We start from the raw sequence: 143,543 nt of genomic DNA, 5'->3' as shown, positions 1-143,543 counted from the left end.
TGAACTGAACACATGATGGGTGAGTGTAAATTCTCATGTCTATTTTTTCAGAAAATAAATAAAAATAATATTCTTTTTTGTCTAAATCTTAGAATGTATGTCAAGCTAAACTGGTCGTAAAGTATACCCTCATCAAGCTTTAATTATGAAACTATAACCGGTAGAATTTGATTCCTGTACTTGTTATTTGAACAGCCAAATGTATGACATTAAAATGCTTCAATTTCTGTGTTCTATTCTGAGAGGCGACAAATTTATAAAAGGAAAGGTTCGATTACATACTCGTCCCGGTTCGGAATGTCAATTTTGTGATAGTCACCGGTTCCGTGATTCGATTCCATACATCCTGGAATGAACGATTAATTTACGATTCCTGATACTTGTTAATTTATTCTTAACACATTTTTCACCAGTGTATATTTTGTAAATTTTACTGTCCGCGCCAAGTTGACGTGTATCAGAAATGATATACGAAGAGTGGGCGGAATACACTTAAAGGAAAGTATTCAAGTGACACCTGAAATTACTGCTGCAATATGATTTTCCGGTGCCCTGACTACAGGTAAGATGTGTTAAATAAACCAGCATGTGTGTCAGATCATATACACGTGGTGATACAAAGAACGTTCTCTGTGTATCAGAAATGATACACAAAGCGTAGGCGGAAGACGCCGTGTGTATCACCTATGATACACATGGCGATCAATTTGTTAAAGTCCAGGTTAATAACACAATGCTATACTCAGAACGATTCCAATTTAAATTTCATACTACATTACTCAGAAGAGGTACAGACCTTCATTTAAACGAACATCGAACCTAGTACAAGGTTCTTTTAGTGACAAAGATCTTCATACCACCGTCAGCTTAAGATCACCGTAATGAACATATCTGTATGAAATATCGTATTACATTATTGCATTCAGACAAGCACATCAAACATATAAACCAAGACAATCATCTTAAACTAACATGTAACTTAAATCTAACATAAGCATAAAGCACTGGAATTATACTGTATTTAGAAATGATCAAAAGTACTTTCTTTTTTGTTATATTTCCTGTCATTCTGTTTTTCTCCTTTTTACATATTGACAGAATACTTACTGAAAAACACTACAAGTTTTTATTATATTGAGTACAAAAACACCCACTACGAATTTTAATTTTATACATATTCACCAAAACTTATTTAAAGAATAGCCCATGTGTAGTACGTCCAAAATCACGCGCGAGTTGCTATCACACACAAATAAAGCATTGGAAGATACTCATACAAAATTGTTGTAATTCGTGTTTACGTCTATTTATCGTTAAACGATATGATATAATACTGAAAAAAATATTCAAACTTCCCTTTGTGGTACGCAAAAAGGTACACAACTTATATGGTTGTATCACTAGGATTCTACTGCGTCCAACACAATTCTGCACAATTACTCTTGTTGGGTTCACATGGGATTTTTCACAATGTGTAATATTTATGTATTATATTATATAGGAACCTGAGTTTTAGATTGATCATTAATATTTTTATAATAAATCTTCGATGTTCGTAGATAACCAAGAACTACGTTTTTCTGACATAACGAAGCACTACTACGAGCATGTCTAAAAGCATAAGCGTGCATTCCTTGATTATATATGAGTCGACACATATAGTACTTAAGAGAAACACACAACTTTTTAGTGGCTCTGTACATGAAATCCAGACAAGTATACGTTTACAGTCTTCTTAAGCGCAAAGTAGAAATTAACACACCAGACTTACAAGACGATCTGTACTACAACCATAATATAGAATATAATCTACAATCATAATATAGAATCCTGATCTGTCTTTAAGTTCCACTCCATAAATCCAAACCGAAGATTTTGATGGCCAAGTTCTTCTTGAGTCATTATTCCTCTTGATTCATTACATCATGAAGTATTAAAGAAGATACGAAAGTTCATCGAAACACGCACGATATGCAAACATTTATGGGCTTTTAATAATGTACGGGATTTTAAGCACCAAGTCATTATATAGTTGATTTTTTTATTATTATTTTAAGCTTTCATTTAAATGTTGGATATTCATTACATTTATGTTTGCAAGCAGGTATTTGAAAACATTGACAAATAATAATACAAAATTAAACTCAATTTGTTTCTTGAGATTATCTAACATCAATGAGTTATTAACTTAAATACAAGAAAATAGTTTGTAATATCTAGTTGGTTTACATAAATCTAGTACATTTCTCATACTTAAGACTAAATATTAACAAGTAATTTCAAGCAAAGTCATTTTAACCCAACATTTCAAAAACACAATATATTTAAATAAAGACATGTCATAAAAATTTACGACCGAACATTTATAAATAATTCAGAAAATTCTTCAAGTATTCGTGTTGGTAAATAATAATTTTCTTTTAAAACACTGAAAATTATTGCTTCTCTTAATAATAGCTGAAAACATTAATTCACAAAACAATAATAAGAATTTCAGAAAACGTTCGTAAATCATTTTTCTCTTGCATTTTTCAGTTAATTTTCTACTTTTTTAAACAATAATAATAAAGAAATATTAATTACATTTATACTCAGTAACATACATCACACAAGGAAATTGTATTAACATAGCAAAATATTATTTTTTGCGTTCAAAGAAATCTTATATCGACCTCATTTTAATATTTTTCAGAGCAAAATATTTCCACATATAATAATCATATAGAAAAATACAATATTACCATTGCACTTACACAGTAAATAAACTTGTAAGTCGAGTTGATAATGTTTATATAACTTGGAGTTTATAATATTTAGGCGCATTCGTGTTTTATATTCAAAATTTTACTTTGTAATGGTTTACTTATAAACTTCTCTAGTCCTTCGAACACTAACCTATCTCACTAAGTTATGAAGAAACCTGTTGACATAACATTTATTTACCAACCCCGGGGTGAGGAGGAAGGATTGAATATTAAGATTACAATTTAAAAGAATAAAGATGTTACGAAAATTGCCTACGCCGGGCTTCAAATTAATAAAATACTCCGTATTAGTGCTGCTGCTGTCTGATCTCTTAGAAGAATCTTTAAATACTAATTTGTCATTAAACAAATGATGCTGTTACAAAGGTTAGCGCTAGAATTTAGCTCGAGGCGACTGGAAGTGCATCTATTTAAAGTTATATTTATTTAGTTCGCGGAATTTATCATATACACGTATATTTTTTTTTAAATTTTTATCCAAAACAATAAGAGTATAGTTAGTTACGAACCAAAGACAGGAAAAATATCTTGCCTTGTGTATAATTGAAAGGTTATTTCATTCTTAAATAAATGAAAAGAAATAAAGTTGTAACCTGCAAGTTTTGTGGAGAAAAAATTATATTGACATCAGGGATTAAAATGGATCTGAAAAGGTAGGGAAACGCTTGACGTCACGCCGTCCCCCGTGCCTATCTTTGTCCATTGCATTTATTTAGAAAGTAGGGGACGCCATAGATATTTTTTGCAAGTGAGGATACGTCGTCCGCCTGCGTTCCCGCTCACTTTTACCCCTGCTTGACATCAAAAAATTCATGTCAGTAGTTTATAAAAATTTATTATTTCTTCAATATTCCGTATAGTAACAAAAGCTTAGTAGTAGGATCAGATTTTTTCCATTTTTTTCTTTCCTTTTCATTCTCATTTTCATATTTTATACTAATGTTTTATCTACTAACTATGATATTATTATAGCTGTTGAAAGTTGGTTGTGTGAGGGTTACCATAATTCTGAATATTTTGATGACAGATACACGGTATTTCGTCAAGAAAGGAACTTGAAACTATTTGGGACATCAAAGGGAGGGGGTGTAATAATAGCAATACATTCAGACCTCAATGTTCAGTTTGTTAATTCATATGATGCAGGATTTGAATGTGTTCTAATCAAACTTATAAACAAATGATAAGTTGTGTATATTTGTGCTTTGTATATAGGGCCAGAATCGAAAATAAGCACTTACGAAAACTTCTATCAATTCATTGAAAGTAATTGCCCAGTGGGTAGCTCTATTCTCTGTATTGGGGACTTCAACCTACCGGAAATTAGCAATTCTATGTTTGACTTCACTCATTCCTCAACTAAATGTAAAAGCCTCCTCAATTTCCTGTCACTCTATTTTTTAACTATGCATAATAATATACAAAATACCAATAACCGTACACTGGACCTAGTACTCTCGAATGCATGCGAAATTAAAGTAAACCGTGAAAATTCACCATTGGTGCCTATAGACAATCCCCCCCCCTTAATTATAGCGCTTTCAGTTAAACGTTTTCCGAAACAAAAAGTAAACAATAGATCATCTGGTTTTAATTTCAGAAAAGCCGATTATCATAAATTGTATTTAGAACTTTCAAAAGTTAATTGGAATTGCCTTTCATATTTAAATGACGTAAATAAAGCTGTAAAAACCTTTTATCAATTAATTGACGACGTATTTAAACAATGCATTCCAACTAAAAAGAATCCCAGTAATAAAATCTTTCCTGTCTGGTTTAACTCAGAAATAATTCGACAAATCAAGCAAAAATCGTACTATCACAAAACGTGGAAGAACACAATAGACAATAATACATATTACCTTGATAAATTCTATAGTTTAAGGACGGAGGTAAAGGCAAAAATTGCGAAAGCACACAAAGATTTCGTAGCTAACTCCGAGAATTGCATAGCAGATGATCCAACAAACTTTTGGAATTTTATCAAAAATAAAACAAGGCATTTGACTAATGGCCCCCTAATGTATAATGGTGAAAGTCTACAGTGTAACAGGGATATTGCGGAGGCTTTTGCACATTATTTTAAGTCTGTTTACAATCATGAACCTGTGAGTTATAACACTGATGCTCTCTAATGTCACACGAACCTAGAAGTATATCACTCGATATTTTCCAAAATATCAATATCACAAATAGAAAATGCCATTAAAAGGTTGAAATGTATAACAGCGTGTGGCCCTGATGGTATCCCACCCTACATAATAAAGGGAACTATTGATATCATAAAACACTCTATACATATACTATTAAACATGTCCGTAAAATATAATGTTTTTCCAGACCGATCGAAAGAAAGCTTGATATGTCCTATTCCAAAAACTAGCAATGCTAAAAATATAAAAAGCTTTAGACCAATTGCAATTCTATCCCCATTTGCAAAAATTTATGAATATATAATATACAATCGCTTACTTAATCATGTTATATCCAGTATCTCTGTATACCAACACGGATTTCTCAAGAATAGATCCCCTTCAACTAATTTGAAAATTATAACAAACTTTATAGCTTCAGAATTAGACAAAGGAGGGCAGGTGGATGTAATCTATACAGACTTTCAGAAGGCGTTCGATTTAGTTAACCATGACATTTTGCTTGAAAAACTATGAATCTTTCTAAGCAAGCATTAGTACTTCTCACATCATACTTACGTGATCGTAAACAATCTGTAGCTTACAAAGGTCATATCTCCAACAATTTTAATGCTACATCGGGAGTACCGCAAGGATCAAACCTTGGACCTTTATTATTCCTCATCACTATCAATGACATAACTAAGCACATCAAGAAATCGCATACTTTACTCTTTGCAGATGACTTAAAATTATATACTCAAATTAAATCACTTCAAGACTGTAAAAACCTCCAGGAAGACTTGGAAAATGTAAAACACTGGTGCCACGTGAATAAATTTAGTCTAAACATAACTAAATGTAAAGCTATTACATTTAATAGAAAAGGAAAATACATAAATTATGATTATACTATTGACGGTATAAATCTTTGTAGGCCGGAAACTGTTAAAGACCTTGGTGTTACCTTCGACCCAAAACTGACTCTCGCAAATCACATTGAAACTATTGCAAACAATGCTTATAAGAGTCTTGGATTTGTTTGTCGTGTAAGTAGAGACTTCCGTAGCCACATGACAATTTTGAAACTTTATTATTCGTATATCAGATCCCAACTGGAATACGCTTCTGTTATTTGGACTCCTTATAATGGAAAATATATCCAAATGATTGAAAGAGTGCAATGCAAGTTTTTGAGATTACTAATGTATAAAAAACTGGAATGTACCAAGCATACATATCATACCCAGAACTAACAAACAATCTCAATATACCGACATTAGAGCAACGTAGGTATGTTAACGATTTGGTTTTTCTACATAAAATAATAAATAATAAAATTGATTGCATAGAACTAAGTTCTAATATATTTCTGCATGTTCCGACGTCTAGAACGAGGTTAAGCAATAGTAGTACCATGTACTGTAAGAAAGCACGCACTGACATCCTGTATAAATCCCCTTTATGGAGAATGAGCTCTTACACTACAATAATATTGAAGAAAAGTGTGAAATGATAGACATATTCAGTATGTCTGAAAAAATGTTTAGGAACACAATCTGTAGTATGATGAGCTGAGTTAATTAATGAAACAAAAAAATTCTGTATGTTTTTCTTCTGTAAAAATAATGATATTTTACCATGTAAACAAACACTGTAAATGGGCAGGACGCCTGTTGTGTTGTTGTTACAATAAATAAATAAATAAACTTGAAACTTTAGGCGTCTTCTAAATTAAATCATTTTCTTTTCTTTTCTCCCTTTTCTTTTCTCTCTTTTCTTATTGCAAGAAATAAATTACTCATTAGTCAGGTCTTCATGTTCTACTTTCAAGGGACGACAGCAGACAAAAAATGTAACGATCGTGGAGATTTTAAAAGATTAATGCGTTTCATGGCTCCTATATGCCGAAAAATTGCTTTTAGAATGTCCGTTCATTTGTCCCAGTGTTTGTATACACGACTTCAAAAGTGCATTATCACCTGTAATTTTCCCTTTCCTGCAATAGTAGCCAACCCAAAAACACAGCCGTTGGGGTGGTTGAGAATTACAAAGGCGTTGGACTAAACCCCATTTTTTTTTTTTACAAATATAGTAGTGTGGCAAACTGCAAATAAGAGAATAAAATAAATTATAAAGAATGACGATTTATCTTGATGGCAATGGATGACATAAAGAGTTACAAAATGATCATATTTTAGCAGTACAAACAAGACGAATTGTAAGAAATAGATATCAAAGGAAAGAATTTCTCTTATTTTTCCAAAAAATCTCGTAAAAAAAGAAAAAGGTTAAATAATGTAAAGGATTAACATAAAAGCCTAGCAGCACAAAAATAAACATCCACACTAAACGGAAAGAGAGATAAACACAGGATAAGGGATACTAGCGGCGTAGCAGATTTGCGGCCCTCATATCCAAGATAAACAAATGAGATCCTAGTTGTAAACTCATTTGTATTATTATTATTATTATTATTATTATTATTATTATTATTATTATTATTATTATTATTATTATTATTATTATTAAAAACTCGTTTCATTTTCAGAATTTCTGACTTTGCCTAAAAGCGTGTGGTGTGAATATAGCGGTCATGTGTGCACCTTTTGTCAATGAGTGGTCCCAACGGCCAAAAGGGGTGGAAATCTCCGAGAGAGAGGACCAAAAACCTTCTTAACATAAATTCTAGCTCGTAGTTCGAAACCCTTGCTTTTGACTAGTGCTTTTTTTTGTTTCTTTTTTTGCAAAAAGAAAATTTCTGACGGCTAAGAAGTTACAGTATATAATATTGCAAATTTGCAAGTGGTTTTATTAACATTGCAATTTGTGGTCATAAAGAAATTGTCATTAGAAGACATTATTGTAACAATTAAGTTTTATTTCTTCATCCATCGCAAGTCTCAAGGGCCCCCTATACCTCGTCCCCTGAATATCGATATAGAAAATTTAGATATAGATATAGATAAAGAACATCGATATAGAAAATCGATGTTGATATATTGATGTCGATATATTCGCGACATCGAATGTTGATATATGTCAATATCAATATCGACGATATCAATATATCGACATATCGCAGATGAGTAGATCCGGGAAATGATGCAATTATAATAATAATAATAATAATAATAATAATAATAATAATAATAATAATAATAATAATAATAATAATATGAATATGAATATGAATATATCCCTTTCATACGGTTAACTTTTTAACAGCTTTATAAATCCCACCAAACTTCAACCGCAAACAAAAGAAATACGCACTCTCGTAAGGGATTGACGTATCTGTATGACTCATGCAACCCGCAAAATTGTAGCAAGCCGTACCCGGCCGAAGAAATAAAATGCAAGAGAAAAATATATAATTATTAGTGATTTTAGATCTATCCGGACAATCGTGCAGGTAAGTCGCGAAGGGATATAGAGGATGTTTGAAACATTCATTAAGTCACTTCCAAAATGAATACGAAACTTCGTGCTCAAATTAAATACTCAACTTCCAGTAGAAGTGTAGATCTCCGAGATAAATCTAGGATAATGTCAAACGTTGAACATATGCTTTCTTTCCGCGTGGTTGGGTTGCATATTAGGTAGTGTTCATTGGACGTACTGATCTGAAATACATTCTAATAAACCCAGTAGATAGCGTATGTCATACCTTCCATGTCAGACTACTAATGCAAACTGAACAAAGGAAAAGAAAGAAAAGAAAAGAAAAGAAATGGAAAAGAAAGACAAAATGAATGAATGCTACTTGACTGCTAAATTTCTATCAGAAACACCCTCTATTAAAAGTCCAAATTGTATCATAACGAAAAGTTACAAATGTTTAAAAGGAAAATTGGATGTTCCTTATAGATGTAGCAGACCTTGCATGTTTCAAATTTCAAATGTGAATAAAACACATTGAACTATAGGATGGAAACAAATTTTGTGTCACACTAATAGAAATAAAATCTTGTTTTGAAATAACCAAAGAGTGCTGCATTTTCTATTCATCTTGGAAGATATATCTGCTCCGAACATCCAGTGTCGATTTCATCTATTGCAGATATAACGTAATTCTCACAGCTGCAGCCATTATTTTATGCGAAAAACGATTTTACCTGGCGGGGAATTGAACCGAGATTCTCCACGTGGAAGTCTTGCACAATAAGCACTATTCCTCCTTTATTTTTTAAAAGATAAACCTATCATACCTCAGTTTCCTGAGCAACCTGAGTTTCCTCGTATACAAGACCTGTTTGACCTTTACTAAATTCAACAGGAACACGAACACATATCCAGGACAGTTAAAATCACAAAGGATCTCTCACCGGGAATCGTACCCGGGGCCTCGTACACCAAAGGCGCACGTGCTAGCCATTAGACCAGGGGGAAGAGCTAACACCGATTGCTCTATCCAAACTTTGCTTAATAAATGCCGTGGGGTTTCTTTCTGAGAACGAAAAATGCTGCAGATCAATGAAGTGTTTCGAATGTCCTTCTAATATACTTGCCCTTTCTCAACCAACATTCGTAAATCGCCTCTATCATCATACAGGTGTTTGCTCCCACACTCCTAAGGGTTGCTCGTCTAGTATGAGAAGTCGATTCTTCACGATCACTTTGTTTAAAAAAAAGACTTGAGCAAGAACAACATTTGAACTTAGGTTGAATGACTGTACTGCTTGTAAGTCCGCTACGTTACCCTTATACTACCATGCCACATGAAACTAAACCCCAAATATTACTAACTTCAGCATTGGAACTTATCGACTTCTTTTGTAAGTTTATTTACACCAAAATGCACAACGAACTTAATTTACTCGACGACCTAGAGGCGAATTAGTGCCCACTAATAAGCGAAATGACACACAATCCAGGGAAAATTACAGAAATATTAACATATTATACAGTAATTTCGCCATGCAAGTTCAAAAGTAGACAGATAATAATAATAATAATAATAATAATAATAATAATAATAATAATAATAATATAGAAGAAGCATTCCGTATACAGATTGCATTAAAATCTGTAAATTCGCCACTAACATTAGGCAAAAGTTATAACAGTGGGAATTGGAGAGAAGTGTCCGGACTACCAGAACATACACCCTGCGTACGTCCCTACAACGAGCTAAAAGTTAAACGAAAGGTTTCCAGGAAAATTTAATGTTGAAAGTAGGGCTACTGAACTCACAAGAGCCTTAAGAAAAATTGTTTTTAAGTTTTACGTTACATGGTTATGCCGGCTAAGTTAAAGGAGACGTTGATGATGAGAATGAAAAAATATTGGAATAAAAAGTGGGAGGAAACAGAACTCCGAGGAAACCTACATACACATGGAGTTTGTTCTGCACAATTCCCACTAGGTGGGAGCTGGGTAGAACAGGCTGAACCATTAAATTCTCAAAACGTCAGTAATAATAATTATTATAATGGTATTAAATTTTTAAAATTGGCCTAAAATTAGGCAAAATTTACAGAAAAGTCGGGATATCGGGGAGGGAGGTCCGTATCTCCAAGATACATTTCTGCAACTACCCAAATTTTAAACCAAAGCGTTCCACTAAAGTTTTACGTAGAAAGTGTTCTTCTGTACATTTTAAGAAAAATAACTGTAATAAAAATAACTGAATATCATTGAGCAGTAAGGCATATAATAAAACAACTTTTAGGTTAGTCAAGTTAATTATGAAAGTTTTCCTACAAAGACACCTATAGACCATAATTCGATGAGCTCCGAAATACGAAGTAACAAAATAGAGCATAAGATTCAATCTACAGAGCAATTGTTACTTAAGCAATGGACATACACTATTTCGAGAATCGAGATAAGAAGAGAAATATTTACGATACTTTTCGTCTCGTCTCGATTCTCATCCCCAAAGGAAGACGAAGTTAGCCTTGTCCCGTCTCGAATGTAAAATGTTAATTATCGTCTCGATTTTGCTTGTTTTGTTTTAGAAACGAGATGATAAATTCCTCTTCTCGCTGGCAACATTAACCAAAACCGAAATATTCTTGCCAAAAGTCACATTTCTGCTTATAATGGTATGACCTGAGCGATAATAAGCTTCTAACTTTTAATCTTCTACGAGATAATAATTATTTTTTATTAATTTATTATTATTATTATTATTATTATTATTATTATTATTATTATTATTATTCCTGAGATTTGATAGTTCAAGTATTGAAACATCCCAGTATTCAAATATCTGAAGATAATCAAACGTGTCATCACCATTCAGTCACCACAAAAAATCCTAAAGGAACAAAACTTCCTTATGTTTATCCGTTCGGAGAACCTCGAGATTACTGGCAAGGCGAATTAACCACTAAACCACGACCACCACGGACTAAACGATTCGTCTTTACTGTGTTTACGTTAGGTTTCCTTGCCTCCGCTTACACAGTTATACGTTATTTTTCTTCATTTCTAAGCGTCTTTCGCACTTATTTTATGATGCTATAAGTCAATAACCTTTGGCATAGTTTATATTAATAACTTGTGTTCTTAAACCTTAGGTTCACAATCTGGTTTCTCCTCCACACTAAACTACAGATATAACATTTAATTCTCATACTTTGCATTTGATTCCTAACCAGTCGCCATTACCTGGTCAATGACTTACGTCCGGCACGACCTTTTGGTGTAAATGACTTTACAGGAAGAAGCCGGTTCGTTCCAAAGCCGAAGTTAGTAATATTTCGGTTCTAGCTTCACGTGGCACGATTGTGTAGGGGTAACGTAACGGACTTACAAGCAACACAGTTATTTAACCTAGGTTCAAATCCTGTTTATGCCCAAGTTCTTTTTTTTTTTTTTAACAAAGTGGTAGTGAAGAATCGACTTCTCATACTATAGAGGAACAAAAATATCTTAACATAAATTCTAGTTCAAAGTTCGAAGCACTTGCTTTTGACAGGTGCTTTACAGAAAACTTCTGGCGGCTAAGAAGTTACAGTATATAATATTGCAAATTTGCAAGTGGTTTTATTTTATTGCATTTTGTGGTCATAAAGAAATTGTCATGAGCAGACATTGTTGTAAAAAATTAAGTTTTATTTCTTCGTCCATAGCAAGCCTTAGAGGCTCCCTATACCTCGCCCCCGAATATCGATATCGAAAATTTAGGATATTGCTATTAATATATCGATGTCGATATATTCGCGATATCGAGTGATGCGAATCATTAGAAATGTGGAAGCAAACACCTGTATGATGACAGAGACGATTTGCGAATGTTGGTTGAGAAAGGGCAAGTAAATTAGCAGGACATTCGAAACATTTCATTGATCTGCAGCATTTTTCGTGTATTGTTCTCAAAAAGAAACCCCACGCCGTTTGTTAAGCAAAGTTTGGGTTGAGCAATCGTTGGAGTAACGGTTATCGTGAAAGACTTCCACGTGGAGAATCTCGGTTCGATTTCCGCCAGGTAATATAGTTTTTTGGCATAAAATAATAGCTGCAACTGTGTGAATTACGTTATATCTGCAATAGATGAAATCGACACTGGATGTTCGGAGCAGATATATCTTCCAAGATGAATAGAAAATGCAGCACTCTTTGGTTATTTCAAAACAAGATTTTATTTCTATTAGTGTGACACAAAATTTGTTTCCATCCTATAGTTCAATGTGTTTTATTCACATTTGAAATTTGAAACATGCAAGGTCTGCTACATCTATAAGGAACATCCAATTTTCCTTTTGAACATTTGTAATTTTCATTATGATATAGTTTGGACTTTTAATAGAGGGTGTTTCTGATAGAAATTTAGTAGTAAAGTAGCATTCATACATTTTGTCTTTCTTTTCCGTTTCTTTTCTTTTCTTTCCTTTTTTACAGTTTGAATTAGTAGTCTGGAATGGAAGGTATGACACGCTATCTACTGGGTTTATTAGAATGTATTTCGGATCAGTACGTCCAATGGACACTACCTAATTTGCAACCGAACCACGCGGAAACAAAGCATGTGCTAAACGTTTGAGATTATCCTAGATGTATCTCAGAGATCTACAGTTCTACTGGAAGTTGAGTATTTAATTTGAGCACAAAGTTTCGTATTCATTTTGAAAGTGACTTAATGAATCTTTCAAGCATCCTCTATATTATTATTATTATATTATTATTATTATTATTATTATTATTATTATTATTATTATTATTATTATTATTATTATTATTATTGCATCATTTCTTGGATCTAGGCCTCTGCGATATGTCGATATATCGATATCGTCGATATTGATATTGACATTCGATATCGCGAATATTTCGACATCGATATATCAACATCCTAAACTGTCATTATCGATATTCGGGAGGCGATGCATAGAAGGTCTCTAAGACTTGCGATGGATGAAGAAATAAAACTTAATTTTTACAATAATGTCTTCTAATAACAATTTCTTTATGATCACAAATTGGAATGTAAATAAATCTACTTATGTACGTTTAAAGTAAATATCTTGAAAACCGTTAAAGCAATCAAAGCAAAAGTTGCACAATATAATGAGAACTAAATGTCCTGTCGAAACTCATAAACAATTTAGCTATAGGGGAAGCAGTGTTGCCAACTCAGCATAAAAATATGTTATTATAAATAGCACCATATGCACGTTTGCACAGATTTAAAATGCACTATTATCAGTAAACATAATAGTGAATTGTAGTGGTACATTGTTGTACGCTATTTTAGCTACATGTGCTGAAAATGTACAATGGAGAAGTCTGATACGTGCGAACGGTAATAAAAGAATGCATTAGAAAAAAGTGAGGATTTTACAAGATACTTCTGTAGCTCTGATGAATAAGTAGACAACTCGCGAAAACAAAATGATACACGCGAGGAAAGAAACACATGTTTTCTAATTCTGTAAACTGGTTCTCCATGTTATCTTATCAATATTGGGAAGAGTACTTTCTTGGTTTGTGTCTTTCGAGTTAAGTAACATAGTGTTTTACTTCCTCTCCTAAATACCATATGATTATGTTTGTACACCGTAATATTACCATATTTACATTGGAAATATAATTATTTTGTTACTATCTCATTTCGTTTTTTTTACACCTTACAGCGGTGTGGTCTAAAAGGCTAGACAACCGACATATTAGGCATCGCGGGTTCCAATCCCGCCTCGGACATGTTTTTGTTGTACTTTTCACCTTACATTTCATTGTTATCTTTCTCTTTCAAAGTAATTAGGATCTCACTTTGTACTCCTATATAGCTTCGAAGCTGACACAGGACGTAAAAATGGCATCACTCAATTTCGTTTTTCAAATGTATCAATATTTTTTACACTGCTGACATTTTGCTATATTATACTATCTGTGTTATGCATTTGAACTAAATTCATAATATGAGACCCAGATCCCTTTATTATCATCTGTTACCAAGTATCAGACTTCTCCATTGTACATTTTCAGCACACGTAGCTCCAATAGTGTGCAACACTGTACCACTACAATTCACTGTTATGTTTAGTGATAATAGTACATTTTAAATCTGTGCATACTTGTATATGGTGCTATTTATAATAAAATATATTTGTACTGAGTTGGCAACACTGCTTCACCTATGGCAACACTGTTTATGGTTTTCGATAGAGCATTTCGTTATCATTATATTGTGCAACGTTTGTTTTGATTGTTTTAACGGTTTTCAAGATATTTACTTTAAACGTACAAAATTCTATGATAATTATAATTCTTCGGATATTCAAATTTTGAATCCCTCTAACTCATATCCTTCTGGTCCATAGCACCTTAAGTTTTGCTCAGGTTCATTTCTCATGATACTCTATCAGATGTGCTATATGGCAATCAGATTTTAGCTACAACTTTCGGGACCCTCCCGTGTTAATAAGAATAAATTGAAACGAGAATCTAGTCTGATACCTCTATCTTTTATTTTTTTAAAGTATTTTCCTACTTTTTAATGCATTTGCTTCCCAACGTCTTACAAGCATATACAGTACTTGTAGCTTATTAAAATGTTCTTTCACCTCAACACACTGGATATAAGATTCCTGAAATTTTAACCATCAATCTGTGTAAATGAATATTCATTGTGTAATCATACGATTTTTTTTAAAAAGGAATGGATTGTATTTTCATAGGTTTTAAGGCCAATATGATATGAGTAACAATTTATTCTTGTGGGACGTATTTATATTGTATTTAAATGATAACATGTATATTTTATTTGCAGAAATCGAACACTTTTTTTCTACATTGAAAATCTGATATCATGTTGTGTTTTGCAAAGTACTTTTACTTACTTCATGCTTTGTTGTGCTTTCTACTCCATTGCAGACATTCTTCCCATGACAAGACTCAAAAAATTCCACTCAGTTTCTAGTCCAAAATCTGTTTTGTGGTTACGAATATTTGAATTTTTCTTATACCCTTATATTGGCAGCCATTTCCATCCCAAAAGTAAATAATAAGCGTACAGAGACATGGTCGTACCTACTGTACTTATTCTGAATTCGATTATAATAATCAATTTCATGTTTTTCAATGCTCTATTAATTTCTTACTTCTTTTAATATTTTATTTTATTTTTATTTGTTATTGGTAATCAATTTTATTTAATTTTCAAAAATTAACTTTTTTTTAATTGAATGTTGTAAGCTTATTCTAAGATGCAAGTCATTCAACATTAAAATAGGAGTAATAAATTAAAACAATGTGTTAAATTTTTTAAATAAGTTGGTTAAGTACTCAGTTGAGAAACAAACGGATGAGAGCAGTATAAAGATTCGTTTTCCTTGCAAATTTTTGAAAATTCACAACTTCATTCAGTCAAATATATACAGTGCGTTCCACGAATAACACTAAGGTCCACCTCCTGAAGAAACGAAGGCAGATAGAAACATGAAACTTTTTGGAACCTTCAAGGAACTTAAAGGCAACATTATGCTGAGAAGGAGAATCCCCCACAAGGGGGGCTAAAGGGGGTTACTGGGGGTAACTCAAAAATTTTAAATAGCAACCCCCATCGTGTGGTACCTCGTTTGAAAGGTATCACGTGTATTGACCTGTTCTAGAAAGTGCATGTTGATTGCATGTCCGTAGCCAACATGGCTGCCATCCGTAAACTATGATCGAAGAAACATTGCAAACCTGTAAGCAGAGAGTAACATAGTATAATTTGGAACATACCTAATTAATGCAGGAGAATCTCGAAGTGTGCACCGCCCACTTCCTGGCAGTAATGTAAACGTTGGACGAACTCCTCTCGAACACGGGTAAAAGTCATTACCGGTATAGAATGACAGGCATCAACTATGCGTTGGCGCAACTCCGCAATGCTGTTCGGCTCCGTGCGGAACACTATAGTCTTCAAATAGCCCCAGAGAATAAAGTCAGGTGGAGCAAGGTCTGGCGAACGGGCTGGCCATTCAATGGTGCCGCGACGACCAATCCATCGTCGCGGAAACTCACTATCTAAATAGTCACGTACAAGGCGGTGAAAATGGGCAGGACAGCCGTCATGCTGAAAAACGGGCGGAATCTCTCCAAATTCTTGCGAATTCTCTTCCATTGCCTCGACAATCAACGGTGCAATAAAGTCTTGCAGCAGCGCCAGGTACTTCTCACCCGTTAATATTGAATCGATGAAGAGGGGCCCGATTATGTGATTACCTAAGATACCCGCTCAGACATTCAGTGACTCTGGGTGTTGAGTGTTGCCTTCACAAAATACATGAGAGTTTGTGTCACACCAATATCGGCAGTTATGCCTGTTGACCTTGCCATTCAAGTAGAACGTACTCTCATCGCTGAAACACACGTTCGTCAGCACAATGGTGCCACGTGCCAATGCCTCACACATCTGCTCACAAAACTCGATACGCATATCAGGATCATGTTCACTTAACTCCTGGACCATATGTAGTTTGCATGGATGGAAGGTATGTTTTTTTAAGATTCTGTATGTCGTTGTGCGTGACACACCACACGTTTGAGCCACAGTTGTTATGAACTGTTGAGGATGCACATTCAGCTCCGCCAACACTTGTATCTGTGTTTCTTCCGTAGCAACACTAGGGTTTCGAGGCTTTTGAGCATTGGTCACACTGCCTGTCGTAAAAAATTTGATTAATAAATGGCGTACAGAAGAAACACTAATTGGGTTGCGCACATTTTGTTCATTGAACAACCGTGCTGTTGCACTGTACGAACGATTCGTAGCACCAAAGAGTAACACAATTTCAATTCTCTGTTCAAGAGACCATATTATGTATGCAATGTAGGATGGTCAAACGCACCAGCACAAACACACGTCTACGTCCTTCAGACCTACTGTTCCGGGTTGTAATGTAGCGCACTGTTGGTCGGAAAAGCACATCTGATAGTGGTGCACGAGTAAACAGAGTAGCTTTGCTAAAGTACGTGTGTCCAACACCAAAGCGCCACCATTGGCAACTTGTCGTCATGAACTACATCTCCTCGTCCGTAAGAGTAGCAATGGTAAAGTGTTGGTTCGACAGTAGCGCAATGGTAAAGTGTTTGTTCAGTACACGTGCGGTCTGGGGTTCGAGCCTATGAGGGTTCAGATTTTTCAATAATAGTATGGTACTCTCTTTTCTATCGGTTTCAGTTCAATTTGCATGTTTTGTATTTTCAATACTGTTATAGTGTTAGTTGTGTGGTATGTGTATTGTGTATTCGTTCCGAACTAGACCTACGTTAGACTTTAGAGTTTGTTGTGGACACGGTCTGGTCTCTATACGCGATTACATTTCCAGCGAAGTACCACACGATGGGGGTTGCTTTTCAAAATTTTTGAGTTACCCCCAGTAACCCCTTTTAGTCCCCCTTGTGGGGGATTCTCCTTCTCAGCATAATGTTGCCTTTTAAGTTCCTAGAAGGTTCCAAAAGGTTTCATGTTTCTATCTGCCTTCGTTTCTTCTGGAGACGAGCTTTAGTGTTATTCGTTTAACGCACTTCGACCGTCCTTTACGGATGGCCGCCATGTTAACTACGGACATGCTAGCGACTTACAATTTTCACAAGTGGTCTTTACTCGTAATTACCTTTCAAACAAGGTACCACACGATGGGGGTTGCTATTTAAATTTTTTGAGTTACCCCCAGTAACCCCCTTTAGCCCCCCTTGTGGGGGATTCTCCTTCTCAGCATAATGTTGCCTTTAAGTTCCTTGAAGGTTCCAAAAAGTTTCATGTTTCTATCTGCCTTCGTTTCTTCAGGAGGTGGACCTTAGTGTTATTCGTGGAACGCACTGTATATATTTGACTGAATGAAGTTGTGAATTTTCAAAAATTTGCAAGGAAAACGAATCTTTATACTGCTCTCATCCGTTTGTTTCTCAACTGAGTACTTAACCAACTTATTTAAAAAATTTAAAACTTATTTAAAATTAGCTGAGATAAACAGAAAGTCAACGACGAGAATTCCAGAATGTCTGGAAACGGAGAATAAAAACCTCTGGTCCGAGAGGATTTGCATCAGAAGTGCAGGATCGACAGAGAGAACCACTTGTAAGCTCATCGCAGTTAATTAGTCAGCTGCGAATCCAGTCCAGGAGTAGATCTAGGAAGATCTAACATTATCTAGTACAACCATTAACTTGGATTATGGTTGGATTATAGTCGGACTCTACAGTTCGCCGACTATTTGCAGCGCGAGCGATCCATTGTCATAGAACTTCAACATCCAGTCCAGGCAGTCATCTATCAACAAGGTATGTGTATCTCAGCTATGTACGAATTATTCGTGATTGAATTCTTAGATGCTAACGATATGTGATCTGACGCGTTATACACAATCTACACTATCTATATTCACACATGATATTTCGTATAATACAGATATTTAAATGAAAGTTAACTTTGTGTGGTTTTTCTCTGCTCTCGCTTCGAACCTACTCACTTCAGATGGTGAGTAGTAGCGATCTCCAAACGTCAAACATTAATTCATCCCCATGCAAATTAGGCACGACGGTTGGAGGTTGTTATGGTGGAGATAGCTGTGGTTCGAATCCCGAAACGAACAGTCTTAGTTTAATGATAATTCCCACCATTGTTATGGTGGAGATAGCTTTGGTTCGAATCCCGCGACGGTACAGTTTTAGTTTTAAGTGTAAGGCTCACCATTGTTATGGTGAAGGCATGTTTGGTTCAAGTCCCGACTCAAAATTAATTGTAGATTAAGTAATTTAGTATGGTAAAATTTAGTAATTTTAACGTTCACCAGTTGAATGCGAGATTTGGTTTGGATCTCGAAAGGCTTAGACAGTGACTCTGGTTTATAAAGTTATCAGGTTAACCCACACCACCCTCCCACACTACGTAGTCAAAGATATAAGTTGTATTAAGTATATATATTGATAAATGACCGAAAATACTGTGTTGACGAGGGCACAAAAGGCAAGTAAGGGTATTAATATAGAAGTACATAATTTATTTGGTGTAAGGACACCTGAACGACGAAAAAATTCTAGTAGTCAAGACACAGCCGCGAGTCCCAAAATTATTTTAAGTAAAGAACCGGTGTTCAACTTTCCAAGTAGTCCAGTAGTAAAATCCGTGTCGGAAGATTTTCCGTCTATTATAAATTTAGATGAGAATTTAGTAAACAGTAAAAGTAAGGACGTTAAAATGGCTTCAAACATCACTTTTTACGCGGATATAAATAAATTGCCTAAATTTGATTTGAAGAACGATAGTGATATCGTTTCTTTCTTTGATGATTTCGACGATGCGTGTCAGATGGCAGGTATCGCCGAAAACAAAAGGAAAGAGTTGATACCAAACATTTTTAAAGGAGTAGGGAGACAATGGATAAAGTTGTTCCTGAAACGGAAAAATATAGCGGAAATCCAATATAAGGATTTACAGGCAGAAATCGTCGAGGAATTTACTAAATCGAATGTGACGCTTGATATAGAAGACCGGATTAAAGAACGTTTACAACAAGAAGACGAAGCTGTCATAAACTATGTATATGACATGCTCGTTCTTTGCGAGAGGTTAGACTCCAATATGACAGATATGAAAAAGATTGGAATAATAGTTAGTGGGTTACATCCATACTACATGGAGAAAGTAGGGACGGTAGCCTACTCAAATTTAGATAAGTTTGTAGACGATCTACAAAAGATCGAGAAGAACAAATGTAAAATCGCGAAGCGGGTGAAACGCGAAACAGGAAAGGTGACAATTAAAGACTTAGTCAAAAAGATCAGCGAACAAGTCGAAGATGAAGGAAGTGAGTCCGAGTAGGATCACGTGGTTGTAAGAAAAAGTAAAGATGAACACAAAATTAAACAAGAGCCGCAAAGTCTAACGCAAATCGCGGAATTAGAGAAAAAGATCGATAAGTTGCAAATCGCGTTGGCAGCAAAAACGCAAGAAGAAGAAAAACAGGATAATCAAAGTAGGAAACAAGGGAAAAATCAAAATTTTAGAAACAATCGACAATATAGATGTAATAATAGGAATAATTACCGCGGAAATAAAAACAAATATTGGTCAAATAATAATAATAGAGGTCAAAATAACAATAGAGGAAACAATAGTTTTCACAATAGACGTGGTAATAGAGGTGGATACTGGCGAAATAATCGTGGACGTGGTCAACAAGGAAACAGGCAAAGCAGTTGTCAGAATTCTTGTTGTCAACAAAGCCAATATTCTGATCATCATACTCCACAAAGGTTTGTGCAAGTTGTACCTGCACAAGTGAATGGTACAACATACTACCAAACCGCAGGACCTAGTCATTTAAACTGAATACAGCTGTAAATGAGCGAGGCACATTTACAGGCAACAGGAATATGAGAACACGAGATGTTATTGCCTCAGTAAAATTGGAAAATAATATGGTATATTTACCATTAGAAATAGAAAACAGGCAAATTAAAGCTTTACTTGATAGTGGATCACAAATTTCCATTATTAATGAGAAATTAGTGCCACCAAGTGCGCGAATTATTCCAAGACAAACGAAAACTAGGGGTATTACGCAGAACACGCTCGTAATCAATAAATTGGCTATAATTAAGTTTAAAATATCCAATCAGACATTTCATCAAGAGTTCCGAATAATAAAGGATTTTCCGTATCAAATGTTAATCGGGAATGATTTCTTGAGAACACAGAATTGTCAAATAGACTATGGAAATAGTAAAATCTTAGTTCAAAGGTTCGGGAGACCGACTAGAAATTGTAAGAATGATCAGGAAACAAGAACAGTTTCCGATAATATCGCGATAAGTGTAAAGACAAGTTTAAAATCAAAATGGGTGTTAGGACATAGAGTTAAACTGTTACCAAGAACTAGAACGACTGTTGAAGTCAATCTAGTAAATTCTTGGGCGAATAACGAGTATCTGTTAGAACCTGATAAGTTATTAGAAACACAGTACAATGTATTTATACCTAGAGCGATATTATCAAAAGAAAATCAGAAATTAAAGATCATAAATCCATCTAACAAGACAATAATGTTAACAAGGAATTTGAAAATTGGAGATGCGAAAGAATGTGTTAGTGAGACGGAATTAAGACAGGAAGGGCTAACGGATGATGAAATTGAAGAAGTGTTAGACGCACGGAAAAATTATGACAAAACAAGATTAAAATTTGGCGAAAAAACTAAACCTGAAATCAGAAAGAAATTGGAAAAGCTTTGTTACGATTATGCAGATGTTTTTGCGTGGAGAGACAATGAGTTAGGCAGAGTTAAAGGCGTAGAACACAAAATAGAATTAGAAACAGAAGTTCCTTTTAGAAGGCAACAGTATCCGATCCCAATTGCGATGAAAGACAAAGTTAAAGAGCAAATAAATATCCTGCTCGAACAGAACATTATCGAGGAGAGTAATAGCTCTTATAATTCACCTATGCTGTTCGTTGAAAAGCCTAATGGAGCGATAAGAGCAGTGCTCGACTGTAGGGCGTTGAATCGGCACGTAAAATTCCATTCCGTGGCGTTGCCGCCCATACATCAGATTCTAACATGTATGGGGGGTCATAAATTCTTCAGCGTACTTGACATCAAAAGTGCTTATCACACTGTGTCCATCTCAAAGGAGTCAAGAAAGTACACGGCGTTCAACATTCCTGGCGTCGGTGCTTACCAATATTCCAAATTACCTATGGGTTACATTCAGTCTCCAGCCATATACACGAAGATCATGGCTATTACATTAGCTAACGTTAATCCGGAAGCGGTGTCATATTACATGGATGATGTATTCCTTTATGTTAACAATCAAGAAAAGATGGTGTCTATATTACATTCTATTTTTCAAAGACTGAGAAAGTATGGCTTGAAATTGTCAGTAGAAAAGTGTCACTTTATGGAGGAAAAAGTTTTAGCGTTAGGTCACATTGTAAGTGAGGCCGGATACGAAATAAGTCCAAAAGTGATACAGGCCATAAAAGCGTGTAAACCACCAACAAGCGCAAAAGAACTTAAGTCGTTCCTGGGTTTGACAAACTACGTACGAAAATTTTGCAAAGATTACGCAGAAATTTCAGCAATTTTTCAACCGTTGCTGAGGAAAAATCACAAATTTGTATGGACCGAGGAGCATCAAAACAGCTTTGAAAAACTAAAAGATGCATTGTTGAATGCACCATTACTAGCGCCATTCCGAGAAAATCTAGAGACGAGAGTGTATACAGATGCGTCGACGAAGTCAATAGGAGCAGTTCTCATACAGAAACAAGTAAATGGAGAATGGACCCCAATTGCATATTATAGTAGGGTGTTGAGACCGAGTGAAGCTAGAAGACACATAGTAGAGTTGGAAATTTTGGCAGTGGTGAGTGCCTTTAAAGCATTCAATTACTATCTATATAACAAGGAATTCGAATTATATACGGATTGTAGATGCATTAAATATTTGCAAACAACACCTAAGTTATCACCAAAGTTTTTGAGATATAGTTTAGAAATGGCACAATACCAGTATACACCTGTGCATTGTCCAGGTGAGAAGAACCCGAGCGATGTATTGTCGAGGAATACCGATATTCAACCCACGGATGAAGATATTGATTTGGATGCATTACCAGTAAAAACCGAAGATCTGGAAGTAAACATCACATTTGATGATGACTTAGACGTAGCTGAATTGCAGAGAAAGGATTCTTTCTTCGGACCAATAATGAATGCTATTGAACATCCTGAGGTAGCAGACGAGAAATCTGAGAGGCAAGCACGTTGGTATGTGGTAAAAGATGGAAAACTTTTTAGAACACAAAGGATGGCAAATGGAGAGAAATTTCTATTGTGCATTCCTTTTTCATTAAGGGAACAAGTGTTTAAAAACCTTCACTGTTCGATTTATGGAGGAGGACATTACTCCTATACCAAATGCTACAATCGGGCATTAAAATCTATTTACTTCCCTAATATGAAAAATTTTTCCAAGAAAAGGTCAGCCAATGTGTAAGCTGTCAGATCCAGAAGCGTAAGGCTGGTAGGACACCATTGCATCCACAGACGTACCCAAGTTATATGCCATTCCAGCATGTAACAAGGGACGAGATTGGGCCATTTAAAAGGTCTAAAAACCATCGAAATAAATATGTGATTGTGTTTGTAGATAGTGCTACAAGATATGTAATTGCTAAAGCAGTTCCTGCTATAACATCCGAGATTATAGCCGAAGTGATTTTTGAAGAGCTAATCACGAAACACGGCATTCCTGAGATTCTAGCGATGGACCGGCATAGCACACATCGGAGCCGAGTGATGGAGGAAATGGCAGAACGTTTTGGAATGACGTTGAACTTCGCCAACACGGATGCACACTATAATATAGGAACATCAGAAAGAGCCATAGGATCTATACAGCAAGTCATGAAGCACTACATAGACCGTGAATTTACAAATTGGGATGAAATTCTACCTTGTATAGTATTCACCATGAATACTCAAGTTCATGATGGAACGAAACATACGCCTTATTATTTGCTAACAGGACGTGAACCCAGAACGTTCTTGGAACAAGATCTGGACATTCCCTGTGAGTATGTGGAGAATGAGGAGCGAATAAGAACTGTCAAGGAAGCAAGGAAGATAGCATATCAAAATTTGCAAAAACGGTTTAAGTCTCAGAAGAAGCAGATCGAGAAGAAGTTTTCTCAACCTAACTTTGACATTGGTCAAAAGGTATGGATACGTGAGATGCGAGAGCAGGCATTCCAGCTTGTTTCGGGAAAAGATTTAATACTCGTGGTGTTATAGTGGAAAAAATGAATAGCAATTCATACAAAGTAAAGTATGAGACGAAGAAAGGTCAGGAAAAGGTTGACACGATCGATATTCGGCGTTTAAAACCATTCATTGGTGCGAATGATGAAGAGTCTGATAAGCAAGATGATGATTCGGATTTAGACAGTGATGTCTAAAAGAAAAAAGTAAACAACGCGTGGGAAAAACCAAGAGGTTTAGTGACTCAAAGACTACATCACAAAAAGTTTTTTTGTTGTGACGAGAAACACGAATAAAATTAAGTATATAAGTTTGATTTGTTTGTTAGGGATCTGTAGACAAAATGTTTTTATCAGTGGACAGCGAGTTGGACCGCTGTTTATCAACAAAAGTCCGTGACCGAAATCAAAGGAAATTTTGGTTTCCATCTGAAAAATCCCTGAACTGGTAAACATGTTTTGTTTACAGAATTTAGAGTGATTAGGAAAATAGAGAATTTTTTTAAATTAGAGATATTTCGTAAATTTGTTTGGTTTGTTGAATAATCCAAGGTACGCATACAACGTAAATAAAATAAATAAATAAATAAATAAACATAAGTGTTAACTAAATAAAACAGTTAAAAAAAATTATTAAAATAAATAAAATAAAATCAAGAGCTGTATTGTTATTTACACCAATCCCAACGCAAGATAATGGCAAACTTGTTTGCTCATCTTGTGCAGGAGAGGGTAAATAAAATAGTAAACAGTATATTAAATAATCAACTAACATATTATATATTGGCTAATGCAATGTAAAAAGATTAATAAGTCTTCATGATGTTTTGAAGAATACTATTTATAGGTCAGACATTGGGATGTTTTACCAAATGTCTAGCGTATATTTAGTAAAATATCATTATGAGGAAAATAACGTTGATTTAATATTAAAAACTCCAATAATATATGATACTAGTATCTCAATCATGTACGACATAATATCTATGGGCTACTTAATAAATAATACCAGAATATTTTACGATTTACCGGAAGCAGTTTACTTGGCGGAAGGTAAATATCATTCATTAGATAAAAATAAATGTGAATTTAAAAGTTTCTTGTACTTTTGTGAAAGCATAACTATGGACAATGAAGCTAATTGTTTGAATAATATTATTTTAAATAATTCTTTGGAAAGATGCCAGCAGAATTCTGAGAAATTTTTGGGGAATGTGATATTCAGATATACACACGCAGGTGTGATGTACTCTTCTGTTGAAAAGGAAGCTTACATGACAAAAGCAGGTGTACATCAAGAAGTTACTTCCACAAAATTGGATCAAACTAAATCTAAATCAAGTTTCATAAAGTACGATTAATTTGACAATATAATAATAGGTGAGCTGGTAATTCCAACTAAAAGAATAATACAAGTGCAAAATAAACATATTAAATTAATTGGTAATTGGACGGAGAGACAAGTGAATTTTTCGTTACATACGCAGGACTTAAATAGTTTAACCGAAAAGTTATTGAAATTAAAAGTCGATACATCAATACCAGAACTGCATCTAAAAACAGATTATATTATGTATGTAATATTTGGAATAATCATAGCGTTAATATCTGTCGCTACATGCGAAACTGCGATATCTGGCGAACCTCAACCTGTCGATCCTCCACTTCTGATCCAAATCCTCTCGGACCAGAGGTTTTTATTCTCCGTTTCCAGACATTCTGGAATTCTCGTCGTTGACTTTCTGTTTATCTCAGCTATTGGTAAAACATTGGTTTCACCCGAATTACATCGTGATCAAATTCTCAGACCAACAAATTTCTGCAAGTCTGACGGTTATGCCACAGTCAAAGTGTGTCACTGTTACGTACAAAGTTTCACATTGATGACATTTCAATTCTTCAACCATAACATTGCAAATCATACAAACTGACGACTTAGCGTCTAGCCATACACAACAATAACATTCAACGCATTTACAACATAATGACATATGTCAACAAATAAACACAAACACGTGTTTACACTACATGACAACATTTGATTACTATACTTTGATACAACATTTAATAACTGAGATTTTCTATCTCCAAAATAATATATTCCAAAACCATATATCTCGACATGCCCCCCCTTCAAAACGAGGGAACTGTGTTCACGAATAAATTTCTGTATAGAAATTGACAAAATATTTGGTATAAAATACAAACAAAAGTAATTGAATATATTTGTCCATCACCCTGTATATATACATGCATATTAATTTAATCATTTATCATACATAGAAAATCTGTCAAACATCATTTATTTATGTACATTCATTCTTTTTTTTAAATCTTGACGAGAGTCTTTATAAAAAGTATCGGCTCCTGCCATCTATTGTATTATACAAGTAACTATCTGTAACTATCTGTTACCTCCTGCGCTCTCAAACGCACCTATATGTACTTTTTATTCTCTCGTTCTCAAAATTTTCCATTGCTTTTAGTAGCAAAGTCCAAAACGGTGTTTGTTACCACTGCACTTATTTCACCAATATCAGTGTCCTCACCATTGATGTATTAATGAACACATAAATACTTTATTATACACTCTTCATCTCCTAATGATGCACTAATATATTCAGTAACAACGTCCCATTTCGTTGTATGAATTTAAAACACAATTAAAAATTTGAAAATATGACAACTTAATACCGTGTCGTGCCTTTAAAGCTGGGATGTAGAGAAATTAGTGACACGATACAAGCCGCTTCTGTCTACTATCCAAAGTAGACAGGAATACAGCTATAATCATATCTCCACCAACCTACGATTGTAGGATTTTCTATTTAACATGTGAAGGTGTCAACTAATGTCTTAACTAATGTCTTAACTAATGTCAAAGCATTTAACTTTAATTATGCATTTATTATCTTTAACTTTAGTAGAGTTAGGTGTAGGATGTTGTGATGTTCTGTTAAGTAAGATTACTTGATCACATTAATAAACCTGTTGGCGATTCAGTCAATTGAGATTAACAGAGATGCATTACTACATACCTTCGATGTATTCTGGAGTCGAACTCCTGGACAAGGAGTTCGTCGTCAATGTCCAACACAGTGGATGGGTTTCCACTGGAACTCGATGTGGCTCTGCTACAAAACGAAGACTGATCCTCTGAGACTGATCAACTAACATGTCTCCTGCGACTGATCAACTAACATGTCTCCTGCGACTGATCAACTAACATGTCTCCTGCGACTGATCAACTAACAATTTTAATGAATTATTTCACGTAACAAATGAAACTGAAGACCAAATGAAACTGACTGTGTAAAAACAATCAAATGAAAACAAAAATCACGAACTTCTTTAAGTGAGAAACGATAAATAGAATTGTGTATGTGATTTTGTGCGTTAGTGTATGTAATACTGTACTTAAATGAGTTCCTTATGGTAGATATGGCTTAATTTATGTGCGAGCAAATGTTATTTTGTTTGTTTGTGGTATTGGATCACTAAAATAATATGCTGCAAATCAATTATTGTGTTCATGTATAGTAGTTTTTTCGATTGATTTTAGGTATTTAAAATGCATACGCTAAATGGTACTTGTTTCAAAATAGCACGTTGACTTACTATTCCCTTGTAGATGTTTACTTCCCATGTTTCCATTTCTCTTGGAGCTGCTAGATTCTTCACCACTCCATCGTGGATCTTGACTACCACCGGCTTCCCGCTCAATGGAAGGGGTTTGAAGTCAAGCTTTTGCTCTGGTACATAGGTTTCCCAGCCCTCAGATAAGTTCGCATGAATCGAAGCATACTGCGGCTGAGACAGCTTGATTACAAGAGTGTTGCTGCTTTTCGTTTGCACTAGACATTTGCCTTTAACAAACATACCAGAGTATTGGTTGGCAACTTCAAAGTGAGAGTCCAGAGTCCTACCATGCCATTGGTACTCATATTCTTTGCCACTCTTGAAGCCATTGTCACCAACCGCCAGCCCCACGAGGAGGCACAAAAGAAGAGAGGTTCGCATGTTGCAGATTCCAGACTCTGACTGCTGAAACCCGGAGAGTGTAAATATTGGGTTGTAAAGAAAGAAAGTTATTGCGTTTTTTTTTACTTCCATTTTCAGTAATGTATTTTCAACTCAAGTGTCGTTATAATATTGTGCCTAGACATATAAGTTTAAAGCGCGTTTTTCGCTCTATCTATTCGTTGAATTGATTTTGTTTTGAAATACTTTTTTCCACTGTTTTCTGGACTTCAAAGATAGCATGGACAAGAGGCGAATTCGCACGATTTTCTTGTTCCAGTTCAAGTTAGGCCGAAAAGCTGCCCAGACAGCTCGTGATATCAACGATGCGTTTGGCCCAGGAACCACTAACGAACATATGGCACAATGGTGGTTCAAGAAATTTCGCAGCGGTGACGAGAGTCTGGAAGATGACGAGCACAGTGATCGGCCATCCGCTGTTGACAACGACCAATTGAGAGCCTTAGTCGAAGCCAATCTTACGCACAACTGTTCGAGAGCTTGTTAAAGTCTTGGGTGTAACGCCTATGATAATTTCCGACCACCTGCAAGAGATTAGGAAGTCAAAAAACACGATAAATGAGTGACGCACGAATTGACCGAAAATCATCGAAATCGTCGTTTTGAGGTGTCGTCTTCTCTTAACGACCCGTTTCTCGACAAGATTGTGACGTGTGATGAGAAGTGGATCCTTTACGACAACCGGGGACGTTCGGCGCTGTGGTTGGACGTCGGCGAAGCTTCTCATCTGTTCCCGAAGCCAAAACGCCCCCCACAAAAGATCATGGTGTCCGTTTGGTGGTTTGCAGCCGGTCTCATCCATCACAGCTTCCTGAATCTGAGCTAAACGATTACGGCGGAGAAGCACTACCAACAAATCAATGAAATGACCAGAAGCTTCAAAGTATGTGCCCGGCATTGGTCAACAGAAAGGGACCAATCATGCTCCACGACAACGCTTGTCCCCATGTTGCACAATAGATGCTGTAAAAGTTGAACGCATTGGGCTACGAAACTCTGCCTCATCCACCATATTCGCCGGACCTTTCGCCCACTGACTACCACTTTTTCAGGCATCTCGACAACTTCCTCCGCAAGAAATGCTTCAAAAGCAGAGACCATGCCGAAGAGACCTTCAATAACTTCGTCGCGTCCAGAACTCCAGAATTCTTTGCTACCGGCATTAACACACTTGTTTCTCGTTGGCAAAAGTGTATTGATTGTCATGGTTTTTATTTCGATTAACAAAAGTTTGTATGAATTGAGATATGCTCGTTTGAAATTGAAGGTTTGAGGGAACCACAACAACTTTATATATATATATATATATATATATATATATATATATATATATATATATATATATATATATATATATATATATATCGGGTGGAAGGTAACAACACCGATAAACTTTTGAGAGGTGGTTTGTTATATGAAATGTAAAAAAAAGTTCTAATAAATATGGGTCGAAAAATGTCTCCTTTCAGAGTTAGGAACCGCCGAATATTTGAAAAATCACGTTTCAAAGTGCCCTGGCTTAGAAACTGTAGGGCCTATCCCAAGCGGTTTAAGGGATTACACAGGAACTAACCAGCGTGACAAACATCTTGGCATTTGAAGGCGGTGCTCCAAGTTCCCTTTAAATGCTGCTAGCAAATGAGAGGCCAGCGGTATTGCCACGTTTATTTTCTACACATCCACGTCTATCCCCTGCCACCTGATCGCACTGTAGTTCGTCTGCGTATCCATAGCCACACCCCTTTAACACTCGGCGATGCGTCAGAGCTTGCGTTTTATTCGTTTAGCTGAAATGCCAAGATGTTTGTCACAGGCCTTAGTATGCGTTCTATCTAAATATCCATGTTTCAGAATTCACCGGTACCAGCGAAACGAAACCACCATTAGTACTTAAAGGAGTATCCCCATACCTCAACTGCCTTTTTACAGTTGGTTTCGCCGATAACGGAGGATGTGAAACACGGATATTTAGATAGAGTGCACTGAGAAAAAAATTGTAGATGGCGTACTTAAAAAGATATGTTACATGAGTAATTCCTGTAGTTTTTGGTCTTAACGTACAGCAGACGTATGTATTATAATACTTTCTGTATAAGTGTTCCATCTTTATGTACTTCCCGTATGAAACAATATAGACGGTCAGGATCTCACAAATGGACGTATATAACATACAGCTGAGGAATGTAGCATAAGTATATGCATGTGATATACGGAAAACTGATAGATGTCAGACATCCTGCAACGGCAACCAAGGGCAGTGCCTATGTAGCATACGGATAACGTATGCTCTGTACTGATTTATGTAGTAAGCAAGAGGATAACGTATATTTGTACAATATACCGCTGTCCGGAGAACGGATTTTTCTCAGTGTACTAGTTCCTGTGTAATTCCTAAAACCGCTTAGAATATATCCTATAGTTTCTAAGCAAGGGTGTTTTGAAACGTGATTTTTCGAATTTTATGCGGTTTATAACTGAAAGGAAACGTTTTTCGACCCATCTTTATTAGATTTTTTTCTTTCATTTCATATAAGTAATCATCTCGGTGTTGTTACCTTCCACCCTGTATATATATATACAGTAAAACCTGTCTTCAACGGACCCTTTATTAAACGGAAAACTGTCTTAAACGGAAATATTTCACGGTCCCATGAATTTTGGAGAACAAAACGTGTAAAAAGTCCCTTCATTAAGCGGAAACTGTGTTACGCGGACAACGGAAAGAAAAATAAACATTTAACGGAAAATTCTGAGTTCCGGACTACAGCGTTTAGAAGATGTTTAGACATTTTGTGAGACATATACATTACACTGTCTGCTATAAAATGTTAGTTCTTTTGTTAAATACTTCTGGACAGTGTTTACCTTCCCCAACCACTACTCATATTCACCCCCACAAATTGTCCTTTATTCCCGCAACTTCATCAAAAATCATACGGAATGTCGGAAAGAAGAAAACGAGATAGAGGAAGAAGAGGAATACGATACCGAGTTCGAAGAAGAGTATAGAATAAATACATATCAAGATGCTCTCAGAAGTTTAAAGGGATTGAAAAATTTGTCTTACGGAAAAATGATTCTGATTCACTTGGTATAATTTCTCAGGCTAAAGTGTATGCGGAAAGTCAAGCAGCTAAGTAGCAATGTACACAGAAAACACTGCTTGGCTATTAGAAAAATAAAGAAAACGTGTGCATAGTATATTTTTTATTCATTTTAATTTTTTTTTTTTTTTTTGTATATTTATTCGTAGAAGAAAGAAGTACAACGAACAATGTATGTACAGCAATATATTTTCTCAGTATGCCCCTTTATAAGCATTTATTAAAAAAAAAAGAGGAAAGGTCTACCTCCACTAAGCGGAAACCTGACTTTAACGGAAATTTTTGCAAGTCCCGCTCGATTCCGCTAAAGACAGGTTTCACTGTATATATATATATATTAAAACACATTTTTCTGACCGGAACAAAATGAATTATTTAATAACTATACGATTTTTGTTACAGTTTTAAGGACCTAACGTCCTCTTCATCAGACATTGAGAAAAGACAGATGACAGCAAATCTTATATCTGTATATATACAGGGCCGAATCCAGGATTTTCTGAGGGGGTGCACCAAATAACAGCCAGTACATTTGAATTAAATTTGAGTTTTTTAAATGCCTTTAGGCATCTGTGGTGTGAATGAGGAGTTGCCCTGGAAATGCTAACAAGGGACATCACCCAATGGTCCGGCTCCGATTTCAATGATTCTTTTTAGCTGATAGAGGACATATATGTATTATTTGTGATGACAGAAATTTTTGCCATGGTGCATGTTTTCTATTTTTTTTAAATAATTTTTAAGAGTTGTGATGTGGTTATTAGAGATTACTGCAGAAGTCCCTTACTAACCTTGTAAACACAGCGTTAATGAAAGAACAACCATGTAGATACATATAAGGTCTAGAGGGAAGTTGTATGGTAGGTATGACCTTGACGGCAGCCATTTTGAAATCCGAAATTTTGAATTAAGGTCAAGTTTTTAAAATGGGAATATGGTAATATGATTCATAATTTCGGGCTAGAATTTAATCAGGGGGACAATGGTCAGGCTAGTTTTGATATACACCTATCAAGGAGAAAGTTACAGGCATTTAATTGTTCACTTACTACGTGCGAAAATCCCTTACCTCCGTTTCTAACCCGCGTATTAATGATAATAAGTGGATAAAAGGTTCAGTAATACATATTATGCCTAGAGGGAAGTGATACGGTAAGGGTATCCTTGACGGCTGCCATCTTGATATCCCTTGTAAGTATCTGCTCTCGATGAATCCTTTCCCTTTAACCTTCAGAATAATGACGGAAACTGTTGATTTTGCAAAACTCACTGCTAGCTTCTCACTGTAGGTATTGTATATTTAGAACAAAGGGGGTGCAGGTGCACCCCCCTAAATCCGGCCCCCTGCCTATATATATATATATATATATATATGTATGTGTGTGTGTGTGTGTGTGTGTGTGTGTGTGTGTGTGTGTGTGTGTGTGTATGATCATTCCATGTTATACCAAACATTGCAATAATTACAGTTTCAAATTTTAAAAAATCAAAAATTGTATCAGTGTTGTTACTCTAGCTATAGTAACTATAGTACCATATAAAATTACAGTAAAAAATCAACTTCGTTATTTTACTCCTTCATTACATACCTCAGTTCTTAAAAGTAGAATGTTTTAAATTTTGCTACTAAACTTAGGGAGTAATTTTCACCTATTAGGGTTCAATCAATACAATCAAGGAAGGGAAAGTGCTGAAGAAAATAGTATTTGCTGCAGTGTTTCTGATTAGCGTAGTTCTAAGATATAGATGTTTACGCTAACGTCTGAAAATTCACTTATTGGCAGGCAGTGTCCAACACAAATGATCATCATTTACGAACTGGATGGGATTAAAATTGTTTTAAAAAAAATCAGTTTTATGCTGCTAATGTATATGGAAATAGTGTATAAAAAATCTTTAAAAAATTAAAAATGGTGAACCAAACCTCATCGATGCCAAGCAACTTTATATGGATTGACCCATTTTTAAAGCATTTATTCTGCTAGTTGAAATCTTGCGTAATGTAGGCGGATTTAATCTTTTCGTACAGGTTAATAACTGCCCAGCATTCAAAATATAGTTGCAGAATAGTGTTTTTCTTTTCTCAAAGAAATCTCTTGATGTTTTAAATACTTTATTCTGTTAGTGAATTTTCCTTTCGCTCAAGGAGGGTATGGTGACTCAGTCGTAGAGCGCTTACCTCCGGTGCAGGGGTTGCTGGTTCGACTCCAGTGGCGTATTTACTAGGGATGGCCACAAAGTTCCGGTTCCGGTGGAGTTCTCGGAGATCCGGTTTTCAGAACCGGTTTCGGACCTGGATCCGAAAACCCGGTTCCAGAACCGGATCTCAGGAACCAGTTCCAGACCTGGATCCGAAAACCCGGATCCAGAACCGGATCTTAAGAACAGGTTCCAGATCTTGATCTGAAAACCCGGTTCCAGAACCGGATCTTAGGAACCGGTTCCAGACCTGGATCCGAAAGCCCCCAGAGACCCGTAAAGGAGGCACTAAGTTCACCTTCTGAAATAATGCAAAGAGGACCATGCGCTTGTGCCTTCCCCGCCCAGACCCGCTTGTGCCCCCAGAAAAAAAATTTCATCCACCAGTGGGTGTTTAGCCAAATGAGTTGGCCAGTTTGCCTGTTTAGCCAATGAATTTGCCAGTTACCCAGTTTATTTTGCCAAATGAGACAAGCTGCCGCCGCCTGGGCGCCTGCCTGTCGCTTCCACCATTTCATCTAGCATACTGTTCACAGTTTGCCAGAAGCTCGGGTTTAGCGTAGGGATGGTCACAAAGTTTCGGTTCCAGTGGAACCGGTTCCGTGAGGGACCGGTTCTGTTCTCAGAACCGGTTCCAGACCTGGATCCGAAGAACCGGTTCTAGACCTGGATCCGAAGAACCGGTTCCAGACATGGATCCGAAAAACCGGTTCCACCAGGAACCGGTTCTGGCCATCCCTAGTATTTACGATTTTGTTTCGGGAGGGGCTTTGCTAACTTTCGGAGGGGCTTTGCCTGAAAATGTGAAAGTTCTGCAAGATATTTCATATACTTGACTATAGTAAGTAAGATTTCGGGGGGGGGGCTTAAGCCCGGAAGCCCCCCCTAAGTGCGCCACTGTTCGACTCCCAGCTAAGCAAGTTTGTGGTGCACAATATCGTGTCCGTGGTTTTTTAGAGTACTTCATTTCCTCCCACATTCTCATTTTAAAAATTCTTCCATCATCATTCTGTTGCCTTAATCATCGTCTCCCTTAGCTTAAAGGGTATAATCGTGGGACGTTAAACTGAAATATTTATTTTTTCCCCATGACACTAAACATACTGGGCAGGGATATTTATTTCGTAACACAGAGGGAGTTGCAAGGACTGAGAAGCAATGGAAACACAATGTCTTAATGTAAAGGCGCCGAATGCGCAGAGGCGGACACTATTCGAAGTCACACAGATTCATTCAAATGCTTATTAGGTGTTCGGGTACATAAGATATATGAAGTGTTTCTCTTATGGAGGTCACGTTCTAGCTTATTGCTGTAATTATAGGTTTACCGAGTGTGTAAATCAGTTCCTTAGGCATTACTATTCTTTGTCTATTAGACATTATTGCATTTATAAAGTAAATATTTTTAGTTATTAAACCATCAGAGCGTCTTTTCCTTATATTGAGCGTGAAGTTGAGCGTAGCTCAAAAAAAATAGCGTTGAATTGAGCATAGTTCAAAAATTGAGCGAGAGTTTAGGAACTCCTTTTGAAAACCTTGACTTTGAGCGACAGTTGACTCAATTTTCACATTCTTGAGTTGCATCTTAGTATGCTCGTATCAAAAGTGAGCGTTTACAATCATGGTATTATACATCTGTAGAGTTTGCAGAATAACTGAACAGTAATTATATTGTTACTGTAGTTGGAACGATGCAATGTAACAGGAGTCATATTCCAAAAGAACTGAAGTCCACTAAAGACAGAGAATTATACTTTAATATTTTGCGTTTGCTAATCCTGTTCCTTGTAATCCACCAGTCACTTTAGTGTAGGACATTGCTCGAGGAAAACCAAAGAAATTACTAATCATGCCCTTAACACGGCATAATGATTTTAAAAAATGTAATGATACTAATGAAAATAAGTCCGATTTATATTATTTTATAACTGAGCCAAAGTTGGGGTCGATACAATTGACCAAATGGCCAGAAAGGGCGTCCCTTTCCCTTTTCGCCTACTGACCTTAATTATAAATTTACATTGTTATCTGAGATGTAGGCGAAACAGGTATTCGCGTTATGCCTATTACCGGTTTCGCCTACGCTTACTCGAGGAGGTATATTTAGTGTCTGGGGAAATTTCATACAAACATTCATTAAGAAGATTTATTTCTCAATGCAAACAGCAGCAGAAAAACACCCGTCATAAACAACAGATGTGAGTGACTGTAATGCTAACAGCTCTTTGGCCCTCTCTGGAAGAAGGGAGCTCTGATTCAAATAATTGTAAAATTCTTTTGAAGAACGACTCTATCTTCTATGCTTTCTTAGCAGGGAGGCACATATTACAGGGCCCAGTAGGTTCGACTCATTTCCCCAAACTCGGGAACTATATACACGTTTGCAGGACTTTCGAATAATATCCTTATGCACATGAATAATAAGAATAAAGGTTTGATTTCTTTACTTTTACTATACACTAAAGTTTGTTCACTTTTTAAATGATTATATGTATTACATTTTTTATTTTATTTGTTTAAATCAGTACCTAACAGTTCCTATCCTCATAAACAAGTGTGCTTCAACGCAAAGTTCTGTGCTTCGGATTCAGGACTATTATAGTTGTCCTCGATAAATGAGAGAAAATACTCAAGTCGTTATATATATATATATATATATATATATATATATATATATATATATATATATATAACTTATTCCTTGTATATTCGATATTGAGGAGAGATTTTCGTTTGTGATTTTTCAAGCATAATATAATTTTCGTACATGTTAAGGTCAACCAAAATAATTTTGCTTTTTACTCCCCAAAATGTTCTATTGTGAATTGAGAAGCACTCGACTACCCGACAATATATACAATATTACTCCTTTACTATTTTGAGTTCCTTCGTGGCTAAGCGGTTAGAGTACATGCCTTTCGCGTGGGAGACCTGGGTTCGATTCCCAGCGAGAGCTCATGTAGTTCGGATTCCACGTTAATCAGTACGTCCACGTCTCATATAGCCTCGCTGTTGAAAGGGACGTTAAACTCAAAGTCAAGGCAATTCCTTTAATATTTCTCTTTAGAACACAAAATTATTTAACAAGCATGACTGAGCTTTTACTAGCGAATTGAAGATGCACTCATATATGCACTTATGTATGTAATTTGTCAATCCCTTCCACAAAGAGTAAAGTGCCAAAAGTTACCGAGTCTCTAAAATAATGTCTCAAAAATAATAAGAAAACGAAAATTATTTACGACTAAAAAGTATAAATAATTATTTATGGATTATGAAAAATACTTTTTAAAAAGTATTTTTTTAAAAAAATAATAAAATGAATCAAATCATACTGAAAAGAAAAAATTCTGTTTTCAAGAAAAATATTTTTTAAAAAATATTTATGCATGAATTGAAAGAAAAGCATGGTGAGAGCTCACATATACAATCACTTGATAAATTATCATGGAAGATTATAAATAATATGCCAAACATATGACAATAATAAAAAAGAACGTTATCTTAGAATTATATAGTATGTTGAAAAAGCATCTATAAACTATTTTATACACCAAAAACAAAATAATTTCTATATGAAACTGTGTTATATAGTAGAACGGGGGAAGACGCCATACTTTTTCATTCTAACGACTGTATCTCTTAAATAATGCGATGATAAAATGCAAACTGTACAGCACTGAATAGCTACAGGGTTAACGCACAATTGCTGTAAATATCATATGTTGAACTGCTATGGTGCACTGACAATTTATTGAAGAAATGACTAATGAAATTTGCCATCTTACCCCGATACGTATGTCGGGTAGAGATGCCTAGTGCTTCGGGGAGTGATGCCACAATAATAAAATTATAGTTACAATTAACAAAGAAATAAGTTAATTCTTTTATTTCAGTACAAACACACACAATAAGCTTCTTATATCCCAATACAGTTATATGTACCATAAAGGAATACATAGAAATATAAATATACTTACTTTGAAAACATTGTACTTCTCATACGAAAGGAAACTTCATGAATTAAAATAAGAGCACTATTATGTAGGGGCTTCAAGGTTAATATGTTTTATAGGATTAGTTTATATCCGTAGAACAAGTATTAGCTACATTCTAATGCAATATTCAGTCTTCATGTTTACCTAATAGTTAGTATAAAACACTATGAAATACGACGCTTTCAACTCAAACAACATTAAATCCACCAGTCATGAGAAAAAGTATTCATAAACCAGAACATTGTTTTCTACCATACCAATACTTACATTTATAACGTTTGAACTCAGTTGTGGCACGGAACACATGTATTAGGAAGCATCGTACAATTTTCGTGCAACCACATGTTACAGATCGTACTCCTGATCTATGCCACGTTTTGACCTTTTGGATCGTAATAACATTGACCGCATATACAACAGTAATCACTGAAGGGGACATCCTTTTTGTTATTTAGTCATTGCTCTACTTCCGATGCGGATCTCTTAGGAAGTTTCTTTAATTTGCAACCAGAACTTCCTCTAGAAGTGAAAGAAGACATTGTTGCTACTTCAACGTTTAGTTGCTGCTTCTCCCTAGTGCATTTTGAGAGTGTATCTTCAGTGTCATTCAAAACATGTGCTAGTCTTTTTGGTTTCCGTCTCCTACCATTTGAGGTTTCTTCATGATCTATGAGATGAATTGAAGATATGTCTTCAAAAGATGTTTTCTGAGGGAGGTAGAATGAACGCACAACATTAAAGAAAGATCCAGAAATAGAAGATTGAGAAATCATTTGAGCATCTAGGACTTGCAGAATCTCGAGGAAGGCATTCAGAAAGAGTGCTGTCGTCTGATGGATAGGGAGAAGCAGAATTTTGTTCGTTAGTTGAAACAACACTAAAATCTGAAATACCAAAAACTTCATCAGGGATGATATTAGGATCGTAGGGCACGATCCCTTATGCCTTGAAAATCTGAAATACCGTTCCTCTGTGTCGCAACTTTATCTCAGGCCTGACGAAGAAACGTAAGAAATTGTGACCTGGATAGTTTTCTATGTGGATGTGTTCGCTGCCAATGTGATACAGCTCTGTAGAACAAAGTGCTTCAATGGATGAAACAAGCTCTTGTCTAATGGTTGCAAATAATGAGTGCAGTGACTGGGGAGGCAGCGTATAATAATATCATCATCTGTTGCAAAGTTCAGCATATTAGGATTAGTGCAATGAGAAGAGTGACATTCCAGAATGAGTAAAACTTTTCCTGGAGATTTGTGTGGCAGAAAGTGTTCTTGCAACCAATTCATAAAGATTTCAGAATTTGCATAGGCATATTTTGGATTCGTAACTACTAGAGAACCATTAGAAAGAGCATCTTCCAACTCAGGTCTCTTATTTTTCCCTCTCAAAATACATAAGGTTGGCAGAAAATAGCCTTCTGCATTGGAACAAGCTATCAGTGAAATATTTTCACCTTTGTCTGCTCACGAAAGCACTAACTTGTTTAGAACCTTTTGCTGTTCTAGAATTTAATTTTAGTCCTATTTCATCACAATTAAAAATACTACCTGCTCTGTTGAGTAAATTATGTTTCTCACAGATTTCTAAAAGAAGATTACAATAGTTTCCAACATTCTCACGATTCATAGCTTCTACTCGATCGGTAGACAAATTCTGAAACTTTCTTCTTACTGACGTAGGAAATCTCATGAAAGACTACAACCAATCCCATCCGGCTATTAAATTTATGTTTCGCACCATAACTTTCAGCGAAGTTGTATGCTAGTGTTCATATCTCTCGTCCGGTTGGAGCAAATTCTGCATTGTGTAGTTTTTGTATGTTGGCAAAGAGCAATTCCTCATATTCATGACCAAGCCAACCTGAAAAAATATAAATACCCAATGATCATACGATATGTTATGGAATATGTATAGAAGTGTGTGTACATTGCATACAAAAGGTTTTACTAATAACTAACTTTAAGGCTTAAGGAACTCATAGCCGCTATATCAAACGTTCGCCCTTTCTGAAATTTAAAGTATTACTGGAAAAAACTGTATTCTATATTTACATTTTCAAATTTTTTGGTATTAATCGCGAGGTTAAGAACTTCGTGACTATCCGAGCAAGAATTGAACTTGCATCTTTACCCGAGAAAATGTTACACGCATCTTTACCCGACGTTGATGTTGCATCTTTGCCAAACATCGGGGAAAGATGCCAACTGAATTTGCGCGCCGAAACTGCCACAAGACATGCTGTCACTGCAATCCTCTCTATACAGCAACTACGTGTTTCGCGATATTATTAATTGTATTACAAACTCACGCAGAAAATACGACTTATTTATAAACAAAACGTGAGTAAATTGATTGATAATTTCTACATCTTATCATGAAACAATTGTATAGTATACTCACCGACGTGACTGACGACGTCCCTTCCTTCTTCTAGACCTCCTCTAACAGCCTGCCGAAGCTCGTGCTATCTGTTGTTACGACAAAGTTTCAGCAAAACTTGCATCTCTTCCCTATAGGCATCTCTACCCGATGCACTCGACAATAATTTAATACTGTAAAATTTAATATTTCATATATATGAATTATATTAAAAAAAATTGTAAAATCTAATATAGAACAGAACATGTATATATTATACAGGGTGACCCAATAAAACTTCCCATTTTGATCGGCTGTAGCGTTGTCAGTGGAGGGGCGACAGGGTTGCGGGACATCGTTTTCCCTCACTAATCTCCTGCCGTTATCTGTTGTCATTATGGTTTGGTCAGGACCTCATCTCGCACACGCAGTTGAAATGTTTTTCTAAAGCAGCAATTCTGTGATTACAATGCAAATAGCTTTGGCATTCCACGTAATGAAAATATCCCGGATCGGAAGATCATGTACTACGTAACGACCAGTCTAACTTTAGCCCAGTCTTATCAACCCCTCGCTCAGGATCCTAGCAATCCTGATAGGAGCCGATAAGATGATATGTGCGCAATGGAATTTCTTAAGACCAAAGTTAAAAGGGAAGGGAAAAAACTGATTTCAGAACCAAGATCTTGCCTTCAGAAGATGCTGTCCGGATAGAAGAGCAAAATAAAAAAAAAATCCTTTAGGCAGTAAGTACACTGTAACAATGTTTTGAAGAACTTATGACTTAAGCTGGTTTTCAACTTCTAAATGATCTCATCAATATCTCTTAAAGTGTACATTTATTATCCAACAACTTAATATTTAAAATCACAGCAAGAATAGATATCGCAGGGTTTGAATATCACAGTACGTTAACATATAGTAGCAACTATCCAAAAAAAAAAATCAATTGTTATTATCAACGTTAACACCCTTCATATGCCTGCACAAGTTTCGCTTGGTTAACTTTTGTTCAAGATTTATGAAAATTTCCACAAGTAGGTTTCTTCCTTCGAATGAAATGTTAATCAGTACAAAATAGTTCCATGTAAATTAAGCAGTTAGTTGCCGAAGGTTTACTTTATTTGACTTCATTAATCACTCACTCTAGTCAGACACGTAGCCAGGATTTCGTAAAGAGGGGGGTGTCCGTGACATGAAGTACTGTAGTCATCAACCAGGAGTTCGATTATTCTAAAACTATTTTACTGGAACATATATTGGTTCGTTTAGCCAGCATTTCGTAATGCGGGGGGGGGGGTGGCGACATGAAATACTGAATGGTCAGGAGCTCGATCAATCTAAACTACTTTACTGGCAACATCTATTGGTTTCTTAGGACAATAAAATGAGGATATGTTAGTATTTTAATAACAAACTATGAAGAAATCTCGAGTAGAAGAATAAAAAAAAGTATTGAAAAGGATTTTACAATATCTATGCTCCTTCCTCTGTTCATTCAAATATAACAATTTTCCTTTCATTATTACCTCAACTATTATAAAAAGCGCATATTCACTATTTTAAAAAGTACATACTCAATAATGTCTTGGAAAATATTTTACAATATCTGCGTTCCTTTCTCTGTTGAATCAAATGTTACTAGAACTTTCTTTCCACGTAACTTTTTGTTTTCATTATTCCGTCAACCACTGTCTGCTCCAGGTTAAAGGAGCAGTAGAAAACTGTTTCTAAAACAACATGTTTGATACTGCAGAGAAGCAATGATGAAAAATTATGATAAAAAAATGTCTACGCTATTACAGAATGGCACGATGCTTTCGAAAGCTTGAAATTTTCCTGATTAGTAGCAGAAATTCTTAAAATTCCGTAACTTTTCTAGAAATTTCAAATTCCCTGACTTTTCCAGGATACCCCGCTCATTCCTCACCATGTATTGCAAGTAATATAAATCTCCTCATAAGAAAAAGTAATAAAATGCTTGCTCTGTCTTTCTATTTTTAACGCTGATTTTTCTTTTTCTCGTTTCTTTTTGTTTCATCCTTCCTTAATTTTTTATTTCTGGTCTCGAAGGTGGGGGGTCCGGACCCCCCCCTTGGCTACGTGCCTGCTCTAATTCTAGTTCCAAATAATCACTAAGCTTCGTAGTTTAGAATTCGTAGTTGCATTCGGCTGACTATCTACCCTTCAACAGTTTACATATTCGAAGTAATTAGCATGAAACCTTGTACCTTACACATCACATGACATACATATTAAATAGTAACAAGATTATTTATCATGTCCCGCCAAAGAACATGTCGGGACCCGGAAGTGAGAATATTCCCTTTCTAGATTCAGGCGTCCCCCAACAAGAGCAAAAGAAACAGAAGATATTCATCATTATGTCCGTCATCTTTGTTTCACGACTATACAATACAAATACATTTTATCATTAAATTAACTTGGACTAAGATTAAACCGGAGACATATCTGAAAGCATTACGTAGCAACTTCCGTCCAACCAGAAAACTCCAGTTCGTTAATTGATACTAATGACTTCGTAAGAGGTTCAAAGTAAAACTGTGGACAGCCGACGTAGTGTTCAACGGAACGATGGTGACGGTGGTGTTTCAACCTTCGCAAAAGTACTAAGACGAACTAAGACGTTGTAAACATTGTTGACAAGTGACAGGAAAATTGGATCAATGTGTATATTAGGATGGTGTAGACATTAACTTGAGAAATGGAAGAAACGGACGACTTGCATATTCACAAGAGACCATTCTTACTCGTAAAACCAAGCGAACATTATGTTTATTTCGTAAATGCAGTAACGACTGAGATATTGGAATATAAACTATTCTTACGTAAGATCATGAATTAATAAACAAAAGGAAAACATGTAACATTGCAACCAAAAACAAATGAAACACTAAATAATATAAGATCATAATCATTTATCACAACCAGCTATAATTTGTACGACGAGAAAGAGAGAGATGTGAAATGTGAGAATGAGAGCATTAATCTGGACGATTACGAGGCCCGGCACTAAACCGGTGGCCCCAGGAGGGGGTCATCTCCCATTGGAACACACTTACTCAGACATGTTAATGCTATCCGTACACAACTTAGAACTGAACATACTTGAAGTTATCATTTCAAACAATTATAAATACCCTGAATATTTATATGATTATTATATGCTATTGTGTTAGGTTTGGATTAGCAGATAATCTACGAATTCAATGATAGGATATCAATAATTAATTTTGGAAGTTTCAAATTTAGTTAAATCACTGTCTGAGCTTAAATTTCGTATGACATTGTAAAATTCTCACATGAATACCTTTCGATTACTTCTTCTGTTGAATTACTTATTTACGGTTCGATCCGCTCCAACAGACATCTTGAGTGAAGAATTTAAGCATGCAAAAGTCTATAAATATTACGTGGCTCACAGTGATTAAACGAAATTTACGTGAAGATGCACAAAACCATACTGACGCTTAATTCATAGGCCATGTGACTGGATTGAATTTTCTATATTTGAACTGTTTCCATCTCGATTGAATATCCACACACTTAGTTTCACTGTAAATGCATGTCACTCCACTTATTAACTTTCAGAAAGCAGGTCTCTTTTTACTGGATTAAAACGGATATTTCTATAATATTCTGGAAACACGGGCCTTATGCAGAGTCGTTTTGATGCGTGATTAGTACCATACTAAAGAGTTTGACTAACATATGTTCCCTGCAGTAGTCTGACCTTTAGTATGCGGCGGGTATTCATACGTCAAAACGACTCTGCATAAGGCGGAAATTGTTTAATGTCACTCTGCCATCTTCCTTTTCCGTTCGATCCCACAGAAGACTTCCAAGCACGACTACAGTATCGAAATCGAATAAATCGATTGTTGCTCTTTCTCGTCGATCGATTATTTGGTGCAAAACAAACTGGACACATGAATAAAGACTAACTAGTAGAAAATACGTATGAATTGAATAGAAATACAAAGAATCCAAGATATAAAGAGAAAAAAATTAATAGAAAAGGGAGAATAACATCATCCTAAAGTCTGTCCTCATTCCATATGAGGCAGCCTCATTCTATACTTTCTTCTACGCCTTCGAATTCTCGAACTATGCGATTTACCGAGTTCAATAGTAGACGAAGAACGAAATTAGCAAATCAACGCAACGCAACTACTACAAAAAATTAATATAGGAATATAAGTAAGTTATTAAAAATGTGACTAATTAAGGGAATATGACAAATATATGGAGACAATATACAGTGAACACACTTCAAATAATCCTGTAACAGACAAGGTATGTTAAAACCATCTTGTAGTGGGTGGAGAATTTGCGAACAATAGGTTCAGCGTTTAAATGAAAACTAATTTGGCCTCCTAAGAGTACTCATACACCTGAGAGTATTGAGGGTATTGGTCACCTGTTTTACAATACCCAAAATGTTCTTCAAACAAGCGTGTTGCAGCTGTTGGGCTTCCTTGGGAGAGTGTAAGTGGAACTTAAACAAATAGATTTAAAGACATCAACAGTCATGTGAGAACATCACCCAAACTGTCCCAGAAGATGCTGTTCTTTGTGTAGTGAAACAAAAAAGCACATTTCCACTTAAGTGGTTGTATAAACAAACTAGTGTTGTAAAAAAACTGTTTTTTTTTCTGTGAAGTTTTTTTCAATAAAAAACATCGTTCTTTTTCATGTTTTTTTAAATGTCTGTTTTTTTTCTGGCAGCTATTATTTATTGATTTATGTTGAAAATTATTGAAATAATCAATAGAACTTGAGTCGAAGCCCTCGTAACTTACAAATCGTTTGTTTCCTTGTACCTATACGAGCAAAATCGTGTGATTATTCCTTTCGGATCCAGATCATTTTTGGCGTTTTCCTACTTTGTCAGTTAGTGACTTATTGCTCAAAAACCATTTACCCTATTGATATTGTTAAGACCTTGTTTTTTAGAAAAGGAATGTGGCTATTTTTTGGTGTACGTTACATTGCAGTGTTGCGAGCGGGTGGGAAATTACTGAGGGAAATGTAGGGGTGAAAATTTACAAAAAATCCCTAACCGAATTTCAAGATTTTTTGTATCTAGCACCACTGTTGCCATATGGATCTAAGTCACCTAAAAAATTCTTTGGTGCGTTGACATGGTACAGTAAAAACCTAAAGTCGCTGGCTTCCATTCAAAGAGAGAAAAAAAAATCTCTGTTTCCATACACATGAAATTTTGACACTTTTTACGCCTCAGAAGCAAAACCCACCAGATATGCCGGGGCTACAGCTTCTCTAATTATCCTATTGAAACTTTTTATAGTGCGTTCTGTAGGCTAAAGGGAAGGCGTTCAGGTAGTGGTACATTTGTTGCAACGTAGCGAGCAACAGGGAAATAATAGAGGGGAAAGGGAAATTTGCCAAATTTTTTACTTAAAATCGGGAATTAATTGTTTTGGCTGGAAACACTGCCATAAAACAGACGTAAACTATCTGAAAGTAAACCTTCGTACCCCAAGAATACTACCTACAAGTATCGTGGCGATATCTAACAAAGTAAGCATGCTTTTTTTTTTTTTTTTTTAATATCTCATTCTACCTCAGAAATTCACAATTTTCTTAACATTTACAGAACATAGTTTATTATAAGACTTAACTGTACTTCCCCTAATTATTCTACCGAAACTTTTTATGGTGTGCTGTGTAGGCTAAGGACGAGGCTTTCAGACAGTGGTATGTTTGTTCGAATGTAGCCAACAAGAGGGAAATAATAGAGACAAAAAGGGATTTTTTCAAAATTTCTCCCTAAAATCGGAAATTAAAATTTTCTGTAGCTGGCAACAGTGCTAGCAGACACACACAAACTATCTTAAAAGAAGCTTTGGTATCTCTATAATATACCCTATAAGTATTGTAGCGATATCTAATAAAGTAAGCAGGTCATTAAAAAAATTTCAGTCTACCTAAAAAAATCACAGTTATCTTTCCACTTAGAGAACAAGGTCTACTGTAAACCTTAACTGTACTTCCCCTAACTATCCTATTGAAACTTTCTATAGTGCGTTGTGAAGGGTAAAGACAAGACTTTCAGATACTGGTACTTTTCTTCCTATGTAGCCAACAAGAGGGATATAATAGACAAAACACGTAATTTTCCCCTAATATCTTGAATTAAAATTTTCCGTAGCTGGCAACACTGCTACCAGACAGACGAAAACTATCTTAAAATAAACACTTTTACATTACTAATAAATCCTACAAGTATCATGGCGATATTTAAGAAACAATGCTTTTAATTACCAAAAATATATTTCGATAAAGAGAAAAGTAGGGGAAAATCAAGAGTTAGAACCATAATCCGAATTTTTCGTGCAACCCCTAATTACCCCACTGTAACGATATGTACCCGAGTTTGTTCAGTAAGAACAAATGTTCGACTGGCGTAAGTTGACTTGCATTCGGACGTATAGGTACGGTTTATAACAAAAAATTCGAATTTTTTGCCCAAATTTAAGGAGATTTTAATTTCTGTAGTTGGTAACACTGCGCGCAAGCCCGTCCAATTGATGTCAACAATTAGGTATCCATCCGACGTATCTACCTGACAAGTCTTAAGGAGGTCTCTCTACAACGAATGAAGCTACAGGAGCAAAGTAATAAAAAAAAAAATCGAAAATTCTCAAATTTTTGACTGGGGTGAAATTTGAGAGGAAAATTCGACACACAGAAGAAAAAGGAACTAAAATGATAAACTATGGACCAACCATATTTGGCAAAAAATATATATACCGATATCTTAATTAGTGACCATACAGGAGCGGATTAAAAAATGGACACACCCGTATGTGCCACTTTGACCACCTGGATCCGAAAGGGTTACGAGTGTACATTTAATTACATTTTTTTGACTACTAACTTGTGTTGTTGTAGTAATTATAGTCTTGACTAATAATAATATCGTTGTTGTAAACAATCACAATCTCTCCTTTTTACATCTTAGTTCCAATACTGATGCTGAGAAATGCAGCGTGTTTTAAAATGAATATCGGGTGAATTAAGTCTTCGTAGTACTTATTACATTTTACGCACAATTATAAACAATACATCAAATAAAAGGACACCTCGAACAGTTTTTCCTTCAAGTGTTCGATGTGAGCTTCATTCGTCACATGGCACACATTGAGTCAATAGGTGAGAAAGGCCCATAAACTTTCCGCCATATGGCACAAAACATTCAATTCACACAGACGGTTGCACTGTAACTACAGATCCAGTCTTTGCAAAGTTAAAACACAAAGCTTTCTGGTCTCTAGTCTCCATCTTTGCTACTTGCTCTTTCTTACGGCAGACAGAGGAAACAATGCATGGCATGAATGTGTACAAAACTGTTTGAGTTGCTCTTTAATTTGATAATACTTATAATTGTAAGTTAATTGTATAGATACTACAAAGTTTCAAAACCCTAATATTCATTTTGAAACACCCTACATTACTTCAAATTATGTCACCCTATATTCATGTCTTGTATGTACACTCATGTCGAAGATTATTGTCGCATGTCTATAAATATGTTGTTGTAGGAATATAATTTGATAACGAATCCGCCTGGTATTTCTTATAATGTTAGTATGTGTATAATCGGCAAAGACATGTATGTGGAAAATTTCATGTCAAAACAGCAGTAAATAAGAACAATAAAACGAAAATAAAACTTTCTTGTCCATTTAGCAACAGTTTCTTTTACTCTTTTCATTTTCGTATTTATAATTCTTTTCCTTTGATATTTACCACAAATATACATTTTCCGATTATACACACAGCATCAGTATTAAAAGTACCCTGCAAAATCATTATCAAATTATATTCTTACAAGAAGACAGTTATAGATATGCGACAATCATTATGGACATGAGTGTACATATCATCAGGCCGGCCCTAGGCAATTTGTCGCCTGCGCAATGACGTAATTTGCCGCCTAAATCTTTCTCCAGAAAGAACAAATCTTAAAAGTCGCGATTTTAAGTATGCTACTCCAGCATGAACAACGAAAGGGAGGGAAACTACACTCGCACTCAGAAAGGCTTAAATACTTACTACAAATACAATATTGTTGTGTCTGTATTTTTCTTTAAATATTAATCTATTATGTTAGTGAAAGATAAAGCAAATACATCTGAAAGATGATAATCCTTTTTATAGAATTCAATATCGAGTTTCAATCTCAACATATCAGTTTGCAATTATAGTGCAACTAGTTCTTTTATCTTTATTTCTTGATTTTCCTTCTGCATCTGTTATTTTTTTTTTTTTTTTAAAAAGTGTTTCCACCTTCCATGATAACGATCTTATTTGCGACAAAGACAAGAGAAGCTTCATATCAGAACTTTGATAACTAACCAAAGGGGACAGGCATTCGAGAATTGAGTTCCTGTATTTGACAACAATCAAGCAATTTATTCTGGGATTTATTTTACCATTTGCTTTAGCACTGATCACGTGACTTAAATTAATGCGACCTAAACATAATTTATGAATGTAGTATTTAAATAGAAGGTCAGCTTAGTCAGTGGTGCCCACCCCCTCATGTCCATGAAGCACCCCCTCAATTGTCTATCCGTAGGTGTTCTTCCATGAAAAAATCTTTTCGATTAATTTTTGCACACCCTCAAGCATATTTATATAGATTTTTAACCCCCCCAAATATTTCAATAACGCAATTTACGTCATAGCCCCCCCTTGTGGGCACCTCTGGCTTAGTAAATTTAGCTACCATGATCATGAAGTCTGTCTCCAACAAGAAATATTTATTTTAAATAAAATACTTATGACAGATATTGCATCTCAGTGCAAGTGCACGTGTTACACATATGGTAGAGTCAGCAATGCATATCATATATCTAGTCGACAAATTATTTATATATGATATTCAGAAAAATGTTAGTAGGAAAATTAGTATTAGTTTTTACCTTTAGACAAGTTATTTGTATTTTATACTGTTCGTGATATTATTTTCGTTCTTATTAAAGGCCTACTTTCACGAATAAAACAAATGTTCATTTATACTTTTATTTCTTCGTTGATATTGGTGAAACAGTACAGAAACCCGGATTATTAGTAGGTACGCTACTCATATAAATTGTAAAATATTTGTACCGTATCAGTATCTAGTGTTTAATTTATGTTGCATTTTATGGTAATTACACCTACATAAAAATACTTGAGGCTTAAATAACGTAAGACACATTACAAATGACTATTTGAAAAAAAAAACGAAATTTAGAAAAAAAACGAGAGGCAATGTTTTTTTTTCTAAAAAAAAACGTACATTTCAGAAAAAATACGAACGGTTTTTTTTTTCTATTTACAACACTAAAACAAACAGATTTCCGCTATTAATCTGATCATAACAAAATTACACTGCTTTCAATACCCTTTTATATTTTTCAATAAATAACTTCTATCTGCAATTTTTTTTTATTTTATTAGCCTTTAAAATGTGAGAGTTTATTGGGTCACCCTGTATTATAAAATATTGTATAGAGTTACAATATGCCAATGATACCAATAATAAAAAGAACATTATATTATAATTTTATAATCAGATTTCGAGAATTTATCAAGTGGTTGCATATAAGAGCACTTCCTCTGCTTTTCTATTTAGTAGGTGGCCCCGCGTAACGTAGTCGCAAACGTTCTTGCCTTCGGTACGAACGATCCCGGGTTCAACTCCTAGTGGGGGTATTCGGTTGGAAAAGTATAATAGCTTTTTCAGGCCAGTCATCCTAAATGAGGCTTTCCTGGGTTTTCCTCATTCACACCAGGCAAATGCCGGAGTGGTACCTAACTTGTAACTTCCTTCCTTCTCCAACCCTATCTTCCTACTCTTTGCCCGGATATTGTACTCGCCGAGGGGCATCATCTCACATACCTGACGGGCTAAATGCCGAAAGCCCAGAAACCTAAATCCTAAATCCTAAGACCTTTTCTCTTTAGTAATGCGCAGTCTTGGGAAGTAACGTAACGCAAGTAACGCGTTACTTATAACGCGTTACTTTTTAAGTAACGTTTCCTAGTAACGCATTACATTTTTTCAAAGTAACTGTAACGGTAACGCGTTACAAATTTTTAAGTAACGTACCTAGTTTGCGTTATTTTTTTCGCGTTACATTTCGGATGAGTAACTACAATATATGTAATTTTTTTTTCGGAAACTAATGTTTCTTTCCTGTAAGTGAATTTCTCAGAATGAAACAATCGAGCATGAACTAAAGTGTATTCAATGTAAGAAACACACTTGGGATAAACAAATGACGTTCTACAATGAAATGTAATTGGCTGGAGTTATAAATATAGTTCCGTGATTGACGTAATTGCTTATTTGTAATTGGTTAAAGAGAGGAACTATTTTTCCACATTGTTTCGTATAATTAACTTCACACATTTGTTAGACGAGACGAAAAAATATTAATTCACGGAGCAAAATATACTACTACAAATTACTGACAAAATATATGCCATATTCTGTGATTTTTACCTTCTGTTATCGAGAAAAAACAATCGTCACAGTGTTGCTAACATGCAAACCGATAAGTATCTATAAAAACAAATGTTAAACACTTGAGAGATAGAGAGTAAATTGTAAATGTAGTAGAGAATAAACATTTATATAATATGTTTCGGTACAAATTTAATATATTTTGAATTGCTCTTAACAACCATAATAAAGAAAAACCGTTTTTTAAAAAGTGTAATGGCTGTCCTTAAGAAACGCAGAGATTGCAATAGTCATTTTAAGTCCCCACCCCCAACAGTCACCTTACAATTTGAAAACATGGCGGCTACATGTAGTGCTTCTGTTCAGTGTCAAGTTATGAACCATCCAAAAGGAAAAAAATTGAAGAGCGGGGAAAAACGAATTGTTTTAAACGTGTTCAATAAACTGCTGGAAAACAATCCTACTGTGTTAGTGAATGACATGATGAAATTAACGGCAGAATATACTGGTGTCTGAGTCGAGTGTTGTGAATGTACGTAAAGAGTTCAAAGAAACGGGGTTGTTGAAAACACCGGGTAAAAAGAGAAACAGACTGAAAACAGAATTAGTGAAGGCGGATGACTTTGTGAAATGTGTTATTCGGAGCAAAGTGCATGATTTCTTTCTAAGAAATGAACCACCTACACTAAACAAAATTTTGAGTTCTGTAAATAGTGATCCTATATTGCCTAGTTTCAAACGAACTAAATTCTACACATTGTTGTTGGATATTGGTTTTCAGTTTCTCAAGAGAAATAAAGTGAACGTTATTTTAGATAGGGAAGACATTGCATTATGGCGGCGACGATATTTGAGAAATATTCGTAAACACAGAGCGGAAAATAGAACCATATATTACTTAGACGAAACCTGGGTGAACGAAGGTCACACTACATCCAATGTATGGGTAGACACAACTGTATGTTCTAAAAAACAGGTGTTTTTGTCTGGAAAATCAACCGGCCTAAAAAACCCTACGGGCAAAGAAAAAAGACTAATAGTTGTTCATATAATCAGTGATAGTGGATTTGTAGATGGTGGTGCTCATATCTTTGAATCTAAGCGCGGTCGTGATTACCATGATGATATGAATGGTGACGTTTTTCGTGAATGGTTTGAAACAATATTGCCTAAACTTGATCCCGGGTGTGTTATTGTAATGGAATGTTTCATACCATAGCGTAAGACTCGAACGACGTCCAAACTCCTCATGGCAAAAACAAGAAATAATTGAGTGGTTAACAGCAAAGAAAGTGTCTCTCAGAGTCCGATGTTAAAGTGGAACTACTGAATAAAGCGCAAAGCATTGCTCTCAACAACGAAAACCTATATGTAGTAGACAGCATCGCAAAACAGACTAGGAGAATGATTGAGAGACTGCCCCCCTACCACAGCAATTTGAACCCGATAGAAACTGTGTGGGCGTTTGTTAAGGGTTTTGTAGCCAGAAACAATACCACGTTTAAATTACGTGACGTTCGGCTGCTGCTTGAAACTGCCTTGAATCAAGTGACACCAGATATGTGGAAAAACAATATTCGTCATGTGCTGAAGGAAGAAGAGAAAATGTGGAATCTGGACGGACTTTCTGATACCTTGGTGGATCGCCTTGTAATTAACATAAACAACGAATCTGATGAATCTTCTGATGAAGACCTGTAAGTTACTGCGTTGAGCGATTCAGAAGAAACCACAGATTAACGTGAGTAATTCATAATTATTTTATCGTTTATTTCTTTAAGTTGATAATAACATTTACTTAGCGCTATTACTTAATACCATTCAGTAGCGTAGCCAGGAGGTGGTTCGCCCGCTTCCCTTCCCCGAAATTTGGAAAACTTGTTAAAATTAAGCCTAAAATCGCGTTTTTCGCCCAAAAATTTTCTGAGGGAGGAACCTCGGACACCCCTCCTCCGAAATTATCTTCTACCTATGCTTGCTTTATAACTGAGATATATCTTGCTTTTGAGATCGAGGAACGCACGGAAAAAGAACAGCTGACCAAAGCAGAAATCTCGCCGTGAAGCACGTGCTTGACGCGGAGTGATACAAACTGTTTTATTTATCTCAGGTGTGGTTCTTACGTTGAATACACTTTGCGTATGTCAATGACCGACAGTTACAGACACACAGAGAAACAGATAAGTTCGTAGTGCCACTTACTGTTTTTTGAAAATGAGGACAGCCTTAGGGAGATCACGTGTATTGATTGCAAGCACCTGGAAGATTTTGTCGTAGATTTTGACAGCCCCAAATCAATACATTGAGTGAGTGAACTAGGAGTGCAATGATACCGGTAGTCTATTTTACTTTGATTGGTGTTGTTTTTATAAAGATGGAGAACGCAAATATTTTACCGTTCGAACATTTGAAAGAATACTTTTTTCTTAAGAACTGAGGATGATGGTGGACAGAATTTAAAAGTAAAGTGTCTGAAGTGCCCCGGCGGAAAATATGTATCAACAACTAGGGTGCCATAATTAACGATTTACAGTAAGGGTTAATATGAATAAACTGTGTTCTGATGAGCAGGCCTACTTTATTACTAGAAAATAGTTTGCTGATGGTATGTAATATTGGAGTTCTTTCAGATCAGTTTGCTTATCCTAGAGTCCCGTTGATTATAGAGTTTGAAACTAGCTTTAAAAAGCATGTATCGATTTTAGAGTTACTGGCAAGTTTTGATTCACTCCCAGTTCATATGTTCTCATTTTATTAGTTGTAGTGTAATGTTTCTCTATATTCTGTATTTTTAATTTTACATAACATTGTTATTATTATATTTGGTCTAGGAATTAATTCGTGCGGGTGGACAAGAGATGGCGCAACGAACGGAACGTCCCACAGTTCCGTGTATCCACACATGTGTTGCAAACCCCTGTCATCGCGTATCGTTCGTAGTATAGGGCAGTGGATTAAAGCGTCAACAACATCAGTTTGTAGTTAAGTGAACATGGCGCAATTTGTGCCTGATAAAGTGTTTTTGCGGGGTGTCCTGCTGCATTACTTTAACATGCAGAAAAGTGCGACTGAAAGTCATCGTATTTTGGTGGAAGTGTATGGTGACCATGCTCTAGCTGAGCGAACGTGTCAGAAGTGGTTTGCACGGTTTAGAAGTGGTGATTTCGGCTTGGCAGACCAAGAGCGAGCTGGACAGCCAAAAAAATTTCAAGACGAAGAATTGACAGCATTGCTCGAGCAGGATTCGTGTCAAACGCAGGAACAACTTGCAGCAGCATTAGGCGTTGATCAAACAACAGTCTCCAAACGCTTGAAAGCCATGGGAATGATTCAAAAGATGTCACATTGGGTTCCACATGAATTGAAAGACAGAGACGTTGAAAGACGAAAAACCATTTGCGAATTGCTGCTTCAACGACAGAGCAGAAAGGGGTTTCTGCATCGAATTATTACGGGTGATGAGAAGTGGATCCATTACGAGAACCCTAAACGAAAAAAGGCCTGGGTGAAACCAGGTGAACCAGGTCCATCACAACCAAAACGAGATATTCACTGTGCAAAGGTTATGCTGTGCATATGGTGGGATATGAAAGGTGTGGTGTACTATGAGCTGCTGCAACCGGGTGAAACTATGAATGGAGAACGTTATCGACGACAATTAATGCGTTTGAAGCAAGCTCTGGCCAGAACACGACCAGAATGGGAGAACAGACATGATAGACTTATTGTTCAACATGATAACGCTCGCCCACATGTCGCAAAACCGGTCAAAACCTATTTAGAAAATGTCGGATGGGAAGTTTTACCCCACCCGCCGTATTCATCAGACGTTGTTCCTTCGGACTACTACTTGTTCGATTGCATGAACAACGATTTGATTGGACAGCGGTTTACTTCTTTAGAAGATATCGAAACATGGGTCTCTGACTGGATCGCTTCCAAGGATGAGGACTTCTTTCGCCACGGAATCCGTACATTGCCTGACAGATGGGCGAAAGTGGTGGCTAGCGATGGACAATATTTTTCTTAAGGTATTTATGTATTTTGTGTTTGTACTACAGCTTCAATGTGTGCGTACCAACCGCACGAATTAATTCCTAGACCAAATATAATTAGTTTAGCAGAATAATAATAAGCAACCATTTTTTCTAACGCATAGGGATGAGCACGAGTCAAGCTAAAACTCGACTCGACTCGAATTCAAGTCGACCTTCGAGTCAAGTCATAGGTAATAACCTCGAGTCGAGTTCCGAGCCGATTCCGTTTTTCGCGTCGAATTTCGAGTCCAGTCGAGTTTGATAAATGGCTCGTTCGTTTTAACTCGTCTTGAAATCATGGCCTGATTACACTGGAAAACGAAAGCCATGAGAAATGTAAGCTAAATAGTAATATGGAATACTTTTAGTGTTGCTCACGAGAGGGGAGACTGCCCGCATCTCGTCTCGTCTCGATAGCGAGACCACAAGAGATTTTTATAACAAGCTCAGCTAGGCTCGGCTTAACTGAGAAGATGGCTCGAGCCGGCTCACTTGGGGTGAACCATCGGCTCGAGCTGGCTTGGGAGGGATGAGCCATCTGCTCAATTCGGCTCAACTTAGCCGAGGGCTCTAGCCGAGTCGGTTGGGTGAGCTGTTGGCTCGGCTCACTTCTCGGTTCGGGTCGATAGTGAATGAGCTGTGAGCCGAGCTGCTCGAGTCGTTGACAATTCTAAACCTGGGCCAAACAGTTTTTAAGGTATTTGGCCAGTGCCCTATAACTTTTAACTATGTTTGCCTCGAGCCCCAATACTCAACCTAGACCCTCAACCCAAATTCAGAAGCTAGTGAACAATGTTTTTGACTCCTAGATTTTACGACTACCGAGGTTACCAATCAACTAGTTTTTAGTATTCAAATACAAACCGCCTATCTTTCATGTTTATATAGTATTGTTATAATAATAATAATAATAATTATTATTATTATTATAAGTTGTAGTAGTAGTAGTGTCATTGATAATAATTATACTGTCTATGTAATATACTTGAAGAATGTACTCGAAACTACACACCGGATTTGGCTCGACTGGACTCGAAACTCGACCCCAATTCGAGTCGAGTTGGAGGAAATTTTTCGAGCCTAGTTCTCGGTTCGAGCTCAAAGATGTATGTTTCTAGTCGAATCGAGTTTGAAAGAAAACTCGCTCGAATTCGCTTGTGTCCATGAGTACGAGTAACGCAGTATAGCATTTTATCAATGTTACATTATATGAAAATGTTCATATATCAAGTAAAAATTTGCCCTTGCATTTACATAAAGCGATTCAGAACGTGCAATAATAATAATAATAATAATAATAATAATAATAATAATAATAATAATAATAATAGCGATAGTAATAGTAGTTCGGAAAATTGAAATCATATTTTTTTTCACATTTTTAAAGTTTCGGACCTAAAAGTAACGCGTTACTTTCGAAGTAAAGTAACAGTTACTTTTTGTTGCAAGTAATGCGTTACTAACGCGTTACATTTTAAGGGAAAGTAAAGTAACTTGTAACGCGTTACATTTTTACAAGTAACTTACCCAACACTGGTAATGCGTATATACTTGTATAATTCTTTTTAATGTCATTTTCTGCAAAACGGAATTACTTTTTTCAGTTTTTAGTATAGTTTGTTTTATTTTGTTTGCAAATTAGAGAAAGCATCTTACTTTCATTTTAAATTTAGTGTGATTAGTGTTGATCAATTCCTAGCATCATTACAATTCAGTACACTTAGTAACTACTTTGCAACGATTTTTGAATTTCTGACATTTGTGGATGTATTTTCTTGCTTGGAATAAAATTTGGAGCCATCACTATTAAATATTCATAACTATGTGAATAATAATAATAATTTTGAGCATCGCTAACAACTTCAGAGCACAAATATACATATATAGTGATTCAAAGAGAAAAATCAAACATAGGCTATGTATATTTGACAATTCATGTTTAAATAACCAATCTGTATTTTCTAGACTTAATTCAGTTTTGTTCACAATGCTATAAATTTTGTACAATAAATTGGTAAATTATAGTAAGTTTGGGTGATTCCGGACAGTCGCTTAATCCGGACATCCTAACCTTACGGTAATACTGTTCTTCGCATGTGTAATGTGGAGACTTGGTGTGATGCCTATTTGAAGCACCGTACCTTCCTACAGTTCAATGCTGAGTAGGAAGTGCAAAGAGCATTATACGTAGTTTCGACGGTGGAGGAAAGAAGAAGAAACAGGAAAGTTCATGCACGTTTTTTGACCTCATGTAACTTTTTAGTGGAATATGCTAAGGTTTTACACAGAAGTGGTTGTAAGCAAATGGTTAAGTAAGACATATTTCGAAACGGAGACCCTATTTTACTTGTTGCATACTAGAAGAATTCTATTATCTTGCGCGCGCCTGCTCAACGCGTGCACAAGTTTACAGTGCTCAAAATGGGCAATCCGGACTTTAGGGAAGGGTGAATTCGGACACGATTATTACGTTAAGCTGAATCCGGACAATGTGATTAATGAAATAAGAGGGTTCAGAACACTCTCTCCTCTCTCTAGTACGTGTGAGGTCTATAGCTTATCTAGCGTCTATTCATTTTCCTATAAATGGACTCCGAGGAATCACCAGAAGAAGCTATAAAATTATCTTAGGATCTACAAACACAACTAAATTACAAAATGCTAATCATAAGGTGCTCAAAAATTCTACATTACTGAATGGCTACATCATCTGGTATATTCACATTTGATCCGCAACAAGTTCGGGAACATGAATTTCTTTTGTCGAATGAACATGATCCGCCAGCAGCTGGAAACAATTCCTCTTCTGTGTCATCAGACTCATCCCCAAACACGTCTCAATCGCCTTCAGAGTTCTCAGTTAAACAGTTAATATCTTTTCGTGCTGTTGTTTCTTCCAAACCCACATCCTGAAGGTCAGGTGTTGCCAAAAGATTAAGTGTCACGAATTGCAGTTTGTTACAAACTGTCTTCTCAAACACAATCGAAGGTATGGATGAAAACAACTGTGGATTTTGTGGGAAGAATTATTATGCACCATCACTAAGCAAATACGGTTCCTGGATGTCCCTGTATTGTGTGTAAGACCTGGTTTCATGAAAGATGTGTGGGAGGTGATAAGGAACTGTATTTTATCTGTGGACGTTGTGTCTCAATTATGACTAGTGCTTCACAAAACTGGTAGACGCAAATAATAATAATAATAATAATAATAATAATAATAATAATAATAATAATAATAATAATATGTAACACGCTATTTAAAAAAACCGTATCTCTAAATATTCAATAGTTTGACTAACTTAACCCAATTTTTATATACTAAGTCCAAATAATAAAAAAAATTCAGAATGGAAAGCAATTTCTAATTTACATGCACAACGGAATTTTTAAAAGCAATCGCAGATTCTTGTCAAGTGGTAGACCGTCAATGAGATCTTAGCAAGCGTGCCATCTAGCACATGTTAGACCTGAACTTACAATTTATGTTACTATTATCATATAATCTAGATATTTAATATAAATTTCTGAAATGGAATTATAGATTAAAATTGAAATTATCATTTATTGTTTCCAAAAAATTGAATTACAACTTAAGAAGGCGGTTATAAAATTTTGAATTATCGTTTCAAAATAAATTTGACTCTTTACACTGTTTCAGTTTTTACATTCGGTCAATACATAACTTCCGATAAACATTATTAAGATTGTAACATGATTTACATATCCATAGCTTGGCGGTACAAAGAAGGAAAAAAAATAAACATATAGATGATACATTATTAGTAGTTTCTTTGGCAGGTCAACATAGAGTATTACGCTTCAATGGAACAATCCTATTAATTCTAATTACTCATTGATCCATTCATTTTTCATTTGAGATTCACGAAAGTGTCAGAAATAAATAAATACAAAAAATGAAGAGAAAATATGTTTCGTGCACTTTCGTCACATATTGCATATGTGCCCTCTTGTGTCACCTCCAATCCTATATACTACATCATTATCATTATTATTATTCCTTCTTAGGAATCATAAAGTATATGTTCGTAGCATATTCTACATTTGTTTCTATGACACGGGGTCACATTTTCTTACATCACAAACACTACATTGATTATTAATGAATGAGTGTGCACTATATATACAATGAATATGAAATATGTAAAAAAAAAACTACATCTACAATGTTTAGCACTTTCCTGATTATAATGCAAACATAACATTTTTTCTCTATGGATGAATATATTCAAAGAAAAAGCGACAAGTTGAGCATAACTAACCTAACCTTTCAAACTACATAAGGACATCACGTTAGAAATCTGTACCGGAAGATAAGTTTATAATTTTACCAAATGCATACTAAAAATTTAATAATAGTATTAGTGGAAGTACTACGATAATCCCATGAGATGCGTGACGCAACACGAAATTTTATTCACACATGGTTGTCATGCTATTGTTACGTATTGGTAAAAATTTTCGTGAACAGTCGTTAATTTCCAATATTTAGTTTTCACCGCACAAATGGTACCCTAGATCTTGTTGCTTGCAGTCTGGACAGTTCAGGGCAAATAAATAAAGAAAGGCTTTACCTTATTACATGTTGTTTGTGTCACCTCCACTCCTCCGGACTCCGCCCTTACGCCAACAGCTGAGATTGCGAATCCCGGAACACTGCAGACCACACCAACAACTCATAAACCACCTGCCAAATATTCCTTGTAGCATTCGTAGGTGGTTGGATACGGCAATGCATTTTCCCAAAGGTATTAATACTTAATTTAGATGTCAGAGTCTCTATTATTAATCTCAAGTATTGAAGGTATTCCAAGAAACAAATTTTTATCGAGGTTGGCCTGATCAAGCAAATTTCTGCTTAACAAATTTGATTTTTTTTACGGAGACTCTGACGGCGTTGCCTATATTAGACCATCATCCATGATGAAAGCGTCATACCATACCTGGCCATTACATAACCCAGGCTACACAATATTTTTCATATTATAAAAACTAACATTTTATCATAATTAATTTCCTAAAATTTTAAAACTCAATGAAGTATTAATATATATAATATATTTAACTACACAAATGATTCCTCAAGCTAAGAAAAAAATATTTATGTATATCATTTAATCTCGCCTTTCCGACTAGCTTGAGTAGACCAATAGACGCCCCCCACCTCTTCAGAGCGTAAACGCTGGAAGGCGCCATGTTTATTTTACTACCCAGCATGCAACGCGCAAGCAATAAGTAAATACCGATTATCGATGGTTGATTGTATAATCATCACAAAATATAAACCTACTAGTGATTGACTTAATTTATTGACATCATGGGTAAGGTTTAGATAATAAGAATTTTTGTGTTATTATGGTAATATAAGCACATAATAGACTTTACGTAGAAAATTTAGAATGATTTGATATGATGTCAAAAATCATTTGTAATTGATATTAGTTATATGTGAATATAGTGTACAGTTATAGAATAACCCTACCATCCAGTGACTTGTATTAATAGAAAAGAAACATTTCAATAACTAACGTTAATAGCTAACACGTAAAAACAAATAAAACGTGTATTTGAACTAATGGCACAACTATACCAAACGGGGGCCACTCAAACAACACAACAGAAAACAACAACAATGTAATGTGATGTACCATAAAAGGGTACGTTACAAATAATAATAAATGCTAGTCTCAGTGCACACATATTATACATTTTACTAATAATCTAGTTGTTACTAGCAAAAAATAGTAGTACAATGTAGTTCTAATGGAAACAAATGTGATTACTATATTTAATGATTAAACACTATAGTGGTAGTTACACTACTATGCATTTAGCTTACAGTATTAACAGTAATTAGTATAGAAATTGCTATGTTAGTAATTTATATGTATATGTATTTGTATACATTATATGTATATGTATATGTATTTGTATTTATATTCTGTACTTATCAAGTTAGAATGTTAGTGTAGCAAGATAGTAAGCTAAAATAAACCTATCATGCATATATCGTCCTTCAAAGTTCAGTGTCCGGAATCGCCAACCTACTGTCAGGATTCACCCTTCCAAATTTGCAAATCAAAGATTTTGTCAACTTTCAGAAAATTATTTTTTATTTCTTAACATGCCATTTCAGGAAAACTATTTCAGTTGTACATGCATACCAACATATCACTAAATAATATGACGAAGTATTGGATATTTTCGTTTAGCGGGGTAGTAGTAAAAAAAAAAAAAGGAAACATCTGTCCGGATTCACCCAAACTTACCCTATATTATTGATGGCGTATATGTTGTAACTATCGTAACAATGTATCAATACAATGTTTACGTTGCTTTCAAGGTTCTAAAAGGCCAATTAACATCAGTCTGCGAGTATTACATTAAAGAAAGAGTTATTTATAGTCTACTATAGACTTTTGCCCATGGAAAAGTTATTATTGTAGAGAAACAAAACTTATTGTAATTGCTATTAACATAAGAATATCTTATACAACATAAATGTATTTTTGTTTTAATTATTCATTGATATTTTTGTACTACTCACCCTTTTGTACTAAATTTCAATTCACTGTACAGAAAAATACAAATAATGTATTTATCTAAAATCATTTCACTATTTTTTTCTTGCTTACGTAAACGAAAAAAAAATACACTGCAACACAGCGATTTTAATGTTATAGGCTATCTACACTCGATGCGAGCTCATAAAGAAATTTTATTTCGACTAGTAAGTTTCGAAGTGTTAATAAAATTATATTCCTTACGACATTGTTCCATACGAGACACAAGGAGAGAAAAAAATGCTTTGATTGTTTCGTTTTATGGATATTTATATTTTGATTCAGAGTTATGCAACTGTGAAAATCTTATAACAGATCACTGATTTAACGTACTTTTTTTTTTTAAAAAAAGTGAAAACAAAACAAGAAAACTTTATAATAAAATTCTTCAGGAATATGTATACAAGTTGTTTTGTTTGTCTTTAGAGAAAGGAAGGATGGTGTTTGGATTTTCTTGTAGGATATAATTGATTCTTGTTTCGATTTTCTTTTGGATCTAATTGATTTTTTACTATTATCATATTTTCGAAACAAATAACATGGTTTCTTTCATGGTTCTTACTATTAACCCTTTATAGACGATCTGATATATAAACACAATAAGGAGCACGGTGTCTCAATGGTAGAGTGCTTACCTCTAGTGCATGGTGTTCCTGGTTCTATCCCCGACCAAGTAAGTTTGTGGTGGATAATATCGTGCCCGTTGGTTTTCTCAGGGTGCTACCGTTCCCTCCTACTTTCTCGTTCCACCAATTCCGTCATCATCATTCTTTAATCATCGTCTCCCTTAGTCTAAAGAGCATAATCGTGGAACGTTAAACTCAAAAAGAGTTCCTTTCATTTTTGGATCAATAGGTGGTCTTCTGTAATTGATATAGGTAAATGTATAAATGAAGCATCTGTAGATTAATTAGTTCCCTGCTAAATAAGTCAAGGTCCCTACTGTTCTCTAAGTGCGATTTGAATTTCGAAGAAAGTAAAATAAAAATGGATGTTCTTAAAAGTTATGCGTAAGAATTTTGAATTTGAAAAGTAAAATCGACGTAGAAGTGGTAATACTTAGAACTTAATTGATTTCGAACGATGAACTCTATCGAGAGTTTGCGTGTTGCTAAACTATAATACTGCAAGATTAAAAATCGTTGCCTTGGTGCAGAATAAATAAACGTTTCTCTAAAGACCTAAAATGCAGATAGAATTTAGATGCTGCGGATTTTAACGAGATGAAAATATAATGAATGGTATCTTGTAAACTTTGAAACATATTATAGGTGTGACGGAGAAATTTCCCCCATTCCCCGAGAAATCAATTGTCAGCTATATAATGGAAGTGTCCACAGAATGAGAAATGATATATTTACCCATAATGATCAACACGCAGTCCCTGAACCCATGCTACTTTCCAGCTCCAGATGAAGTACTACAATTACTGAAATAAACAAAATGCCGACATAAACTCACTTATCTCACCGAAGTTTTCCACAATCTGAAAACTAGGATTATCTTACCATTCACTGTGATACAGGAAAGGAAACTCAAACATTGAGCAATTATGCTTCCTGTGCCTTCTTTGGAAATATTTCAGTATAACAGCATCTCTTCTGTTGGTGGAAATTAGGATTTAATAACTACTGTAAATGTATATGAGTTCTCAAGATTGACTAGTTTTCCTAAACGTAGATAAAGTTTCAGCACAAACAGCCAAAGTTTGCCTTTACTGATAAAAAAAAAAAAAAAAAGTACTTCTCATGGAAGATTGATTTCTGGTATGCAAAGGACAGGCAAGGGAGCTCATTCTAATTAATGTGGAAGTTGATTGTCATCAACGCAATGTAGTTGCAACGTAGCGTATCACTCTTCCAAGATTTTCTACTGTTGCCACAACACAGTAGCAACTAAAGTGACTCAAAGTTTAATAAATCAAAGCACTCCCACTTGCGATAGTAGTATTGATTAAATAACTTGTCTTCGCAACTTACAGATTGGTGCATCCGTATGCAGTAGTTTTACCTTTCTAAATATGGATTGGAGGCTTTATGGGCCAATGTCGTAATATATGAGGACATTTGAAGTGACTTTCTCTTTGAAGTAATCTGTCATGGAAGGTCATGGAACTTTTTGAGGAGTGTTTGTACACCTTGATAGTTATTTTAATTAGTACATACATGTTTATAAAATCATTTGGTCAATATGACCGCGTTGAAATTTTAACAATTACATATGTCGCAAGACATACTACCTGTACTACAGTGACGCCGTTGTAATTTTTAATATTACATATGCATATGAAATACTCAAAGACAACATAGCGTTGTGTAAAAAAAATGATTGCGTTCTAAAACTTATAATAAAACTATATAAGTTTCTTTTATTAATATGTTATCCCCATTCGTACCGTAAAAATTATGCCCCACACATTTTTCGAGCCTCTCTAGTCCTTATACATGCTGATCACCGTCCTTTAACTACTACTTATAACTTATCATATACTCTGGGTCAACAGGACCACGTTGAAAAATTAAAAACTATGGTAACTTTCACACAAACAAACGATTAGATTAATTTTATTTGTTAAGCACTCACGGAGCATAATGTAGGCATGTTTTCTTCCCATCGTGATTGCACCTCAATTGAGCTTGTTTTCAGATGTTGATACCAAGGATTGTGATGAGAATTAGAACGGACATGTCGTCACTTCCTCATCTTGATTTTTTCCATCCCTCTTGTTTACCTAGACTTTTTGACCGATGGCGTTACAAGTCTTTGGTACCAATCACTGCACTACACACTACACTAGATATTATCACTATCCACTACATGGACGTGGAAAGTTGAATGTTTATCAGATCATATTTGCTCATCACCCCTTCCTCTTGTTTACCTGGAAATTTCCTGCTTGCAATGAGTGCACATATGGAGGGAAGAGTGGAAAGTTCATATTACTTGTTCGTATCTAATGGATTTTGATATTATCAGTTGGTAAGAATCAAGGGCACCGATTTGTCGGTAACATTGAAGGGCAGGGGCAATCGAATGAGTTTGGTTGCAGACAAGGGTCTAAGAATGCATAGATGAGGATTTAAAGACAAATTGCATTCAAATCTTGCCAAATATTGTATATTCATGAAAAATACATATAACAGTAAAAAAATTCATATAAAAATACAAATTCATAAAAACATGGGGGCCCGGGCCCCGGCTCTCCACTATCGGCGCCCTTGTTAAGAATAGCAAATTGACCACTTTGATTGACATCAACAATGTGTTCTGCGAAGAAAAAATCCATTGATCTGAAAATGAATTGGAAAGTACCTAGTTATTTAACAGGCGGATGTGTAGTAATCTGATTACTAACAATTTTAAGTTGGAAAACTTTGAAAGAATGAATAGTGAAATATTTCTTCATAGTTTACAGAAATAGTTTTGCTGGATATCTTGTCCGTTTATTTTCTCGGGATACTCCCGTTTCCTTCCACATTCTAATTTTCACCATTCAGTTGTCTTAATCATCGACTCCCTTAGCATAAAAAAACATAATTATGGGGCGTTAAATTGAAATATTTATTTTTTTGCATGTCGCTGAACATACTAGACAAAGATATTTGTTTCGTAACACAGAGGACGGTACAAGGGCTGAGAGAGTAAAGGCCAGAGAGTGGCATTATGTAAAGGCGCCGAATGTGCAGAAGCGAGCACTATTCAAAGTGGCACAGATTTACAATACTGCATACAAAACGAGCCGTTCGGGAAAGTAATGTTTCCGGAAGTATGTTTTAAGTTGGTCACAAAATTTATATCATGGGGGTCAAGGTGGAACAAAACGAGCTCTACGGGGCTTCTAACCCGTTTCTTCTACTACTACTAGTAGTACTAATAATAATAATAATTTGCACAGAAGTAAGTAAATAACTTCTTTGAGTATTATTTTCATCTTATTTTAATTAAAAAGTATTATAAAACTGTTAAAAAATCTTTAAAAAAAACTTTCCTTGGGCCGGGTTTGAACCCACGCCAAAAGCGATATTCGTTACTGGTACATAGCGCTAGCACGCTTTTTCTTATTATTTCCTGAAAACAAGTTACATGACCAAGCTACTTAGCACAGCACATTGATGCTTGGTAGACGTGATGTTGTCACTGAACAATGTCAATTAGCAAAGAAACAGAATGGTACAATACAAGTACAAAGAAAATTGTCAAGTGTCAAATCGTAGACAGCGTCACAAACTGTCGTATCTCAGTTTTCTAAACTTTTCAAGAGAGCGATTTTTAGGTTTTTACACAACTTTGAACAACCATAGCTCAAAATCTATTTTACCGAAAGGAGTGCAAATTTACCAAGTTATAACTTGAATCATAAGAAATCAGAGTAGAAAGTTTTATGAAATATGTCTGTAAAACCTTGTGAAAAATTTGGCGGGAAAGAGATACGACAGTTTGTGACGATGATAATCCGCTCTTGTATGAAAGATACGATGCATATTTTTTTATACTGAGAACTACATTAATAGATGAACAATCAGAATATATTGAACTTTTATTGAAAAAACTTCGTGTTTATTACACAAAATATTTAACAAACGCTTCCTGAGATTCTTGAGGGTAAAACGAAATTCCTGAGAATACATAAGAAACACAATATTAAGAATGTACTAACCTTAACATAAAATAAATGATATCAAGTTGCCATTGCTAGAAAAATCTAGCAAAGTAATTGCAAATTACATGCTTTGATATCGCACATGCCAAGGCTGGCTAATGTGGTAAGTTTTTGTAAAATTGAACATGTTCAGGGTTTCGAATGATTGCAGTTGGGCCAAGACACAATGATAACAAGTCCTCGTACGTCTCTGGAGATAATTTTTGGGAAGTCTGCAAAGTAGGAACTTCTATCTTGGTGGATTCAATCTGAGTTCTTTTCAGGGGAATGGTTCTGTAAGTGTCCTCCAAGTGACTTGTCTTAAACTGAATGCAGTTTGGAGAGTCTTTGTGCACTTTCACTTTGCGCATTTCCGTCCAATTGATTGGATCTCCATTTTCATCACGTCTAACTGACAGAATTCGAAGACATTGGGACAGAGATCTAAAGTCTCGTAAATCGCTTCTATTAACACAATGAACGGCATATGGGTTCTTTTTCCTTGCCAGTTTAACAATCGGTTCAAGTTGCGAAGGTACAAAAATACTGCCACAGTGCTTAATAGATGTGCTTATAGCACTGTGGACTGAATCTCCTTCATTTTGCCCATGCCGAGATTCAAAGAATCGGAGAGAAATTTCTCTGATGTTCTTACTTGTTTGCACCACATACCATCTCATAACAACCATTATTGAGTTTCTGTTTTGCCCACTGCAGCTATCTGCAAACATGGCTACTGTTTCACAACCACATCTATCATACTTAGATAATGACATAAAAAGACCAGACGAAATTTCATTTGCTCCTCTCATGCCAATTGCTTCATGCCATAAATAGCAATCACAGTCCTTCGAACCAATATCATAAACGGTAAAATTGTAATTTGCAAGACGTCTTTTATAAAACAACGCATTCTCTTGACACTTCGGCAAATAGATTACCTGCTGTAAATCAAACACAATGCACTTCAATGTTTTGCTGGTGATTGCAATACATTTTATGTCATCTTTTATTAACCTTACTTGATTCTTTTCACTAATATGAATCTTCATCTTCTCTTCTAGCTTAGACTTAACTGTTTCATCACCATCTTTGTACATAACACAAAGACTGCACAAGTCTTTTTTCGGACAATGAAATTTCAGCTTGAATTCCCTACGGTAAGTTGTGAAACTCGCAGCTGCAGATTTGGGACTTTCTTCCAGATACATATTATACATTGTAGTGATAGTCAAATCCCAATGCAGATATTCTTTGGTGGATTGGCTTCGACAATAGTGTGATTCAACTCTTGAAAACCTTTCTATGTGAGCACGAGCAGACATTTTTCTGGCCTCATCCTTGAATTTCAAACTTCGATAACGACCTCCTCTCTTCTCTTTCTCCAGAACACCAGAGTCCGATAGTTTCTCAACAGTTGTTCTAACGACTCTTTCTGATATATTCAAAGTGTTTAGAAAGAGAGTTTTACAAACTTTCACTTTTTCATCACTGGGACACGGAAAAAATATTGAAACGTTTTAGCTCGACGAGAAGAATTCGTAGTGTTTTGTTTTGTGTCCGAAACTGTGACAAATCTAGCAATAAACTCTCGCTGTGCATGAAGATTTGATGTGTTGTAGTAGTCGACAATTATGCGGGTTCGTTGTTCATCAGAAATTAAATGGCACTGTTTCCCAAACTTTTTACACACTTCACCATTACATCGAGTTCCTAGTTGCCGCTAGTGTACAATCTTCTTAGTTGAAGGACTCAGATAGTGGAGACCCTAATTTCATAGAAGTTAGCTTCCTTGTATTTGTTACTTTTTTTTTCGAATTGATCAACAAGGCTTCACGAGGTGAACCTTCCATGTCGTAATCTTTGGGGTTCTTGTGTTCATTGTCTGTGATTACTGTTTGCCTTGATTGTAAACTGGTATTTGGAAGATCATTCAAAGAAATCTGTGACGAATCTCTTATACACTCTTCTATTATGTCTTTCGGCTCACACACAGTGTCAGTAGATTTCTTTCTTGCCTTTTAAATAATTGGTGATTGTTTCTGTAATTTATATAATCTTGAAAGTGTTCCCAACATACTAGACACATGCACTTTACACACGCACCAAACACTTCCTTGTTGCAGCCTAAGACCTCACAAGATGGTTGGACATACGTTGAGTCTTCGTCTGAAACACTGAGATCATCACATGAATCTGATGGTGAGTCGATATTATCTCTGTTGGAATTCATTTGCTGTTGTACTTGGGACAAAGGAACGTCACTATCAAATGATATATCCAGCTTTTCGTATTCAACTGCAAGAACAGTTCCCGTATACCATTTTCCGTTAGGTTTCCAGTACATTTTTACTTCAGTACCCTGCTGTAATTCACCCGAAAAATGTATATTTGTACTGGACACAATATTCTTTGTATTATCTTGCAATTGAACCAAAACATCCATGTTTTTAACACCTTCCATCGTAGCAAGATAAGCTTTACATCTACACCATGTGCATTACAACACTCAAATGAAAAGTGCAACAAAAAAAGACGTAGTTTTCTACGCGTTAGTTTGCTAAAACAATACGTAACGCTCTTGGGTTTATTAATAACATTGCAAGAAAGCTTTGAAAACAATCTTTGAACTTTACCGACAAACTGTGACCTTTCTATAGGTTAACTGCGACCCTTGTATAGGTTAAAAAATAAATATATAAATAAAAACAAATTGCTTTGAATATAGACGTATCTGCCCAGTTGCGAAAGATTTGTTGTTCACAAACTGTCGTAACTCAAGATACGACTGTTTGTGAAAATGGTTTATATGCTTTGTCTTAAGATACTACACAGTGACGTCATCACTACCGTCAAAACAACGCATATTACAGATGTGTCGTTTTGTGAAATTGTAGAAGTCAGTGTATGCAATTACATAGTAAAATATCTCAAATTTCGATTTTTTTGAGATACGACACTTTGTGACGCTGTTGACGAAATATTACCTGTAAAAAACGAGCGAAGAATTGTTGTTCTTGAGGTTGAGTGAAAGCCTTTTTTCTTATCCTGTTGAGATACTCTACATATAGGGGAGGATCACAATAAGGTCTGTGTTGGTCTATAAAAAGAATCGTACCAATTAACCAAACTACTGCCTGCCGTTTCATAGGAGGATACCACTGAAAGTCAGGGAAGAAGAGAATAGCTGATGTAAAGGGGGACGCTGGACAGCGACAAATTAGTCCGAGAAAGCCGCATAGTCTCTGGAACACATGCTGAGTGTCAACACAAGAAGTATAGCAATGCTCGAGAGTATATATGTGCGAACACAAGTCACGAAGTTCGGATGTACTGCGGCCTATTTTAGCAAGTCGTGCGTTAGTAACTACTAGATTATTCGCAATGCCATACCAAACGTCCGTGGCTCGTCCCATGAGGTATGGTGTATGAATTGTTTTCCAAATAATCGTCAAATAACGATCTGGTGTTCGTTGCTGGCATAGGGGTATGACACTTTGAAGAGTCGGCGCAAGTAACACAGTATAGAGGAGTTTTGGGGTCCAATGTTCCGGCATATCCTCAAAAGGCGCTGTGGACCATGCGAGCGTTAACTGTATAATATACGAAGGACACACATTTGGAAAGCGAACATATGCAGGATTATTGTTAGGCCAAAGGTGAGGCACCCAACAATGAAACCACCGCGCTGTCTGTGGTGCCAATAGTTCATTGTCCATATGCATCTTGGCTGTAGCCATATATAATGCTAGGCATTTGTGACGAACACTAAAAAGACCGAAACATCCTTGATTACGTTGAAGATAGAGCACATGCATTTTCACACGAAACATGTAAGTTTTCCAAATGAACCATCCATAGAGTGAATCAATTTGGCGAGCATATTTTTCTGGTAATGAAAAAATTCGGGCAGAGAACCATAACGTAGAGCTGACATATACATCTAAATATTGAATTTTCTGAGCAAGCATGAGAGAGCGCAGGCGAGTATCTGCCAGCCTCATACGCAAAGTTCGAATTAATGGGCTCCATATGTGATCGTAAGAAGGGGTCGGGTCAGCTGTGAAAGGAACACCTAAAAAGTCTTATTACTCGTGTGAACAAATGCTTGTGACAAATGTTCTGGTAATAAAGTATGAAAATTGTTTACAGAAAGGATCGTTGTTTTCCGCATATTGAGATGAAGGCAAGAGAACAGCTCCACTTGATGTGACGCACACATGAGTTGTTGAGGGGTTGAGCAAGAAATAGTCAAATCATTCATGAAGGCAATGGCTGTTAATTGTCGAAAGGAATGAGTGTCGCATGCATTAAGCGTCAACAATCGATGGAGTAAAGGCTCGAGGGCAAGACAAAACAGAAGACCTGAAAGCGAACATTCTTGACGAACTCCTCGGAGGCTTTCAAAAGGTGGAAGGAGATGCCCATTTTTTTGTAACTGCGAGGTTGCTCTTGCATATAGGTGACGTATTACCGATATAATTTGGGCAGGAAAATTGTATCCTTGCAGGACACTATATAAATAGTCATGTGACACGGAGTCAAAAACTTTGTGAAAATCGGAAGCTAATAAACCGACAGGGAGTCTTTTAAATTAGAAATAGGCTAGAATATCTCGAATGGTTGCAAGAGCTGTATGTATGTTCCGTTCAAAATGAAGCGACGTTTGAGCTGAACTGATGTTTGGTTGTACAATCTTCTTGATATGTTGAGTCATGATAGCAGTGAAGATTTTATAGTCTGTATTGAGCAGAGTGATAGTTCAATAGTCTGCAACACCAGTTTGCTTTCCTCCTTTGGGTATTAAAATAATAATCCCTTCGTGCTGATACATTGGACCACCTTGCAATAAAAAGTTATATATATTGCATAGGATCGGACCTAGTAAAAAAAAATGTCAGATAAAGCTGGTAGATCAGTCCATCTTTTCCAGGAGACGTGCGTCGCTTGACCGTGCGGAGAACATCCTGTATTTCTTGAACCGTGACAGGCGTGATAAGTTGCTGTCGTTCTTCATCGGAAAGTCTGTGTGGATTGCTGGCAACAAAGGGAGCTGGTACAGTTGGGTATAAAATTCCTGAAAATGGGTTTAGAGACCATCGGTTGTCGTCAAGGTTATGCCCATCGTGGACGTCACCTCTGTGATACGTTGCGAGTTTTGGCATCGTAACCTGTCTATGTAATTATATGAGGAGATAGGTTCCTCAACCATTCTGCCTGCTGTCCCTTCGTTAACGCATACACTAAAAGAATGTTCCAATTGTATCTGTTTTAAGTGATGTTTTACTCGTATAATGGCGGCCATATTTGAAATACTACTTGGTTGTTTCCAGAGATTATATAAAGTGGCATAGAGGAATTCAAAAGTTTCTCTATATCTCTGACGTTTTTGTTTGCCCATTCCTTGAAAAAACAAACGAATTTTGAGTTTGACAAAATAACATCACCACATATTTATATTCGGGTAAACTGTTTCTGCACGTATCCGCTGTTCCTATCTATCAGCAAAGAGTTGTTGTATTATATCATCAGTTAAAAGCTGACTATTTAATTTCCAAAAAATACAACCATACAACCTGGGAATGTTCTGAGGAAATCTCAATATGAGCTTTAATGATGAGTGATCCGAAAAGCTCAAAGGTAAATTTTGAATGTCAAACACACTAGGAAGATATTCTATTGAAATAAAACACATATCTAAGCGAGACTGAACTCGCGCCGACTTATATGTGGATTGGTGATTATGATGAGAATGTAACCAAATATCTGTGAGACCTAGTTGGGTGACGAACGTTTGGAAAGTTAAACATGGATTAAAAACACCAGTTGTGTCCTGGGGGGACATAATACAGTTTGTGTCCCCGAGAAGAAGGAGCGGGTAACGTGTGCTGGGTAACAGTGAAACCACCTCTTCCGCATAAAAGCGCTCGCGGGCCACACGTCGTGCTGTTCCAGAAGGCCTATAAACACAAAAGATACATAACTTGTCTGTGAAGCTACCAATCCTCGTTTTAATAAATTGCTGTACCTAACACGTTGGGAGCTACATTCGTTATTGCTGTATAATTGTAAACAAATGATAGATCATTGAATGTCAGTTCTTGAAGGCAATATATGTACAATCTTGCTCGAGTAAAAACTGGGCTAACACCTGTTTATTGGCCGTGCTACTAATAGGATTAATGTTCAAGGTCATATATGAACGTCCGTTAACACTGGCTATCATCTTATAAACACATAAGACATAAACAATCGAAGTCAGTGACCCTTGTATAGACATAGCACCAAAACGTCCAACCGCAGTAACTGGAGGCGATTAATAGTAACCAGAACACAATCGTAACTCACCTGTGTAAGTGTGTGAACAAGGCAAGAAATATTACTCGGGAGTGCATACCGCTGACCATGTACTAATCATAACACTAACACCAATAATAATAATAGTAATAATAACAACACTGTGTGCAAAAGTACGCCAAGAAACAGAAGCACGTTATAATCACAAACACCTTGGATTCCTTCTTGCTGTGTAGGGCGCTTACCTAGACACAACTTGCGTACGCCATATTCTCACAGTCAACATCCTGAAGGTCACCTTGAGACTGACGTTCTTTGGTTTTTCGTTTTTAATGTGTTTTATGGATAATATAAGAGAAACACTATGTAAGGCACTACTCACGTCACTAGAAGGTGGAGGAGAGAGAGAACGAGACGACAGATCCGTGTTAACATCATGCTCATCCGTTAGCGCCACGGTCGTCTGTTCTGGAAGTACATTAGAAGTAGGGGATAGGCTTCTGGTTCTTTTCGTCATTAACTTCCGTACTTAGGGTTGGGGGTTTTAGTATACTAGCCATAGTTTGCAATTTCAGTATTAGCGGTGGAAATTCTGTGGCAGTGAGAGCGGGCGGTTCTGGGACGGAAACCCGCGTATCATCTACACTGGTAACTAGAGAAATGGGATTTCGGGCAGGTCCCGGATTTGTTTCATGTAACGTGGACACTTTCCGAAGATTGCTGGTTCGATGTCTTGGTTCATAAGACGAGCGGGACGCCGGCGCTTGAGGCAAAAAGAGATAAGATGTTGCAAGGAGACACAAAAATGGCAAGTTTGAAGTTGACCTCCGTAAGACACACTGCATTTCCCATTATCAATGATAAGTCTGGTAGGAATGTGTTTTTCAAGGTCATGGAAAACACCCGGTTGCCGTTATAGATACGTGTAGGAAAGATAGTATTCCAGACTTCATGGTCGATTTTGAGGACGTCACAAATAATCACTTAACACTTGGGAAACTTTCTCATCGGGATAATCAAAAGGGAGATTGAGGATCTTCACACGGGTAACATGCACTTGAGCATCCATAATGTAGATATCACTGGTGGAATGATCGAAATGGGTAAAAGACAGTTTCTCCGGTGCGTGTTCAAGAAATTGTTTATGTAATGCACTAGTTTTGAATTGAATGTACATGCTATAGTCCTCATTGTGCAATTGTAAGGCTTGGATATCCTAGAATATATTCTCAAAATGTGTACATAACCAGGAATATAAATCGGCTGTTGAAGGTCGTTTACTCCGCGTGGTTTTGTCAAAGACAAATTTGACTATTTCCTATGTTCCTGCATTGCTTGTGTCGAACTTGATCGCTTACTTCTAAAAAGAAATCACTGAATCAGAGCACACACACTAAATGTAAGAAAAACAAATACACTTGCTTAAACAAACTTAGTAACACAGGTAGTCGGAGCTGTACTTCCACACGTTCGCTCCGTTCAACCGTCTGTGACGAAGTCCTCACGCTCGGCCAGGAGGACCGACAGCAGCAAGCGTTTGATTTCTGCTATTTAAATGCAACGTGACAAGAAATGGATAACGCCAACCAATCAGAACTGTGTATTTCGTTCGTACTTCCCGGAGAATTACTCTCCCGACCTAATCCTCATACAAATGCTTATTATGCGCTCGGGTACATAAGATGTGTGGAGTGTTTCTCTTAGGGAGGGACATATAGGGGTCACGTTCTACCTTATTACTGTAATTATAGATTTAACGATTGAGTAAATTAATTCCTTAGAAATTATTCTTTCTTTGTAAAGTAATATATTTTACCATAATATTTCCAATTGTAATCCGGACCGTTGTCAATCTGTACCATTGTAAATATATTATTTATTAAATCATCAAAGCGCGTTTCCCTTATGTTTAGCGTACTCGTAGCTTAAAAAAAAAAAAAAAAAAAAAAAAAAAAAGAGTGAAATGGAACGTAGCTTTTAAAAAATGAACGAGAATTTTGAGCGTGCTCCTTTTGAAAACCTTGACCTCCTTAATATGGAAAGTTGAATATTTATCAATCATTATTTCCTCGTTTCCCCTTCCTCTTGTTTACCTAGGAATTTCTTGGTTGCAATGAGTTTACTTATGATAGAGGGGAAAGTGGAATGTTCATATTACTTGTTCCAATCTAATGGGTTTTGATATTATCAGTTGGTAAGAATAGCAAAAGGATCACTTTGATTGACATCTACAATGTGCTCTGGGAAGAAGAGAAATGCATTGACCAGAAAATAAATTGGAAAGTACGTAGTTATTTAATAGGCAGATCCATTTACTGGCAATTTTAACTCCATTTACTGAAAAAATTGGAAAGAATGAACAGTTAAATTTTTCCTCATAGTTTACATAAATAATTTTTGGATATTTTTGCTTTTCAGAGACCCCAAATGCAAATAGTGAGAATTCCAGAGTTAAAAACTTCTTCTTTCTCACCTCAACCACAGGTTAGTGGGCAACATGAAAATTTTTAAAAAATTCTCTCTTCCGGGAGAGCTGTTTTATACTTTCATAAGGTCTCTTCTTCATAACTGCATCTAGATATCCTATCCTTGGTCTTCCTCTTTCTGGTTTCATTCTGTCTTTCCCTCTATCAACACGGTGATCCAACCGAAGTGCCGAATAAGATGGCCAAGTATGCTGTTTCTTCTTTTCCCTATTACCTTCATGATATATCGTCCTTCATTAGATTCTTTTAGTACGTCTTCCTTTCTTTTAGTTCCTTTCGGTCCATGATATGTGCAGCATTCTGCGCCAACACTACATTTCAAGTGCTTCCAGCTTGGATATTTCAAATTTTCTCAATGTCCACGTCTCTGATCCATAAAGCGCCACGCTCCATACCAGAGTCTTAATAAATCGTTTTCGAACGTCCAAAGACACATTTCTTGATATTAGCAGTCTTTTATTCGTATTGAATGCTTGTTTAGCCTATGAAATTCTGGAACTTACATCTTTTTCACTTCTTCCGTTCGAGGATATTAGATTTCCTAAATAGGGGAACGTCTTAACGTCTTCGATTTTCTCTCCCTCAAGCCATACGTTTGCCTCTTCCTGTCCTGCTCTTGTGCAGTTTATCACTTTCGTTTTTTCTTATTTATCTTAATTTTGCATGTTTTTTCCAGTTGGTCGTTAAAGTTTGAAAGTGTTTCCTGCAAGTCCTCTTCGTTCTCTGCTATCAATGCTACCTCATCAGCAAACGTTATTGTGCTCAAAACCTGACCATTTACTTTTACGCCTTTCTCGTTGTTATCAAAGAATTCTTTCATAGTCTTTTCTATATAGACATTCAACAGAAGAGGTGAAAGTCCACATCCTTGCCTTACTCCTTTACTTATTCTTGCTTCCTTCTGATCTCTTCCTATAACAGCTGTCTGGTTCCTATAAAGCTGGTACATATATTATTCATCTGTAATCCAATTTCAGAGTCTTCAACGCTCTGGACATGATATTCCAATCTAAGCTGACAAAAGCTTTTTTTTTATATCTACAAATGCTATCACAATTGTTTTGTTTATTCTGATGTGCTGTTCCATGATCAACCGTAGACTTAGTACTGTTTCCCTTGTTTCCCTTTTTCCCCTGAATCCGAAATGGTCTTCCGATAACAATCCTTCGGTTTTCTCTTCCATTTGTTGTGCGATAATTTTGCAGAGTATTTTTGATGCATGGAAAAGCAAAAGATGTGCCCTATGACAGTTTCCTATCTTAGTTTCTGTTTCATCTTTTTATTTTCAGCCGTTTCTGATTTATAAGCACTGGACGTTTCATCTGATACAGGACCCACTTTTGCGGCCATTTTGAAAACGGTGGCCCACATCGAAAATTGTTTCCTACAAAACTTGTTTTCTTTTTCAAGGACTACCGAATGAGGTATGATTCAATACATGTTCTTATTTCAAAATTTGAATAGGTGTGCTCTATGACATTTTCCTATCTCAGAATTTTGTTTCATCTTTTTACTCCCAGCCGTTTCTGAATTATAAGCACTGGACGTTTTATCTGAAACACCCTGTATATACACTATGTGATCAAAAATATCCGGACACCCCAAAAACATACGTTTTTCACATTAGGTGCTTTGTGCTGCCACTTACTGCCGGGTACTCATTATCAGCGACCTCAGTAGTCATTACACATCGTGAGAAAGCAGAATCGGGTGCTCCGCGGAACTCACGGACTTCGAACGTGGTCAGGTGATTGGGTGTCACTTGTGTCAGAAGTCTGTACGCGAGATTCCCACACTCCTAAACATCCCTAGGTCCACTGTGTCTGATGTGATAGTGAAGTGGAAACGTGAAGGGACACGTACAGCACACAAGCGTACAGGCCGACCTCGTCTGTTGACTGACAGAGACCGCCGACAGTTGAAGATGGATCGTAAAGTGTAATATTCAGACATCTATCCAGACCATCACACAGGAATTCCAAACTGCATCAGGATTCACTCCAAGCACTATGACAGTTAGGCGTGAGGTGAGAAAACTTGGATCTTATGGTCGTGTGGCTTCTCATAAGGGCAGTAAATGCTAGGGATGCGCACGAGACGAGTCGAGACAGGATTTTCCAGACAAAATTCGAGTCGAGACACGGCTCTTCCAATAGAGAAATATACATTTTTCGAGTCGAGCCATCACTTTTAGAGCACATTTTCGAGACGAGACAGCCACAAATCTTGTCTCGTACGCATCCCTAGTAAATGCCAAACGACGCCTCGCTAGGTGTAAGGAGGGTAAACATTGGGCGATTGAACAGTGGAAAAACGTTGTGTGGAGTGACGAATGACGGTACACAATGTGGCTTCCGATGGCAGGGTGTGGGTATGGCGAATGCCCGGTGAAAGTCATCTGTCAGCGTGTCTAGTGCCAACAGTAAAATTCAGAGGTGGTGGTGTTATGGCGTGGTCGTGTTTTTTTTTGGAGGGGGCTTGCAGCCCTTGTTGTTTTGCGTGGCACTCTCACACCGCAGGCCTACATTGATGTTTTAAGCAATTTCTTGCCTCCCACTGTTGAAGAGCAATTCGGGGATAGCGATTGCATCTTTCAACACAATCGAGCACCTGTTCATACTGCACGGCCTGTGACGGAGTGGTTACATGACCATAACATCCCTGTAATGGACTGGCCTGCGCAGAGTCCTGACTTGAATCCTATAGAACATCTTTGGGATGTTTTGAAACGCCGACTTCGTGCCAGGCCTCACCGACCTACATATTACCTCTTCTCAGTTCAGCACTCCGTGAAGAATGGGCTGCCATTTCCCAAGAAACCTTCCAGCACCTGATTGAAAATATGCCTGCGAGAGTGGAAGCTGTCATCAAGGCTAAGGGTGGGTCAACACCATATTGAATTCCAGCAGTACCGATGGAGGGCGCCACGAACTCGTAAGTAATTTTCAGCGAAGTGTCCCTATATCTTTGAACACATAGTGTATATACGGGGTGTCCCATAAGTCCGTTTACATAGGCCATATCGGTAACTATTGAAACAGTGTTGCCAACAAGTTGATACAAACGTCCGCTAAATAGGAAATGAAATAACTTCAATTTTGGGTGAAAAGTCGAAAAAAAATTTCATGGAGTTTTGCCTCTTATATATATACGTGATAAATTCAAGCCATAATACTATATACACTAAAATAACGTATATGAAAGACTCATATACAGGGCCGGATTTAGGGGGTGCAAGATGCACCCCCCCCCCTTCGTTGTAAATATACACACCTAAAGTGAGAAGGTAGCAGTGAAAATAGCAGCACTTTACAAAAAATTCTGCTGTCATGTTTTCGTTTGGGCTTAAAACAATGGGAAGTTTTGCACAATCGATAGTTTAAGTCAATTTTCTAAAAGTTGAAAGAAAAGGATTTACCGAGAACAGACACTTATCCCATGGCTAATCATAAACGTTCGGGACGCGTTTTTATTACTCATGCGTACGCTTGGAATACGCTGACCATGTATTTAAATATGGGTGGCTAATCACAAACGCGAAAACAATAAAAACCCGGAGAAAACGTCAGCTCGAGCGTATTTAGTGCGTTTAGGAACAATAGACCGCCTGCTGTTTAAAAGATGTCTAAAGGAAGGAAGAAAAGGAAAGACGTGTTGCTAGGCAAAGGGATTTTAGCAAGAAGCAGCTGCTTGGAAGAGGCTTTGTGCAGAGTATTGGAACTCTGCTATTTTAGACCTGGACCTAGCAGAAAAGACTTGGAAACCATGACTGGTTCGCAGTATTATTTATAGCTCTGGGGAAAGTAAAATTACCGAATAGCAAATTTGGTCGCGTTCGCTACGGGTAACGCTTCGAAAACGCATTCTCAAATAGCCTAACCCTTAGCATTTCCAGGGCATTTCCTTACTCACACTACAGATGCCCAAAGTCATTTAAAAAATTCCAACTGAATTCAAATGTACTGGTAGTTATTGGTGCACTGCCCCTCAGAAAATCTTAGATCCGACCCTGCTCATATATAACTAACAATAATTTCACTTATATATTTTTTTAAACGTTATGATCAATTTTGCTTCAACGAAATCAAAAATAAGTTTAGAAAAACGAACAAAATTCAAGGTCTAGGAAAAGTCTTACTTCACTTCTACTCACGCTTCTACAGATAATCTGTTTGCTATCGTTAATGAAATATTTGTGCTTCTAAACGGAAGCTCTGTAAACTAAAGGACATTAAAAGCTGGAGTTGGTCTCCGTTAGAAGGTAAGAAATAACAGCATTCAAAGCGGGAATATAGAGATAAATGTTATGTACTTTCCCAGCTCATCAACATCTGCACTGATTCAAATAAGCAAAAGGAAAATAAACATATATCTGAACTGATTCGAGCTAATAGTAGGCCTACTTATTTTATGATAAGTTGTTCGCAGTACAAAAGTCGCTAGATTTGTAAATAAGTCGCCAAATAGTAATTCTAAAATCACCAAAAAAAGTCGCTAATCGGAATAATTATTTTTTGTCGCTATCCTGGAATGCGAATCCCCTGGATTTATCTACTTTTCCCCCAAATTGGCAACACTGTATTGAAAATACGAAAAAATGAAAGAGAGCAATGTTATTGGAAAGTATGTGTTTCCAATCTAAAATGTTGAAATTTTCCGAATTGGACCAACCGTTTGGGCTCTACACTGGTACAGCGTTCAATTGCAAGGAAAAATGCAACGTTGCCATATTCTTCTTAGACAACAATGAAAGAAGGTGTGTAATTTGAAGTATCGTGGACAATGAGAATAGAAATGACGACCACAATGAGGGATATGAAGAAGGGTCACACGCAAAGTCAATCCAAGGCAGTGGCATCGCCATCAGAAGGGGGCAGGTACGAAAAAGAAAGTGAATTAAATTTAGCCCTTTCTTATTTTATTCAATTAGAAATATTTGTGCTTCTAAACGGAAGCTCTGTAAACTAAAGGACATTAAAAGCTGGAGTTGGTCTCCGTTAGAAGGTAAGAAATAACAGCATTCAAAGCGGGAATATAGAGATAAATGTTATGTACTTTCCCAGCTCATCAACATCTGCACTGATTCAAATAAGCAAAAGGAAAATAAACATATATCTGAACTGATTCGAGCTAATAGTAGGCCTACTTATTTTATGATAAGTTGTTCGCAGTACAAAAGTCGCTAGATTTGTAAATAAGTCGCCAAATAGTAATTCTAAAATCACCAAAAAAAGTCGCTAATCGGAATAATTATTTTTTGTCGCTATCCTGGAATGCGAATCCCCTGGATTTATCTACTTTTCCCCCAAATTGGCAACACTGTATTGAAAATACGAAAAAATGAAAGAGAGCAATGTTATTGGAAAGTATGTGTTTCCAATCTAAAATGTTGAAATTTTCCGAATTGGACCAACCGTTTGGGCTCTACACTGGTACAGCGTTCAATTGCAAGGAAAAATGCAACGTTGCCATATTCTTCTTAGACAACAATGAAAGAAGGTGTGTAATTTGAAGTATCGTGGACAATGAGAATAGAAATGACGACCACAATGAGGGATATGAAGAAGGGTCACACGCAAAGTCAATCCAAGGCAGTGGCATCGCCATCAGAAGGGGGCAGGTACGAAAAAGAAAGTGAATTAAATTTAGCCCTTTCTTATTTTATTCAATTGCTCTTGTCTCGTCTCGTTGATATGACGTAGCCATTAATACTAGTTTGCTATGAATAAATTCTATTCGATTTATTTTTCGTATCTGCCGCCTCCCTTCTGATGATGACGCCACTGCCTTGGATTGACGTCACGTGTGATCCTTCTTAAGATCCTTCATTGTGGTCGCACCTTCGTTTCTCCTTGGTCCAGGATACTATAAACTACTCACTCTTTCTTTCATTGTTGTGCAACAAAGATATGGCAACGTTGCATTTTCCTTTACTATTGGACGCTATACCAGCTTCAACTGTTCAACTCAGGCGATTTTGTTGCCTTCTACATACACGCATGTAATATCCATTCAAAATTCACTATTCAACATGCGAGCCGACTACGTGAGTGCGCCGCACACACAAGAATTTTAGTTTGGACCCGGGTTTGAACCCGTTTCTGTTACGTTTACGTCAACCGCCTTACTTACTGAGCTAGGACAGCTCCAACTTATCATTACAGTACCGGTATATTTTACTTTATCACAGCACAGGCCTTTATGACAGTGTTCGTGAACGATTTTAACTAAAAGGAAATCAATCAAAAAATATCATGACTCCCCTGAAAACATATAACACCCCCACCATTGATATGCACCCACATAAATTTTTGAAAGTCGGCGCCCTAGCTATTCAATATCGTTTTGTGCTTTTTCCTTATTATTAATAATAATAATAATAATAATAATAATAATAATAATAATAATAATAATAATAATAATAATAATAATAATAATAATAATATCCAACCCTAATATGGGTCTTTAAAGACAATGTGATAGGTTCTCTTTGCATTTCTACCTACAAGGCGATCGTATGAACACTTGATAACAATAGATTGTTACATTAACAGAGCGAACGTAGAAGTATTAAGAACAACGTGTTATTGTAATCTTTATGGAACCTTTGCGGATTATCACAACATGCAGAGTAAGTATGAACTGAAGTTTGTCCTTAAATTCTTAAGGTATAAACTTAACCAGGCGCACCCAGTAATTTTTGTGCAGGGTGTCGAAAGTTTGAAGGGGTACAATATTGTAAGACACAGACACGACATCATTCTGCACCCGAGTAAATGATAAAAAATTCCTAGTATTGGAAGTTCTACATCCCAGGAACACTTTTCATATTTTGCTTTTGAAAAGGGAGTATATTTGGGCTATGCTAAAGAAAAAAAAATATGTTTCTTGATAACCTGATAATTTAGCTTCATATCGTAAAAGTTACATGGGTATCGCAGCAATAACAAGAGCCAGAGCAATATTAACCGAGCAAATCATCTCGTCTCTTGGTAGGGGGGGGGGACATGTATCAAAAGACTTACATTATTGTACATAGGGACAACCATAAATCTGATGGTAATCGATTATTGCTAACTAATGTGTTTATTAAATTATACATTATAAGTACAATACAGAAACCATAGCTTGCTTCCACATTCTCAATAGAATGGGAATTTTTGCATTGTCAAGTAACTTTCTAAATACAACGAATATTAAATATTTATATATCTATATCTATCATCTATCATCTATCTAATCTATCTATCTATCTATCTATCTATCTATCTATCTATCTATCTATATATATATATATATATATATATATATATATATATATATATATATATATATATATATATATATATATAATATTGCAGTTTTATCACATTGTTTGCTGAAATAGCATGCAACATTACGCTAAAATGTTCATACGTAACTCAGGGATGTAGCCTACAATAGTTGTCTTACATATGCTGCAAAACGTTGAATATGTTACTTTATAAAAATGTATAGCTAACTACAATTTAAGCTATTAAGCTATATTAATATTTAAAACTATTGCAGTGTGTGAATGCGTAGCTTAGATTTTTTTAAATTATTTTTTTAAATATATATTGCGAGTTTGTAGGTAGCATTCACTTAGAATCTTTAATAGAACTAATATTAATTTTGACTTTATTTAAGGCTTATATAAGACATGTAAATTTTTTGTGTATTGTAACTAATAGAAACTTGTACTTACTACCAGTCTTAGAGATGTTGCATTTGATAAACGTGATGTTTCCACTACGCATTTAATTTGATTGCTATTGCTGTCCCTCAAGTCCGTCTACAAGTCTTCTCCTCCCGTATTGTTGACCTGCATCTCTTCTAATTGCATTTTTTTTAAAATATGTAAGTTGTCCGAGAAGTTAGCCAACTATATTTCTCCGATTCGGTTGTTCTATACTTTTTTTTTTTTCAAACAAATATTTTGTGTATAAAAAATGATTGTATTTCTTTGTTCGCAACGATTTATTGTAAAACTTAAAATGAAATGATTTTACACTTTAAATATAGAAATGAATAATATTAGCCTATGACTGCTTTTTAAAAAGTTATAATTTTAAATTGTCATTGCTTGTATATTTATACGTGTTTCCATTACATGTAAGAGTAAACTGAGAACATGATACTTAACGTTTACGAATAATGTACTTTCGTTCAGAATTGCACGAGTAAAACAGCAATAGAAAATTATGTTTTCATAATTAGAGCAGATTTTAAGTAGTTATTTAGAAAAAAAAACTGAATAGGAAATAGTTAAGCAAATTTATGATGCAATAGATTTTCACTGAACTGTTACATGATAGTCTCGTGTTAGGAGAACTAAATAACTTAAAAGAGCTGATAATGAGTGCGGGTTTGGGAGGACTATATATAGTAGGCCTAGCGGATCCATAAGTTGCTAAACCATAATTTCCCGCTTTATCCAGTCTAAAGTAGAATTGAAGTCCATTTTATTCAGTGTATACCTGAGCGTCAAGGGTTATATAGCCCCTATAGCCTCGCTTGGATCCACCACTATGTAAACATTAAACAAGGTCTTCTAAAAGATTCTTCTAATTTTCATAATTAAGGGGCCATCCCCCCTAGGAAAATATCCTAGTTACGCCTATGACATTGAAAGAAATTATTGTGAAAGACCATGACCATCACATATGGTGCACGGCTCCAATTGGTACATTTTCGAGAGAAAAAAAAATATCGCGACAAAAATGTGATATAACTAATCAAGCCAAAGATAAGAAGAAATTTATGACCTCCTGGGACCAATACCCTCAAATCACCTGTTAATCTGTACTTCACTATCTTCCATCGCGTGATGTTTTTAATTTCGTGAATCAGTTTTTTTTTTTTTTTTTTTTTTTTTTTTTTTTTTTTTAAGTCTGGCAGGATTCTTCAACACTGTCTCGCATTCCCTTTGACTTGTAATAAAGAAATTAGACAACTTGGCTACTAACTCGCCTTCACCCGCTATCGCTCGCTCAGCACGAAATTAAATATTGAACTTGGATAAAGTAAAGAAACAACTTACCAGTTACGTATAGGTGCGGTCCAACATTTTAAAAACTTCCCAAAAAGTTCAGTGGAATGCAGGAATTCCACTGGCAACACTTTAGGGTCCAATACAACAGGAAACCACCGGCGGCTGACGAAGTTGAAGTACGGTAAGCAATTTAATGTGTCTAAAGTTTATTTGAAGTTGGAGTAACTTTTTAAGTTCGTCATTTCATTAATAATTAGGTTATAAGAATTGCAACTATATATGTAGACATGTTGGTGTATATGTAGTTAAGAATTATTTACAGAGATTTGAAAATTATATTCTATGTCAAAATCTGGAGGTCTTATTTACAATGCTAGCGTAAGACTGTTTCCTTTGTCTTACTAGTATACGTGTTAACTCAAGTTTATTTTGAAGAATTAAATGTTAAACTACCGGTGCAAATCGAGAACACAACGTAGACATGAGATTTCTAGTATTAAATTTATTAATTCACTGTCCAGTTCTTATTTTGTCAAGTTTAGGCACACCAAATGTGGCAACATTACAGGTAAAATTCGATCCTCTGCATAGGAAAATATGTTTATAAGCAGCAAATTTCTGCAGAAGTAAATAGTAGGAGCTTATGTGCCGAGTAGGTCCAGTAGATACATTCTAGTGGCAGTTATGAGGAAATCCTTTGTCACTATCTTAAAAAGTGTTTTTTAAAGGATTGCTCGTGCACGGCAAGGTTCTAGAACACAGGTCCCCCTTCCCATTTAGTTGTAATGAAGACAGAAAACGCCCTGCGGGTCTCTAATCCGCCTGCACTCGCTGACGCTCGCTCGGTAATACTATGTGAATTAAATATTAAACTTTGATACAGAAAGGAACTAATCTAAGGGGGGGGGCTGAGTTCTAGAACCTTCCCCTCCTGGCACATACATTTTAAGAGAACTTCATTGTTTTGCGTGTAGAAGCTGCATTCGAAAGTAGTCTATGCCATAGAAGCTACAGTGTAAAAACCAAAACCAACTTGTGCTAGGTGGTAAATGAGAACTAATGTTATCTAACCGACACAATGATGAAGCGCAGCAGAGGAACCTCAGCGATAGTGTGACGTGCGTTTGTAGCGAGTAGGCACGTCAGCGATAGTGGGTATGTGCGTAAACCAGGTTCTCGCAAAAACAGACGTAAGTTTTCTATGTGCCCACGAAAAATAAAAAGACAACTTTTCAGCGCCGACTTTTGGTAATGAACACTTCACACAATCAGCACGATGTTCACATTTGAAAATATGATTATTCCTATATTTATAATGATTTCCTACATTTGCTTTCTACTCAATTTCAATAATCGTGCCGCTCCACAAAGGTAATGACTTTTACCAACATACAGCAGCGAAAATCTGTCTTCAACATTGGGGAGGGGGGGACAAGTAAGTTTCTTGTTGTTGTAGTAGTTATTAAGCGTTGCTCAAAATAATTGTGAAGTTGAGAAACAATCCTATGGAGGATCAGGGAGCAAACTTGTCTTCAAGATTAGGAGGCGGGCAGATTTGAGGCTTATTCAGGAAGTACATCAATTTCATTTCACTTTCCTTAGTGGCAACTTGACATAAATCATCAAATTTTTTCCCAAAGAAAAAAAATCAAATCGGATTATTGGGGGGGGGACAATCCCCCAGTTCCGAGATTGGAGGGGACATGTCCCCCTCATCTCCCCCGGGATTTGCGCCAGTGCGAACATAAGTTATTACAAAACTCACAGTCGAAATATCACATCCGTCACATGCAACTACCTAATTTTACCATATAGTCTGACGTCAGTATGCCTTCACTCAAAATAGTACCAACAACACGCTTCAAAATAGTATCACAATAATACCACAAGCTTCTAACACTTGAAAGTATCACATTACACTTCCTTTGTTACCATGAATTTATTTGAAAATAACTAATTCATCTATCTTTCCTATAAATTTTACGTATTTTTCACGTTTGTGGGCTTAACCCATAGTTAAGTAATGCAACTATATGTTTTATGTTTGGACGTGTAAGGTTACTACTATAAAATTATCACAAATGCTTAATGACGGTTAAAGTAAGTGGATGTTTACGAAAGATGGCCCTATTAGATTTTATTTTTTACTAGCGGACTATTTCTGCAGTGTACAAAAATTTTACTTTTATGTCTACAAGTATTGTGTTACTAGTGTGCAATCAATACACATACTTTGGGACACTTATCACTGCGAAAACCCACGAATTTTCCCTCCCTTTGGTTAGATGCATACTCCAGTCGTTAACGCGTGCTCACTTCGGACGAATTACCCATCAGCATCGCCGTGCCCTGATTCGGTTATAGAACATTCGTGCTTTTTTTCAGGTATCTTCCTAGTTCGTTTCTGTTTTTCTCACTGTAGATTTTATAGCATATGTTCAAACTCTGTGTTTGTACGCAAATCGTGAACGAATATATCATTTTTGGACAATTACTTCTGGTGGTCCCTTTGAACTCCATCTATACTGAGCAAGTTGTTGTTATGTCGTCCAGCGCAAATCCTTTGGAAGATAATAAGAAGGAAATTAGCGAAAGATTTATAAGATTTTTAATTATCACGAGTGGTGTGCCTGTAGATCTTACATGTGATAGGCCTATACAGCGTTGAAAAAACAATCGTATTTCTTTATTTAAATTGCTTGTACTTGAGTTTCTTTTTTAATGGAATACAATATAAATTATATTCGTTTTTAACTGGTAATCTGATATTTATGTTGTTTTTTATTAATATCCTCCCAGGAGTGTTACGGTGATTCTCAAAATTCACTTCACAATAATTCGACGAAAAAAATATAATTATGAAATTCTTAGTACATATTTCATATCTCGGTAAGATTTTACTTTAACTAGGACAGTGACTGGAACATGTTCTTATATGCTCAGTCATTTGCTGGAACTATTAGTGCCTTGGGTGCGATGTTTGTTGTGAGATGATTTAGTGGTAGTTTGCTACTGTGATGTCAGCTGTTCGTAGCTCTATATAGTCGGTATGTGTCAGTGTATTAGGTTAATGCGTTGGTTGTCAAATTTGTGGAAGGGTGTACTTCAATTTGTGTTTCATGGCTACTGTAGCGTTACTAAATAAGATTGAAAAACCCTTTAACGGATTTGATGCTAAGACTTAAATCATCTTTTTTAAATAATTTTTATTAGGTTCAGACATAATTTATTATCGCTTTGCGGCATTGTGTGGTTCAATTGAGTTAGAGAAAACTTGTAATCGTTGTGGTCAAAGGTTAAAGCTATTTCCGACCTATGGCAGGAGTGGACGTGAGTAACGTATAACGCAGTTTTTCTTATTTGTTATAACAAAAATAGTAAAATGAAATTTAGTGTCAATTCATAGTCCAGGAAATATTATATTACATTTATCATGGTATTTGTGACGACGTAAATGTGCTGATTATCACTTGGGGAGTGATATTTTCAATTTTTTTATGCCACTCTATCTCTATATAATTAGCTAAGAATGTTTGTTTTTTTAAATTTTTTAATTGATATTAATTTTATTCTTGCATTTGTATATTTTATTTTGTATTTGTATATATTTTTCTGAAAGTACGAAATGTGTTTTGTTAGGGTTTATTTTATCGAGCTATTTATAGGTTGAATTGGGGGTGGCAGCCCCATGTATTCTCAAAAGTAAGCTTTTTACATTTTTTTTTTTTTCTTTTTGTAATTTTTAAATGAGAATTAAATATTGTAGTTGTAGTTAGTTTGGATTACCTTAGTTTTGAAACTGATTTTCACTAAAGTATTGTTAAGTTTATCTCTGGTTGTTTTTTAATGCACATTTTCCAGATCTTATGAATTATGGTTCTTTAAGAACTGATTTATCTCTACCGGTTTCCGGAGCTGTTTGGGAAGCAGCGGCCAAAGATGTTTCTATTCTCCTGAGTAGTCTGGGAGTGAGTTCCTCGTGCAGTTGTCTGTTTCGAGGAAATGATTCCTAAGGGAACCGGGTCAAATGAATCGGTTATAGTCACTGTCCTAGTCAAAGTAAAAGCTTGCCGGCATGTCAATCAGTAGAGAACTGAAGTAAAATGTGCGCATGTGGGATACGGTACCATGCTGCAGACTGCAAAAGTTTTGTATTGCTAGCACTTTCTTTCTCATACCAAATAGCAGTGTTTTTTTTTTTTTTTCTTTCTTTCTTTAAAATTGTTTAATTTAAACTTGCATATCAGCATGAATTGTGTGTCAATATTTAATTTCGGGGCCATGGTGGCTCAATGGTAGAGCATTCACCTCTGGTGCGATCCTTGATTCGATCCCAACTCGCATCAAGTGAGCTTTGTGGTTGACAAACATGTGCGTGGGTTTTGTCGGGTTTCTCCCGTTTCCTCCCACTTTCTTCATTCAACCGTTTCATTCATTTCTCATCATTACCGTCGTGTTTAGCCTATCCGCCATAATCGTGGGAAGTAAACCAGGGTGGATTGATTTAAATCGTTGATTTAAATCGAATTCCGAAATAAATTAATTTAAAGTGAAAGTAAGTAAAATCCCGTTTCTGTTCTGTTATTTCGATTATAGAAGTTAATAATCATAATACAATGAGACTCAAATGTACAGTATAGTATGAAAACAAGTGTCATGCACAGGATGATTAGGTAAAATCCCGTTTTGAACAGGTAACGGAGCAATTGTGCCTTCTTCTTTTCGCAACATTGGGTTTGGGTTTTAAAATCATTAACTATTCCAACGGGGAAATAACCATCGACATTTAAGATAAAAATTCTTTTTTGTGCGTGTCTGTTTGTTTGTTCCCAGATAATAGGGCGTATTTAGAGGGGTCCTATCCTCTTTTTGTTAATTTTATAACTTTAGGCGAAATTTATGTATTTCATGTCGCAAGCTAGTTCTGAGTTTTTGAAAATATGCCCCTGCCAAATATCAGTAACTTTTGTGCAAAAAAGTGTCATTTTGATAAACGTTGCTGTACTTTTTCCTTAATGCTTAACCTTTTAAATTATATCACCTATTTTTAGGTTGTTACCTTATACATGGTATAATGTAACATGGCCCGGAAGTTTTGGGCAACCAGTATATATATATGAATTTTATATTTATTGAACTCTTGTAAAATATATAATTAGTCGTTTACTCAATTTTAGGTAGATCGCAAAATTTGCGTTAAGTTCCTTGAAATGATGATTTGAGTATATTTAGAGGGAAATATATGGTAAAATATATCTACATTGGACAATATTCGTATATTTAAATCTAATGTTATTTTAGGAAATAAGGTTATATCTGGTCGTTTTGAATCCTTTCCAGTCTATTTTCATGAATATTTTTGGCTTAGGGGATCCTCAAAAGAAATCAAAATTTTTTATTTCAAAAATCTTCTCTGAAATTCCACATTTGTAAAGTCAGCCATAGTAGCTTCTTGAAGCATCTCTTTGTTTATTCTAAATTATCTGTGATTGGATCTTCCGCAATTACAGTTGTGGTTGAGATTTTCGGCTTTCTTTGATCTTGAGAGATACACCTATCATCATATAGTTACGTCACAATGATCCTCCAATTAGGGATCTTCTTCCCATTGTCATTGTCTTTCATCGGAAGCAACGTTAAGGGGTGGACGTAAAGTAATCTTCGCCGCCAAAAACGTGAAAAAAAGAAAAAAAAAAAACAGAAATTCTAAAATAACTACCTAATAGTTGAAGTTTTCCATATCTGTGGACTTAATATGGAAGGCAGTGAGTAGGTTGCTGTGCTCAATGAACATAGGATTTTCTGAAGTGAGAGCAAATCTTTCACGTCAGGACGAGAGTGGTTTGGGGTAAGCCATCTTCCCGGTTTAAAAGGTGTATGGCTGTTAAGTCCAGGAACTCGTTTTTGTATACAGCGATGGAGGCTCTCAATCCTCGAGAGCTGGTGTAAAATCCATGGAAGAGTCTAGCAAGTAAGTGTGATAGAAGGGTAATTTCAAATTATTGTTTTGGCGGAACTAAAACCTACTAAATCTTATCGTTTTGGATGAAGATGCATTATTTTGGTGTTGTGATGTTTGAACTAATGTGCTAACTTCGCGTCGTTTTCCCTAAGTTGCATGATGTATGGACTAAAGAGATGACAGGAACCGCTCGTTCAATGGGGGGATATATTCTTTCTTTGAGTTTCAGTGTGGGCGATTGTCATAAACAGTCCATGAAGTGTGTGTACTTTCGAGTACATACATTTCACCCCAAAATTATATTTTGAATATGTAATCTCAAATTTTCCGTACTGCTTTCGGCTCACATTAATGACAAGGGTGCTAGTACGACTATTGATAATGGAGATGTTCATCGACGGTGAAATATTCGCTCTGTATTTTGAATTCCCTTCATTAGCAAAACAAAAGCTCAGATTTTAAACATATCCAGATTTTTTTTTTTTTTTTTTTTTTTTTTTTTTTTTTTTTTTTAATGAAGAATTTGAAGCTGAATGATAAGTGTTCTGTACGTCCTTGGTAACCGGCTGTGCATACTATACTATGAATATGTCTGATAAAGTGAATTTTATATGTGTTAGGTTAAGTTAGTTTAGATAGTTAGGATAGGGACTTAGGTTAAGTGTAATTTTGATTTGAATTTTCTAATGTGTATTTCCTCAGTGTCAAGGAAAATGATTTATATTGTTGTGAAAGGAAAATGTGGATAGGTCTGAGCTTATACAAGAGGTCACCCTACCGGTATAAATCCTCTATGCCGGCTCCACTTGCACAACAACGACCGAGAGAAATACAAAAGAAAGAAATTCAGTATGCACACAGCCATGGATAATAGTACACAGGTGTAGTATAGTGTTGTTGTAATCAGTTTTCCTCGTAACAAATGTAATAATATACGTTTTGTTTATAGTCGATAGAAATTGAAAACACATGAAGGTTACCCACGAGATGTGGAGAGAAAATGTGATTCTAATCAATTTGTACACAAACTTATCCATTCATGCTGTTAAGAATTTTCTCAATTTCCAACCTTTGCGATTTTTTTTTTTTTTTTTTTTATTTATTTTATTCTATTATTTTCTTGTCATACAGTAAATTAGTGTTAATAAAATATACGAGTCGAAACACAATCTTTTCTTATCCGGTACAAAGTTCATCATTTAGAACTATGTAGTAAATTAACTTCAGTGGTATTGTTAGTACTTAGTATGTAGAGTTTTGAAAAGCAGTACGTGAACCGTGTGATAAAATTAAATTCTAGCGTTTGAAAACATACAGAATTGATTTCACTTAGTGTGACCGGGGTTGAAATCACAGACCTGCCAGAAAAATTCACTTCGTTAATAAGATCAACAAAATTCATTTTTGGCATTCAGTTTTACAAAATTCCATTTCCGTTGCGCGATTTAGAATTCAGTTTGAGATTTTTTTTTTTTTTTTGTCTGGGTTAGTAAATACAAACATTCGGATTTTCGAAGCACTCATTGTCAGTTTCACTCTTGGGTCAGTGTCTTGTTTTGTTAGATTGTGGTTTGCGACCTATCCCGTGATAGGATGCAGACGATGAACTGCAGATCGGGATACTGGACTGCGAGTGAGAATGAAGGAGGCTTAGAAATCTTCACATTTTGGGTCAATTTGAGTTCAATTTTCCGGAGATGATTGGTTAGGTGGATGAGTCAGTGAGTGTTGACAGCTTACCCGTCTGGGCCCGGTGGGTTCGCGGTCACCAGTCGGTGACACATTCACACAACCATAGTCTTAAGGAAAGTGAACATCATACAAAACATATCAGTATCACTGTCATCATTTTATCATTTTATTTTATTTTATTTATTTATTTTCATTTTTATTTTATATTTTTATTTTGACTTTTTTTTTTGTAAAAAGGTGATAGGGTAGTATCTTCATTATTCGATTAAAAAAGTACCAATAAGGCATTTTACTTCGTTTTCTTCAAGACTGGAGGCATTTTAGAACACGTTACATATGCTTTCACGCCTTTCTGCGTTGAGGCATAGTGTGTGATGACGTCATAAATTTAAAAATATATTTTTGTTATGCGTATTATTATTATCTGGCGGGTTACATTTTGCATTCAGAAGACTGAAATTTTGCACACTCGTTCAATGCACCCCTTAATAATTTTCAGATGTTTTCAGATCTCTGCGTGGAAACAGCGGGGTCCAGAAGGGCAAAACTGTTTTTAAAAAGGATATTTTTAACAAAAATAAATTCTTTCGTGATTTTCCCGCCTCAGATGGAGACATATGAATGGTACCGTTTGAAAGACTGTTCTATTCTGAAGAAAATCTTGTACGTACTATGCTCCTAGGGTAAATAGGGATGTCTCAGGAAACTATTACCTGAGATCCTGTTTTATACGGGAATCTGGGGTATTTGGGGAATATTATTTTTCGCGGGCTTACTTTTGCACCTACAAAATTGAAATTTTGCACATTTACTCAGTAGACTCCTCAGTATTTTACAGATTTGTATCAGATCTCTGCCTTAAAACAGGGGGGGGGGGTCCACAGAGGTAAAAATTTAAAAAAAAAAAAAAAAGATATTTTTAACAGAAAATTCCTTTTTTCGTGATTTACCCGCTCCAGATACATGATAGAGACATTTGAAGTGTATCGTTTGAAAATTTGTTTTATTCTGAAGAGAATAGTGTACAAATCATGATCCTAGGATAAATAGGCATGTCTGAGGAAATTTTTATATTACATCCGGGTCATCTGGGGCATTGTGGGAATGTTCTTAGCTCATTGTTAAATAGTTTCCTCACCCTTACTACTCAAGATAGAAGCTTTAAATTTTGTACATACATTTAATACACCTCTTAGTATTTCCCAGTTGATTTTGAGATCTGTGCGTTAACACAGGGGAATCCAGAGGGGATCAATTAAAAAGAAAAGTGAAAAAATGCCGATTTCTCTGAAAATTTCCCGCTTCATGGAAATGATAGGGAAATGTGAATGTTACCGTTTCAAAAGCTGTTCTGTTCTAAAGAGAGTGATGTAAGTATCATTATCCTAGGATAAATAGGGATGATGCTGTAGCTGCTTGACTGAAAGTCTATAATTTACCTTTAAAAAGAGCCATAACTTAAAAGGGTTAAGAAACATTGTTCGGGATTGATATAGGTTAACGATTTGGAATAATTCAAAATTCAACCCCAATACTTTCACTTAGATGGCATAATTAGCATTTAATACTAATTACTAATGCTTTTTACTCAGTTCGCGACTTGTATTATACGAGGAGAAAAATTTGATTTAAATAAAAAAAATCAACAAAAATTATTTTTTAAAAAAATTGATTTTTTTACACCCTAAAGTAAACTATCTTTAAACAATTCTCTCAAATGGCGAGACCGTTACTGTTTGCGAAAAATCTACTTCTTTCACCCCCACCTTAGATTATACATTTCAATTCAAGTGTAAGCTAGAGCTAATAAAATAAAATTTGCAGATCAATCCAAATTATGTTCATTCAAATTTATTTTAAACGGTTTACTCGTTTCCCCGTGGTGATGAAACAGATAACGTCGATGCTATTTTTATACACTGAGAATAACATAGAAACTGCCCTCTCCCCTTAGGAGCGTAATTTCCAAAAACGCTGAAACGCATGGCCATTTATTTATAATAAGGAGGTTGTATACGAAGTTTCATCTTCTGAACATGAGGGGCTTATGAGATACTCTTTTGTAGAATACATTTAAACCCTGTTTGCGTACAATGTTCAAAAATTCGTTTCAAAACTTTTGGTCCATTTTATAAATACGCAATGTGGGACACTTATCTTAATACACCCTTGTAACTTTTAAACTAATGGTCAAAAACCACTTGAATTTTTATCATGTAAATATCGGCAGGGTACCAGAAGGTTAACTTTGTTGTCAACGCAGCATTCAGTATTGCAAGGCGCTACAGTATTGCAAATGAGACGAATGGCAATACGCATCGAAAGTTCGTTAACATCTAATATTATGACCATGAAATAACAGATTATGGATGAATACGAACAAAGTTACAAAAGATTGAAAATTTGACTTTTTTTTCATAAACTTTTATTTCGAAAAACTGCTTAGATCAAGTACCTAATCCGATTACGTAGATGGTTTTTAATAGAAGTGAGGATTACAATGTAGTTTGTAGCAAATTATCTCAAACTGTTCTGGATATGATAAAATCAGATAGATATAATTTAGTGGCAATTTATTTTCTAACATAATGAGATATTGAACCTCTGTTCGAAATACTGAATGAGTAGTTTCTTTGATTAACGTCTTTGCATATCGCTTTCTGTTCAATAATATATATTAGAGAAAAAAAAACAAAGGAAGAAATTAATTTTTTAAGTTTAACGCATCATGGTTATGGCCTTTAGATTAAAAGCAAAAAATGAAATGAAATATTGAGTTTTACGTCTCACGATTATGCCGGTTAGGCTAAAGGAGATGGTGATGATGAGAAATAAATGAAATGCTGGGATGAAGAAAGTGGGAGGAAACGGGAGAATACCGAGAAAACCCACGAGTACGGTGTTTGTCCACCACAAAGTCCACACGGCGCGAGCTGGGATCGAACCAGGGACCTCAAGCAGCACCGGAAATGAACGCTCTGCCACTGAGCCACCGCGCCCCCTAGATTAAAAGAGACGGATGATGAATGAAAATAACTGATTGTGAATTACGATATTTTCTGCTCCCACCGAGAATCGAACCCGAGACCACGTGAACATTAGGAACAAAACGAGAAGGATTTGTCATTTGGATTACTAATATTAATTTAATTTACTATATTGCGTAGCGTGACGTATTTATAATATTCTTGCATCCATACATACATAAAACATGAATGTTCGTTGCAATAAAATGCAGATTCTTTACTTTAAAAAATAATTTTTTTTAGCAGACAGTATTCGAACCCATGCTAAAATAAGCAGCTTTACGGATTTCTGTGACGCTAACCACCAAATCACGAAAGCATGACTTCAGAAGTGCTCAGTCTGTATATAGCTTTCTAGGTGATCCTGTCCATTACCAGCTTGAATCATCCCGTATCATCCATCATGCTAGGTTGACTTTATATACGCGTAAATATATTTGGCGGCAACATGAAGATAGTCTGTGGCTCTTGTAAGACTACACATATTACTCTGTCACAATGGGAGGGAAATATATTTCTCTGTGAGTATAGATTCGAGGGACGTAAGGATCTAGGTTCAAGTTTTTGGACTTAGTCTCTGACAGGCAGTCTAGGTTTTTGTGACCAGAAGTGTGTAGTGTTGCTATTTCATCAAGCTATTTATTACAGTGGTTATCCAGTTAATTCAATGTTTGTGTCGTAAGTTGAGAAGATGTAAGACTCAATTTTTCGCATAAATTTTGATATCCCGCTCCCCCTCCCCTTCCCTAGGCTACGCATTTTCATCAAAGTAACATGATAGAAACCTAAGCTAGGCAAGGGTCAAGTTAGGTGCTAATTGATTTGGGGGTCTAGAAGGAGTTGAGGGACAAACATCGTTACACTCATATTTTATATGTATAGACTATTCTATTTACTAGGGGCTTCCCGACTTCCAGCTTGGTATTTGATATGTACACGCATGTCCAAAATGATTATCGCATATCTATAACTGTCTTCTTGTAAGAATATAATTTGATAATGATTTTGCAAAGTACTTGTAATACTGATACTATATGTATAATCGGGAAGTGTGTATTTGTGGTAAATTTCATAGGAAAAAAATTATAAATACGAAAATGAGAATGAGTAAAACAAAATGTTGCTAAATGGGCAAGAGAGTTTAATTTCCGTTTTATTGTTCTTATTTACTGCTTTTTTGACGTGAAATTTGCCACATACATGTCTTTGCCGATTATACGCACACTAACATTGTAAGAAATACTGGGCGAGTTCGTTATCAAATTATATTCCTACAACAACATATTTATAGACATGCGTCAATAATTTTGGACATGAGTGTACAATAAGTAATGTAGATAAGGCTTCTTACAGTTTGTAACTAAAAGAGGAATTTATTCGACCAAATATATTTCTTAACATTACTATTTCTTAGTTTATAACTTCAAAAAGATTTAAGAATTTGAAATTCCATCAGTGTCACATTTAGGTTGCATATATTCAGAAAATAATTATAGCCTTTTGTGATGTGTTCTTTCTGAGCCCAAAGCCGATATGTTGTACATTTAAACAGCCATGACATTTCTACAATACTTTGTTACGTCTTGCATGTTAAATTGATTTTTTATTTTATTTCAGGAAATTATACTAAAGTGCTTTCAGAACTTAATGCGTGCTTATGTAAAAAGCTACATCATATTGCATAATGGAAAGAGAAGAAAATGGTTTAGCTCGCTTCCTAAGAGCAGCTGGTGTTGATCCTTCGACAAGGGAACAAGTGGATGGTTTACCTAATGAAAATGGGTTAGTTTGTGCAGTTGGTTGTAATATTTTTTACTGCAATCCTTCTATTAGGTTACTGTTTTGTTTGTGTGTATGTTGAAAGTGTGTGCAGTTGATTATAATAAATTCCATTACATTGCTTCTATTTCTGTTCTGTTCTGTTATTTCAATTATAAAATATAATAATTATAATACAATGAGACTCAAATGTATGTACAGCACAGTATGAAAACGAGTTATCATGGAGAGGATGATTAGGGAAAATCCCGTTTTGAACGGTTATTGGGTAAATCCTGCTTTCTTCTCTTCGTAACATAAGGTTTGTAAATCGTTAACTATTCCAACGAGGAAACCAGCATGGACATTTAAGATGAAAATTCTTTTATGTGCTCGTCTGTTTCTTTGTTCACAGATAATAAAGTCGTATTTAGAGAGGTCCGATCCCTTCTCTGATTTTTAGATTTCATAACTTTAGACGAAATTTATGTATTTTATATGTAGCCTATTTCGTGCCGCAAACTAGTTCCGATTTAAAAATATGCCCCTGTCAAATATCAGTAACTAATGTGAAAAAAAGGTCATGTTGATAACGTTGCTGTACTTTTTCCTTAATGCTTAAGAAACATTGTTTGGGATTGAAATAGGTTAACGATTGGAGATTAATTCAAACTTCAACCCCAATACTTTCACTTAAATGGCATAATTAATACTAATTCCTAATTACTTTTTTTCATTTCGCGGCTTGTATTATACGAGGAGAAAGATGTGATTTGTCAAAAAAATCGATTTAAATTTAAAAAAAAAAAAAAAATATTTTTTTAAAATCATGATTTCTTTCCATCCTGTTTTAAATACCAAGTTGCATATTCCTACATAAGGGTCTCATAAGAAACTTTATTTTTGGCATACATTTTAAACAGCCTCCTCTTAACCTTAGAATACCCATTTTGATGAAAGTAGCATGATTATAACCCGGCTCAACCCAAGTGCTATGTTCATAAATCCGTTTCAAACTGTTCAGTAGTTTTCCCGTGAAAATGAGACAGACAACGTTGATTTAAATGAGAAGAAATTGTCTCCCTTCCCCCTTAGAAACGGAATTTTCGAGAACTCTGGGGCACATGTTTAATGATTATTTTTAATGAGAAGATTATATATCGAGTTCCATCATCCTAGTTTTAGGCGCTCAGGAAAAATTTTGAATTGCCCTCTTTCCTCTTAGGACCCGCGTTTTACTCAAAATGACATCATAAAAGCTTAGTTCGAAATAGGTATTACCTACATTGAAGAATTCATTTCAGACAGTTCAGTCATTTTCTCGTAATGCGATCGCTTGATTTTATATATAGAGATGTATATTTAGATGTATGTTGTTATTATTATCAAATGTTTTTCACCATGTTTTTTCAGTACCTCACCCAATGGAAACTTTCCAGTTCAACCCACCTTTGAATCAGCTGGTGCTATGGGCTTCGCACTCCAGAATTTGGTGTATAACGCACCAATTCCAATTGCTACAAACATGACATCCTTACAGATAGACGTTAAAAGTAGTGCACGAAGAATGGATAAACAGGAGGGCTCCATTGTGCCTGTAAGTACCGTTCCTTTTCATTTCTAACTATAGAATTCTTGACAGTTTAGGTCATTATTAGAGGTAGATACTTTGTTCAAGCCCTTACTATACCTCTACTTCACCTTACCTGATTACCCTTCTACCTCATATCGCACACCCGGTAAAAGAGTGTTACAACTCAAAAAATTGAAATTTTAAGTTATCATCGCTCAAAAGAGAATAGAGAGAGAGAAGCGAGGTGATATTTTCGCAGAAGCGTAACTAAACAAATTAACTCCTAAGATGGCAGTAATACTAGATTTCCAGGGAGCGATTTTGATGGAATAACGAACTTTAAAAGCCATGTTCCCACAAATATGTAATTTTGACTTGTAAGAGTCTTCCACCAGGTGGGCGATATATTGGCAATAACTAGTTAGGATGAGATCGGAGGTTTCCCACATCTGGTAATATTGTGTCTTGAATTATATGAAAGGAATTATTACAAAATATTTAGAGATGTAGTTCTTATCTTTCTTTTGTTAAACTTTGTAGTTGTATGTGCTTAATGAAGTTTTTATTTATTGTGATATAGATATAATTCAGTCAACCTTGAACGTTACTTTTCTGTAGATGCTTTAATAACTTCCAATCAAAGGTTTATGGATAATCTACTACCAGTGATTGTTTTGTTCACAAAAAGATCTGAACATCCATGCCAGACGAAAGCAAACATCTGGATCAGCATGTTTTTTAGAATCTATAGATTAGTGCAGGGTAACACTGACCTTGAAAGTCAAGGAATTTCATGCAAAATCAGGAACATTAAAATAAGTCGTGGAAATGCATCAAAATATGCCTAGAGTCAGTAAAACTGCTATATTTCACAATAGAGTCAGGTAAAATGCAAACAGATTTCACGTAAGGTATTCGCAGAATTCCTATTACTCAAACGATGTTGACAAGCATTACACCTGCTCACAGAAGATACGAAGAGCACTTACAGTTCTCGCAACAACAAAATGCAAGATGGCTTTCAGTGGGTGGTATTCGAAATTGTCCGAACAGTTGTATTCTCTTACTAGTGACATTGTCACTTAACGTGTGTCCAAAGATGTTGCCATATTTTTGATCCCCTTTTAACTATGATTAATGACTTACACATGTGGGTTTGGGAAACCACTTTGCTTTTTCCTCTCTTTCTGCCCCCTCGCCAACGAAAGGTAGATGCTCCGAAACTGAACACACTAACCAACTGCCTGCATACGGTTCATTCCTTCTCAACGGAAGAAGAAAGATTTTCTGCTCAAAGTGTCAAATAACAAAACAGCTCAAACCATTCGAGTTTCCAGGCTACATTTTTCTTCGCCAAAACATTTAAGACATTGCATTCCTTTTTCAAGTGACAGAGAAGATCAGCTTTTGCTCACACCCTGTTCTGGTCGAGAACTATCAAGAAGTTCGAATTTCTTGGCAACACCAGATTTCGAAGAAGATAAAATATCTGTTGCACTACCATGTAGTGGGAGAAGAAGGCTAATAGGTCAATTTTCTGTACCACCTACCGGTACTAAGGCTTTTAAGCTTTTGCGAGAAGATTAAAAGAATCAATGCAGATTCAAAAGGATAATGGAAAAAAAAAAAAAAAAAAAAAAAAACTGTGAAAAGTTCTGTGGTATTCATTTTAGGTGGTCAAGTAGTAAAGTGTATTCAACATTAAAATCATAGGAATAAAGTGTCTGTTAGATACACAGATGGCCCGCGTAAAAGTTATAAATCCTTTCATAGGAAAAGTTCTACAAAGTGAGACCAACTTACCGCAGGTTTCATTGTTACAAAGTACTCGTAAATTCTTATCACATGTATCTTAAGTGAGTAGCAGTCTTATTAGTTTGTTAGATGCTGTATCATTACAGCATCATAGTACAGAGAAAAACTTCGAGAAAGATGGGTGAGTTGTGTTCTCTTGCGAAAATTTGAAAATAACTTAAAATACATTTTATTCTGTGTAAGTCTCGGAGAGTGAAGTTCAGACCCTTGTACCGTAGCTTGAGTTCTGCTTTAAGTGCTGTAGTCACCAATTCCAATACTGCGTACAGAAAGTGAAATATGGTATTAACCGTGTATAAAAGTTTAAATATTGGTAACAAGAGATGTTTACATTATGTTCAACTTCTGAAGGTTTAGAATGTACAGTAGACTTACGAGTATCCTGATCGCAACTATCCGGCCTAGGTTTCTTTTATCGTAATTAAATGAGGAAGAAAAGGCGTTGTATTGACAACATAGTCAAGGCATTGGAAGCGGGCGTCTGCTACGATTCTCCTACGTGTCGCACAGTGGGGCGAAAACGCAAAAAACTGGCCAAAATATGATAACTATATTCAAATTGAATGAAATTTAGTATTAAGGGGTTATTGAGGTTGCTGATTACGATTCTGCAACTAAAGTTGAAAAAAAAAATGGCGGAATAAAAAGAATGTCAACATACTTCGTAATTTTCACTATGTATCTCTAACAACATTCACTTTTTTCACATATTTTGATGAACAATTACTTGTTACTTACGTTCTTATTTATTAGAAATGTATTATTACTTAAATGACACAAATTTTTGGTATTTGATTCGGTTATGATAACTGCAACGGCTTGTCACTGTAACATTAAATGAACAATAATTAACATCAACACGCTTCGTAATTGGTACGTTTTGGCAGCTACGTTTTTGTCGATAGCATTAATTAATATTCAGACTACCATTCTACAAAATATGAACGTGGTGCACGAGGGTGCACATAACGTTTTCAACGCTTTAAGTTAATAAAATATATAAACAATGTGAAAATTTTGCCTGACTTGCGATTCAAATTATAAATTATTACATCATTATTATTAATTTTTCACTTCATACACTTATTCTACTTATCAGTACGATATAGGAAAACTTTACAGATTTAAAAACTATGAACGCGTTCGAAAGTTACAACCGTTTCAACGGACGCGTCACAATTCTTCTATTGTTCTCTACGCATTTGACCTGCTGAAGGGTCTACTTAAGAGTGGCTCAGGTAGTCGGAATAAAGTAAAAACCCTATTCTATTTATGGATTTGGGCCCTTCTAACATCACTTTAGCCAACTACATAAAAAAATTCCTATATTACTAACTTTCGTTTTTTTACTTGTGGCCAGCTTTTTGCGTTTTCACCCCACTGTGTCTCGTGTGGAAAATACAAGTTGTGACAGGAAAAGAGAAGCGCTCTGCTACTTGTTCATTGTTTCGCCAGTGTGTCACGGACCTCAGTACAGTACACTTGCCGCTATTCCTGATTATAACTGTACAATACTGCATTCGTAAATTGTTTTTGGAAAAATACATGCTGTATTATAACAGTTAGTTTTGGTATAAAAAAACTTATTGTCTTCTGGTATTGGTGGGGCAAAGAAATGAGTTTATAGACCTCCGGCTTTTTTGTTATCCAGCCTGCCCTTCCGCCATATTAGAGCGGATACTACGGAGTCTACTGTATAAACACTCATAAGCATAAACATTTATAAAATAAAATATACTAGAGGTCTAAAACGTCAGGAATTCCGTTGTAGTGTATTGATTTCTACTTTTTGGATTTTCAGATATATCCAATGGGATCGAAGCCAAAAGGATATGTTCTACTTATAAATAATATTAAATATGTGCAAGATGTATATCCCGAGCGAAAAGGAGCGGAGATGGATCACAGAAATTTCAAGGCACTTTTCTCTGCCTTGGGTTATGAAATAGAAGACTATAAAGACTTAACCTGCAATGTAAGTTAAGGAAATAATCGGGTAATTATTATGTTAATATTATTATGGAGGTCTTATTAAACGGTTGCAGGAACATAGGTATAGAAATAAATGCAGAGAAAACTAAATACGTGGAAGTTGGTCGAGATCGTAATACTGCAAATTATGGATGCTTTAACATATCAAATATTACTTTTGATAAAGTGGATACTTTCAAATATCTAGGATCAGTATTAACAGACGATATCCATATGCACGAAGAAATTAAATGTCGACTAAAAGTAGGGAATTCATGTTATTATTCAGTTCAAAATCTCTTGTTGTCGCGAATTCTGTCGAGGAATTTGAAGCTTAAAATATATAAAACGATAATCATGCCTGTTGTTCTATATGGTTGCGAAACATGGTCCCTTACTCTGAGGGAAGAACATAGACTGAAAGTATTTGAGAACAAGATCCTGAGAAGAGTTCAGACCCAAGAGGAACGGAAACGGGGAATGGCGGAAATTTGATAACAAGGAACTACATAATTTATACGGTTTACCAAACATTGTTAGGGTCATTAGTCTAGAAGGCTCAGGTGCGTAGGTCATGTAGCCAGGATGGAAGAAAGTAGGAACGCTTTCAAAGTCTCAACTGGAAGACCAATCGGAAAACGACCATTTGGAAGACCTAGACGCAGATGGGAAAGCAATATTAAAATGAATCTCGCAGAAATACAAATAAGAAGTTAAGACTGGATGCAGTTGGCTAAGGATAGAAGTCAGTGGAGAGCTTTTGTGAACGCAGCATTGAACTTCTGGGTTCCATAGGCCATAAACTTAGTTAGTTATTATGTTGATATTTCACTTTTAATAGTTCGGGTTTCATAATTGAATAAGATAGCTGTTTACTACCTTCACTGTTTAATTTGCGTAGTAACACTTTTAAAATGGTTGTATCAGCGTTAGATTCGAAATTGTCATTTGACTGGTAATTATCTTGCAAGTAGGGGTTACGCAGCACTTCTCAATATAAAATTGCAGACTGTCGTCTATAGATATAGATATATATATATAATATGAAAATATATCTTATCTCACTGACTCCCTTTATCATCTATCCAGGGCCGAACTTAAGCCAATTGTACCGATTACTTCCAGTCGGACCCGCGTTAGTGTTATCTGCTCTTGGTTGTCAAATACATACAAGAATATACGCTTCTTGACAATTCCAGTGACTGCGGCATATGGAGAAAGGAGTTTTTCTAAGTTGAAATTGATCAAATCTTAGTTGAGATAATCAATTCAGCAAAATTAGACAGCATTCTAAAATAGGATTTTGGGATTTTAGATTTCTGAGCTTTCGGTATCTACGGCCATTTAGCCCGTCACATATGAAGGATGATTTCCCACGGCGAGCACACTATCCTTTGAAAGGAAAGAAATAAAGGATTGGGGAGGGAAGGAAGGAAGTGGCCTGGAACCTAGCTGGACGTCCGGCAACATAAACAGCTGTGTCAGATGAAAACATTGCCGCTGTGGAACAAATGATTCAAGAAAATCCTCGAACAATTTTCAAGGACATTGAATCTACAGTGAAGATTGGATCGCCAGCAGTAACAAAAATTCGTCATGATCATCTTCGGCTCAGGAAGGTTTCATCTCGTTGTGTGCGTCACATTTTGACTGAACAGCAGAAGCGCATGCGTGTGGAATGGTGTGAAGAATTGCTTGCAAGATTTGATGGAGGCAATTCTCGACGCGTCTCTGACATTGTTACTGGTGATGAGACTTGGATCTATCAAGTTGACCCTGAAAATAAACGCCAGTCTACAGTTTGGATCTTTCCAAACGAAAAAGTGAAGCGACCGCGAAGTGTGGGGAAGAAGATGGTCGCAATTTCTTCTCCAAATCTGACCATGTTGCAACTGTTCCATTTGAAGAACAAAGGACTGTTACTGCTCAGTTGTACACCACTGTTTGCCTAACAAAAGTGTTCCAGAAGCTTCGGGAACGGCGTCCAAAAACTGGATTCCGTAGGATCCTGCTTCATCATGACAACGCGTCCGTACACTCGGACAACATCACAATTCAGTTTTTAGAATCTACGGAGGTCAAACTTATGACTCATCCGCGTATAACCCTGACCTGACCCCGTGTGATTTTTTTCTGTTCTCCAGGATGAAAGATCGCATGCGTGGGAAGAGATTTTGCAGCCCTGAAGAAGCTGTAGTGGCTTACGAGAATGAACTTTCAACACTTGAAAAAAAAAGACTGGCAAAACTGCTTCCAAAAGTGGTTTTCGAGAATGCAAAAGTGTGTACAGTCTAATGGTGAATACTTTGAGAAAATGTAAGTGTTAAATTGATTTTAAGTATGTAAGTTATTTCACATCTCAAAACTTTCGTACTGACCCTCGTAACATGATTTATTTCTATTTTATGAATTTTAAGTGAGCTTTAGAAGTACAAAAAATACAGTTTTTCAACATTGCAATTAATTTTTTTATTTTCTTTTTAGAAAAAAATCAATATTTTTTCAATAAATCATTCGACAGTCAATTAAAATAGTGGTATTGTGGCTATGTACTTTTTAGAGGTGATATTAAACCTTATTTGTAGGCTTACATGTATGGATTTTATATTAAAAGGTAGTTTACAGCGGATAAACGTAGATTTGAAATATCACCCCAGACAAAAAATACAGGTGGTTTACAGGCGCCTGTGAAACATGCATAAACAGGCACATTTTTACAGGCGCCTGTACATGCGCCTGAAAATGGAACACTTTTAAACGCATGAGACAGGTATGGATTTTTTTCACGATCATTGCATGTTCATTGCACGGAAACAGGTAGTTTCCATGTTGATAGAGTTGCAACCTTGCAACGTGAAAAATGCGTGTAAACAACATGTAGAGAGTGGAAAGACATGTACGTAATCGGCATATTCCATGTAGTTGACATATACGTTACCTCATGAGAATCTGACGACAGCTGCTTTTCATTTGATAAAAATGTAACTGACATGTTAAATACACGTGAAATACAGGTGTTAGCAAATTAGTGGGTGTGTTAGCGAATTGTACATGTAAAGTACATCGCATTAGGTGTACATGAAATTTGCGTGTAACAGCTGTTGGACACGCATAAGACATGTACATTCCATGTATATAAAATGTGTAAAATTCAAATCCGATTACTACAATGTAGGCTGCATACTTTAAGGAGTAATACTTCTATTTGATCCATCTAATCTAAGGGTCTGCGCACGCCTTTGTATATGTGTGTCAGCACCTTGCATATGTGCATTTCAAAGAGCCCCTTCGTGGCTAAGCGGTTAGCGTACGCGCCTATGGCGTGGGAGATCCGGGTTCGATTCCCGGCGGGAGTTCATGTGGTTCGGACTCCACGTTAATCAGTAGGTCCACGTCTCATGTAGTTTCGCTGCTGAACGGGACGTTAAACTCAAAATCAATTCAATGGGCATGTCAAAGTGGAGACTTAATGTCTGGATATTGCATGTTTCCTACGCCTATAACGTGAATGTTTCACTCTAATCAACCTTGTCCATCGCATTTACCTGTTTAAGCTATTTACTCACTACACGTATTTTTTAAATCCATTTATTGGCAGCCATGATCATTGCATGTTCCCATTCATCTGTACATTGCCTTTACACTGCATGTAGGTGAGTTCACACTTTGCATGTTACAGGCAATGTGTCCAATTCTATTCCAATGTACTATACATGTGTCAAAACCTTGCATATGTGCATGGCAAACTGGAGACTTGGTGCCTGAATATTACATGTTTCCTACACCTGTAACATTAATGATTCACTCCAATCAACCTTATTCATTGTATGCACCCATTTATTGGCAATCATGATCATTGCATTTTCCCTTTACCTGCACACTGCCTGTACATTGCATATAGATGGGTTCACACTTCGCATGTACACGGAGATAATACAGGCATTGTATTCAGTTGTAATCCCATCTATTATAAATGTGTCAGGACTTTGCATAGCGAATGTCGAATTGGAGACTTGTGCCTGAATATTGCATGTCTCCTATGCCTATAACGTGAATGTTTAACTCCAATCCACCTTGTTCACCACACGTATCTGTTTAATCCATTTATTGGCAATTATGATCATTGCACGTTCCCGTTCACCTATACATTGCCTGTACACTGCACGTAGCGGAGTTACACACTTCGCATGTACACGAAAATGATAAATGTAAAACAACATATCTTACATCATGCGTCTTCCATGCTATACGCTAATACACGGTATTTACATGTAATGCGAATGTCACACATCTATATTACATGTTGATAAACAGGCACCTTCCTTGTACTTTTCATTCTTATTGTATTGCGAATGTTATCAACAATCCATTCAAGGTACTTTACATGCACATATTCCCTCTATTTACTTGCATGTGAGTGACTACGTGTACATCGCATGTTCTCATTTTAATGTACAGGCTCTGTACAACGCGTGTTTCCGTGCAACATTTCCAACAGAAGTTAAATTCTTTTTTGACATGCATATCACCTGAAGACAATGTGCCTGTAATATTTTTTTACATGTGTTTTCGCCGAAACAGGCGCCTGTATAATGCCTGTCAAAATCTGACAGGCTTTTACAGGCAGTTCCATGTACAAAACATTGCATGTTTCCTCAAAAATTTTCATAATAGACGTAAATATCATTTGAAAAAAATAAAACTTTGTTGAGTTGGCAACACTATTAATATGTTGGTATTGAATATAGTGGATATGTATGACATATACACTATTAATATGTATATGTCATACATATCCCCCTATTAGTTTATAAGTTACAAGGGTATATCAAGAGAAATAATCCACCCTGTGTATATCTCCAAAGTATTTACATATGAAAGCGTAGTCATTTAATAGCCAACAGTTATCTCTTAACATGTAGTAGATATATCATAGCAAAAGTAGATTTATCGCTGCGAAACTACTTGTAAAATTAGGCACGTGCGATTTCCGATGAAAGAGCATCAAATCTGAACACAAATCGGTGGTCCGCATTCCATCTTAAACTGTCACGGTTGCCACCGACCTGAAAAATCTGGAAGTCAGGGAATTCAGTGTACTCGTAAGAGGTCCTAGAGAAGTCGGGGAATTTCATGAAAAGCTGAAAAGAGCTAGCAAAGCCGGGGAAATAAAGTAAAAAATTTGTATTTTTTAGAACTCATTTCTCTTCTTGCTAGCTATTTGGAAGGCGATATTTTATAAAAGAAATTAGTTTATTTTTCGAAACTTCTCCACCTATACAGCTACTCTAGATATATATTCAGAATAGATGAGGAATCCCCTGATCGCGAAAGAGATAATAGTAGACACAGAAATTTATAAATTGCGTCCTAGAAAAGTCAGGGAATTCGTGGTTGTCAAATAAATGGGAACTTTGACTGTAGATCCACGTCTCATGTAGTGGGACGGCAGTAGCTCAGTGGTAGAGCGTTCATCCTGGTGCATGGGGTCCTCTGTTCGCTCCTAACTCGCGCCAAGTGAACTTTGTGCTGGACAAACACTGTGTGCGTGGGTTTTCTCGGGGTTCTGTTTCCTCCCACTTTCTTTATTCCATCATTTCATTCATTTCTTACCATCACCGTCTCCTTTAGCTTAGCCGACATAAACGTGGAACGTAAAACTTGAAAGATTTCATTTCCATGTCTTATGTAGCCGCGGTGCTGAAATGTCTTATGTAGCGCTGATCTCCAGTCCAATTAAATCATCAAGTTAGGTAGCACCAGCAATAATTGTAATTAAATTGACGACTGAGTTCTAGAGAAATAGTAATCATAGTCAGATATTTCGATCTACACAAACAACTCACGCAGGGTGTCTAGCAGTCGGGAAAATCGGGAAAGTCGGGAATTCGTCTTAAATTTAAAAAATGGTCGGGAATTCGGGGATTTGTCTGGAATTTGCGAAAAAAGTCGGGAAAAATGGAATTAAATTCCACATGTTGGAAATGATGCTGACGCTTGTCGGAGCGACTCCGATAAACCTCGCCTTCGTAAATGCATCGCGATGTAGTACGTTTACATCGTATGTTTTTTAAAAGTGTTCTTAAATATATCGCGATCCATCTCAAGTGTTTTTCTATTTTCTACGTAGAAGCGGTCACGTGGTACACGTTGCATCTCGTACACCGTGGATATTCTGTGATTTATGTGAGGCGCGCGGTTTGTCTCCTGCTGTGGTGCTGGGGAAAGAAGAGTGGTGAGTGAGTGGTTGGCAACAGTGTTTGCTGACAGCAGAAAGGTGTTTTTTTGTTTGTTTGTTTGTTTGTTTGTTTCAAGAGTAACGGGTGGTTAATTGGGCGTTGCATCGTACTATGCGTATATAATATTTAGTATAAATTAAATGTTGGATTGTTTTTCACCAACTCACTACGATGTGCGTGGGAATGATTTCGTAAATAATTCAACACTTTAAAGGCTAGTTGTTTTAGTGTCGCGGCAAACCACATGCCATTTCTTAGTTTCCCATGAATTACAAGCATGTCAATTTTGAGTATTCAACATTCCTGCCGTCATAAATAAGTTTATTTTACCAACTATTACAACAGCAACAACAAAAAAGACCTAAGCAAAGTTTTCCTAACCTAAAGACAGTAATATGTTTGAAATGTTCTGCTCAAAATAAATCATTTTTTAAAATTTAAAAACAAGTTATTAGAATGTAGTAACTTGAACTAATACACAAAGTTGGGCAAGATTTTACTTTGTGCAGAACAGTAAGTGTAACGTTAAGAATTCTAGTATATTTTAAACCTGACTTAATTAACTTTAAATAATCTAACGTAGGCCAACCACGTGGAAATTTGGACCAAATAATAATAATAATAATAATAATAAAAACAAGATTTGTTTGAAACCCAACTGTAACAGTTTCAGAATAGTAGCTAGAAATTTGAACGACAAGTTGCTCTATGCAAAATTAGCGTTTTTTCAATCTCTTGCTGAGGACCGTGAGCCTTTCCTGACTGAATAACAGTCAGACACTCCTATGACTCCATTTTTGCATGGTAGCCTTACTCAGTTATTGAAAGTATTGATGTCTCGCTTCGTTAAAAAAGAAATAATGGACAGGAAGAGTATCAATGCTATTGATGTTATGGAGAAAAGTGAAAACTTATATATTAATTTAATTCAATTCGTATCAAGGAAGTTGACCTTGGGTATGCAACTATGTCAGCACTGAGGAGATGTACAGAAGTTAGTGAAAGGAAATGTTGTGTTTCCGAAAGCAAGTACGTGAATGTTATCAACATTTATTATCCAAGCTGCAGGAGAGGTCCCCGCTAAAATATTCCCTTACAAAAGCGCCGACGTTTCTTAATCCCTTAACCGTTGGTCATTCACAGGAAGAAGCTGTTAAACAAATGAGAGCAACGTTCGAAATTTTAGTGCAGAGTAATATTGTCTCAGCGTCTGATGCAGAAAAGGCAGACAGAGAATACAATGCTCTAGTAGATCAGACACATGTGCGGGAGAAAATGGAGTCGTACAAAAGAAATGAACACAGACTAGATGACTTCTGGATGAGTGTGTTACCACCAAATGATGTATTTGGTCTAGGAATTAATTCGTGCGGGTGGACAAGAGATGGCGCAACGAACGGAGCGTCCCACAGTTCCGTGTATCCACACATGTGTTGCAAACCCCTGTCATCGCGTATCGTTCGTAGTATAGGGCAGTGGATTAAAGCGTCAACAACACCAGTTTGTAGTTAAGTGAACATGGCGCAATTTGTGCCTGATAAAGTGTTTTTGCGGGGTGTCCTGCTGCATTACTTTAACATGCAGAAAAGTGCGACTGAAAGTCATCGTATTTTGGTGGAAGTGTATGGTGACCGTGCTCTAGCTGAGCGAACGTGTCAGAAGTGGTTTGCACGGTTTAGAAGTGGTGATTTCGGCTTGGCAGACCAAGAGCGAGCTGGACAGCCAAAAAAATTTCAAGACGAAGAATTGACAGCATTGCTCGAGCAGGATTCGTGTCAAACGCAGGAACAACTTGCAGCAGCATTAGGCGTTGATCAAACAACAGTCTCCAAACGCTTGAAAGCCATGGGAATGATTCAAAAGATGTCACATTGGGTTCCACATGAATTGAAAGACAGAGACGTTGAAAGACGAAAAAACATTTGCGAATTGCTGCTTCAACGACAGAGCAGAAAGGGGTTTCTGCATCGAATTATTACGGGTGATGAGAAGTGGATCCATTACGAGAACCCTAAACGAAAAAAGGCCTGGGTGAAACCAGGTGAACCAGGTCCATCACAACCAAAACGAGATATTCACTGTGCAAAGGTTATGCTGTGTATATGGTGGGATATGAAAGGTGTGGTGTAGTATGAGCTGCTGCAACCGGGTGAAACTATGAATGGAGAACGTTATCGACGACAATTAATGCGTTTGAAGCAAGCTCTGGCCAGAACACGACCAGAATGGGAGAACAGACATGATAAACTTATTGTTCAACATGATAACGCTCGCCCACATGTCGCAAAACCGGTCAAAACCTATTTAGAAAATGTCGGATGGGAAGTTTTACCCCACCCGCCGTATTCACCAGACGTTGCTCCTTCGGACTACTACTTGTTCGATTGCATGAACAACGATTTGATTGGACAGCGGTTTACTTCTTCAGAAGATATCGAAACATGGGTCTCTGACTGGATCGCTTCCAAGGATGAGGACTTCTTTCGCCACGGAATCCGTACATTGCCTGACAGATGGGCGAAAGTGGTGGCTAGCGATGGACAATATTTTTCTTAAGGTATTTATGTATTTTGTGTTTGTACTACAGCTTCAATGTGTGCGTACCAACCGCACGAATTAATTCCTAGACCAAATATATCTGTGCAAAATAGTAAAGATATGCCTAATTCTTTCCCATGGTAATGCAGCATTAGAAAGGGGTTTTTCGCTAAACAGAGAAATAGTAGTTGAAAATTTGTCATAGGATTCTTTAGTGGCGCAGCGTGTAGTGTATGATGCTGTCAATGAGGCTGGTGGCATACAAGCCCTTCCTATCCCAAAGCAGATGATTCTATCAATGAGAAGCGCATACGCGAGATTCAAGGAAGCCGAAGAACACCGCAGAAAAGTGATGTCAGAAAAAGATCGCAGGGCCGCTGAAAAATGAAGAGCAGAACAGAGATGAAAGAAACTTGAAGCAAAGAAACAGAAAATCGTAAATCAGTTGTCAGAACAGGTTGCTACCATAGAGGAGGAGATAAAAAAAAATGGAGAATAGATTGTTTCATTGCATATATGAAGAAGGAGACATTCTATGATCAGGTAAGAACTTGTACACTTTTTCATTACATTCAACAACCTTTCCTAATTTTACGAAAACATTTTTTTTTTTTTTTTTTAGAATGAGTCGGGAAAAATTTGGAAATGGTCGGGAAAAGTCTGGAAAAAGTCGGGAAATTGCTGAGAGAAATTTGCTAGACACCATGTCACGTAGTAAGAAAGAAGAAAGAGTAGGAGAAATATACCTACTTAAAAAATCAACTTTTGCTAATAGCAAGTATAGGTTACATATTGAATACTTAGCTATAAAAAGACCTTACATTGTATTCGAGGAGAAAAGGCTGCCCTTACTGTTTCGTTGATCTCTGACTTTTTTGACGTCTAGTGCACTAGTAGAGTGGAAAAGTGGTTCATTCTTTCATTGATTCTTGGAACGGACTCTGATGTTCCTAGCTTATCAGCTCAGAGATGATTTGGAAAACGTTCCCAGAGAGCAACGAAATAATAAGGATAACTTTCTTCCTCCTGATACAAGATAAGATCTTTTTTATTTCCTAGTTTAGAAATCAATAATTAACTTAAGAATTACCTTGATTCTTTTGTTTGTTTAGGAAATGAAGTATAGAATCAGAAATTTTGCCTCGAAGGAAGAACATTCCAAAGTAGATTCATGTATAGTAGCAGTATTTGCTCATGGAGAAGACATGTCAGGGAGCGTACTTCTTGGTGTGGATGCTCAGCCATTGAAGTATGAATGGATATTGGAACAATTTAGCAATACAAACTGTCAGCGCTTACAAAGGAAGCCCAAAATTTTCTTCTTTCAAGCATGCAGGTACCAGTGTGATCTTAATTTTACTTTTATTGCAACTATGGCAAAAGAAATCAAAACTTTACCTTGCACTTCAGACTGTTGTTCATATTTAGAATTTAACTTCCACTATATAATTCCCCCCTCCTTCCTCTGTAGTCACTGCCTCATGGCGTTAAGATGTAGGCTAGATATCACCAGAAAACCGTTCTCGTTATCCGAGTTCTGTACCTGAAGAAACGTCGCCAAGTATTCTGAACACGTACACTTTTAAATTAAACATTAAAAAATTTCAGTCACTTCCTAGTAAATTGCATCTGCTTGTCTTGAAATGTGATTAACATCCATTCTACTTTCTCACCCTCAGCCACAGGTTATATATTCGTTTGGATCTTATATACACTTTTCACTTTATAGATATGTTCATGGAAAACCATGTCCTGTATATAATCATCATCATAGGTATTCTGCCATTATTGGCAGGTCACTTGCTGCAGCTGAGAAGCATCCATGCTCCGCGGTCTTCCACTAACCTCTTTGTCTTCACGTACGATTTTTCTCTTTTGATATAGTCCATTAATTGTAGTCTCCCTCGCCACATCCCTCTTTTTCCTGCGACCATACTCTCTAAAACATCCCTCATGATATTGTCCCTTCTTATCCAATGTCCCTGTTCTTAATCATATCTAACATTATTCTTTTTTCCCCTACCATTTCTAACAACATCTCATTCGTTTTCCGCTCGATACAGCTAATTCGCTTCATTCTTTTCCACACCCACATTTCAAAAACTTCCAATCGTTTCTTATCACTTTTGCGTAATGTCCATATTTCTGACCCATACAGTACAATACTCCACACGAAGCATTTTATGAGTCTTTTTCTCAACTCTTTATTAAAGATCCCACAAAATAGTACTTTCTTCTTCGTAAAGGCTTCTTTCGTCATTCCTATCTTTGCTTTTATTTCACGTTCACATTTCATATCATTACTAATAATACTACCCAGGTATCGAAAAGTAGTCACCTGTTCTATTTTCTCCCCTCCTATTTCTATATTTGATACTGATCCCTTTATTCCAATCACCATGATTTGTGTCTTTCTAACATTTATTTTCATCCCATATTCTTCACAGTTCTTCCTCAAGTTTTCTAAAATCTTATTGATTTTTTCTTCAGATTCTGCAACAAGCGCCATATCATGTGCAGACCGTATACACCTAATCATTCTACCAAAATACCGTCATCATTTTGTAGGCTGTTTTTCACTATCTCTTCTAGATAGATATTAAATAATGTAGGCGACAGACAGCATCCGTGTCGAACTCCCCTTCCAATTGCACTCTCCTCTATCATTTCCTTCCTTATTCTAAGACTTACTTGTTGGTTCATATACAAGTTTCTTACGAGTCTCCGATCTTTCCATTCTAACCCAACTTTCTTCAGAATTTCCAGCAGCAATTCCCAATTCATGCGGTCAAAAGCCTTTTGTAGATCAATCAATACCACATACAGCTCTTCCCGTTTTTCTATAAACCTTTCACGGATCACTCTTAATAATCCAATTGCATCTCTTGTACCCTTACCTCTCCTGAACCCAAACTGTTCCTCCTCAACTGTTTCATTTGTTCATCCATATAACCTGTTCAGAATTCAAAGCAAAGTTTTGGCTGCATGAGATATAAGACTAATAGTTCTATAATCCTCACCTCTCTTTGGGTTCGATTTCTTAACCATCAGTATCATGATCGTCTTCAGGAATTCTTTTGGCCATTCTCCTGTTTCGTATATTCCTGTATATAAAATTTCCTCTAATGTCCCAAACTCGCATTCTTGTTATATAATATTTTATGCTCCATATCGAAAAAATGGAATTCTTATTTTCATAACTCAAATAAGGTACTGACGTGGAATCTAGTGGTAATATTTATGTAGGCTCACATTCATAGGAACAATCTGGTAGCGCTGATCTTTTACGTACAGTTGGTTTCAAAAATTCTTCAGATAAGAAAGAAGCGGTTTGAAAAACAGAAAAAAAAGGCATCTTTTGATTTGGTTTGAGTTCAGCGTCCCGTTCAGCAGCGAAGCTATACCTCCGTGGACCTACAGTTTTAGATGGGATCTGATCCACATGAGCTCCTGTCGAGAATTGAATCCGTGTTTCCTACGCAAAAGGCGCGTACGCTAACCGCTTTGTCACGAAGGAGCTCAAAAATGGAATCTTAGTTGTAATAACACGGAAAAGACACAAAGTAAAAGAATTGCCTTATTGACAGCATTCAGAAGGTACAAACCGCAGCAAAAAACCTGCAGCATGAGGATGTAAGTTTATTGTGAAACTACGCCTAACAGCACAGAGAATGAACATAACGTCTAAGTGCAACGAGGATAAACCTCGGCCTCCTCCCGTGCACACTTATTTTGGAGCAAAAGACTTCGTCATTTCACAATAAACTTATATGCTTATGTTGCAGGTTTTTTGCCGCGGATTGTACAAACATTTAAAGGAATTAAGTTATTAGGATGTGATTGAAAATTTTTAGTGTTTAATTTAAAAGTACGCGTGGTCAGAACATTTGAGAATGTTTCTTCAATTACAAACCCAAAACGACAGTAGTTTCCTGATTATTTCTACCTGTATCCCAGCGCCACGAGTCCATGGCCACAGAGAGGACCAAAATATAGTAGAAATTAAATTCTAAATATTGAACAGTCCGAGGTGCAAACTAAGAATTTCGATTCCGAACAATGCAACCTATACCAAGCATTAGCATTTATGGTAAAATAAGTTGAACTCACTCCGTAAGTTCTTATAATGGGTGCAGCAGGAAAAGTTAGATGATGTTTGTGTGTGAAATGTTTATTGTAAGTCCTTTTTATTGCTGAAACTGTTACTTTCTAGGAAGTACATACAGAAGCGAAATGTATGGTGGTTGTGTCTTGAAAATAATGTCACAGAGGTGTCCACCATTGAGTTCCAAACACTGTCGCCGCACAGCACTCATCGTTCTTCGCACCAGGTTCAGCGAGCTTCGTTGAATTGCATGTCGAATAAAGTCACGCAAATCATGCAAGTTTGCAGGTTCTTCCCACAAAAAGAAATCGCACGTCTACAAATGTGGGAAGGGTGCAGACCACGCATCATCACCGTTACGAGAATTAATTCTTCCTGAAAAATTCTCAAAGAGTCATCAGGTTGCGTTGTCCGTGTGCAATGTGGTTCCATCTTTCTGAAACCAAACCTCTCTAAGACGGTACTGTCTCAGTTGTGGCATTAGAAAACTTTTCAGCATGGACACATACCGAGTACCGAGAAGGACAATTGTGCTTATTGATGTAAAAGTGTTCTTCGTCAGTCATGATTAATTTATGCAGAAAGTTTGGGTCCTCTTCCATTAGTCGCATCAACCTGCGGCAAAATTGAATGTGTGCATTGTAATCTTGAGGACGTAACTGTTGAACCGATTAAATTTTGTATGAATGGAAGTGTTGAATCCTGGTGTAATATCCTTCGCACACTTCTTTCTGATATGTCTAGTGGCATGGCATGGCGACACGCGGTACTTCCTACCATATCCTTCTGCATCCTTTCTACGTTTGTCTTGGCTGAAGCAGTGACTCGGAAATTCTTCACCCCAATGCAAAATAGTTTGTTGCTTCGACACTTTCTCATTTCTCTCAATATTAAAATGATTCGTGAACTTACGCTGTGTCATTATTGGTGTATTCTTGTTCTTGAGAAAACACTCAAGGCAAACACGCAATGTTCATTAGACCAGTGCTCCATGGTTACTGGCGGCGAATGTAAGAAAATTCACGTGACTGAACATGCGTGTTGTTTCAGCGACTTGCACTGCATGCCTAACAAAACAAGATTAAAAAAAAAAAAAAAAAAAAAAACTAGCTAGTGATGTGTGTTTCCTGCGAAGTTTAAATCTTCTTACTATTTGTACTGCACCTATACTTATTGTTTTCAGCTGCAGTATTACTGCATCCTATATTTGTCGTTTTCAGCTGCAGAATATGGAACGATTATACGTTGTCTGTTTATTTTCTTAAGCATAAACTTATGCAGAAAACTTGGCCACTCAACTTCCTGAATATCTATTAAACCATTAAAAAAAAAAAAAAAAAAAAAAAAAAAAATCCTATCTGAAGCATCCGATAAAAACAACGTCTATGTAGTTTCGGAATATTCCTCGCTCCACTTTTGACATACTGAAACCAAATTTGCTGTTCCGTATGTTTTAGTTTAGTGCCCCAAGGATAAAATAAATGCTTCAAGTAGAACTTTTTTATTATTTTTATTTATTTATTTATTTATTTTAGTTTCCTGTGAAAAACTGTGTATTGTTATCTATCTATAAATGATGTTAAATTAAATGAGTATGACTCATCTGTGGCCAATTGAGATATTTTATTTGTAGTTGAGATTTTAAAACTTTTTAGCTACTGCCTTGAGAATGTGGTTGTCAAACAGGTAGCTGGCCCTTTTTTATTTATTTATTTTTTAACTATTATACACCGCCTCATTTTTCGCCTATCCCCTATACATCCCACGTAAGCTGATAGGTAATCAAAACACTCTCCCCTCTTTACCATTTCAGAAAGCAGGTAGGAGTTCGCTGTCCTTGTCAGGGAAAAACATTTTGTAAGGTACAGTATCCCGTAAACTCAGTAACTCAAGGTAAAATGCAGTAGGAACAGTCTGTTCAGTAGGTAAAAATTTCTTTGCGCAATGGCCCTGTTGCCATTAAAAAACAATGACCAGTCTTGATTTTTACTTTGACTGGCACAGTTTTTTGACTTGTGATGAAGTAAGAAAAGTTCCACTCTTTACTTTGTTTGTCATATTGGAAAACCCATGTCCAGCGGTAAAAATAGTATATCTGCTGCAATCAACTTTCCTGTTGTTCATGTTTTGACGAATGAAGTATGAAATGAGTACATCGCCTTTCTCTTCATTAAATCTTGAGGTACTATTCTTAGTATTTTCATGTTCTCGAAAATCTTAGTGTTTTCGTGTTCATTTTTAACTCTTTATTAAGTATTTGAAGAGTATAAATAGTATTTGAGTAATGATTGTCCTCATTTTCTCAGCCAATTCCGTTGTTTTCATTCCGATTCCTATGTTCTGCTTCCGGATATTCATCGTCTTTAATTGACTGTTGTCCTTTACTGAAACGTGTTTGTCGTCCAAATACACATGCACGGAATAAATAATTGTATTCATAGATGCTGCAACACGTGAAATGTTTCCGTAGCGGTTCCACCCAGGTGCGTTCAAAACTTTATATTGAATCTATTTTCCAAGTTGAAATCACGACGCACTTGCACGACATTCAAAACACCACAATTGACAATGTCGCTCAGGGTCATCGAGCTTTGCACCAATTGTTTATTCTCTTGTTCGCATTACAGAACATTTCCACAGTGACGCTATTTACCAAGAAACATATCAGTCCCTATTTTGTATTGCCACACTGTGTAAATATATGTAAGTAATATTCTCATTGAATTTACACTTCATTTTGTGGCAACACATTGGTTACCTTGATCTCAGTTGCTGAAAGGGAAATATTTTATTTCAGGATTTCCCAACCGAAGCCGAAAGACGAAACGATCAATTCTCCATTGAGAACACTTAGCTAGTTGCATTTTCTAGTACATGAGTCATTACCATTTGACAACGGTTTCAGAAAGAGAAAGACTACTAAAGCCACTTTCGTTTATGTTTTTCGTTAAGAAGTTTGCACTCTTGTTAAGAGTTCGTTAGGTCACTCCGTAAACGTGAGTTTAACTAGAAGTAGGAGCAAAAATAAAGGGAAAGTTCTCCAAAATTACTAAAACTGAAACATCTGTTGTTTTCTTGCATGGAATAAGAAGATTCTCTCAAGAGAGTCACTGAACATGCCTTTGACCAAAAGTACCATTGACCTGTCCCGTTCTGAAAAATAATCACCAAGAGCGTGTTCATCATGCGCTTTTAAGGAGTTAGTATGCCATATGTCCGCCATTCGTCGTAGGGGTCACGGTGGCTCAGTACTAGAGCGCTCATCTCTGGTTCGATCCCAGCTCCCGTCAAGGGGGCTATGTGGTGGACAGATACCATGTGTATGTTTTTCGTTATTCTTTCTTTCTCTTCCAGTTCCGTCACTCTACCATTATCATCCATCTTATCATCACTGTCTCCCTTAGGAAAATTTTCATAAGTTTGCGATAGACTTCGGCAGGTATTTTCCTCCATTCGTCCTGCAAAATAGGAAACAGATTGTGGTCGGGTCGTCAACCGGTGTTTCAACTAATCCCAAAGGTATTAATTAGGATTGAGGTGGTTCCTTCGGGCCACACATTCGAGTACTTGCATCTTCGTTTCCTCAAATCCTCTGTGATGGCGTGCACTTTATGAATGCTTGTATTGACATGTTGAAACACAAACGGCACACTACCTAACAGTTGTCAAGCGGTAGGTAGCGCAGAATTGTCTAGGGTTGTTTGACAAACGTCGACATTCATTATTCCAGGCACCAACAGCAGGTGTTCCTGTCCAAACCATTAGAAGCAGGCCTATGTCATGGTTCATCCACTCTACATTTATTTTAAAAAAAAAAGTGCAGATATGTAAGCATATGTAGAAAGCATATATACTAGTGACTCTATTTTTAACCAAAAGTTCCTACCTTTTTAGTTCTTAAAAGTCAACTGAATCTTTGGTATTCGGTTACTCAACGTTAACATGCTTTACTAATGCATTTCTATAGCCTAATTATTATCGTATGTGTTCAAATATAAAATATTCCGGGAGTTTTTTATACGTGATGAAGTAATTAGTAACTATTGTTTTCTGAATTCAGGGGCGACAATGAAGATTTTGGTGTGAAGTCAGTCAGTCTCCGAACGTCAACTGATGGTTGTTCAGGCGGCCGAGTAATTCTAAGGAATTGTTCAGACATGCTTATAGCTTGCTCAACACTGCCAGGTAAGGTGCACATGAATGTACTTTCTCAAAAAGTCATGATCAGCTAATTAACATAAAAGTGTATCAGCTTAATAAACCCGAAAGTTTATTCTTGTTGCTAGCTCCTGTTTTGTGTCAAGTTTATCGAGCTACAATTGAGGCCTATTCCGGAATAAGGGCACATAGGCCTATGTGCCCTTTTTCCGGAAATCATTCAAGACAAACCACCATGTTATACTGTAGGTGCTGTGAAAATTTCATCTCGATATCTTTATTTTTTGCAGCGTGGCAATATTGTTTTTTGTAAACATTTGTACCACTATTTTGGCACACAGCTGACCTTCAGACTCTAGCAGCTCTTATTGCTGTGCTCCTTGCAATATTATGAAGACTAAAGGTAAACCTGTGTATAAGAAGAGGCGTGTACTTTATAGTAAAACGAATTTGAAACTTGAAGAATAATTTTAAAAAAATAAATAAATAAACGATTTCGTAGTGGAAAATACTTCAACTCGAATAAGAATGAAATATCGGCTAAACTGGTCTCCTTGGTTACTCAGTGTTGCAAAAACAAGTGCTATGAGAAATTTTTCGTTCAAATTTAGTGCATTTTGTATGATTCCTTTTATAATGTGAAAAAAAAAAAAAAATCTCTTCGAGAGTTGTTGCTTACTTCGTGCATAAGTAAGTGGAAACAACAAAATTTGCTCGTAAGAAAAAAAAAAAAAAAAACGCGGCTCTATACATGGCTCTATTGAATTAAGGATGGTAGAATAGCTACTATGGTATGTCAGAAATTGAGAGATATTGACCCTAAGCCGATCCTTTTTGTTGGAGTGAGCGAACAGATACAGAAAGATGTTCGGTTCTTAATGAAGTTCTTGTCAGCTGGAGGCAGCGACTGGATTTAATTTATATTGAATGAGTACGAACAGAACTAAATCAATAACGCATTTATTACCATAAGTAATAACTTATATTTGTTTTATTTAGAATAAAGATGATATTGTGATGCATTAATGTGCTATTTCTTCAATCAACAAGGATTTTCGAAAAAAGGGCACATAACATTTAATACAAATATGTTTATAAATATAATAAATAGTATATATTTTTCATTTAATACAAGCTATGTATTAATCAAGTAGATCTTTTATATTAAAAAAAACCTGTAATAGGTATTTACAAACTTATGTTATTGTTATATACTCTGATAAAATCTTGAAAGCTCCTTTCCTCGGTTCACGAAAACGGTCTATGTGCCCTTCTTCCGGAATAGGCCTCAATTGTTTGTTGTTTACCTTCACAAGATCTTACTTATCACCACTTTTTTCCATTTTAAAAATCGGTTTAGGAGACCGCTTATCTATGTTGCTATAGGAGTCTTTGGTTTGATCTCCTTTTACGAAGTTTGTGTTGGACAGCATCATGTCCGTGTTTTTTCCTCGGGGTTTTCCCATTTTCTCTCACATTCTCATTCCACCAACTATTTACCGTTTACTTTCATTAATCATTCGTGTCTTTTAGCCTAAAGAGCATAAAGCTAGAAACCATTTCATTTGAAAGGCCCACTGTCTTCCGGGCAAGAAGCTTTCAGAAGAATATGTCCCATCTACGTTAAACTTCTCCATATTTTAACGTCTCTTATTTACCCATAAATTATCCATGCAGTGGCTAATATACCCTATGTGATCAAAAGTATCCAGACACCCGGCTGAAAATGACTTACATGTTCGTGGCACCCTCCATCGGTATTGCTGGAATTCAATATGGTGTTGGCCCACCCTTAGCCTTGATGACAGCTTCCATTCTCGCAGGCATACTTCCAATCAGGTGCTGGAAGGTTTCTTGGGGAATGGCAGCCCATTCTTCACGGAGTGCTGAACTGAGGAGAGGTATCGATGTAGGTTAGTGAGGCCTGGCACGAAGTCGGTGTTCCAAAATATCCCAAAGTTGTTCTATATGATTCAAGTCAGGACTCTGTGCAGGCCAGTCCATCACAGGGATGATGTAGTCGTGTAACCACTCCGCCACAGGCCATGCAGTATGAACAGGTACTCGATCGTGTTGAAAGATGCAATCGTCATCCCCGAATTGCTCTTCAACAGTGGGAAGCAAGAAGGTGCTTAAAACATCAATCTAGGCCTGCACTGTGAGAGTGCCACGCAAAACAACAGGGGGTGCAAGCCCCCTCCAAGAAAAACACGACCACACCATAACATCACCACCTCCGAATTTTACTGTTAACGCTACACACGCTGACAGATGACGTTCACCGGGCATTCGCCATACCCACACCCTGCCATCAGATCGCCACATTGTCTACCGTGATTCGTCACTCCACACAACGTTTTTCCAGTGTTCAATTGTCCATAGTTTACGCTCCTTACACCAAGTGAGGCGTCGTTTGGCATTGACCTGCGTGATGTGTGGCTTATGAGCAGCCGCTCGACCATGAAATCCAAATTCGACTTCTTAATACGATATTGAAAAGTAATCTTTAATTTTACGTACCACACTTATATCCTCCAGGCTAAAGGAATGATGATTAATGAGAGTGAACGATTTATATAATTGATAGTATGAGGATGTGGAAGGAAAAGGAAGAAAATCATATCCAAGAAAATACACTGACACAATGTTGTCGACAACTAACTGACGTAGCCTGCGATCGAACCAGAGAACTTGCATCAGAGGTAAGTCCTCTACCACAGAGCTCATTATTGAAGTATTGAAAATAGCAGTGAGCTCAATAAATTAACCAATTTTCGTGCTTGAAGCAGCCTAGGATAAGAGCTCTCAGCAGTTCTTTAATTATATCTCGCTGGAATAAACATATTAGCATATGTTAGTCATAGAATTTAGTTGAGATCGGCATAATTTGGTTTATTCATAATACTGTTCCTTAAGCACTCACAAAAATGCAGGTTTAATGTTCTTTGTTACTGGATCACTAATTATTTGTTGATTGTACAATTATTTTGTTTTATAATTCCAGGATTTCGATCTCACAGAGACATATACCTTGGAACATGGTATATTCACACCATTTGTGAAGTGTTCATGAATAATGCTCATGATGTTGACATAGAAAATATGCTCAAAATGGTAAGTATTTTACAACATATGCATGAGAATTTATTTAGCATGTCTGTAATAGACAAATTAGGAAGATAAGCTAGTAAGTCAATTCGTTAACTAACACTTACCTATAATGTGCCCTGGAAAGCCTAAAAGGATTTTTATATATTCCTAGTATAATCCGGCAATCAGTCTTGTTGCCTTTGACAGCAACTTAAGTGAAGTGAAGTGAACATTTCAAGTTGTATGAAACACCTGTAAAAAGTAACATCATAGTGTTTTTTTCCTCGTTAGGTTGTGAGGCAATGTTGGAATCAAAACAAGAATTTAGTAGCAGTAAACAATTTGATGTGTTATAACTAGACGAATCCCAAAATTATACGTGCCACCGGGCGAAATATCATGAGTTACAATATATTTTGTAATGCAAAAGCTACAAAGCTAGAAGAATATTTCGAACCGGGTCATTTGTTCGGAAACGGTTGGGTAAATAGAAAGCTCGGCGAACACGTATCCCATCATTTTCAAGGGTACACTTTGTAGGATAAAATGTTTGCCCCAGGATCCTCCGCAGGGTCTCAGGCGGAGTCCTACTGAAAAGTTTCAAATGGCAGGGCGAGTTAAGTAGCACATCGTTTGAAAGCTGTTGTGAAATGAAAGAAAATGGAGCAAGTCTTGACTCTCTACGACAACCCTGTGCAGAATGGCGGCGGGTCAAAATGTGAACAAAAACATAATTGAAAAGTCCATTTCCATCCCTATAAATCGGAAACGGTGAGATAAATGTGAAAACAGAGAAGGGCGTGTGGCATTATTTCCAAAGTACAACGATTTAAGTTAAAACGTCTTATCCCAGGGAACCCACAGGGTCCCAGGTATAGTCCAACTCAAAAGTTTCAAATGGCAAGGGGGGTTAAGTAGTAGCACATCGTTTGAAAGCTCTTGTTAAATGAAAGAAGTTGGAGCAAGTCTCGACTCTCTACGGCAACCTTGTGCAAAATGGCAGCGGGTCAAAGTAAAAACAAAAACTTAATTGAATTTCGGTTCACTTGGACTGTTATTTCATTCCGTAACAACACATATATGTTTTGTTTCTAATGCACGTTCGTCACGATTCTCTCGATACCATTTACGTGAATATAACGAATATGCCATGAACTTACAACTCTGACTTCTTATTCATACTGTTAAACAAAGGTTGAATACCTTCGGATACTTTTCTAATATTATCATATGTAGTTCATACATAAAAGACTTGCTGCACCAGTCAGGTTAGGGACTGTATTGTAACGTATTGCTACTTAACACCCCTTGCCATTTGAAACTTTTGAGTTGGACCCCACCTGGGACTGTGAGTGCCTTGGGACAAGACGTTTTAACTTAAATCGTTGTACTTTGAAAATAATACCACACATCCTTTCCTGTTTTCACATTTATCTCACTGTTTCCAATTTATAGGGGGTAACCATGGACTTTTGAATTAAGTTTTTGGTTACATTTTGACCCGCATCCATTTTGCACAAGATTGTCGTAGAGAGTCGAGACTTGCTTCATTTTCTTCCATTTTACAACAGCTTGCAAACGATGTGCTACTTAACTCGCCCTGCCATTTGAAACTTTTGAGTTGGACCCCTTCTGGGACCCTGCGGGGGATGCTGGGGCGAACATTTTTATCCCATAAAATGTGCTCTTGAAAATAATGGAATACGTGTTCGCCGAGCTTTCCATTTACCCAACCGTTTCCAAACAAATGACTCGGTTCAAACTTTTCTGCCAGGTAATTTTTTGTAGCTTTTACATTACAAAATGTGTTGTAACTCACGATATCCCGTCTGGTAGCACGTATAATTTTGGGATTCCTCTAGTTATACGTATCAAATGCAAGCACAATTATCTCGTTCGGATCTCAGCGGAGCCACAATGATTATAATAAGCTTATATAAGTTAGTTATGTAAAGTATGTCTGTATACAGACATCGCCATGAAAATACCGATGCTGCTTTGAATTAGATCCAATAAGTGTGCGTAGTTATCAGTAAAGTTTTATTAGCTTATTGCGGATGTTAGTGTTGTGTGTGGAAAATAAATAAAGGTGAATAAAATGAAAAAAATGTATATAACAACTGATATTAGTGTCCAGTCCATAATTTTCAAAGTCGCTGAGATGAATAGTAATTCTCCAGATTCCATTTAAGTCCAAATTTATTCTCTGTGCGAAGAACGGACAGTTCAGTTAGTATCACGTATCGTTTATGTGCTGCAACAGTAACATTACTCGAATATCGCAACTTTTCAGAAGACAAGTTTAAAGGTTTCGATATGTTATAATTTCGGCAGTAATTGATATAAAGAAACTGTACTAGCGGACTTTGATATAGGGACATTCCATATGAAATCAACCAATGAAATGGCAAAATCTGATCTGACGATCTTAGATTTTTGTAAAAATTGGTGCACAGCTTTATTACAGTGGGAGATGAAAAAATCCCAAATATTACCTCTCCTCCTGAAAGTGTCCCCATACAGGGTGTTCAAAAATGCCAAAAAACGGCATTTTTTTCAGTTACAGTGATTATTAAGAGCAATAGTGCCCACAATGCAACTTTGTGGTGTTTTAGTACACATATGAGACTACAATCTGAACAATTTTGAACAAATTCAGAGGGACATTTGTATGCCAAATTCAAAATTCAAATCTTAATTTGAATTTTTGAAGTGCTATTATTTGTTTTACAGGATTTTTTCAATATAGTACAACGTGTAGAGCAATCTTTAATCTTTTCAATGGTGTTTGTTTCACGTCTCTAGTGCACATATTAACCATTTTATGACAATTTTTTATCACTGTAACTGAAAAAATGCAATTTTTTGACATTTTTGAACACCCTGTATGGAGACATGTTCAGGGTGGGAGAGGTAATATTTGGGATTTTTTCATCTCCCACTGTAATAAAGCTCTACACCAATTTTTACGAAAATCCGAGATGGTCAAATCTGATGACTTGTTGTTTTGACATGGAATGTCCCTATATGCATGTATTATCTTTATTGGATAAAGGATGCTTAATCTTTGCTGTGGAGATATTCTTATCTGTAAAAGCGGGTAAAAAATATGCATTCGGACTTATGCTATTCTTGTAGTAAAATGTCTCTTTAAAGACGAACAGTGTACTAATATGGCGTTCTTGCTTTAAAACCAAATATTTTATTATGTGAACTTATTTCGGATTGTATCAGTTTTGAAGTATACCCCAATGCGAAAGTAAAGAAAGGTCATCATTTCAGAGAAAGATTAAAAAAAAAAATATATATATATATATATTGTTACAGGAAGTACTGAGAAATTTTACATGTCTTATTAAAATTAACGTTATCAGAAATGTTTAAATCATAGTAATTAATAAACTATTGAAAATGCTTTCCAGCTTTCGCAGTACAAATACTAATTTTCGTAATTCCAAGTTTCCATAGTGCTGAAAAACAAACGCAGGGCTTTTGAGAAAATATTTAAAATAATTCTCTCTCTTTAGTCCAAATTTTACAATCAACAGTGCAATGACTTTACTGTTTTTCATTCTATTAACATTTCAATGATATTAGTGTTTTAAGTGAATGTTTAGAATAAAAAAGTAAATCACCTTAAATGTAGAACTGAAATGAATGTATACACTACCTGTTTACAAAGGACATAAAGGTTGTTTCTTCAAATGGGAATTTCAAGCTCCTATTTATTGTACAACTTTTTAGGCCATAGGCTTTTAACCCTTTCTGACCTGAATTTTGTTTTGGAAGTGAAGAATTTTTTTTATTGCAATGGATTATATGTTTAAGTCTAAAGAAGTAAGAAAATCAACTACTTTTTTCTCTCAAAAATATATTGCCAGGGGGTAATTTCGGAATGATTCCAAATGGCATCATTGGGACATTGTGATGCATACAGTATAGAAAGTGATTATATAAGAATAATAAGAATGTCATTATTATTTCTTTATTAATCTCTGTTACATAAACAAACTTGCTTTGACCTATTTTGCTGATTTTTACATGAAAATCATTTTATGTACAACGCTTTGAAGCAATTCTTCGCCGTGTTCAGGCAAAGTGAAACATTACAATTACCACACTTTATTCTACTGTAACTTTTGATACACAATTTGCATCTTGCTTTATCTGCTACAGCTTCTGGCTAATGACGAAATCCATCATACCGTACGTCAGCAACAGGACGGGGGGCTTTTGATACTCTCTTCAGCTTTGCTGGACCAGCGTTTGGCGACGCTGAAGGACATCCTCTTCTTTTCAGAAGACCGGCAGATATATCACATACAAAATTAAGTATAAGGGTTGGTGCTTTTCTTTCTTTTTACAGTGCCTTCTCTAAGAAGCCATGCATTCACGCATGCCTTATTTATAAAATGAAAAATGATTCTTAGGTAGTATCGCCGACTCTTAATATTGGTGCGATAAAGTTGAACAAGCATATTATGCATGTCAACACCCCCCCATAAATGTGTTGTATTCTTTTACTTCTCTCAAAGGAGACAAAACTATCATAAAGTATGCTATTTTATCCCAAAAGCACTCAAATAAAATGAAAATTGCATAAAACTCATTTTATAAACGCAGAGGGGCAAATTCTTCCTCTTCTCCCCCCTTTCCAACGACCATGACTGTTACTTATGCTAGTTTACGACCGTTACTGATGCTTACGACAAACATAATCACAAATGACATTCTTTTTACTCCGAAGTAATAAAGGCGCTGGCACATTACTACTGTAGATCCAGAACAGAGTGATTCCATTTTAGATCGTCCAGGGTGGTCCACACGACCATCTCAGATTTAGTTTATTTTTTAAAATAAGAAACTACATACAAAATTATTAGACCCATATTTTTTCTTTTTGCTGAAAAAATTTTTTTCTTCGATATACAGCCTTCCAAAATGGCTGCCCTCCTCTCGGATTGCTCGAAAAACTGAAAAACATGTCAAATTAAAAGTTTTGTTGTAGAGAAACGAGTGTACTTAGTAACATAATCGCAATAGCAGGAAGAGTATAAAGTTGTATGTTTCGGTGGAAGGCCAAAATTCGTCGATTGGTCCAATAGGAAATGCGCAATTCACTCGCAATGTTGCCAACTTTGGTGAAATTTTTGCTAATTTCAAACATTTTTTTTTCTGTCCTCACGAGCAATATCAACCATCTGCTTCTAGCATCGGAATCTACTCCATAAGGTCTCTTGAAAATGTAAAGGACTTACGTTTCTGATTATTACATCCCACGTTATAGCATGATGAAAAGCAGAAAATTTCAATAAGACGCCATATTTGGACGCCATTTTCTCAAAAACCCCACCTTTTAAAAATCTGATTTTTTTACATGTATTGGAGAAGTACCTAAGTATTTAATATCCGTTAACCGTTCATGCGGTTGCAGCCCCTAACTTTCGCAATTAATTATTGAAATTTCGATTTTTGTACTTGAAATGTAAATATTTCCTATGGACATCTAGATCCTATACACAAGGCGAATTGAAAGGGAGTGTGAAAATTTTGAGAGATGAATCCTGACATCAAATCCAGTAGAAAAGTTCCTATAAAGATGAGTCGAATTCCGCTTCGTTTTCGAGTTACAGGGTTTCCAACTCGGGACCCAAAATCGGCCTGAGACAATAGAAAATAAAATATATATTTCGCGTTAAGTCAGAAACTGTGTGTTAAAGCTTTGATAAAGTTCAGAAAGTTGATTTGTATCAATATGATTTTTACGTGCGTGGCAATTCGGTTGGCAGTGTTGCCAACTTGGTAGAACTTTTATTTGTTTCTAAATGACACTACGTGGATTTTACTTGATATTTGAGATTTATTAATGATTGTAAACATCACATGAAGCACAAAGGTTTTATCTCGTGCGTTATTGATAGTTTGTGTGATTCGGTGTCATGAACATCATCCTAGTGTTCTCTGGAACCATGAAAATTGTTTTCACTGATAGCATGACATCGTAGTGCACTAAATACAGTGTTTTTGTGAATAACAATGGGGAAGTCCTATTACAGTAAGAACCGTATTAAATGTGTTGATTATACTAAAAGTCATAAGAGGATTGTGCACAGAAAGAATTCTAGACAAAAATTTTATCTTGCGGTAAAATATATGGATTGCGTACAGCGTGTCTGCCCAAACGTACCATTAGGGGAAGATGATTATTTGTGTCCTGTACACAACGCAATTTGAAAAGCAGTATGAAAGGTTTTGAGAGGTGAATCCTTCACCGTAGTCTAAGTTTCACCGATAGCGGCCGTTTTAATGGCGACACATTCATGTTTAGCATGTTAACTGTCTGGTTAATGGTTTCAAATCTACATTTACAGGAACAAATTCTTTATCTTGCTGGTGCATAATTTCATATTTACACCTTCTTCCGTGGTCACCAATATCTCATATATATATTCACGTTGTTCACGGTAAATATTCAACAAAGTCCAAACTTTTAGGAAAAGGGCTACCAAGCCCCAACCAGTGTTTCTTCCAAGTGTTTTTTGGGTGGCACTGATCCCCGGAGGAGACCAAAATAACACGTCTATAATATAATAAATAGAATAGCACCGTGTGAAAATATTATGTGCTCCTCCTAGTACTAAGTAAGCCTCCCACCGAATCTGAAAGAAACAGTGCCCCCAACATCCCTCCTCACACCACTGTACTGTATATGCTCTAACATTATTTACTGATATCACCTCAAATGTGTTCAATATTAACCTAATAACTAAATAATTTGATAAATATTCATCTATTCAGTAATAAGAAATAAGGTTGTCAATGACATGCGCGTGACCCGTTGATTCCAATTAGAATCATTATATTTTGGTAGCAAATATTCAATTTGTGAGTATGTCTTCCTATAATCTCATATGCGTGTATTATACTCACTCATATCAAGTACAAAAATCTATTATTTATAATATTTATACACATAATACATCGCTGCAATTATTTTCACAACGATTGAAGGTCAGTTAGGTGTTCACAAGTCATGTAACTCCAAACAAACAATGAAATGTCGGCGCGAACTACCGATCGTGGCGAAAACGTACACCTCTCCCATCCGTTGGCATAACGTAGAACTACGACGTACGAGACAACTTGGAATCATTCGGCACGATATATGCGATATGAAAACCAAGAAAGTTGGTGATTCCAATTGGAATCATACGGTCAGAAAGGGTTAATGTTTAGGTCGTCTTTTACAACTTAATTATAAATTGTCATAAAAGTGCTTATACAGTACAGGAATATACTTCTTATTTACAAAGTACATAAGATCATTCTTTTTTTTTTTTTTCCTCAGAAATACCTGTCTTGAATCAAAAGCTTGTTTTAACTGAATGTTTGTATGATTTGGAGAAAGAAGCGAAACAAGTAAGACTTGAAATAAATCAAGGAAAAACCAAACTTCTAGTCGTATCTAAGAACACAGGACATCTGAAAAGAATCGGGACACACACAAATATAGAATCACACAACTTCGAAATAGTGAATGAATTTATCTACCTAGGAACAACAATCACATCAAATAATGACCAAAGTGAGGAAGTCAAAAGAAGAATCACTACTGCGAACAGAGCATATTTTGCACTGCTGCCCCTACTAAAATCAAATCTCATCTCTAAAACTACAAAAACCAGGATATACAGAACATTAATCAGGCCCGTAGTAACATATGGATCAGAATGCTGGACTATACGAAAAGAGGAAATGCAACTACTAGGGAACTTTGAAAGGAAGATTTTAAGGAAAATATATGGAGGTGTGAAGGTAGACCAAAATACATACCGAATGAGATATAATAATGAACTCTACAATAAGTACGACGACGTAGACATAGTAACGCACATCAAATTGCAGTGGGTGGGACATATTGTCAGAATGGGGGAAGAAAGAGTAGTGAAGAAAATCTTCTTCGCTAACATCGAAGGAAAGAGAACGAGGGGAAGACCAAGGAGGAGATGGTGGGACACGGTCGTAGAGCAAGGTGACCAGAATTTTTACTTGCAAAAACGGGACGCATACGAATCAGCGACGGGGGTAAATATCTGACTTCCAGGTTGCATTTTGGGACTCACTAGTGTTTTCAATTATAAAATACGAAGTAAGAGTATCGTTTCTATCGTTAAGTACAATCCAACAGAACTTTTAACTACTAATAAACTACTTACCTCATTATTGAACATCTGTTATTCTTTACTATATCATCTAGCGTAACTTTCACTGGTATTTTTGGGATGACTGGATCCTCTTTAACAGTTCTTTGTTTGCATTCAACAGTTTGTAGAAATTAATACAAGACTGATCAAAATTAATCTTACTGATCAGCACAGCTTTCAAAGTAACTATAGACAGTTTGGTTTTCTCACTTGTCCACAAAACATTCATGTGCAAGAATACACGTTCAGTTGGATCATTAGTCCCGGGTAAACAGAGAAGGAACTCCACAACTTTTAGAAGATTTGAGTACGGTACGTTCCACTTAGTCAATATTTCTGGTGTCAAGTATTCTTTTAAATACATGCAGTCATCGTAAAGAGCAGTAGCACCAATCGGAACGAAAGGACTATTTTCCTGAATAAAGTCTACAGTTTTAGTACATCCTGCCAACATGGTACACCTTTAAACGTAATCTAACTAAATTGCTTCAAAAGTTTCAAGGGCTTTTATTCACTTATCTAAATATTCAACTGCAGTTTGATAGAAAGTATGAACATACCGGCGAATCTTATCTCCTTCAGAAATAAAACTCCCCCTATCCAAATTCTCAAGAGTTTTCCTCGCAGCTACTGAAGTGAAGCAATCTTGAGATTTTGAAGCTAAATTTTTCTTTAAATCATATAAAACAGAAATTACCTCAAAAACTGTAAATGTTTGACCTTGTATGTTTTTCTACTGCGAAATGGAAAGTTGATGGCTGATGAAGTAAAGCCATGCTTGGAACATTCAGAAGATCCAGACACAGCTGAACCTTCCCAATGAGAGTTGGTACGGAAGAGTGTAGAATTTGCATTGGCCATTTATATTTTGAATAATAATTACGGGACACCTGGGTCACTTTTGCTTAAAAACGGGACATTTAGGCGTCCAGTTTTAGAATCAGAAAAAAACGGGACAGCGGTTGGAAAAAAGGGACTGTCCCGGCTAATACGGGACGTCTGGTCACCTTGTCGTAGAGGACATGAAGGAAATGGGAATACGGAACTGGAAGGCGAGTGCAGCAGACCGAAAGAAGTGGAGGCAGATTCTGACGGAGGCGAAGGCTCGTCAAAGAGCTGTAGTGCCATAGAAGAAGAAGAAGAAGTTTGTATGATTCTTCTTCCTTACGACAACAGCCTCCTTGAAATTGGTTTCACTATACAAAAGTTTTATTTAAAAAAAAAATAATAATTAATGTGGTGTTCCCTCGGTAACTTTCAAAATCTTTCTGTCTGAGAGCGACACGTTTGCCATACTAAGAGGGCCCATGTCTGCATGCAGCTGTTTTACATTATGTAGTTGTGAAAATAGTTCGAGAATATTCTTCCCTCGAGAGAACATGATAAAAACTGTAAAACAAAAACAACAATCGCTCCTTATCAGTGAAAAGAATTGGTGTATATCAGTTACAAAATACACAATTGTTGCAACGCAAAATTCAAGAATAAGCAAATTAACAACAAAAGGCAGTATTTTTAAAAGTAAATAAAATATATTCAGCAAGAATGTCACAACTACATATATTCTACACTGCTAATCAGGAAACGAAAATATAGTATTTGTAATAACGTCATAAATAGAAATATCACAAATCTATATACAATAATTTGCTTCAAGAACGATATAATACGAAATAAAACTAGTATGAGCCATTCAAATTATTTCAGCAATACAGTTCCTACTTGAAATCGTGCAATCTTACTGATGAATGTAAGAATGAATTAGCACTAACTTACCGTGTCAGCAATAATGCCACACTGTGAAATAGGACACTTATCCACTAAAAATTAACGTTCATCCAGTACAAGTGAAACCTCGCAACTGAGATATGACAGTGTTGCAACGAAAATAGCTGACAACAAACCCAAACACAATAACGACACAACTTCTCTCTGTCGGCTAGTTTTGCAATTTTAGACGTGTCGTTCTAGAAATAGAAAGTACATCGATAAAGGATTTTGTTTCTTCCCATTAACTCAATAAGGGTAATTTTTGTGTTGTGTCACTGTTGCAGCAAATGAGCGATATTTGGAAAAAGTTCCCGCGTAGTTCGAGATGAACTGCGTCCTTCCATCTGCTCACAGTGTCTGAAAAAAAAATAATAATAAACGTTAGAATTTGAACGTACCTCGTACATAAGTTTTTTTAAATTTTTTTTTTAAATGTTTATTTTATTATTTATTTATCTTTCTAATCTTCTTATTTACATTTTTAGGTGGACAACAAATTGTCAACTCTGATGTCAGAAAGACTGACTCTCCAGACATCGTGCTTTGAAAATCGTGGCTTTAACAGCACGTTCTACTTTAACCCTGGTCTTTATGATGATCCAGATACTATGGAAACTTGAATAAGAATGTCTGTTTGTGATAGGATTTTAATTGATTTTTTTTTTTTTTTTTTTCTAATTTTATATTCTAGTTAGGCGCTGTATGATTTACAGCACATATGACAAACCTTGGCTGGTGACAACGCAGCAATGAAATACGTAATGGACTGCAGTTTATTGTAAACCTGACACACTTCTTAGATAGTACAAGTAGTGAATGTAGTTTTAATTATTTTTTTTGTACATACAAAATATATGTATATAGAAAATTACCATTTCGAACCTTTAAGATTTAACATGTACGTAGTGTTTTACGTATTTTTAAATGGTAATCTTCCTGGGAAAGTATATGGTATATTAAATAAGAATGTATTTTTATAATGAGTAAGTATACAGGTGATTCTTAAGAGAGTGAATACATTTTATTAGGATTATTCCTTTATATCGGGAGGATGATAAAAGTTTATGAATGCCTTAAACAATAATGCCTTTCAAGATGCAGTTAATTATATAGAAACTTCATTAGGAAATCGATAATGAATTACATGCATGAAATTTTAAGCCTCCCTCAAAGTAATCGAAAAGAGCTTTCGTTCAACGAGTTACCTTCGAGGTATTCTTGAAAATAATTGTTGCATTAGCATTATCCTCGAACAGAATTCGTGATTTTTATGTTGTTAACTTGGTGATAACTGTCAGATCTACCGGCCGGTACTTGATAAATGAATACTGATAATAAGTTGCTTACAGCCAAGATAATTTTGTACGTAAATTTTACTATATCGAATTGAGAGGAAGCTTTTTTTTTTCCTCGAGTGTTTGTAATATGGTTTTGGTCAAGTGTCGAAAACCTCAAGAACAGCAAGGCTGCTTTTTTTCTGCTATGTACGACAAGCCTTGAAACAAACCTATGCAAGTATTTTTATAGAATATATATGTAGTAAAGATATTATAAGCCAATAGACATTACCAAGGTAACCTAAAGGGGGCGCGGTGGCTCAGTGGTAGAGCGTTCACCTCCCGTGCTTGGGGTCCCTGGTCGATCCCAGCTCGCGCCGTGTGGACTTTGTGGTGGACAAACACCGTGCTCGTGGGTTTTCTCGGGGTTCTCCCGTTTCCTCCCACTTTCTTTATTTCACCATTTCACTCTCATCATCACCGTCTCCTTCAGCTAACCGGCATAATCGTGGGACGTAAAACTAAAGATTGCATTTCATTTCAAGGTGACCTAAAACCATTTTTTTAAGTCTCACGATTATGCACCGAGGCTAAGGGAGACTGATGGTGAAATGCATGATAATGGTGGAACGAAGGTAAGTGGGAGGAAATGGGAGAATCCGAAGATATAATACCCTATGGATTTGTAAATAAAATGAAATCTTTAAGTTTTACGTCCCACGGTTATGCCGGTTAGGCTAAAGGAGACGGTGATGATGAGTAATGAATGAAATGGTGGAATGAAGAAAGTGGGAGGAAACGGGAGAACCCCGAGAAACCCACGCACACGGTGTTTGTCCACCACAAAGTTCACTTGGCGGGGGCTGGGACCGAACCCGGGACCCCAAGCACCAGAGGTGAACGCTCTACCACTGAGCTACCGCGGCCCCCCTATGAATTTGTGTAGGGCATGATTTCTTAACCTTAGTACGCAAACTACTGCTGGGTAGCACATACAACTTATTGGTACAATATAATATGAAAGATTGAGAAGCCCTGTCCATAGTGAGATATTATTAATTGTCCCTTGGTGGTATGCAACTCAACTACCCAAACGTTTTATTGGTTGCGTTTCTTCTCACTTTTTCATTCCATCAGGTCTTCCATCATTCACTTGCGTTTATCATAGTCTTAGGGCAGCGTTTCCCAACCGGTGTGCCGCGAGGAAATCGAAACAAAATTATTAATTCTATAGCAACCAAATTGCAAGACATAGGAACAAAATGTATACTTTGTATTTCACATTACTATGAATTTCTACCATGGAAAAAATTACTGTAATTGTATATTACTGTAATTACTGTAATTGTATTGTATTCATATTATTCTACATCTATTACTGTGTAGCAGACAGTATTTCGGCTCGTACACATTTCCACGGTTAGCTGCTATGTTACGCTTCAGTTGAGAGTCATACTAACATCGAGAAATGGAAACACTTGTACGGTACGCGTCAAGTGAATGTTTGTAGAACACTCATCGCAAGTGAATGACAGGACAACACTTTGTTCAGCAGGTGTGTTTTGACTTCAACGCATGGCAAGCTGTGAGATTGCAATAGTCGGTTTTGGTTAAAACAGCAAAGTTAAAAGTACAAGACATTTGTTTGTTCGTTAGTGATCTTCAGTCTTAGTGAAAGGTTGGATAGAGTTTTCGAAAAACAAAGCGTATTTTTAAAAATCTGAGTCCTATATTTCATTGCCATTGTTTTCTATTTTAAAATTAGAATAAAAAATAAGCATAATGAGTTAGCATAGGGGAAACCAGTGATCGAGCTTGCATCTCTGTGAGAAGGAGATCAGTAATCGCAGAAAAAAAATACCATGGTATTTTATATTTGCAAATAATAATAATAATAATATCTATGAGTGTGCCGCAAGAATTAGATACACACGTAGTGTGCCGTAAGTTGAAAAAGGTTGGGAAACTCTGGTCTTAGGGCATAATCGTGGGACGTTAAACTCAGATTTCATTTCATTTTCGTTTACGTGGTAAACGTGATCATCGGATACGTAACCAGTAATCCTAAAACAGGGTGTCTATCGGTCACGAAAGTCATAAAGTCATGATAAAGTCACGAAATCAGAAAACGGTCATGAAAGTCAAGAAAAAGTCCCGAAATTTAGCTTTTGGTTCATGATTTTTTTTTATCTGTACAAATATAAGTACAAATTGGAAAATTTTGTTCTATAAAACGTCAAAATTCACCACCAAAAGTGTCTATGGTCGGCTTTAGACGATACCAAATCACAAAAAATGCACTCTTCTGTCGCATGCATGAAAATTCGGCCTAATTCGCACCCAAACTAGCTCTTGAGAATGTTACGAAATTTTATAGTTTGGTAAAGAAAAGGTCACGAAAAAGTCGCGAAATTTCATTTTGGAATTTTAGTAGACACCCAATAAAATCATTAAACTAATGAGACTTAGGGAAGAAATTACCTCAATTAACTTCATGAAAATCACGAATATTGCAAAGAATTCCTGAAATATTCTGTGCAACAATAGTGAATTTTCCAGAAACTACATGCTAAACTTGTTTATTACGCACATGAAGTGATCATTGTGCGTTATGATTTCGTGGGATCAATATGCTGAAAATATACTGTGAGACTATCAGACACGGTTAAGGAGATACAGGGTGTTATAACAAATGTTCGCTAAGAAAATAAAGTATCGAAGTGGGTGCAAAGATCATATAAGATAGTTCTGTCAGTCGAAATCATAAATACGATTATGAAATCAAATGTCTTCCCAAGCTCACTTAAGGATATTTATTAGCACTTTAACCGAAACATGGGTCTCTGGGACCCAGTGGTAAATTTTAAAAACAACGGTGGCAAACCTGGTTGCTCGTGCAGGTTTAAATTTATTTGGGCTTTTTATTACAAAATACCATAAATACATTTCAAAGTAAATATAATACAAAATTGACTTATGGGTCTCTGGGACCTTGTGTTTCTCATAACGTTTCTGAAACTCGTGTTTAAGTTAAAATGTTACTGTGTCCGCAGAAAGTGCTTGGAGTTAAAAATTAACGTCTCTGTAATTTTTTTTTTTTTTTTTTTTTTTTTTTTTTTTTTTTTTTTTTTTGATAATATAAGAAATCAGTGTGTCAATTGATTGGGGTGACTGTATATGTATGCCATCATAATTATTCAGTTCTTACTTAGTGTTAACGCAAATTATAATGTTCAGTCTATCACTTCAGTTCAGTTCCCTCATTTCAAGTTTTAGTTTCCACCACAAGGAAAAATAACATACTTGGCTGTGTTCTTCGTGCTCTATTGATATAGTGTCTTTCATCGGTTTGTTTAGTGCAATATACATAGAATACTCAGGTATTATATGTTATAACACTTCTTTGTGGATTCCTCAAGTTCGTGCCATAATAAAGCATGTAGTTACTATTCTGCCAAGTATTGATTTTTTTCAGTGTCATCTAATGAGCACTTTCTCGTTACACCTTATATCTCCTCGATGGGCCTTTGAGCGCATATAGTTTTATCTACTCAAGGAATCATCCTACAAAATCGTCCTTTTTTAAGACTCTCCTTGAATAAGAGTTAATTTTATACAAATTAAGAAAATAAGTAAATATTTTTATGTGATACCAAAAGTTAGATTATATCAAATTTTATGAAGTCTTATGTATACCTACTTTTCAAGCAAAAATGACAATTTGTATTGGTTGAGAATGCTATTGTATAGCATCTTATGATGAGTTCAAATCTGTACTAGTATAGACTAATTAATTTAACTATTGGTTTTACAGAATGAATATTAATGGAGTGCTTCCGTGATGATTTTGATTTTGAGTCTGATTTACTGTAGTTTTGTTCAGTGTCTTCAAAATACACTATAACGCAAAAGTTTTCGGATACCCTGGATTTGAATGAGCATCTACTACTGACCTATTATTTCGGAACGACAACTTTGCCGCCGTATGTCAGAGGCACTTGGGTCGAAGACATAAAAATTTTGGCAACAGTTGGATTGGAATCTGTAAGATATTGCAGATGATACATATCTAATTATGAATCTTACAATGACACTCAAAAATGCAATTTGTAATAGATATTGTAACATATATGTGGAAGCTGAGGTAACATTAGTTCTGTTTGAAGGATATAGACATAAAGTGATCAATGCAGTGACAGAAATTCATAAGGGAAACAAGTTGTACGTGGTTTGTAGTTCTTTATACCTTGTGATATGTTAACGTTTAAAAAAGACAAAAGTATCATTTTTTGCTAAAGGGTTTACAACGGCCTATGTACAGCCTTCTGTGCTCAATTGTCGCTCAGTGGGAGGCTATATGTAGTACTTGTTGCTGTTCCAATGAGAAACAATAGAGCATGTTTCAAAGTATATTGCTTTTGATATTTAAAACATTAACATATCAAAATGTAACAATAGGACTTTTTTTCTTTCGAACTTGTCACTGCATTGACCCTATGTGTGTGTGTGTTTGTGTGTGTATCTTTCAAACAATATTAATATGTTACCTCGCCTTCCATACTTTCGTTTATATTATGCAGTATCTACTTCAGATTGCATTTTTGTGTGTCCATTGTAAGAATTCTAATTAGATATATCATCTGCAGTGTCTCTCAAATCCTGAACCAACTGTCGCCATATTTTATACTTCGCACAGGAGAACATCTGACAAACGTTGGCCAAGTTTCTCGTCCATAGTAAATGTTCACTAAAATCCAGGGTATTGGAATACTGTCGAGCGATAGTGTAACTTAAAAATAAAATTAAAAATTTGGAGATCAAACCCTTCCTAGCATATAGGAAATGCTATGTGGTAAAGTAGCAAGGAATTTTGAACATTAACATTCTCCTCTTATATATCTTGGGGTCTTAATTAGATTATTATTTTTCTAGTATGACTTCGGCAACTAATTCTATTGCCTTCGAAGCCAGACACTAAATGATCATCAGCTTCACTATTATTTATTTATGTAATTTAGTTCTTTTATTAAAGAAACACTAAAATCAGTAGTAATATGTTAACATGTTATAATTTTGGCTGTTACCTACATACATTAACTCACAACTTGCCGGTATTAAAATACATAAGAAAAAAGAAGAAAAACCCTACGATATAGTTATACACTCTTTTTACAATTTAAAAATATTTGACTTCACTCACTTCGGTTGCTTTCTTCCTCCTCTTCTCTAACCCATAGACAAGTTGCTTCAACTTATAGTCTATATGCAAATCTGATACCTATGTAATTTAAAGCAGGGTTCTATCGGTCACGAAAGTCATGAAAAAGTCACGAAATCAGGAAACGGTCATGAAAGTCAAGGAAAAGTCGCGAAATTTAGCTTTTGGGTCACGATTTTTTAAAATCTTTACACATATAAGTACAGAGTGGAAAATTTTGCTGTATAAAACGTCAAAATTCACCAGCAAAAATGTCGATGGTCGGCTTTAAACGCTACCAAATCACAAGCAAAGCACGCTTCTATCGCATGCATGAAAATTCAGCTAATTCGCGCCCAAATTCACTCTTGAGAATGTTACAAAATTTTATGGTTTGGTAAAGAAAAGGTCACGAAATTTCATTTTGGAATTTTAGTAGACACCCTGTAAAGCCACAAAGTTCTGCGTTTTTGATTGAAGTCGTTCATAACAAAATCCCAGTTCTTGTTGGGGTTATCTTCGTCCTAATTTAAAAATAGATGTTACCTATCACCGATGAAAGTCATCTTTTTTTATACTTCTGGTGTTTCAACTTTTTAAATGCTAGGACATTCATCGTTCTTCCATTTTCTACACTTTCTAAAAATATGTTTTACATGAGACTTAAAGCTTTCCTGTAACAAATGAATATACATTCGAGAACTTCATGCTGTTCACGACCGACTGACGCCATAAAATAAAATTCGTTAAAAATGGACTTTCATCGTTCTTCTTAGTACTCTTCATATGATTGCAGCATATAGTCTTACCGTGATCACGGGATCTTTTTAAAGTTAGAAATGACATGTACCAAAAACCTGTAAATTTGTGCTTTTTCCCTATCAGGGTGTCTACTAAAATTCCACAATGAAATTTCGTGACCTTTTCTTTACCAAATCATAAAATTTCCAAACATTTTCAAGAGCAAATTTGGGTGCGAGTTAGGCCGAATTTTCATCCGTGCGATACGAACGTACTTTGCTTGCGATTTGGTAGCGTCTAAAGCCGACCATAGACATTTTTGGTGTTGAATTTTGATGTTTTATAAAGCAAAATTTTCCAATCTGTACTTACATTTGCACAGTTAAAAAAAAATCGTGACCCAAAAGCTAAATTTCGTGACTTTTTCGTGACTTTCGTGACCGATAGACACCCTGTCTATGTTCTAGAGCGCTTTGATCTCCAAATTTGAATGTTATATTTAATTTTACGAAACAAGGAAAGATGACAAATTTTACTTTGTCTAACTGTCAAGAAACTGATTGTACACCCAATGATAAAGTGATTTTTGATTTTTGATTTGATTTGAGTTTAGCGTATCTTTCAGCAGCGAGGCTATATGAGACGTGGGCCTACAGCTTAACGTGGGATCCCAACTACATGAGCTTCCTCTGGGAATCGAATTTGGTCTCCCAAGCCAGAGGCGCGTACGCTAACCACTTGGCCACGAGGGAACTTTGAGATATGCTTTATATAAGTCACTACTGTCATAATAAAAAAACAAAATGAATGAAACAAGTACCGAGTAAGTACAAAATTAAAGGAATTTTGGACAGAGAGTTTGGTAAACTTTTTTGAAAGTCAATTTCCGGTTACACTAAGTCCAGTTCTCAGTCGTATCTTCTTGTTTGCCATAATATTAGAATTTATATAGCAAGAAGCAGTTTTACATTTTTCGCTTGGTAGTAACTAGTGAATTTTAAGTGCAATTTACATTTTATTTATGTTACGTAAGTATTAATGTAGATTATATTTCTATAGAAAAATATAGAGAAAATTCTTTTAAACTTTTATACTCAGAATCTTTTATCTTGACATATAGTTGATAAACTATCATATATATTAATTCGTACAATTTTAAAGGTGTAATCAAAGTTGTGTATTTATGTATTTTTTTCAAAAGAATATTCATACTCTCTAATAGATTTTCTTCTTGTTACTGTCTCGTTGATTATGTTAATCAAATTATATTGTAGTGTTCAAATTGAGGCATTCATTCCAAAGTTGTTAATGTATTGATAATATAAGGAATATGCTTTTTCCGACAGACTTGTCATTGAAATCAAAAGTGCGTACTCAGTCTCTCACATGTTTTTTTCAATAACGTTGGAACGGTTTTACTTACTGAAAATTCTCAACGTATGAGAGAAAAGCATATTGGTGTACTCATTCAAAAATTATTAGGGAAACATGGCGGTTCAGTGATTAGAGCTCATAAAATCTGTGTTTTGATCTCAAAGTGTGTGAATTTCTGGTGGGGAAACATGGTGTCTGTGGATTTCTCGTTATTTTCCCATTTTCTCAATCCATGAATTCTGTCATTCACTTGTAGCACCCGTCGCCGCCTTCCGGCTGCTCTAGCGTGACTAGCGTGTATGCCTTTGGTGCACGGGTGTTCAGGGTTTGATTCCTGATGAAGAGCATTGAAATTTGAACCTAAGATTTCATTCAGTTGAATTGAAATTTCTAGTTTAACATAGGCCCTTTAGGCTATAAGAGAGAAAGAACTTAGGGATTTATGAAGGTGAACGAGTATGGAATAATTAGTGGAATGAGAATGTGGAACACGATTGTCTACCACTCTCGCAGCATGGAATCGAACTAGGAACCCCTTACACCAGATGTGAGTGCTCTTACCACTGAGCTGCCTGTGCTCCCTTCGTTTAATTATGAAAGTGACTGACAAAAGAATGTTTGAGAATAAGATGAGTAGACTATGTTTAAATTCATATTTTTAGTATTTTTCGAAAAACAGTTTATAGTCTGGTTTTGAAAAACAAAACTTGATACAGTAAAGAGTGAATAATTGGAACTGTACCTTTTACACAATGGAGTTGTGTTTTATGGGACTAGTCAAAGTATGTAGTCAAATTTGTCCTTTTCTTTATTAGTGAAAGACCTTGCTTTATATAACACAATTACGTCCATATTTGATGGCACTCAAAATTTGAAGGAATATGACAACATGTTAAATTCGTAAGTCCTGTTTTCAGTAATGTACTTGGCAACCTGAAAAAGGAACGATTCCTTTAAATTTCCTGTTTGCCATCACGCAACAGTATCCTAATTGTGTATGCTCAAATCCCTGTTGTCTTTCTGATATAAAACACAAATAAATGATCTCGTAAATTAGGGCATTTTTTCATTAGTAATACTTTCTTACTTAGTGGTTGTAATTTTTCTTGTATGTTAGAGCAATTGGATTTATAAAAAAAAAAAAAAAAAAAAAAAAAAAATACATGTATTGTTACAATTGGTTGTGACTATGAATTTTATGTTATTCTTTATTCTCACGAGGCATTTTTCAGAAACAAAAATGTTGACTACGTAATATTTTGTACAATTAGAATTATTTTGTTTGGACTGAATTTGTTGTGTACATTTAAGATATGCATAATAATATTTTTGACAGTAACGATTATATGTCAAAGCATGTATGTTATATAATTATTGTAATATTGGATATTATTATAATTATAATGTTGGAAGTAAAACTATGTTAATTCGAGTGAATGAAAGTTAGCTGAACACAGACTTCAAGAGTGAAAATATGTTGATGGACAGAGGAATGATTGGGTAGCATAGTGGGTAAGGCATCATCACAAAAAACTGACAACATGAGTTCGATTCCCGACCTAGTGCATTTTCATTATAAATTTCATAAATTAATTAGTTCAGGGATTAAGTAGGAGAAGCGCAATTATTTCCAACCATACTTTAATGTGGATATGATATACTCTGGGTTAGAACTCATGATCGTTTGAAGTGATTGCTCCATGGCGCGATAAAATCATTAGTGATATTTGATTTTGTTGTACTGACAGAAACGCAAATGGAAGAGTAGGGATGCTGAACACTTCTAAAGAATACTTCTAGCAAAAATGATTTTCGTGTAAAGAAATGGTCCTTGATTATACGCATTCTAGTTATAATGCCGTATAGAGGGAAATACTTTTCTACAAGAAGTCTGTGATTCATTTTTATGACTGCGCACAAACTTATTAATACTTAATTTAATTTGGAAATTAACTTAAATGAAGACATACAAACGTGTTGTTTAGTGTGAATCTAACGTATTAGATATTTCTTCTATTCGCATTTTAATGCATAATAACCTTCCATGTATTCTTGTCTATCTGTGTAAAGACAAATTTGGTACCTGTAAAATAATCTGATGAAAAAAAGACATTTTTAAAAATATTTTATATCATCTTACACAGTTTATATTCTCTCAAGTTCGAAAACCGTCTTTCAGTAATTGTGTGTGCCTTAAAGAAGTACGAAACATTTAAAAGATGGTTTCTTTTTAAGTAATCGTGTAAGATTATAGAGGCAATTTGTCAAAAGTAGTTTCAGTTGAGATACAGCAAAACCTATGTTTGACGACATTTGTATTTAGTGGAGAAAAATTATCATGCTATTTTGTTAAGCGTTATTTGAAGGTAAACTTCGCATACTTCTATTTTTTTTTTCTAAAGCAAAAGAAAATTAAAATTTAAAAATATAGCGTGATTTTAAAAAAAATCCTAGAAACAGAAAATATGAAATAAAATAAAATTAATAGAACATGTACAAATAATAAAGTACAAAAGTAGGTTTGCTGTTATTACGTAGTATGCACTTATAGCTTCAATCAGTAAACACAAGGAAGAATTTTGGACAAGTTACAGCATGATCATGACACATTTCTTAACTCAGTATTACGTGTCCAGACCCTCCCATTCTTGTTTCATTTCACATTTTCTGTTTTAGGAAATTACGCTACAGATTTCAGTATTATTTTTTATTGTAAAAATATTAAATGTGAATTTTGCTTCCAATAACTCTTAAAAATAGGTTTAATTCATTGTATTATGAATACATAAAGTGTGTAATTATATATATATATATAAAACGTTGACGTAAAAGATATTTTTGTTTATTGTTACTGTGACTCACCCAAACTTATCTTTCAGTTACGTAGTTTATAATAGGATGTTTTATTTCAGAAGAAATGTTCATGTATATTTTATTCTACATGCTTTTAATTGTCTGTTTAATATTATATGTTCAAATAAAATTTTTAATATCACAGATGTATAAAAATTACGATTTCAGTAGTAAATCTATAGTTCTTCACGCATTGTACTTATTTTATTTTTAAACTTATAGCTGTTGGAAACAAAAAATGCGTACTTGCACAATGAGCTGGAGACGTTTTGGATGAGAAAAGTGGAGGAAACCCTCGTATATTTACAAATTCTAAATTCTTGAAGTACGAGGGTTGTTACAAGAAAATCGAAACATGACTAAGAAGTATTATATTTAGACACTTTAATACATTGGTTGTTACACAGACCAATGTCTAACAACCAATGTATTCCAGTTTGAAAATCGTTGCTTTTCTCAGAATGGTAGTTTAGCCTTGGGCAACACACTATCCCCGATCTTGTCCAATATTGCTTTAAATCAGATTGAAACTTCTATTTTACAGCAGGATACATTTAAGTACAATAGATATTACCGTTATGCCGATGACATTTTATTATTTGTAGGAGATGAAAATGCACTTTTACAAATGTTTGAACAATTCAACAATCAGCATCGTAGGCTGAAGTTCATCCTTGAACGTAAATCTGACAACTGTCTTCCATTTTTAAACTTACTGATTACCCGATCAAGCATCAAATTTATAACAAAAGTATATCGAAAAACCCAATACAAGCACTACTCAACACAATTAACAGTCAGCTCATTCGCCACTGTGGAAGGCCAATATTTGGAAGAAT

The 143,543-nt window shown here is 35.9% G+C and overlaps 1 protein-coding gene and 1 pseudogene across 2 annotated transcripts; both read left to right on the top strand.

The window, feature by feature from the left end:
* The first annotated feature begins 28,362 nt into the window (after positions 1 to 28,362).
* On the top strand, positions 28,363 to 29,366 carry LOC145671836 (histone-lysine N-methyltransferase SETMAR pseudogene; annotated as a pseudogene).
* A 53,932-nt stretch (positions 29,367 to 83,298) lies between these two features.
* On the top strand, positions 83,299 to 135,642 carry LOC145670981 (caspase-3-like). 2 transcript variants are annotated; one of them, XM_081739608.1, is made up of 8 exons: positions 83,299 to 83,542; positions 95,659 to 95,823; positions 97,213 to 97,396; positions 100,989 to 101,162; positions 111,048 to 111,271; positions 118,101 to 118,225; positions 121,203 to 121,312; positions 131,748 to 135,642. In XM_081739608.1, exons 2-8 carry the CDS (start codon positions 95,726 to 95,728, stop codon positions 131,880 to 131,882), a joined length of 1,050 nt encoding a protein of 349 aa, XP_081595734.1. In that variant the 5' UTR covers positions 83,299 to 83,542; positions 95,659 to 95,725; the 3' UTR covers positions 131,883 to 135,642. The 2 variants fall into 2 exon arrangements, with proteins under 2 accessions (XP_081595734.1, XP_081595735.1); XM_081739609.1 differs by lacking the exon at positions 83,299 to 83,542 and adding an exon at positions 83,545 to 83,618.
* The last annotated feature ends 7,901 nt before the right edge of the window (positions 135,643 to 143,543 follow it).

This window comes from Thermobia domestica, chromosome 15 (genome assembly GCF_964235325.1).
Source record: "Thermobia domestica chromosome 15, izTheDome1.hap1.1, whole genome shotgun sequence".
NCBI classification, from domain to species: Eukaryota; Metazoa; Arthropoda; class Insecta; order Zygentoma; family Lepismatidae; genus Thermobia; species Thermobia domestica.
This window is presented reverse-complemented; position numbering and strand designations above follow the sequence as displayed.

What these genes read in the sequence shown, in the direction of transcription:
- LOC145670981 (XM_081739608.1), top strand. Translation starts at nt 95,726, where the DNA reads ATGGAAAGAGAAGAAAATGGTTTAGCTCGCTTCCTAAGAGCAGCTGGT. An exon ending in TTCTTCTTTCAAGCATGCAG is followed by an intron (nt 111,272 to 118,100) that starts GTACCAGTGTGA and finishes TTCTGAATTCAG; the next exon opens with GGGCGACAATGAAGATTTTG. An exon ending in TAGAAAATATGCTCAAAATG is followed by an intron (nt 121,313 to 131,747) that starts GTAAGTATTTTA and finishes TTACATTTTTAG; the next exon opens with GTGGACAACAAATTGTCAAC.